The 144,179-nt window shown below is 37.1% G+C and overlaps 3 protein-coding genes across 10 annotated transcripts in view; all 3 read right to left on the bottom strand.

Annotated features, from left to right (window-relative positions):
- Positions 1 to 32,721, bottom strand: part of arhgef10la (Rho guanine nucleotide exchange factor (GEF) 10-like a) — a 288,915-nt gene extending 256,194 nt beyond the window's left edge. For 2 of the 4 annotated variants that reach the window (XM_049471702.1, XM_022682351.2), the window contains exons 1-3: positions 24,774 to 25,014; positions 8,517 to 8,854; positions 1,018 to 1,051 (exon numbers count right to left, since the gene is read on the bottom strand). In XM_049471702.1, the coding sequence (XP_049327659.1) occupies positions 1,018 to 1,051; positions 8,517 to 8,854; positions 24,774 to 24,775 (374 nt within the window). In that variant the 5' untranslated portion in view covers positions 24,776 to 25,014. Of the gene's footprint in view, positions 1 to 1,017; positions 1,052 to 8,516; positions 8,855 to 24,773; positions 25,015 to 32,472 lie in introns of those variants that run through there. The other 2 variants (XM_049471703.1, XM_049471704.1) reach the window with 2 other exon arrangements.
- Positions 32,722 to 37,077: 4,356 nt separating this feature from the next.
- chd5 (chromodomain helicase DNA binding protein 5) lies at positions 37,078 to 125,809 on the bottom strand. Of its 5 annotated transcripts, XR_007429344.1 has the most exons (41): positions 124,898 to 125,808; positions 102,231 to 102,379; positions 92,403 to 92,597; positions 92,196 to 92,314; positions 90,686 to 90,927; positions 86,964 to 87,076; positions 86,584 to 86,710; positions 84,902 to 85,068; positions 82,197 to 82,415; positions 81,430 to 81,636; positions 79,851 to 80,062; positions 78,841 to 78,972; positions 76,204 to 76,312; positions 75,906 to 76,097; positions 74,622 to 74,822; positions 74,367 to 74,504; positions 73,133 to 73,254; positions 71,751 to 71,924; positions 68,850 to 68,991; positions 66,757 to 66,888; positions 65,252 to 65,369; positions 65,021 to 65,145; positions 62,272 to 62,509; positions 57,753 to 57,925; positions 57,132 to 57,306; positions 56,869 to 56,955; positions 55,790 to 55,878; positions 55,354 to 55,487; positions 54,992 to 55,136; positions 52,502 to 52,661; positions 52,317 to 52,396; positions 50,879 to 51,086; positions 50,697 to 50,786; positions 48,650 to 48,811; positions 48,393 to 48,501; positions 46,931 to 47,063; positions 46,165 to 46,360; positions 44,688 to 44,851; positions 43,375 to 43,501; positions 41,797 to 41,957; positions 40,819 to 40,901 (listed from the first exon to the last, which is right to left on the bottom strand). XR_007429344.1 is itself a non-coding variant. In XM_049471700.1 (40 exons), exons 1-40 carry the CDS (start codon positions 124,962 to 124,964, stop codon positions 40,774 to 40,776), a joined length of 5,991 nt encoding a protein of 1,996 aa, XP_049327657.1. In that variant the 5' UTR covers positions 124,965 to 125,809; the 3' UTR covers positions 37,078 to 40,773. The 5 variants fall into 5 exon arrangements, 4 of the variants coding, with proteins under 4 accessions (XP_049327657.1, XP_049327656.1, XP_049327658.1 ...); XM_049471700.1 differs by lacking the exon at positions 41,797 to 41,957 and having other exon boundaries at positions 37,078 to 40,901; positions 48,650 to 48,802; positions 124,898 to 125,809; XM_049471699.1 differs by lacking the exon at positions 41,797 to 41,957 and having other exon boundaries at positions 37,078 to 40,901; positions 50,697 to 50,783.
- A 3,012-nt stretch (positions 125,810 to 128,821) lies between these two features.
- rpl22 (ribosomal protein L22) lies at positions 128,822 to 139,111 on the bottom strand. The gene is made up of 4 exons (XM_007228499.3): positions 139,033 to 139,111; positions 136,875 to 136,979; positions 136,182 to 136,306; positions 128,822 to 129,012 (listed from the first exon to the last, which is right to left on the bottom strand). The coding sequence occupies exons 1-4, from the start codon at positions 139,084 to 139,086 to the stop codon at positions 128,868 to 128,870; spliced, it is 429 nt and encodes a 142-aa protein (XP_007228561.1). The 5' UTR covers positions 139,087 to 139,111; the 3' UTR covers positions 128,822 to 128,867.
- Between the last annotated feature and the right edge of the window lie 5,068 nt (positions 139,112 to 144,179).

The raw sequence follows: 144,179 nt of genomic DNA, 5'->3' as shown, positions 1-144,179 counted from the left end.
AGAAATGTACCTAAACACAAGACCACCATGCAGATATCGGTGCAGATATATTCATATATCATATATGCAGACATATATGCAGCTCTGCTGCACAAGCACAAGGAGTAAAAATAGACAAGATAGCAATGAGCATCGCAACACAGGTGCTTTCTTATTGAAACATTACACTAACTTGACAAACTGGGAATCCAATGGAAAAATTTACTTTTGCCTTTGGGGCTTTAGGCTGCACTGTAAACTCAATGAATGCAGCCTGAGACACTTGCCCTTTGTGAAAAAAAAGAGGTCTATCAAATGTGTAGGTGAATCTGGTTCTGCTTCTGGTCTCACAGAATTTTGGCTTCATTTCTATAGAAAAAATGGGAATGGAATTTAAATGAACAGTGAATACAGTAAAGGTTTATGTTTTTTACTTTATGTCTTTGTGTTGATGCAGCACGTCAAATGGGCCACATTGCTCAAAGGGGTTTTGCACATCATTACTAATTGCGACTTCATTGTGTTCTATCGGAATATAAAACTATTTTTTCCCAGAAACTACATTATGTAAAAAGATAATTATTTGTTTTTACACTAATCAGAAGGTTTAGAAGGTCTTAGAAGTTTGATGAAGATAATGTGCTAGATCAGGCTGAAACGGACATCTTTACATGCTGTAAGTAAAATTACCTTACTGATCTTCTGAGGATATGAATGTAGGACATATTAAATATGTAAATTATTATCTTGCATCACAAATGTTTTTTTCTAAAAAAAAAAATTAAAAAAAGACATTTTCTCCCATTAGACAATGCAAAATATTATTTATATTTGCTCTATTTAATATGAACAGTGTCGGCTTGTTGGCTAGTAACTGTTGTTCAAATTAAAATTTATAATGATCCCATGACAATTATGCAAGAAATACTTGCATTTCTTGTTTAACTTTTTTAAAATAAAACATATTTTATGCAACAATACAATGTCAGTATGCTTCCAAAAGCATGCTATAGTGTTTTTATACATCAGACTACTTACTGGGCTGGCTTTGGGCTTGGAGAGGACGGCATTCCTGTAAGAAAATAAAAAGTATGATTAAAATATTTACTCAGTTATCCCAAACAAGCATTAAAAAGCATTAGCATATGCACTGAAAACTGAAAAGAGTGAACAGTGCTTTAAAAACTGAGAAACACACAAATCCACCTTTGTCATTTAAAGCCTTCAGGATTACGATCAAACTGCTGAATAAATACACATATTTCTCTCTGTTTTTTTCCTGACTTTATTCAACAAGGAAAAAACAGGACAGTGATGAGAAGCACTGAATGTAATCTGAGTATTAACTAGAATCTGGCATATCCACATTTTTCATACATTGTCACATTGGAGGGTTTTTGAGCAAGTCTTTACTTTGTTTTTCTTCAGCCATTCAGACATGGACTTGCTGGTGTGTTTTGGATCATTGTCCTGCTTTTGTATCAAGTTGTTTCAGCTTGAGGTCACAAACAGATGGTCAGATATTCTCCTTCAGGATTTTTTGGTAGACAGCGGATTACATGGTTCCATTTAACGCAGCAAGTCTTCCAGTTCCTGAAGCAGCAAAACAGCTCCAGACCATCACACTACCACCACCATGTTTTACTGTAGGTATGATGTTCTTTTTCTGAAATGCGGTGACCCTTTATGCCAGATGTAATGGGACACATATCATCCAAAAAGTTCAACTTTTGTCTCAAGAGTGCACAGACTATTTTTCACAAAAGTCTTGGGGATCATCCAGATGTTTTCTGGCAAAATTGAGACAAGCCTTAAATGTTATTTTTGATCAGCAGTGGGTTTGTCTTGGCACTCTGCCATGAAGGCTTTTTCTGTCTCTTTCTTATGATGGAGTCATGACCTTAACTGAGGCATGTAGGGCCTGCAGTTCTTTGGTTGTTGTTGTGAGCTGTTTTGTGACCTCTTGGATGAGACATCACTGCGCTCTTAGGGTAAATTTGGTCGGTTGGCCACACCTGGAAAGGTCCATTAACGTTCCACTTTTTTTACCTTTTGGAATACATTTGTGGATAATGGCTCTCACTGTGGTTCTGTAGTCTTCAGAAATGGCTTTATAACCTTTTCCAGACTGATATATCACAACTTTCTCATTTGTTCTCACTGAATTTCTTTTGATATTGACATGATGTCTAAATTTTAAGTATCTTTCGGCCTACTCTGCTTTGTCAGGCAGGTCCTATTTAAGTGATTTATTAAAATGGAAATCAGGTGTGGCAATAATCAGGCTTGGGGTTGGCCAGAGAAATCTAACTCAGGTGTGATAAACCACAGTTATGTTTTAACTTGGGGGGCAAAAACATTTTCACACAGGGCCATGTAGGTTTGGATTTTTTCTCCCTTAATAATTTTCTTGCATAATAATAGAAACCTTCATGTTTACCTGTGTTGTCTTTGACTAATATTTAAACGTATTTGATGATTAAAAAGTGACAAACATGCAAAAAAATAAGAAATCATGATGGGGCAAAGACTTTTTTCACACCGCTGTACATAAAAATAAACTAAAGCAATGAAAGAAGTAACTACTCACACATAATAAACCCTCACCATCACTGCTTTTATAATTCCATCAGCAGGACTAGCTCTGTCTCTGCCAAGTTAGCGTTATACAACACAGATGAGTCAAGTTTCCTCAACAACTCTGGGCAGCAAAGTCTTAGCACTTAGCAAGTAGTTTTGTACCCTCCTTTAGTATTAATTTACAACACTAAACATTCTAAAATATTGAAAAAAAAACAATTTAATGTTTCAATTTAATTTTATAGCAATTTTCTGTTAAAATAGACTTTCTTGAGGAGCAGAAGCAACTACAGCAGAATATTCATCGTTTAACACTCTTAATTTTAATTTTAATTTTAATTAACACTGTAACTTTTGGCTATATAGTTTGTGTACAGCAAGAGTAGCAGATCTCAGCACATTCAAAAATCCACACAACAGTGGGGTGGTTTTCATTCTTTCAGAATTTGACACTGAACGCTCCTGAACTCTGAACCAGTCTGGGTCTCCTCCCTCACTTTGCTTAACTGAAGCTCAATTGGAGTCTTATTTAGCCGTTAACAGAAAAGGCCTATTATATTACCTGAGTGTGGGACGTTAACACACACTGGCAGTGGAACTGATGTAAGCCACGCTCGTTACGTAACGGGTTTGTTAGAGTTGGCACACAGTCAAATCTGCCAAATCCCACAACACACACACCTCAATCCACAACAAATTACTCATTCAATTCTTCCTGGATTTCAATGAAATGCTGACTGGCTGTGAGTTTCGGCAGCAGCAGCAGCCGAAGAACATACTGCATATCACTGTCACACCTCTTATCTATGTAACACTGACAGTAACAGGATAAAGAAAATCTTCACAATGAACATCAGCGTAAAAATGTCTGATTGAATTCCAAATAAATGTGGAACAGCCTAACAGGTCCATTTATCATGAAATAATGAAATAATATGAATAGATGAATATACACTACCAGTCAAAAGTTAGAACACTGCAGGTAATAACCAGAAATTATACAAAATCCAGTGTACAATATTTCGCAGTAAACCATGAACTAAGGAAAACAAATGAACTAAAAAACTGAAAAAACAAAAAGAAATTAGTAGTCAAATTATATGTAGTATATAAAGCTGAAACAGATTGTGTTACTGCACTCTCTACTGCAGAATTTAAACACTTATACACAACACATTTACACTTTCATCATAATAACTAGAAAAAGACACAGAAACACAGAGAACTCTGTAACTTTTAAAAGAAGAAGTCTTTTTTTTTTTAGAGAGAAATTACAGATGAAGCAAAAGAGTGGTGAGTACTAAGTCAGGTCTGGCTCAACCACATGGTAACAGCTTTAGCTCTTTAGCTTAACATTGGACTGAGTCTCAGTTTCAGCAGTAAAGAGAAGAATAAGAGGTTTGATAGTGAAGTGCAGTAATAAGGTCATTGCTTAGATGAGAAATACAAAAGTAGCTCATCTGGGCCAAACAGCACTGCTACTGGAAAAAATAGAGGTGTTCTATCTTCTGTGTCACAGCATAGATGTTTAAATTTTATGCAAACGGTATAAAAATGTATATTTCATGCTTAGTTTTAGGTAATGTGTCTAATGGGGTTTCACCATATCTGAGGTCTGCCACGTTAAGTATAATCTATTATATCACAGCAATTAAAATAATTTTAGAAAATTGTAAATGCATCTTTAATGCAGAACATGGTCAACATGAACACTTGGTTAACCACGTTTTGATAAAACTGTCCACCATGACACTTCCTCCCAGTCAAGCAGCATTATAACAGGGTAGATGAACACATGACAGGAAATAAGGTTCATCCAGACAATCTCTAACAGAGGGGACAGTAGTCACTTAACAATCTCTTACAGGTCTGTGTCACCACCAGAGGGCACTAATGAGTGAGACCAAAATGAATGGGTTTAGATTAGGCCTGGACAATAATTCGATATCGGTATTTATCGCGATAAGAAATGTTTCAATAACGGTGATATCAGTTTTGTGGTATATCGATATGTATTAGAATCACGGACAGGCGTTTTTTACTGGCGTCAGCTCGCCGCAGAGCTCAACACATTCAGCCCCCGTAGCTGGGCTACGTCAGTGCGTGATGACGTAACCACACAGGCACGTAGCCAAATAGGCTAGGCTAGGCAAGGCTAGGTTAAAATGGCTAGGCTCGGGTCCGCTTCGCTACGCAGCAAAAATGTCTCGCGCTGGAGACAAACGGAGCCTGGACGAGCGGATCCAAGGCTAAGGTAGACTCGGTTCGGTCGGCCCCGGATCCTCGAGGCCGGCCGCGGGTCCGCTCGCTCGGCCGCGGGTCCTCGAGGCCGGCCGCGGGTCCGCTCCCTTGCCACTTTGCTGCAAATTGTGCCGGAGAGTGCAGCCGACCAGCAGCGGTAATGTTAATACATCTAAACTGTTCCACCACTTCAAGCAACTCCACTACATACAATATTTTTCTTATACTGACTGAAGCACTTTTATAGCTTATGTTGTAACTAAGTTATTCATAGTTGATAAAGCCTGTAGGTTTGTTTATTTGACGGGAAAATCTTGTTGCTTTTACGTATATAAAGGCTTCTTGTATTCTATATCCCACACTTTTGTTTTAATCTGTTAAATTTGTTCACAAAGAATAAGAAGCTCTGCCTCTGTTGTAATTTAAAGTTATTTTTATTGGTAATAGTAATATAGGCTTATGTTTGACAGGGATGTCATGTTATTATTTTGCTATATGCAAATAATATTGAGCATTGATTTATTTTGACTACTTTTATTTCTAAAGTATTAAAGTTTTTGTGAAAGGAGGTTTCAATGTCTTAAATTAAATTTTCAGACAGTAGTATTTCGGATGGATGGATGGATGGATGGATGGATGGATGGATGGATGGATGGATGGATGGATGGATGGATGGATGGATGGATGGATGGATGGATGGATGGATGGATGGATGGATGGATGGATGGATGGATGGATGGATGGATGGATGGATGGATGGATGGATGGATGGATGGATGGATGGATGGATGGATGGATGGATGGATGGATGGATGGATGGATGGATGGATGGATGGATGGATGGATGGATGGATGGATGGATGGATGGATGGATGGATGGATGGATGGATGGATGGATGGATGGATGGATGGATGGATGGATGGATGGATGGATGGATGGATGGATGGATGGATGGATGGATGGATGGATGGATGGATGGATGGATGGATGGATGGATGGATGGATGGATGGATGGATGGATGGATGGATGGATGGATGGATGGATGGATGGATGGATGGATGGATGGATGGATGGATGGATGGATGGATGGATGGATGGATGGATGGATGGATGGATGGATGGATGGATGGATGGATGGATGGATGGATGGATGGATGGATGGATGGATGGATGGATGGATGGATGGATGGATGGATGGATGGATGGATGGATGGATGGATGGATGGATGGATGGATGGATGGATGGATGGATGGATGGATGGATGGATGGATGGATGGATGGATGGATGGATGGATGGATGGATGGATGGATGGATGGATGGATGGATGGATGGATGGACAGACGTGCATATAATGAGGGTATCTGATGCCAGCCATACAAAAAGTGCAAATACACAGTTATATAATAATTTAAATTCGCAGTGCTGCAGGGATTGCAGGGCTTCTTAGCAGTTTTCTGAGGCCTTCAAAGTATTTATATCGATATCGAAATTATATCGTATCGACCGAAATTTAAGGAATATATCGTGATATAAATTTTGGCCATATCGTCCAGCACTAGTTTAGATAAAGCAATTGAGGGGGAAAAAAAAGTTTATAAATGTTTAATCACTTTCCCACTGACAAAATGTACTTATTTTCTGACATAAATATGTAGAAAAATGTAGAAAGGTTAGGTTAGGTTAGGTTAGTCGAGTTTAACGCCACATCAGCTCGTCAGCTATTTCGTGGCAGGACAGGTATCGTTTATTCACAAGGTTCTATGATCTCGTCCTCAGACGAGGACTCGTAGGCAGGTAACAGTACAGACACAGTCACTCACACACTCACACCTAAGGGGCAATTTCAATCAAGTCCCAATTAGCCTGAACGTGCCGTCTTTGGACTGTGGGAGGAAACCGGAGAACCCGGAGGAAACCCACGCAGACACGGGGAGAACGTGCAAACTCCGCACAGAAAGACCCGGGTGCTACCCACTGCGCCACCGTGCCGCCCGAAAAATGTAGAAAAACTTTACCTTACATTTCATTTAGTGGATGCCTTCAAGGCAAAACAAATTGTGCAGGAACTGAAGGCCAAAGGGTAATAGTGGGATAGAGTAGGAAACGTTCCCCCAGGTAATGAGGTCAGAAGTGGTTAGTTAGTTTGAGGTGTTAGGAGAGTTAGTGCTCTTTTAGGAGCTCAGTCTTCAGGAGTTTATTAAAGTTAGTGAGGGACGCTCCACCACACTGCCACCTAGTGTGAAGTTTAATTCCCTACAATTACTGTTCAATTCTGATCATGTTTTCATTAATTCTTATTCACACAAATTAGCACAAAACACAAAAAAAAACACTTTTATTACAACACAAATGTGCCCGTTTAATGTTTTAATCAATTTAATTTTAAACATACCACTGACATGATTCTCCATTTTATATTAGCCATAGAGAAAAGTGATAGTAATAAAAATGTTTAGAGTGATAATGAAAAAGTTATTTGCTTACAAACAGACATTTTTCTTATGTGTTGTATTATATTGTCCTGGTTTATATAAAATGTGAAATATAACAATTAAACACAACAAAACACATTTTTAGCTGCTCCAGGTTCACCCTATGGAAAAGCTTGGGATTTTTCAATCTTCTCAGTGGTTTCAGTGACATAATGGAGCCTCACTCACTGTGAGTTTGAAGTCATTTTAATCATTGTGTCCATACATTTTGCACTTAATAAACATTGCTTTGAAGCTCTTTATTAAGCCTAACATCCCTAACATTCATGCCTGTTTCTATAAATATTATTGAGGATAATATAGTAAGATGCTGCTAATTAATTCTGAAGTCAAATCACTTAATTTTTAGTAAAGAATTTCTATATTGTGGCATTCTGCCATTCTGGGTGGCTATATTTTGTCTGGCAGCAGATTTTTTTGGTTTATTTAATCTCCTCCTCTGGGTTCACGCCTAGTGCTGGATTTGAACAAGAAAACATACAATACCACTTTTAAACAGAGCATTACTCTAATACTTCTACTTTTATTTACTTTAAATTAGACATCATTCAAGAGATTAAAAAGTGACTGAATGTTACAATTTTCCTGTGTCATTTTTCACACTGTAGAGGAAAATAAGCCATTTTTAAATTTGGCACATTTACATTATGAAATAACAATGCTGCTTAATGTGTACTGACGCCGTCATTTAAATAAATAAGTCAAATCACACTTCACGTTCTGCTGTAAAATACTTTCATACTTTTCACAAGCAGCCAAAGACAAATATAAATGTATTATTTTCTTTGTTAAAAAATATAATAACCATTGTATTATCTTTGTTTACTGTAATTTTAATGCAATATGTCCATTTTCTTTATAGCAAGCTTTAATTAAATGCTAATAGTACGTCTCTGTAGCCTCAGATACAATTTTAGCTTGCTATCATGGAGGTACTAGGGGAAGATGATGATAATCTTAGGGAATCTTAGGGTGTATAGAACGCCTGTATGTCAATAAAAATATCAATATTTGCTGCCACATATTAACAAACTCAAATAGGGTTCAAAGCGAGATATCAATATATAAATATATTGTCCCTCCCCTACTCAGGACGTTCAGTATGGGTCACGTAGGATCTACAGGAGTTAAAGTAAAGGACAGAAGGACATCTTTTAAAAGGTCTGTCAAGAACACGTCACTATGTGGTCTTTAAGGTCAATATGAAAATGTGTACACACCTGTGCTCTGGAGGCCGTGTTCTACAGTCTGATTGTGATCAGCAATGCCTGCGGGAAGCTCCAGACCAGAATCCAAACACGGGTGTGTTGAGTACTTTTTAACAGTCATATCCTCGACTGAAGTGACCTGTGTTTTTATCTCCTTCTGAACCTCAGTGTATTTCTTTAATTCTGAAGACATCTCTTCTACTGCTGCTGCTTTATTCAGCGATTCTCCATCTTTATCACTGACTTCCAACTCAAACTTCTCTACATGTTTTTCCTCCTCCTCCTCTTCCTCCTCATCCTCCTTCAGGTCTCTTGTTTGCTGAGGAGACAGAGCTGTGGACATAGAGACCCTGGAAACAGAAAGAGAAAGTTACTCAGTAAACATTACTCTGCTGTGTCAGTGGATCTGACTGATGTTCTCCAGTCATTGTGATCAGATTTCCTGTTTATTCCTTTTATTAATGTGAAAAGTAAATCTTCCTTATACAGGAAAGCTGTCTTAAAAGGCTTTGTGTGTTTTTCCTGTCATTGTAATGTTGGAATGAAGTTAGTAAAGTTTAGAAAATGAAAGTACAAAAGTTTGGACACATGTTATGTTAATACTAAAGTCAACTGATGAAAAAAAATGAATTATTTAGTAAACTAAAAAGTGTTAAACCAACCAGAATATGTTTAATATTTTAGATTCTTTGCACAGCACTTGTTTAAGTCAGTCGTACAGTAAATATTACTCCGTTTGTCTAACCATTAAAACAAGTTTAGTACAGATAATTTCAGTACTTTACTTAGCTAGCATGATAGCTAACAATTTGTTCACCACAGAACACAGTCAATTCTACGGTGGCCGAGAAAGCCCAACGCAGTGCAAATTGAAAAGCGCTGCAAAAGCACAAAACACATACATCAAAATTACAACACAGGCGCAGCAAATAGAAAAACGCGCTGCAAATAGAAAAACGCGCTGCAAATAGAACCACAACACAACGGAAGTGAGTCACAACACAACGGATTTTACAACGGATTTTTCCCGGGGGACCTTAAAAGATACTGTACCAGCTAAGCTGCGTCTTCAGTAACGTCTCGGACTTCACTATGTGTACAAAGCACAATAAGTGGCAAACAAGGCGTTTTGTGAAGCAGAACTTTTAATAATATGCACACAACCGTGGTAATCACAGGTAATAAACATAACTTACTTTTCAGAAGCTTGTTTGCCACTTATTGTCCTTTGTACACAGCTGGTACAGCATCTTTTAAGGTCCCCCGGGAAAATTCCGTTGTGTTGTGACTCACTTCCGTTGTGTTGTGGTTCTATTTGCAGCGCGTTTTTCTATTTGCAGCGCGTTTTTCTTTTTGCTGCGCCTGTGTTGTATTTTTGATGGATGTGTTTTGTGCTTTTGCAGCGCTTTTCAATTTGCACTGCGCTGGGCTTTCTCGGCCACCGTACAATTCTGTCTGACTGAAATGCCACTTAAGCACGTGAATGAGTGGATGGAGAGAACATAGAAATTGGTGTTGGGTTATGTAACTCAACTTGCTAAACTAGACTCTAGTACTGATACACACCAGACAGTGTCAGACAGCTCTGTACAGCTGTTTCTGACTAATTACCTTTAGTACTGATTATAAAATCTCCTCTCTTAGTTAGTTAGCTGAATAACTGAGCAATATAATGTTAAGTAACAGGCTAACAGCTAACAGGCTAGCCGCTAAACAGGCTAGCTGCTAAACAGGCTAGCTGCTAAACCACCATGTGTGTGACCGTGTTCCAGCTAAATGAGGCTAAAATCACATACACAGACAGCTCAGCACAGCTGTTTTTGACTGACCTCTGAGCAATTATGATTAAAAGCTCGTCTTAGTTAGTTACCTAACTACATAAATAATCAAGCTAGCCTGTTAGCAACAGGCTAACCAATAAATGGCTAACAAGTTAACTGCTAATAGGCCAACAGGTTTACTGCTAACAGACTAATAGGCTAACCGCTAACATGCCAATAGTTACTATAGTTAGTTATGCAACTAGCAACATTAATATGAACAAAGTATTAAGTAAGTAGCTAAGCTAACCTCACTACTAAGTTATAGTGGTACTGACTCAACATGTGATAAATATAATTACTGTTCTAGAAGTGTATCTGTCTAAATAACCTCTTAATGCCTGTTTAAATTATATTTAAATTATACTTAAAGCAAAGCTGTAAAATCACAACTTAATGACATTTTGCTTGTCTGCCATATTTGTGCCGCCACAAAACAAACCCCTGTAGGAGAGGACGTGAAAAACGCCATTGGCTGCAGTAAAAAATGATAGAAAGCTAATTCTGGGTGATGATGGGCTTAATAAAAATTAACTGACAACGAAAGTCTAGCAGCATTTTGAACTGTGTATCAGATCCAGATACAAATAGCTGCAATTTAATTGTTTATCATCGTACCCATTTTTTTAAAAAAGGTCCACATCAAAAATAAAGGGATTGTCTCCATTTTTTGCACAGTGATTATAGAAGAATAAAGCAGTTATAGTTCCCCATATGGAGCATGTAACACCCCTCCCTGTCATATCTGCACTACTGTCAAATGAGATGGATTGTCTAACAAGGGCAAGGACTTCTAACCATGTAGGAGGAAATGTCCCAGGGTGCTCCCTCCAACAGCATCTGCTTTACATTTTGATTAACTCTCAACTATTTCCTTTGCTGGAACATTCCTGGCCGCAGGAGCTCTGTTCTCACTCTCTCTCTGGGGAGATGACATCACATCCCACACATAAGTTTAAACGTAGGGGGCAAGACATGTTTCCAAAAAACTGCAACTTACAGTCCAGAATTTATGAGATCCTAGATTATTCTCTTCACTCTAAAGTAGAGCTTGGGGATAGGGTAAAATATTGTATTGTGATATTTAAAGACACTTTTATGATGTATAACATTTATTGCAGTGTTTTGAAACAAAAACAATATGCACAGCAGTGGAAGAATCCTAAAGCCTGCTATTCAAATACTCTTTTTAATGCAGAGTACTGTTATTGTTATTTAGTTTGTGCTGAACATCAAAATAAACTGGACTTTTTACACCCTCTGTAATGAAACGTACAGTTGGGTCGCTGTTCTTTAAGCACTGATGAAATCCTTAATATGCTTTAAAAAAAATAAATAAATACTGTCAATACAATAGGAAATTTTATCACGACTAGAGATGCATAGATACCATTTTTTTCCAACCGAGTATGAGTATGTGTATTTTTTTTATTGAATTGAATTGAAGTGTAAAATAGTGCAATGCAACATTTACTTTGTTAATTTTGAGTTTTGTTGTTAGTCACATTGTATAAACCTTTTTTTTTACTGTTTCAAACAAGCATATTATTAAATCATGCTTAAAAAAGCTGAGATTAGTTTTACTCTATGGGCATATCTTTATTACCCCAGTATGAGATTATGTGATGTCTTTCAGACCAAAACAAGGTAGTAAACAGTGTTTTCTACTTTTTTTTAACTGTGGATTTTACTTGTGGATACTATACACAAATTATAAGGTGTACTGGATTTTAACGCGCGCTATAAATGAACATCTATTTTCTGTTCCATTTTCATACATGAGGAACCTTGAGTGTAGCGGTAACCCAGAGGGCTATCAGCTAGCAGTTCAACCCACGTAGTTTGTTTTAACACGGTAAACATGCAGGCTACAGGCTGATAATACTCACCTCTGAACGGTGAAAGAGATTGCACTTAGCACTGTTAGCAGCTAATGCTAATACTGCTCCAGCCCCTGTGCTGGAGAGCTAAACTGAAACTCCTGTATAACACTGTACTTCAGCAGGCTTTACTGCTCCTTAATACCTGAATGATAGAATTCATACATAAGATGCACCAGATTATAAGGCGCACTGTCGATTTTTGGGAAAATGTAAGGATTTTAAGTGCGAGATTTTAAAGCGAGACCATGACAGTAATGCTTCCAACTAATATATGTACATATATTTCAGGATGTGGTGCATCCCTGTAAACTTTGGATCTGAAATATAGTATTTAAGAAATACAGTTTTTGAAAAAAAGGGTCTTGTGGCACAACTTGCCCCCAGTGCGGGGTAAGTTGTGCCTTTGGAGACTACATTGGGGTCATTTTAGCACACCAAAAGGTCACACACACATGAGCAAACCAAGGTCAATTTTCTAAAACAAGGCCTAGCAAACCAATCACATCCTAGCAAAGATTAAAGGTTTATTAGCATAATTACCATATCTCTTAATTTGTCTCTTATTGAGCAATTGCAGTTTACATACACATTTGCTTAAGTTGAAGCTATACGCCCTAAATAAGTACCCAATTTTGTATCTCTGTGAATTATCTACATTGTGGTAACTGATAATGAGCAGTTCCAGGGGAAATAATTATTAATGCTCCCTATGACTTTTTCTACATAAATGCACCTTAACCCAACTTGCTTTTTCCACTCTGATCCAGCTGGCAGGGATATCGATGTCATTTCTTTGTGCATACTCAAATTTTTTGGTCTAAAATTAAGGATATCACATAGTTTTAGTGATAAAATGTAAAAATACAATGTACAATTACAAAAACATAATATGTTCGTAAGTGGGAGTGAGTTGCGCCACCCCACTATTTTGGAAAAAAGCATCATCCAGTAGTTTTGGGCAAACATGCTAGCTGTATATACTCATAGTGTAGCTTACCAAAGCACTAAAACATATGTGAAATGTTTTCAAACTTGTGCTTACCTCTCATGCAATAAGGCTCTATTATTTAAAGGATGAGTAAAATAGTTGACTTTTCAAAAATGTATGGTCACATAACCTATTTCCTCTGTGCTTCCCTAGAAGCAGTGGGTCGCACAACTTCCCCACTGGCACAAATCACCCCACTTTTCCTTACTTGCTGTTAGATGTATAAAATAGTTGATGTTACGGTAAAATAACAGTGGGTAGACAAGATGAATCATGAGTTTCATTGCATTAAGGACAGTTTGCTGAGCTGCTGGGGTTTAAATCTTTGAGCACTGGGTCTCCTCAACTCACTTACTATACTGTTTCTCTCCCTTTCTTGCCATCTCCTGTGCTGTGAATCTGGGACTGAATATATATATATATATATATAATCTGGACAAAAGTTGTCTGTTCATTAGAGCAGCCAAGTCCACTACAGGCCTACACTATCAGATGTTGGTATCAGAGCCTCGTTTGCGATTGTGAGTAACAGTAAATAAGCATGGAATTGGACAAATACTGAATACAGGTATCGGTATTAATGCATCTCTAATCACAATACGATAAAATATCATAATATAGCTCTAGTTCTTCTCTAAAGCAAGACTGCAGCTATTGAATATTTTATTAGGTGAGTATTCTACAAAAAAAAAAATATTTTGATTAATCGAGTATTCAATAAAACATTTTTGCTTGGATAAAGAGCAATTTTACGTACACAAGAGAAATATCAGAATTTAAATGTATGAAATATTATTATTATTAAATATTATTATTCATACAAATATTTTTTTGTTTTATGTTTGATATCACATTAATTTCTGTTGATTAGGTTTTGCTCTGGTATCGTTTCAGAATCAGTATATTTAGGCAAGTATCTTATCTGAAGTAAGAATTTTGGTATCATGACTATGAACACTATAAACTATTCAATATTAGACCCAGTATCTGAGTATTTACGAAGGGATTTCTCTCCAACCTAATCACTATTGTATTGCTGGATCAAAACTGGCTCACTCAGTTAAGACTTCTATACGACATTAGTTACAGTCGTGTTTGGTGGAGCGAGTTCCAGCCCATGATGCAATAGGCTCGTCTCTCATAACATCCATGAGTAGGCCTCTTTATGTGTCTCTGGCTTTGCCAAGGCCACTGAAGTGCAGACCCATGTCCCGCTCAGCGGACTGCAAACACACTCTCTCCCACCAGCCCACTCCATGCACTGCCACATACAATGGCGCTGTTGTCGCAGAAACCTTGGGACAAGCTCACAAAGCATTGTTTCAGAGTTCGTCACTGAAGATGGCTATTCATTAGATCACGGGCCAGAGGGTCAGCGTCATGCAGTGTGTGTGTGTTGAAGAATGGCGTGTGTGTGGCTGGACAAAAAGGGATTTTTTGTGTTTAATAGAAGAAATATCAATTATATATTCAGCTGTAAACATCACATCCTCATAGCACTTGGGATATCTTTGAAACGTGAAAAAATACCTTTTTATGATTAGAGGAACTAGAGGAATTTTTCATTGCACTGTATTTTAAGCATGTTACACTAAAAGACTGCAGATTTCATGGGGCACAAATCCCCATACTATTGCTACCATGTTTAACAGATGGTATGGTGTTCCTATTGTTTATGCTGTTCCCCTACTCTATAATCAAGAATAATAATTTCTTAAAATTTCCCTAAATTTCCTTTGGGATAAATAAAGTATCTATCTGTCTGTCTGTCTGTCTGTCTGTCTAAAATCTTATGTGGATTCATCTAAAAATTCCATAATGCACTATCATTGTGCTCTTGGAGGTGTTTTGGTAGGCCAAACACTTACGAAAAAGATTTCAAAAACACTCTCTCATCTTCACTGCAGTCCAAGGGTATTAAAATTGTATATGGGCTTTTTTAAATACTTTTCTCTTTTATATCTTGTGGCAAAGTGACAATAAAGACGGTCATGTTCGAATGCTATTAATCGACTTTCAGCATTCAACACCATCATCCCTCAGCACCTGATCAGAAAACTGAGCTTGCTGGGCCTGAACTCCTCCCTCTGTAACTTGGTTTTGAACTTCTTGACTGAGAGACCACAATGAGTCAGTCCACTGCTTTTCACTTTGCTGATTCATGACTGTAGTTGGATAGGTGCAGAACTAACAACCTATCTCTAAAGGTGGATAAAACCAAAGAGATGGTTGTCCACCACCCACTAAACATCAATGGCTCTGCTGTGAAAACTGTGAAAAACACCAAGTTCCTCTATGTTTACATTGCAGAGAACCTCACCTGGTCTCTCAACACCAGCTCCATAACAAAGAAAGCCCAGCAGAACCTCTACTTCCTGCGAAGACTGAGGAAAGCACATCTCCCACCTCCCATCCTCACCATGTTCTACAGAGGGACTGTAGAAAGCATCCTGAGCACCTGCATTACCGTCTGGTTTGGGAACTGCAACATCTCAGACCGCAAGACCCTACAGCGGATAGTGAGGACAGCCGAGAAGATCATCAGAGTCTCTCTACCCTCCATCACCGACATCTACACCACACGCTGCATCTGCAAAGCCACCAGCATTGTGGACGACCCCACCCATCCCTCACACGGACTCTTCACTCTGATGCCATCCGGCAGAAGATACAGGAGCATCCGAGCCTCCACTACCAGACTCTGCAACAGCTTCATCCACCAGGCAGTCAGACTCCTCAACACACAGAAACGGAGCTGAACCCCCCCACCACCTCACACCCAACACACTCACCATAGTTCCGGTGAATGTAATTTCGTTACACTTTGTACCTGTAATCAGATGTAATGACAATAAAAGCCTCCTGACTTTACTTGACAATACTGTTAGTATTGTGTTTTAGGCTACCATGAATTGCTGGAAAGTAGAGATGGAAAAATAAATATGCTATTAATCTTTACAATAAGCTGCAGTTTATTTAAACATACCAGATAAGTGACAAGACAATAGCTATACTTGTACATCAGCTCATTACACATTTAAATATATTCTCAACAAAAACAGATTTGGGTAGATTCCATAAAACCTGTATTTATAAAAAAAAAAATCGCAAGAAGAAATCCATTTTTGACATAGAGACATAAGTGTTATTTGCTGTTTACCACAAGCTATGCAAGGGACACAGCAAACGGAAGAAGGTGCTGTGGTCAAATGAGTCCATTGTTGAATCTTTTGGCCAAAATGCAAAGTGCTGTGTGTGGTGGGAAAAATAACCCTGAATACACCATCATCACCCTGAATACACCATCCCCACTGTAAAACATTGTGGTGGAAGCTTTATGCTTTCTTCAGCAGGTACAGGAAAGCTGATCAGATAGAAAGATGGATGGAGCTAAATACAGGACAATCCTGGAAGGAAGAAAACCTGTTGGAGACTACAAAAGACTTAAGACTAAGAAGGAGATTCACCTTCCAACGACCCTAAAAATACAGCCAAAGCTACGTACAGTGGAATGGTTAAAGTCAAATGATATAATTTGTTAGAATCACCCAGTCAAAGTTCTGACCTAAATCCTGAATACTTTACAGATTTTTATTTGATAAAAAATTATGAGCTACTTTGTGTTAGTCTATCAGTTATCTTAATCTTAATAAATTACATTCAGGTTTGTGGTTGTAAGGTGACAAAATGTGATAAAGTTTGAGGTGTATGAATACTTTTGCAAGGTTCTGTAGTTTAATGCAAGCACTGAAGCATTCAGTGTGCACAAAGTTTGTTTTGCAGTTCCAAAATAAAGCCAAATCATTCTTTGGCTCATGTTCTACATTAAGGGAATATATACTATGATATGAATTTGTTTTTTTTTGTTAAAATCTCTGCCACTGGAAAATACTGAACAGCTGCCCAACAAGAACAAAGCCCTTCTGATTATGGTGAATCGCTGTGTAATAGTAAAGCAGGCTTGAATGAGTGAACAATTATGATTTAATTAGATCAGTCATAGCTTTAAACGAGGGACTCTGTAATATGATTTGTAGTTTCTAGGGGGAACTAAATTTCAGCCACTAAGTACACTGAGAAAATTAGCATGGAGCGTTTCTTCATAGTGGGCTTATGAGTCTGCAGAGGGCCTCTCGACTGCATTACAGTTCACAGTAATTGCTTTGTGAGAGTTTTTTTCTCAGTAAAGCCGCATCAGGGGGCTGGTTTTGCATTATGGAAATCATAAAGACGCGCATTCCTCTTGAAGAAGAGATGAGGGCCACTTCTGTGCTTCTGCTGTATGAATATCATCAGCACATCAATGGTCAATGGTAAAGGAGCACAGCTGGTGTGTGCTGGGTAAACAACAGAGGAATGTTTGTAGGGCGTTAACTGGAGATGTAGCTTCTCAAATCTTGGGAATTCTTTGTGATGTACTTTGGGTTAGGGTTGGGGGGTGCTGGATAGGGTTGGGCGGTATCCACTTTTCATACCATCATTCCGTGTCTAAACATTACCGAAGTATACTGTATATCACTGAACTGAAAAACTGATCAAACTACAATATTCAGTTTGTTTACAGACTAACTAAAAACTGCACACGTTAAAAATCAGTCATACAAGAAAATGTTCAACTATTAATCTTACCATTAAAACATTTGAACAAACCTCCCGATGATAACAGTATATTCTTAAAAAATAAAATAAAAAAAAACTCAAAATGCACTGTTCCAAATTATTATGCACAGCAGAGTTTCAAAACATTTTACAGGTTGTAAAGAACTGAAAATGGCCTTTTGTTGAATTTGCAGCATTAGGAGGACATATTCACTGAAATCAAAAGCTATTTCAATCAAAAACATCCTAACAGGCCAAGGTGCATGTTAACATAGGAACACTTCTTAAATATCACCTTCACAATTCTTGCATCCATTAAACCTGTGAGTTTTTCAAGAGTTTCTGCTTAAATTGTTTTTTTAATGATGTCAGAATAGCCTCCCAGAGCTGCTGTTTTGATGTGAACTGCCTCCCACCCAAATAGATCTTTTGCTTGATGATACTCCAAAGGTTCTCCATAGGGGTGAGGTCAGGGGAAGGTGGTGGCCACACCATGAGTATTCTTTGCAGCATGAGATGGTGCATTACCATGCATGAAGATGATTTTGCTCCAGAAGGCTCGGTTCTTCTTTTTGTACCATGGAAAAAAGTGGTCAGTCAGAAACTCTATATACTTTGCTGAGGTCATTTTCACACCGCCAGGGACCCTACAGGAGCTACCTCTCCCCATGATTCTGGCCCAAAACATGACTCCTCCCCCTCCTTGCTGACGTCGCAGCTTTGTTGGGACATGGTGGCCATTCACCAACCATCCACTACTCCATCCATCTGGACCATCTGGGCCACTGTAACCGTTTCTGCTCGTGAGCTCTGGTTAGGGGCGGCCGAATAGTAGGTTTATGCACCACAGCAAGCCTTTGAAGGATCTCCACCTTGAGGTTTGCGGGACTCCAGAGGCACCAGCAGCTTCAAATACCTGTTTGCTAGTTTGTAATGGCTTTTGCAGGTGCTTTCTTAATCCGATGAACTTGCCTGGCAAAAACTATCCTCATTTCGCCTTTATCTGCACGAATCCGTCGGTGCTCGGAATCAGCCACAGATCTCTTCACAGTATGATGATCACGCTTAAGTTTTTGTGAAATATCTAACGTTTTCATGATCCTTTTTCTTTCCCATGTTGCTTGAAACCTGTGGCCTGCTTAATAATGTGGAACATCCTTCTTAATTAGTTTTCCTTTAATTGAGCTCACCTGGCAAACTAATTATCACAGGTATCTGAGATTAATTTTAGTGATCCAAAGATCCCTGAGACACAATACTATCCATGAGTTTAATTGAGAAACTAAAAATAAAAAATCTTTCTTTTGCATAATAATCTTTCCAATTTGCATAATAATTTGGAATGCGGTGTATATATGCTTCAGTATACGCATTAAAACGGAACCAGGCCAATAAACACAGCAACTAGGCTAATAAAACTACCCTCCTCTCATGTAAAAGTAAAAGCAAAAACAGAGAAATAAGAGAACTGGTGTGTGTATGTGAGCTTAGTGTAAATCTACACTAATTAATGGGAAAAGCTGTTGTAGCTGTGAAGGTGCTTGCACACTGCACACAGTATGCCGATCTGCTGGACGCTGGCCACCTGAGCTTGTGTTTGCTGCTTCAGATGTTGAGGGTCATCTGCTGATAATAGTTGGGGTTTTCTAAAACTCGTCACCTCAGAGACTGGAGTTTTGTAGTTTTCCTCTGTAATCCTCTGTAAGCTGTATCTGTCTCTTAACATCAGAATAAAGCTCTGATTCTGCTCTTCCTCCTGTTATCTCAATATGAGTATAGAGAAGTGATTTACAGCTGAGGGGATTCACTAATCATTAATATGAGTCACTCGTCCGTGTTTACTGTATGTTTGTAGTAGTAAGCAATACTGTAGTACTGTAGTACTGTAGAAAGCTCAGTTTTTCAAATATGCAGTTACTTAACCAGTTAATGCTTTTCTTTTAAGCTAATTGTATCTTATTTGGGACACAGAATACTGCAATGCTGTAGGCACTTACTGAGTAGTTCTTTTTTTTTTTTTTTTTTTTTTTTTTTTTAATCTAATTTTTCCTATTTTACACAGCCAATTACCCAACCCACTCATTAGGACTCCCCCTATCACTACTGATGCCCCAAAACACCAGGAGGGTGAAGACTAGCACATGCCTCCTCCGATACATGTGAAGTCAGCCACCGCTTCTTTTTGAGCTGCTGCTGATGCAGCATTGCCGAGCAGCGCAGCTGTATACCAACTCTACCTCTTCACAACTTTACAACTGATACTCTCAAACACATTAAGAGACAAGAAATTCAAATAATTAACTCTTGATAAGGTGCAGCTGTTATCTAAAGGCCATTGCAGGTAATTCTACCTCATAAAGCTGACTGAGAAAATCCAGCCAAGATGTGCAAAACAGTCATCTAAGCAAGAGGCGATACTTTAAAGAATCTAAAATATAAAACATATTCTTGTTTAACACCTCTTTTTGTTTATTTGAATTTTCTCTGTTTTTCTTTAGATTTTGGATGGCTTTTTTATAATCTACAATGCAGTAAAAAAAAAAAAGAACACTGGTACTGGTCAAATATAAGAGACTACTACAATAACTACAGTTCACTGACGGAGAGATAGTGGAGCGGAAGCTCATACAGAAGTTCCTTTCTCATTTGCTGTGTTAGAGTCCCATGATACTTCATGAGATAACAAGAACAAGCAAACAAAGCAGAGAGATAGAGATGCCTGGGAAGTGTCCTGTTCAATATATGGCATTTTCTCACACAAAGGAACATCAGCCTCATGACCACAGACTGTTTTACACAGTAAGATGTAGGAGAGAGACATAGGCAAGAACACACACACACACAGACACACACATGGGCGTGGTAGTGGGGGGAAAAGTGGACCTGACGACCCAGGGCCCAAGTAGGGAGAGGGGCCTCTTTCGCTCACTTTCCTTGTGTACTGGCATGGATAGGGGCCCACTGACATTGAGAGTGTACAGGGCCCAAAATTTGCTGCTACGCACCTGGACACACACACAAAATGCTGTCTCAGCGCTGACAATGGCCCTCAGACATGCACAGATGCATTATTAATAAATACACAGTCTCCTTCAGCTAAATCCCGGGCTGCACCAGAACACTGTATTTAAAGTCCAATTCCAGTTTTCTAAAAAAAAAAAAAAAAAAAAAAATTGTAACAATAATAATTTTTCACTTACTTAACATATAGCATCTCTTATTGTAAAATAAGAAGATACATTTTCAAATACTAAAACAATTTAACTAAATGTTTTTTTTAACTAGCAATGGTGAAATGATCATTCTAATTGAATAATTCTAATTCAATAAAAACAGTCATTCAAATAAAGGGAGCATGTCTGTTGCATCAGACTCATCCCACTCAGCTGGACGTCCATGTACTTCAGACCGTTTTTCTCTTTGTTTGTCTTCCATACACTGTGTTGGTCAGTTGACCAGTTTTACATCTACCTCGATTATCAAAACTAGCTACCAGCAAGAGCCGGTTCCTGAGCTGAGATCTTTTCAGTATCACTGAGTAGTAGTAGTTGAAGTAATGCAATATTTTGAATGAGAACAATGTAAAATCCAACTGTTCTACTACTTGAATAAATTAAGTTTTTGTAACTTAAATACCACAGGAATTTGTGATCACTTAACCTGAGAAGATCAAACTAACTCAAAAATTATAATTTGAGATACACTCTCAGATCATTCATATAAGACCAACTTCTGGGCATAGTTTGAGTTGAAGTGGATTGATTCAGTTGTGTTTCACTGACAGCAGTGATTTATTTCAGCAAAGCATTGTCACCTTTAGAGTGTGTCTTAAGTTTGTTTAGTGCAGAAATAATGAGTAAAACACCTTTCCTATTGGCTGCTGCAGCCATTTATTTGCATATTGAGTTTCACCCCCACCTTTACTCACCATCCACGAGCAGCTATTCCCCCCAGGCTATCTTCCCTTATGTGTTCTTGCAGTGTATAAGATTGTTTAGCAGCAATTTATTTAGGTTGGTCCAACAATTCTCCTTTTTGAGTGTAGGGCAGTATCCTAAATCACATACTGCGCTAATTATCTTGGAAACAGTGTTGTTCTTATAACTTCTATTTACACAGTTATCTTACCTTTTAATTTAAGACCTTAAACAAACAGCACATAGTGTCAAACACTATCCATTAATTTAAAACGATTAAACTTCCATTCCTGCTAATACTGATGGTATAATCTGAATGGTCATTGTAGGGGTAGTAGGGCTGCAACGATTAATCAATATAATCACCAATACCAATTATTAAAAAAAATGTCAACTTCAAAAGTAATTTTTTTAGACTAATTAATAATTTGTAACTACAGTACACTACACAAACAGCTGAGGACAGAAAATCAATATGGGAGGGATTATAGGCTGCAGACTAACTTACTTCACACTCAAGTCCAAACACAACAAATTACATATTTACTCACTGCATATCAAATAATGTTACATTTAAACATCTTCTGGGCAGACTAAAAGTTAGGAACAGGAGCCGTACCTACAGCAAGAAAAGATGGATGACATGGGAGAAATAATCTCAGACTTATGTCAGATTAGTCAACTACTAAAATGATCATCAGTCACAATCTTTGTTACATCAACAGTGAATACACCCAATCTTACTGACGCCTGCACCAAGGCCAGACAATCAGCAGTAAACGCATACAGAAAAAAACAGGCTTTGTGGAAAACAACACAAAGAAATGGTAAACAAGACAAGCACAGCCAGCATGCAAACAGATGGTGCTCTAAAAGAACGATAAAGATGTTTGTTCTACATAAGAAATTTGCACTGACCAAACAAACTTTTACAAAGGAACAGACAGGTTATTTAACAAGAAGGCCTGAAGAGACATTAGCAGACGACCATACATTCCAGAATAAAAAAGATTATTCTGAGCCCAAAAACAACAGGTTTAAGTTCATTTTTAAGTTCATTTTTTTACTTTCATATATTAATCAAAATAATATGGTTTCAGTTTCCTCAGTTTTCTAGCTCTTCACAAACTCTCTGTACTCGAGTTGAACAGCATGAGCCATACAGGGCTAGGACAGTAATATTAGCTGTGCTAACTTGGTTTCAGCATGTGCAAATACCAAAAGATTGACTGAGTTTTACTTACATATGCCTTGAGTAGTATACTAAGAAACATTTATTATTAGAATAGCAATATTGAGGTTGCAATAGCTAGTAAAATTACTGCCAAGAATAGCACTGCTGAAATCAATTCATAATAAAAATTACAACTGAGGTCAATATACTAAGCCTGTTTTTTGGCTATTAAAATGTGAAGTGTTAAATAAATATATTTTTAAATGGAATCTTTGCGATTGTTTTTTTCTGTAAAACAAGCCAGATAAAATACATTTGAGTTCTGTCATTTATTTAGTGGAACAAAAAGGGAGCAAAGAGTTCAGTCTCCGGCCTAGGGGTAAATGATATGGCCCTGAAATAATATCACGATATTTCATGGTATTTTCATGATGAAGATGCTCTTGGCAATATGACAAAACACTGAATTAAAAATATATATTTCAATAATACATTACTGCAAAAAAAATGTAAATTTTATTCTATTATTGCATACAATAGGATCTGGCACACCTCTAACTAAGATATTAAAAAAATACAAGAATTTTATCAGATTTGTAAGAGAAGTCAATGATCCAGAATTTTATGATACTAATAATACACTCCAAATATCTTTATATATCCAGGGTTAAAGTAAAATAAATAATACTGTACAGATAATCTGTCTCTAGTAGATAAATAATGGGAAATGAAAAACAGTGTGAAATTTACTTTGCTAAAAACAGCAAAAAAAGTAGTACCCTGATGTGATAATTAGGGGTGGACGATATGGCACAATATTTCAGAATATAATATCAATCACAATATTCAAAAATGTTGGCGATATTATTGCGCATGATACAATAATGCAAACACCTAATTCAGTCTTTGGCCAATTTTTTTAAATTAATTTTATTTCTGATTTTTCCCCATTTTGGTCACCAATTGTCCCACCCCTTTGTGCATCCCTATCACTAGTGGACCCTAGGAGGACGTGGACAAGCACACGCCTCCTCCGACACGTGTGAAGTCACCATTTTTTCGAGCTGCTGGAGGAGGAAAGCACATCGGCTAGGTTCTGATACAGCCGCCCGATACCACCTTTAAGGGTGATGGGGAGAGTGCGCCATCTATCCACCCGGAGGGAGCAAGGCCAATTGTGCTCCCTCTGGGTGTCGGCCACTGACAGCTGGGGTTAGAACCTCAAATATTTTAATTTGTTTAGTTTTGTTTATTATTTTCAAAAAGATACACTGCACACAACAGAGTATGCATTACAAAATAGAGTATTAAAAAATACATCAAATGTTAGCAAGGCACAATCACACCCAGCCCAATACATTTGCAATACAGCAAATGTTTTGCTCTAAACCCATGATCGTCAATTGGCCAAATTATTATTATTATTTTTTTTTGTCCAATTTCTGAGGCGGATCTTTCCAATCCAAACACACAGTACAGCTCCATAACAATCACAACACATGGTTTGTGGTCATTAACTGGTATTTCAAAAGAAGCTATTGATCTCTGCCCCTTTTGTTTACACATCATAATCATAGCTTAACCCATAGAGCAGTGTATGAAACATCAGTGACCCAACATACACAAAGAAACACATGCAGGTCTAAAACTTCAAAACAATATCAGCAGAAGCCACCGAGGAGTTAAAATCCTGTCTGTACTTCAATATACTTTCTAGTTTTTCAGATCCCAGTTCCAGACATGGGATTTAGCAGATTTAATCTTAAATAAAAACTAGCTCTCATACATTAGACAAAACAAGCAAATTTAAACAGCCTTTAGAGAAGAAGCTAAACTAAGCCAATACAACGTAAAACTTGCAATTCCACACTTTGAAACTTCAACTTACATGCCATCACTGCACGCAGTCCTGCAAGCTGTTCAGTCCCATTCTTCATAAGTAAAAAGTTAGTAACCTAACTGTAGTAATGCCTTTTCTCCTAGTCATTTTCAGACAATAAACATGCAGCTCATGTCTGTAAAAGTTGTAGCTGTACAATAAATTTCCATGTCACCATAAAAACATAGGCCCCTTTTCCACTGCAGGGATAAATGGTTACTAAGGCTTCTTTCCCTGTACAGCTCTGTGCTGGTGCGGACCTGTTAGACTGGTTACGGTTGCTACACTGATTAGTTAAGACCTGGAAGTACATATCATCTTGTCAGTGGCTGACATCAGATGTGTCTGGTCTCCTTTCCGCATGCTAACCTGCAAACCGAACATACTAACTTAATGCAAAACTAAGAACTACGAAGGTGTCAAAAGTACTAACGACATTCATTACTCAGATAGAAATATATATACTGGGGGTTTTAAATACTTCTGTAGAATTTAAAGTAGCATCTCAAGCTTTTTACTTTAGTAAAAGTATAAAAGTACTGGTTTCAAAATGATTTCAAAGTATGAAAGTAAAAGTAATGTAAGGAGAGAGGAAAATTGAAGAAAAAAAATAATAAAACCTAGGCCTCACCACAGGATCCTATAGTGCACTATCCATCTCCTCCCTAAAACACATTTTTCTAAAAGCCATAATCTTGACTCTCACCAGCATGTTGACTCTCCATCACTCGTTGATGGGCAGGGCCATTAGCGTTATGGGAAATCCCATTCATACAGCACTCAGTGGCCGGCCTCTGCAATAACAAGGTCTCTGGATCATTGGCTTGTCCCACTTTGCTACAGTCAGGCAAGCCAATAGGATTTCAAGCCTCCCATTAGACGATTCTGTGGCAAAAAACAGGCCCAGCTGGAACTGTTATCCTCCAAGTTCTGCAGTGCAGTGGAAAAGCAGCCAGATATTTTTTGCTAATAAAGCATAGAGATGGGACGATTCAAACAAATATCGGTAATAGTGGTTAATATTGGCATAGTTAATGTTTTAATCTTATATCGGATGAACAAGTCCATTCCACTTACTGATCCAGATTCCAGTCTGCAGTTTGCGCTAGACCAAAAACCAGCAGTAACCTTTACATGAGACATCCCTGATCCAGATTGCAGATCCCCAGCTTACACCTTCAGCAGCCACAGCATCAAATAACTAGCTTCTGCATTGACTAAAAACATGTTTGGAGGGCTGTGGGGAAGGAGTCATCAGTTGTTTAAATAGTTTAAACAGTTTAATAAAGCAACTGCCAAGGTTTTCTGTAAGAGGGGAGTTAGCTGGTAAATAAAGCTAACTCCAGCAGCTCCAATCTGTAGGTTTAACGGGGTACATTAGTAACATTATCTGTTGATTTGAGTAAAAGGTTGTTCGTTTGGAAATTTGTTTGTACAAAAATGCTGAAAATTAGCATAGTAAATCCAGCATGCTGTTGGTACAGCTGTCATATAATTAACCTGTCTAATCAGCACCTGCGGAGGGTTCCAGAACTTCAGGCTAGACAACATGCTTTCCAAAACAGACTAAATTTAACCACAAAACCCAGAGACTAAAGACATTATGAAGAAGTAGCTCACTTTCATTATACTCGATGACCAGTTACTGCATTTAATGGAAAATGCTGGATTTGACAGCCTGTTGTTAGATATGCTATATGGTATAACCATCAGCAGAACACCAACAATAAGAGTGATAATATTAAATCATAACATTAAATGAGTAAAATAAATTATCATTAAATGATATAAAAAGAGCTTTTTGTCGGAATGTGAAACCTAGCTTTGGGTTACGTGAAACACTGTGTACATTTTCCTCTAAACTATCATTTAACACAAGAGTGAAGGTTCAGATGTATCTTTTATGCTCACTTCAGTAGAGGGCAGATAGTGTTTCTCTTGTCACACATTACTGTTGTGTAAAGACATCTGCTGAACGATGGTAGTAGAAAGTCTTTGTATACCGCACACGCTCCTGTCTTATTCAAGACCAGATTTACAAACAGGTAGATGGAGGTCAACTAACCCCACCATCTATGCAAAGCTGTGGGACAGCCACCCAATACCCAGTGTCAGGTTGAGAGGCCCTCCTGATCATGACTATATTACACTGATTTAAGGCCAGATTACTACATTTAAACTCAAATTTAGCTGCTGATATACATTAGTGTACACAATTCAGTGTATAGTAGGAGTGTAATGGTATACATATTCTTTACAAACCATCACAGTATTAGGGTCATGGTTTGATTCACGCAATCACACAGAAAACATGTGGTACACACAGTCTATAGGAATGTGTAAAAACCAATGAATGTAATGCAGAACCTAAGTCCACATGCAAATTAATATTCTGTTTGGGGCTTCTGTTATCTTTCTTAAACCTACAGGAGAGTGCAATACAGCAATATTTGTTATAAACATAAAATTAAGACTATGCAGCATGGCAGGAGAATCCTACCAACTCCCAAAGAAGTTTCTCTCTTTTTGGAAGAATTTGACCTAAGCTTTGTTCAAATAAAGCCTATGGTAAACAAATGACAAAACTCCTTTTATAGCACAAATGCAGCTACATGTGTTGCTGTCTCTCATGGCAGGGCTTTCACTAGATTTCTGGAAGCAGCTTCAACAACCAACAAGTGTAGTGCAGAATATTCTGGCTCAGCTGATTTTGGAGGGAGGTTTTGGGGTGGTGTCAGTGGTTGTGAGAGAAGGTCCTGGGGTGGTCCCAATGGTTTTGGGGGTGTATTGGCGTGGTGTCAGTGGGTTTGGGGGGTGGTGTCAGTGGGTTTGGGGGGAGGTGGTATCAGTGGGTTTGGGGGGAGGTGGCATCAGTGGGTTTGGGGGGAGGTGGCGTCAGTGGGTTTGGGGGGAGGTGGTGGGGTGGTGTCAGTGGTTTGGGGGAAAGTGCTGGGGTGGTGTCAGTGGTTTTAGAGGTGTAGTGGCATGATGTCAGTGGGTTTGGGGGGAGGTGGTGCTGACAGGCTGTGTTTGTAGTGGAGGTTTTACTCACACATGCACAGACTGTTAATGAAACAGGACTTGTGAGCAGTATAAGAGGGAGAAAGTGAGCGGTTAAATCCAGAGGCGCTGTGGAAACTCGGTGAAAGGGGAAAGGCACGGTGATCCCAGATCTAGATTAGAGGGTGCTGCGCAATGCACAATACTAGTACAGGGATTGTGGGAACTCTATCAATGGATTGGAATGAAGAATTAAAAAGTTGCAATTCAAATGGAATTCTAGTTCCTAATAATGCAAAACTAAGACCACAACATTTAATTAAATTAGTCAAAAATTAACCAAAACCAATCTTTAGAAGTTGAAAATAAAAATTGGCCATTTTTTAGTCACAATCCTGGTTAAATCTTCAATTAATCATAACGTAAAAATGTGACAAAACTCAGCAGTTAGTAATAAAATCCGGACTCTAATTTGGTGAGAAAAATGCATAAACAAGATAGTCTTAGAATACTTTAACTTCCAAAAGTAAGTTTACCCCAGAACAGACAAAACTAGCAATATCAGCAACAGCAGCAAAGCCAAAAAACGAAGCAGAAAATACATTTTATCGAATGTCAGCTGGTTGGAAACGTTCATAAATGGAAAAGTTATCAAAAGTACAGAGCTTACCCACAGTAATAGTAACAAACAACACTTGTCCAAACTAAAATTATTAGAGACAAAAATACCTAAAAATCTACAAAAAAACGACAATATTCCAAGCAAAAAATGCTGAATAAAACAACAGTAGTCCAAACAAATCATACCCCAAAAATACTCAATAAGCATTAAATACAACAAACAACAATCAAAAATAAACAAACAAACAAAAATGAACTCACCCACCTCCTTGCAGTATCTCCACCGGTTAGAGAATAAAGCTCTCTTGAAGCTCAAAGTGGGGTAAAAATAAATGGAGCAAAAATGTTGTAAAAGTCTAACCAGCAATTTCTCCCCTTTTCCTGTCCCCAAGTCCCCAGTGAGAAATCATGAAAGAAACTGGGAACTTAACTTTCTATGGTATCCAAAAAAACACTACACATTACTACACAGGTCCCTTACACAGTATTGTCACAATAATACTGATTTTAGGTCATATCAACCAGCACTACATCAAGACCTAATTACGCTGTTTTGCCATAATTTGCTTGGAATATACACTGAAACCAAAAGTTACCAGACCACCAGAACTAGTATCCTGTATAACCATCATTACCACCCACTGTGCTGCGGTCCATTGTGGGCAGTAATGCCTTCTATGATGTATTCCTGGTAAACTTGTGACACTGTGGATTGAAAAATGCTAAATATCTGCGCAAATTAGTAAATAGAAAATCCCATCCATCTGGCCCCCACTATCAGACCTCACTCCAACTCATGATGTGGTCTATTGTGTTTACATGTATGTTTGTTCACATATATAACAGTGAACAGTATTTTAGCCAGTCATGCTTTAATGACCAGCTTCAGTAACTGCGACTCCATACACACATAGTGCTTGCATTGTCTGATGGATTTGTGTGTCTGTCATTAGCCTCTCCACTGTAATTGGTGGTTTAAATCCATATTTTATGTAATACATAAATGATAAATGGATCATGGCCATGCCAATCACCTGATGCAAGGTTCTGCTTGCTATATTAGCATCCATGCTAACTTGCCATGCTAACACATGCAAACACACCCATAACAGACAAACTTGCTGCCTGCCAGTGTGAACGCAGGGTTAGAAAAGCAGTGAGGAGGAGCCGGTTTGATTCATACGGAGAAGAAAACTCTATTTTCTTAGATCTTAGTACACAAAAAAGACGCTGGCTAAATGCTGTGACTGCACAATTAATTAGTGATAGACAACTAAAATTTGGGCACTTGTATATATGTATAAAATGCCAGCAAATAAATATTGTTTGTGCTACAATTTTGTCAGTCATAAGTTTTTTCATTACTTTCAAAGGTTCTGCATTATAGATTAATACTAAAGTCATGCAAACACATAGAATTATTAAGCAAACAAAAAAATGTTAAACAAACCAGAATGTTTTATATTTTAGATTCTTCAAAGTAGACATATTTTGCTTAGTTGACAGCTTTACTGTAAACAGTAAATTACCAAGACCGTGATTTTGTAATCATCACAAAACACATGCAATCATACAAACTCTCATTCATGCATGCACCATAATCCTCCATCTGTCTTTTAAATCATGTCATAATACATAAATTAATCTAAAAATACTCCTAAGGAACAGTAAAAAGTACTAGAATATAAGTAAATGACCCTACAGTCTATGAAAGCCAAACATCCATCACACATAGTGACCGCCCATCAACCCACACACTCCCAGCTCTATCCATGAAACCTCTTTTCACAGCACCCCGGCCTTTTGTTGAGAGGAGGCCAAGCAGAGAGAGACTAACTATAAGTGTGTGAGTGTGCCTGGGAAAGTAACAAGCCTGGGAACATCAGTGCTTAGTAAGCCTTAACAATATGGACACAGTGCCATATTGCGATTATGCTGTGATGTTATGATGTCATTTGCCATATGCCTCCTATTTAAAGTACACCATGAAGTACATGGAAGACTGGCCTGCAATATTTCAACCAGAACAAAATTCTAAATAATTACATTCTATTTAATTAATTAATCTAAATTAAATCACAATAATCACTTTTTGCTAATAAACTATTTTAAATGCTGAGGAGTAACTACACTCTAAGACATTCCTACATTAATAGCCGAAATATTTCGCTCAGTAAAAATAAAATATACCAGCCCTGCTTAAAAAAAAAAATAAACATAGAAATATAAAGAGAATTTAGATAATTGACCATATTTTGCTCAAAACATTTACATAGTAAATTCCAAATAAAATAAAATAGTCCTAATAAAATGAAAAACTGGATGCACTTTATTGTTTTGAATATACATCTTTTATGGGCGCTGCGACCATAAAATCTCATCTTACTTCATATTAATTTGTATGCAGTGGATTTAAAACAGGCTGACGAATAAATTGACTAAATGAATGAGGACATGTTGATATAATTTGGCCTGGGACTTATTATGAAGCCTAAAATGAATGAATCAGGTAACTGGTAATGCTAATTGTATTTAAAGATAAATTCATGGCTGATGTTTGATCAGAATGATGATATGTATGTTAGATAGGGTAGGTTCTGCAGTTTGGTATGATGTAAGTTTGATATCTGTACATTACTCTGCTCTTCAGTTATGAGCCGTTTTGTCTCCATCATGTTACAGTAGGTCAAAGGGCACTAAGAAAGGTGTTCTGTGATTATTACTCTAAATAAATACATTATTTGACATGAGACTGTGTGTCCAGACAGTCTTTTTTTGTGAAGTATTTGTGTGTGAAGTTGTAAATTCAGCTCTTATTGCTGACACAGGCATTCAGGTGCACACAAGCTCTCTCCATAAATGGGTCACCATGCATTATAGCCAGCGCTGAATAAAAGGGTCAAGAGTCACTTACAACTTTCACTGGACTGATAGAGCTCCATACACAAGTTGGGATAGGATGGAAGAGGGATTGATCTGAAGGCCAGAACTACTAGCTAACTAATCATCTGTCATTAGTAACTATAGCTACCTGCCTTTCCTTATATTCTTTCTTTTTGCAGAATGCAACTTCACGGCATCCTCTGTAGAGGATAAAATACTCCAAAATAAGTAAATATATTGGTGTCAGTTTCACAGCATTTCACTACCAATATTCTATACCACAGGTTAACCCAATTCATTTGATTAGCGCCAATTATTTAACTTTTTTTGGCTCATTTTTTGGGCTACGTTGTTTTTTTTTTTATTCCATTTATTTCTGATGTGTTTTTGCCATTGTATCATTTAAGTACCAGTATGGAGATATTTAGACAGGCATCGTATTGAAAGTACACATTTTGGTATCATGACAACACTAGTCAGTCCCAGGACCTATCAGACACCATGTTTTTTTTAAGAACAAATTTATGTGGCACTGCAGGATAACATGATACAATGCAATTTATTAAGATATGTTCCCTCTTCCAAAACAACTGCTTTTAATTAGGGTTAGGAGGTTATTCAATTATTTGATTAATTGAATTACTGCTAAAATTGGATAATAAACCTTTAAAGCCTGTAAAAAACTGTACTGTGATTTTCATATTTTACTCTTTTCCTTAACTGAAATGAATGAGGTTATGTTTGCACTATGATCAATATAAAAGTTGTTTTAGGCTGGTTGAAGAGTACTGCTTACTGTTCATAAAAATTACTATATGTACATTACACTATATGTAATTAAAAAAAAAACTATAGCTTTTGCATCACTTTAAATGGTGATGTCTGTTTACAAATAAAAATATAATATATATAATATAAATAATATCAAGATTATTATTTTTGACAATATCACCCAGCCCTACATTCAATACAAAAGAAACTGCTGCTTTAGATAATATTTTTTGTCTAAGTAAGTTATTTTATTTTGTTCGGTTTCAGTTTTAGCTAAAATTTTAAGTGCATCTGTATTTAAGAGCAGGTGTATACAAACTTCTGGGCATGCGCAGTGAGCATATCATCCTTCTGCGGTATCAGTATCACAGAGGAGAACATCACGATAACAATCAACCAGCTTTTAATAAACTGTCTAGCCCAGGACTCTCACCTTCTTATCCCGAGTGAGTAACTATTCCACAGGCCGTTCCAGCAGAGATATTAATCCCAGCAGCTTCCCACAGACCTCCCCCTGCTCCCCCTGCAGCCGGAGCCCATCCTCCCGCTCCTCCTCCGGCGGGGAAACGCAGCTGAGTCCCGGAGCTGTTTACTTTCCCACAGCCCGCAGCTCTCCGCGGCCCAGCTCTCCACCAGCGCTTCTTACAGGCTCCGTGATTCTCCTAACCCCCGCCTTCCTCTCATCCGCTCCTTTCTTTCCCTCCCTGCGACTGCTTGCTGGGTTGCCAGGTCCACCAAGATTATCCAGCTCAAAGTGTGTCTAAAACCAAAGGAATCAAAATGTATTTACATTATTACATTATTACATTACATTATTAATACTTGTGTAGAAGTTAAAGTATCAACTAAAGCTTTTTAGTCAAATAAAAGTATACACCCAGCTGGCATTTCAATGTTGAATAAACGTTGAATCAACATTGATCAACGTTGATGTTATGGTTGAATCAAGTTTTTTTTTTTTTTTTTTTTTTTTAAGTAAATCAAAGTTGATATGGTTAACAGAGTGTTAACAATAAACTTGCATCACTGTAGTAAAGCTGAGTATAAAAATGTTACCCACCACTAAAAGTTTGATTACTGAACACCTAATCTCAAAAACACTAAAACAGTAAAACTATTAGAACATGAACATGGTGTTAAATAAAAAAACAGTTACTGCAAATAGAAGTAAAACACTTTTTCATTCCTATATCCAACCGTTTTAAGAAATTATATGGTGATGAAACGTAAAATGGTCATTCAAAAGGCAGAAGGTTGAGGACATTATGTTGATTCAACGTTAAAATTTAAACGTTAACACAACCATTTAACATTAAATGTTGATTCAGTGTTGTTTTATCGTTGAAACAACAACATACATTACCTTAGTCATATTTCAACCACATTTTAACGTTGAAGATCGGTTGTGTGAAAGTCTGGGAGTAGGCTGGGAAAGTACTGATTTTAAAATGATTTAAAATATAAAAGTAAAACGAACGTAGGAGGAAAAAATGCCATTAAGGACAAAGGCTTAGGCCGAACCACAGGAGCCTACAGTGCTCTACCCCCCTCCGCAAAACACATTTTTCTAAAAGCCATAATGAAGCCAAAAATGGGAATAATGATACATTTGGGATGTAAAAGGTTCCCTGTTTTAGCTGAAACTTTGAAACAAGATTTTGTCGAGTGCCAGGTTATCATATGCTTTATGCTTTTATGAGCTGTTTGGATGGCTCCCATTTTGTGATGTCATGCATACAGAACCATCTGGTACCACCCCTCACCAATCAACCCCCATCAAGCCCTGGCTGAGAATGTCAAACAGTACACAGCAGAATTTGCCAGCAGATTTCATCTGAGGGTGGGATCTGTATCTACAGTCTGTGGCAAGTCAGCAGATGTAAGTACTTTTAAATAATGGGTTTTGAATGTGTTTTTGTGCTTCTATCAAACTAGCTTGTTTGTTTGTTGTTCTTTGCTTTTTAGCACAAGCTAACTCTAACAGGACATAGTGACTTGGCACTAAACAGCTCATTCTAAAAGAGACTGAAACTGGCAAGAATAGAGCTGCTGAGGTCTCTTTATGTGAGAGTAATTGTTTTGTATACCCCATAGGCCTATTCTATCTTGTGTAAAAAAAAAAAGAGTTAGAATATGTTCTCTTAAGTAACAGAAAATAGGCTTGTAACCTATTTTTTCCAACAAGCCTAATTTGGCTGAAAAAACACAAACCTGGCAACTCTGTCTGCTGCTAAACACACGCTTTCTGCTGGATTCTCCTGCTGACCAATGGCTGAGCTGCAGGGCAAATCTTTGTCCAATCAGGTTGGAGTTCGGGGGCGGGGCCTAAAGGGCGGTAGAGGGGAAAAGAGAGAGAGAGAGAGAGAGAGAGAGAGAGAGAGAGAGAGAGAGAGAGAGAGAGAGAGATTGGCATGGCTGCAGATTAAACTGTGTAAAAGCCGCCTTGAGGGGGGAATAAATAGCATTATCTCTCTGGGTGACTAAAGCAGTTTACTCGCTCCGGTCATTAGTAGAGTACTGTGCGTTCTAGACTTTACACCTTCAAAACATATCTTACAATTTTTATATTTAATAAATACAGTACCAGTGTAAACCCAACTGGCCACCAACATCAACAGACGTTAATTTCAGGTTAAATGTTGGTCATGACGTCAAAAAAAATTACGTCAGGATAAGGTCTAATATTGTTACGTGCCTGCAGGGTAATTTTGGACACCTTTTTACTCATTGTTTCTTTTTTTTTTTTCTTTTTTTTTTTAGATCAATATTATAGACATCAAAACAGAAGGACATTGCAATTACAGTGGCCTTAAAAAGAATTTACCCCTACAGATTTCTTTTGTTTTTGCTTTTTTGTCATACTGATATTTTTCAGATTATCAAACAAACTTTAATATCAGACAAAGAAAACCTGAGTAAATATACAAAGCACTTTTAAAAATAATGTTAACAAAAAATTAAATTAAAAACTATCCAAACCAATCTAGCCCTGTGTGAAAGTGTTTGTCCCCTAAACCTAATAAATTGTCTCACAACACCAAACGCCAACTCAAAACCCACAAAGGACTGCAAGGCTCGAACCCCCTTTTTTTTGGTGACACCCAAAATGAAAAAAATCACGTGTCCCACAGAATCTGAGGCCTCGTTTGTCACATGATTTGTATGGTAATGACAGAAGCCTCGAAATCATTTAAAAAGTGCTTTTTATATTTACCCAGGTTATCTTCATATGATATTAAAGTTTGAAAAGTGTAAGTATGACAAAAATGCAAAAAACTAAAGGAATCTTTCAGGGGCAAATAGTTTATCACGCCACTATATTTAGTAAACAAAAACTATTCTGACTACCTCATGAAGCCATTTAAAAACACCAAATGTTGGAAATCTGTCTTGAAAGCTAAATGTGTTTAAAATATAGTTTAAAACATATCCTGGCTTGTGTTTCTGTGTAGCTTTAATGTCTTTAACATTAAATTTACAAATTTACAACGAGAAGAGGTCTGTCCAAACTTTTGACTGGTACTGTACATTATAATTTGTAATACTTTATACTGTTGATCATATTAATCATTTTTTGATATTTAAATGTTTTTTGGCACCTAACACTAATTGAGACCTGCTGTCTGTCAGAATAGACCATGAACCACCAACAAACAAGTTTACAGGCAACTGCCTACGGCACTGGAAAAAAAAAACTTAAACTCAGACATAAGGACAGCTAATTTTTACTAATTTTATGTCATTTAGAACACACGATTTTTACTAAGTTTAGGGATAGTTTGTGAAATAAAAAGGCCAGTATCAAAATGTTAAATGCAATGGACATAAAAATCAATCAACATGTTTGTAAGAGTTGCTGTGGCGGAGCTGTTGTTGTTCCCAGTCTCTTCAACTGTGTTATAAAATCACTGACAGTTGGCTGTGGAATACTTAGTAGGGAGAAAATTTCACGATTAGACTTGTTGCACAGGTGCTGCATCCTATCACTGTACCACACTGGAATTCACTGAGCTCCTGAGAGAGACCCATTCTTTCACTAATGTTTGTAGAAGCAGACCGCATGCCCAGTGATTGGAACCTGAGATGTGGTTCATGCCACTCAGATTAAGCACAAGCTTCGGTAACACTGTTAGTATCATGTGATAAAGAAATTAATAAAAGTAAGGGCGTTTTCACACCAGCACACTTTTGATTTTGATCCGTGGTATGGTTAGTTTGAGCTGGTGTGAAAACTGTAATTTGGGTGTGGACCAACCCAACCACACGGGACACACAAGACGAGGTGTTCTCAGTGTAGTTCTAACTTTAAAGCGGTTCTGTTTGTGGTGAAAATGTGATCCATTCCGAACCGACCATCAAATATACTCTTCAGTTTTTGAGCTAAACTTCTGTTGTTAGGTGCAACAATGACCTGATATATTAGCCAAATTAATCTCTGCTGCTGTTCTGAACTAAGCTGTTTTCACAGTGAACGCCGCATGTGCAGCGCTTGCCGTTCATACCTGTGCAACTCCCATTACTGCGGGGACATCCCACTGAAAACACTGTGTTTCAAAAGAACAGCAGCAAACTTTCAGCATTCTGTGTTAAAGCAGCTTTACACTGCACAACTTCACATGCTGGTCTGGAACACAGGACCTTCTTGCTGTATTTACTTTCTTTCTTCTAAACCAGACAGCTCTGACCAATTGGAGGAGACAATGCACTTGCATGGTTTGTTTTGGTGGTCTTAGGTTTGTGGCTGTGTGAAAACAAATCCAACTGAGGGGATTTGGATTTGTTGGATTTGTTTTCACACAGCCACAAACCTAAGACCACCAAAACAAACCATGCAAGTGCATTGTCTCCTCCAATTGGTCAGAGCTGTCTGGTTTAGAAGAAAGAAAGTAGATACAGCAAGAAGGTCCTGTGTTCCAGACCAGCATGTGAAGTTGACATTGCTCCAAGTAAACAAACTCATCAACTCATTCAGACTAGATAAACAAATTACAGGTGTGAAAATGCCCTAAATGAAAAAAATGGGTCAGACACACTCCAGCAGTTTCTTATTGGAGAGAATTTATTAAAACACATTAAACAAATACACTCAGTACAAAGTAAAATGATGACGATCCGCATCTGTCCCGCTCATTCCACTCTCTTAAAGGAAACAGTAACACTGCTCAGATTTCTGCTTAAGTCCAAAGCCAGCCACTGCCGTGTTCCAAAGCGATCCAAAGACACCGGACAGAGCATGCTGTGACAATGGGCCTTTATCCACTGGAGCCTTTCGGCAGCTTTTGAAGCTTAGAGTACAGGAGCAAAAACACTTCTAGTATTAGACTGAAGCTTTCTTTGTATATATGTTCAATACATTCATATTAGCTTCAGTTTGATTGCATTTATCCAGAGCTCAATATCTGCACTACCTTGAAAGAAAAATGGTACAAACGCAATGATAATAATTCAACGATTGAAACCAAAACCAAGTTCATTATTACATACAATCTTCTCAAGATGAATTCTTTGAGGCTCTCTTTCCTTATGAGATAAAAATGCTAATGATCTGAGGTTTTGCTTTGTGTGTGTGAATACTGAACTATGTTTTTTTTTTTTCCTCACATTCATAGTCTACACAATTATGAACACCATTCAAGTACGTAACTACAGTGTGCGCCATGATCAGGTTTAGCATGTTCGCAGCCATTTACATTGGTGGCAGAATGGATAACAGGAAAACAGAAAAGTTTAATCTCCTTCAGAGTAAGAAAGCCACACAATGAAATGGAACTTAAGTGCTTGAGTACAAAAACAGCAGAAACCAGAGATTGCTGAGGACATCATCAATTAAATAATTCACCTGCATTAAAGTCACTGAGAGTCTCTAGACCCATCCAGATAAACATGGACTTGACATTGAATGCTTTACGCAAAACATACAGCAGAGTATTTTAAAAACTAAACCCACAGCGGTTCACTTCCATACGACTGATGGCACCAAAATGGCATGGTTAATGCACTCAGCATCCCATAACCCATGTTCATTGACCATTAAATCCCTTCACACACTGACATACGTAAAAAATGCACATTATATTAAGCAAAAAAACATACCACTCCACATTTCTGGTCTAAGTGATGCATAGAATTCACTTAATTCAAACAGGTACATAATTTCCACCTAAATAAATTAACAGTATCAACACAAATAAAGCCAAAAGAAAATTTATTAATCTATTTAAATATCCTTAATGGAGCAAAGTTGGCCCTATTAAAATGATCCACAAAAGCTTATAAAAAATCACAATATAACTTGAGGAATTTGTCAGAGGCATTAAATGTTCTTATTATAGCCATATTGTGACTCTAGATTTGAGCATTTCATTGACTTATGTTTTATTGGTTAATTATTATTGTTGATTAATAATTATTTAAAAGATTTTGGAAATATTAGTGGAATTCTCCTTTAAAGTGCCCTCATGAATCTTTAAAGCTGCTTGTGTTTACAAGACACACGCCAAGGATTTTATTTTTTTCTCAACAATTATTAATTTTATCAACAATACAACTATATTTGATTTTTTAAAACTTGGGTAATTCTGTATTAATCAGCTAGTATTTTATTTGATGTAAACATTTGGACATACATTCTTATTCAATGTTTTTCATGTTTTTTTCCCCTACATTTTAAATGAATACTGAAGTGATCCAGATTATGAAGGAACACATCAGGAATCATGTAGTAACTTAAAAGTGTTAAACAAACCAAAATACTCTGTGAAGCATTTAGATGCTCTTATCTGGGGAGCTGTTTACTTGCGGTTTCTGAGGCTGAAAACTCCATTGAACTTGTCCTGTGTAACAGATGAAACTCTTGCTCTTCCTTTCCTGGGGTGGTCCTGATAATAGCCAGTTTCATCATAACATATTTGATGGTCACTGCAGCTGTACTTGAGGATACTTTCTTTACTTTAGTTCTTCATAACATGGATTAGAACATTACTCAAATAGTTATTCACTGTATACCAACTCAACCTCTTCACAACTTTACAACTGATGCTCTCAAACACATTAAGAAAAAAGAAATTAAAGTAATTAACTCTTGATAAGTTTAGCACAGCTGTTAACTAAAAGCCTGAATTCCAGGTGACTCTACCTCATAAAGCTGACTTAATCTAATTATTAAATATATAAAACATATTCTGGTTTGTTTAAATTTTTTTGGTTTACTAAATGATTCAATATGTTTTATTATAGTTTAGATGACTTTAGTATTAATCTATAATGCAGAACATTTTAAATTAAAATGATGAAAAAAAATGAATTTAAGGCATCCTAACTTTTAACTGATACTGTAAGTCTATTTGCCATTGATTTATTATTATTGTATATATCTGTGTAAATACTTTTCTCTTTATTTTATTAATGTGGAAATTAAGTCCATTTAAATCAAATGAATTCGCACACTTTCCTCAATCTGGAGTCAAATGGGCGAAGAACATCACTGGTCTTTGGAGAAAACATCACACGTTATTCTTTAAGTTCTCTGTCCAAAGATTGTGACAAGACATTCAACAATAAAGAGTAAAAGGAACAATATCATGGTAAATATAAAAGTATTTTCCCTCTTATATAGAGCGATACACAGCACATACTATTTTCATAAATTAAGATGCTTAAATTAGGGGGCCAAGCACTGAGATACAACTTTCTGTACACTCACATAAGGAGAGCACATACGAGTTTCGAGATTTGCGCAGGCGGCCCACAAATTGACCTGCCGTTGCCCTAATATACAGCATAATACTGTGGACCCATAACACTGTGTACAAATAAGTTGGCAGGGAGCCAAAGACCTAAAATTATGACAAAAAAGCACTTGATTTTTTTTGCTCAAAAACATTCAGAGCTTAAGGAAATGTATCACAGACGATTTTCAACTACACTAGTTTTTGTAGATAATGTATAGGAAACCTGCCAGGATGCCAGTTAATGATTAGATATTTATGTTTGTTTATATTATCAAGCAAAAAACAATAGAAAAACCTGACAGGTCTATATTTAACATGTTAGTAATTCCAGGTTATGGCTGAATAATTCTTATGATACAGGCAGAGACCGTACCATAGTGCACAAAAAATGCGTTTACATCCATCCCGCACTTCATCCCAGCCCTCAACTAGTGAAAATGTGTTAAATCACTTTACAATGCATTCCAAACAAAAGGATGTTTCTCACCGCTGAGGCAATCTCCAGCTGTCACACTATATTTGCCTCCTCTTTCACTACACAGAGAGAACCACTGGGGGGCAGGATTGGTGCGTCATGTTCAAGCCGAAGAGCAGAAAGAAGGTATTAGAGGTGCAGAAAAGGAAGGGATTGTACATGACGTCCCAAGAGATGTGCAGGATTCTAGTTCAGGACGAGCAGCCCCACCAAAATGGCTCAATAAAAGCAGAGATAATAATTAAGAGTCTTTGACAGAAAAACAGCAAAAAGTCAATTCTTTTTAAGCACCAAGGCCTGATAACCAGTGCCTTAAAACTCTCCGTCCTCAGTCCTGTCTCCATCCACACACGTTCCCATCATCATCACTGAAGTGAAAATAAATTACATTAAAAAAGCAGGATCTTACCAAATAAAATTATGCTTATTCTTTGAGACGAAAGTGCAATTGAAAGAATCTGTATAGAACTGATTAATTTGAGGGAATAGTATCTGTGTTAATTTAACTGAAAGAACGGGGAAGTCATGGCTAGTCTTCAATGCAGATGACATCAGAGGGCTTGCCGGATTTCAGCTCAGGCGGGGACATGTCCCTCAGAGCGTCGCTGGACTTCTTGTCTAGGTGGCTGCTGGGAAGTGGGGGGCCGTTTGAGGACACTATGAGCAGACATAAGGGAAAAAAATAGACAATTAAGCTAGATCTGATTTAGATATAGTTTCTTAAAGAAATTATAGAATCCAGAAAGCTAATGTAAATTGTTGTGCAAAGAACTTAATCAAACTAGCAATGCTATAACAGTTAGACAATAATTCAGATTAGAGATTCTTAACATTTTGTACAGTGCAACCTTTTTTAAAATTCCAAATATTTTGTGACCCTCACTAAATATGTTGTGGACACACCTTCTCATATAATGTTTTTCTTTATTTAAATTTTCCAACATTGTAGATTAAAGACAATTAAGGAACACATATGTAATTATGTAGTAAACAGTAAAAACACAGTAAAAAGAGTTTGGCCTCTACAATCCACTGTTCTAAAGTTTAAAACATATTGTGGTTGGTTTAACACTTTTATTTACTAAATAATTCTGTATTTACATAAAAAAAATACTGAATAATAGGTGTGTCCAAACTTTTGACTTGTACTGTATTCACCCAAGAACGAGGCACAATCCCGTCACATTCCTGCTCCTTGGTGCCGAGCGGTTGTGATTTTTAACCAACAGTACAGTAGAAGATATGTACTCATAATAAAGTGACATTTTGACAAAGGTTATAAAAAAATATATAATAATAATTTTGTCCGGTATTTTCTTTTCTACGGTCCCTATAGTGCCATTTGTTGTTGAGGACGTGGGACTGTGACAGGATTTTGTATCATCCTTGGTCAGATACTCAATACTCACAGTAGTTCAGTAAAATAAAATTTCAATAAAGATGGTGGTTTTAGTTTGAACTGCACTCTGATGAGCTTTCAAGTCATGTACACACTAAAGCATCGCCTTCATGACTCCCCAGGGGTGATTTTGTCGCCCCAGGTTAAGATCACCTGATTTAGAGAGTCATGTCTTTCCCGCTGGCTGATTCTGTTGTTCCCTCTCTCTCTTTCCCATGAGATGCTCTGTTCCTCCTGTTCTCCGTGGCCTGTCTACACTCTGCCTCTCTTGTACCCTGCTGGTCACTGTGAAGCCGTCCTGCTCTGGAAGCCTGCTTTGATTCATTTGCTACACACATCACTACACGCTACTGTACATACAGTATTACTGTTTAACCTGCATGAACTTTCAATTCAACACAGAACTTATATCACTTGTTGCCCAGTTACTCCTGTTGTTCTGTTATTTGCTGTCCATTAGAGGACACAGTGTGTGACATTCTGTTCATCATTTAACCCCTTAACAGGCCAGGAGTTTTGTCAATTGTCTGCCTGACATTACACTCCTAAATATTGAAGATTTCTATTTAAGCATTGCATAAAAAGTTTTCATGTTTGATAAGGATTGTAACTAAAAATCATAATTATAATTGTAACAGAAAGTATAGAAAATATAAGCTTCTTACTGAATGTATATAACTCCATTTTGAATTTGATTTTTAGAAATGGGTTTGGGGCTTTTTTAGCATGAATAGACCATATAGAATACAAGAATTAAATGATTTTTGTGCAAGTTTTTCAGATCAGCATAGGACATCCCTGAACTGTCTGGTAAGCAATCAGAGTGCACCATACACAGCCTTGCTGGGCAACACAACCAGCAATGGGTTCTCTCAATAGTACACATATTTTGTAAATATTTTATTATACAACTTATTATACAAGCTGTATATTGACTATTTTACATTGTATGAAAGTGTCATATCTTCCTTTTTGTCCCATGAAAAGATATAAAATATTTACAAGAATGTGAGGGGTGTGCTCCCTTTTGTGATATTGTATCTTAAAAAAGACATGTCAACAAAGAAATCAATGAAAAAAGGTTTAAATATTATTATTGTATGTTTAGAAACTATTTTCACCTTTTGTTGTCTCAGGGCAACGTTAAGCAAAAAGAAGTGTTATTATTGCACAATGTTGCCCTGGGGCATTGAGGGAAAAAAAATAACTTTTGAACATACAATATAACATATTGAATTTCAAAAAAACTAAAATATTTCAAAATGCTTCTCTACACTTTCATACAGATATCCATTTTTTAATGTATACTTTATCTTATTTTAAAAAGAACTTCTAAAGCAAATCATTATACCTTCTTCTCACACCATCTGCTGCTTATCAGATGATATTTAATTTTTTTTTATATACTTTTAAACATTCCAGTTGGTTACAATCATTTAAGGAAATATTTACTGCACACTGTAGTTCCCACTGTACTGATTTGTAAAGGGTTGCATTTTAACATTTTATTTGAAACATGAACCACACTTTTCACTTATTCAAAGCAAAAATAAATCATAATTTAATAATAAATAGACAAATAGATCAAATATCAATTGCTGAAAAGTAAATAAGTTTTCCCTCTTCAGGAAATTTGCTATTTTGAAGATATTTAGTTGCATCATGTACTGTGGTATTACAGATAACCTTAAAAAAAAAACCTGAATCAGTGCCCACTTAGCAGATACTCACCACTGACGTATGGTCCTAGGGGCATCTGGCTATAATTGACCATGGGTGCCCCACCAGGCCCCCTGAATCCTCCTCCAAAACTGTTACTATACATCTGAGAACAGCCAAACGAGCCCTGTGGAAAAGGCTAAAAACACACAGAGAGAGCTTAGGCTGAAACCCAATATGCACTGTTTAAGATGGAGGGAAAATTCTAAAATATTAATCTAGTAGAAGAATGTTTAACAGGTTTTATTGGACTTTTAAATTACTATAACATAATTAATAATGCTTAAATGATGTGGCCAGCATGATGAGGACATTAAACCCAGAAATTACAGAAGGTCTAACAGCATCCATTCTGTCTGTGGAGAATCATGTCCAGATAATGTGCATTCATTTCTTATTAGTAATTTTTCTTTACTTAGTTGAGTAGTTCTTGCTTCTTATAATATGATTTAGAAAATTACTCAGATAGGGCTATTCACTGTATACCTACTCCAAAACAAAAGGTTTAAATACAAATTATAAAATTGCTGCAGTTCAATTCATTTAATTGATTTCATTTTTTATTTTGTACCAATATTTAGAACTGGGTCTGGGCTCTGTGGGTTAAAATTTCATATCATGGGAATCTTAAAACAATTTAAACTGTGTTAGTTTCAAAATGAAACTTAACACTCCAAAAATCTAAGAAAGATTTAGGCTATGTTCATACAGCAGGTAAATGTGGCCAAATCTGATCTTTTACGTTACTTGGACACAGGTGTGGTGTTTGTGTGGCAGTGTAAACAGCAACAAACACATTGAATCTGAGTGTTTTCAGTTCCGATCTGGGCCATAATATGTGGTACTGAAATCCGATACATTTCCAATTCACGGCAGTGCAGTGCTGTCTGAAAGGCATTCGTGTGACTTCTACGGCAAAGTAAAGGAAAAAACTGTGAGTAAATGGACATGGAAAAATGGACATCACCAGTGAGTGAAAGCTTCTCTGGAGGAAAAAAATATATATAAATACTGGGACTGATTTTTCTGTTTAAATATTATTACAAGACCTGAGTAGCAGCCACCTAAGGTGCATGATGACGGCTACAGATACATTTTTTGTGATAATCACAGCTGCTTTCTGAACTCATTTATAGCCCTTGAAATTCTCCCTGGGATTAAAGTATAGCTTTATGTGAAAGGTCATCTTATTGTAAACTGGCCCTGATCATTCAGTGCCAATTAAATAAATTTGTACAAGCAGAAAAAACTATGTGAAAACAGGTCCTTTTATAAGCAGTTCATATTTGCCGCACACTCTTTAACAGACTGGTCCTGATGCTGACCTGCTGTGGAGGCGGCTCATTGCCGCGGCTCGTGAGTCGGCTGAGAATGCTCCTCTCGGACATCTGTAGCCGGGCGGATACGGGAGGGATACGGGAGAGCATGGAGGGCAGCCGCGTTACATCAGCCTTCATATCACTCAGGAGTTCCTCCAGCTGGTTCAAAACTGCACAGACAAAACACAAATCACTGAAGAGCTTATCTCTGCACACATTATGTACATTCAGGCTTCACAATATACACTGTTCATCAGTTTCCTGATAGACAGTTGTTTAGTTATATATTGAGTTATAAAGGATGACGAACTGACTATGACATTCATTCAATTCAATCAAGGATTATCAGTCTGATCTGAGTGAATAGCGACAGTTTTTTGGATGCAGCACTAAAAAAAACGATCATCCATGATTTGGCAATAATATTTTCTACAATTTTTTAAGCATGTTTTATGTTACAAGCAAGTACAGGCCAATGCGTTTTCTTTATTTTCATGACTATTTACATTGTAGTTTCTTACTGAAGGCATCAAAACTATGAATGAACACGTAGAGTTTTATGTACTTAATAAAAAAAGGTGAAATAACAGAAAACATGTTTTATATTCTAGTTTCTTCAAAATAGCCGCCCTTTGCACTGATTACTGCTTTGCACACTCTTGGCATTCTCTCAATGAGCTTCAAGAGGTGGTCACCTGAAATGGGTTAATTATTGGAATTTCTTGCATTATCAATGGGGTTGGTACCATCAGTTGTGTTGTGCAGAAGTCAGGTTACTACACAGCCGGCAGCCCTATTGGAAAACTGTTAAAATTCATATTATAGCAAGAACCAATCAGCTAACTAAACTGGAAACTGGAAACTGGAAAGTCCAAATTTGAGATCTTTGGTTCTAACCACTGTGTCTTTATGAGTCGCAGAAAAGGTGAACGGATGGATTCCACATGTCTAGTTCCCACTGTGAAGCATGGTGGAGGAGGAGCTGTGATGGTGTGGGGGTGTTTTGCTGGTGACACTGTTGGATATTTATTCAAAATTGAAGGCACACTGAACCAGCATGGCTTCCACAGCATCCTGCAGCGACATGCCATCCCATCTGATTTAGCTGGACGATCATTATTTTTCAACAGGACAATGACCCCAAAAACTGCTTTTATCAAACAGTGAAAAACTGCTATGTATATATACAATTGCCTTTCATGGCAACTGCACATCCTGTCATGTGAATACTGCACATGCACACATAACAAAATAACGACAAGATAAATACATTGTGCAGCCCTAGTTGCAATACATTATTTTAAGCGTACAATATCATGGTTGTATTACTGTTTATTTATTCTGCAGCTATAATACATTCCTTTAACAAGAAAGACAGAGACCTCAGAGGGACTGGGGTTCTTATTAAGCTCTCTGTAGCTGCAAAATGAGCATGGCTAAAAGGTTAAGTGGTGCTAAACAACACAGTCCAAGTCAGGCAAACCTTTGTGCAGAACAGCATTAGCTGGCTTGTTGCCAGCCAGTGACTCTTTGGAGAGATGCTGGTGGGACTCGGCCAGGCACTCAACCTCAGCAAAGCGTGTGTTCAGGGCCATGGCAGGGTGGCCGGCGTCCTGGGTCATGTTCAGATAGGCTGCCCTGCGTAACTGCTCTTCTATCACCAGGGCTTGCTCCAACAGCTGAGATAGACACAGAGAGAAGAGGCAGACCCTGAGGCAGTGACTCCAATCTCACAATCTGACATTTTCTTCTTCACTCACTTCTGACACTAGTGTCAAGTCTATTACCAACAAAATGAAATAAAAGTGGCTTCGAAATGTGAGGGATGATAAAATAAGGGGTTTAGGATCAGCCAAGAACAAAATCTAAGAAAACATCTCCTCTTAGGTTTCAGAGAGCAGCAAGCAAAACCCTAAAAGAAAAGGCGAAAATGTGACAACGAACAATACTGATTAAAAAAATACTGATATTAGGTTCCGATACTAAATGACTGGTTGACTAGATGATCAGAAACACCACTCAAACTCATCCTGAGGTTTGCTAGAGTAGTTAAACCAGATGTCATTCATAGTAAATCCATATCTCACTTACATTTAGTGAAAAAGTTAGGATTGTCTGCATTTTAAATCAGTAGTTATGAACTAAAAAAGATCTGATAAATAAAATAATCGTTAGTTGCAGCCCTACAATAAATAACTAATTTCTCCACCACTCCTCCAATGTAAATCCTCCTGAGCAGTCAGACTCACTTTAAAACGTCGTGCCAGAAATTTGTTCTTCATCTCCAGGTAATTGCCTTTGTTCATCTCAGTCTTGAAGGGCTCGTTGAGGATGGCATAGCGAGGATCGTTCTGGATGTCCTGCCAGCGAGCATAGCCATGGCTAATGCACACTTAGTCAAGGGGTCAAGCAGGGCTAAGAATACAGCAAGGAATGCAGTGAACTACAGTTAACGAGAACACGAATCATCAGAACAGGAAATCTCTGCTAAAAAGTTTTTAATGTACAGCCCTAACGAGGATTCACCCTATCTCGGAGGCAGTGTAGGCTTTGGAACAAAAATTATATAAACAAAACATAAAACATTTTGGTTTTTGGTTTTCAAACAGGTATGCCTTAAAATTCCATTCCAATTTGGTGCATTACCATATCTTGAGTTAATGACTGAAATGTCTGTAAAAAATGTTGAATGATGGTGATCAGCAATTGCTTAAATCAAATCAAATGAAATTAAATGGCAGAAGAACATTAGAAACACTTAATAGTGAAAGTAAGAGCATTTCAGCACACACAATGGGATTGGCACTCAAGGGATTGGGACTAAGCAGCTGAATTATTCAGTTGGTCAGGTCTAAGTTCAGCAACGTTATGTGCCCAATGAATATTCAGCTGACTATAGCTGAATGTTTTTTTTCTTTCGAAAATGGTAAGGCCATATTCCAAGATGACAATGGCAGGATTCCTGGGTGCTCAGACTGTGAATGAGTGCAGAGTTTAGGGAGTATGAGGCATAATTTTCATACATGGATCGGACACTACACAAGTCTAGACCTGAACCACAGTCAGAATCTTTGGGATTTGCGAAAGAAGACTTTGCGCAGTGCTCCAAATCTCCCATCATCAATAAAAATCTTGGGGAAAAATGTATGCAACAGAAATACATGTTGTGATACTGCAGAAGCTTGTAGAAATGATGCCACAGGGGATGCCTTCTGTAATCAAAGCTAAAGAAGTCCAACCATATATTAGAGTGTGCTTTTTTGGCTAGGTTGTGTATATTGATTAGCTGTATACTCACACTGTATATATCACATTGTACATATTCAGCTTATCACTGTTTGTTACAGTGATTAATTTATCACAGGTAATAGATATAGTTTGGCCTGATTTAAACTACTCTGCACTGTTCTTTTGGGCAAGGAGTCCAACATGGCTAACAGCATGGCAAGAAATCACACAGAGCCAAGATTACACTGTATAAAAGGAGCAGTTCAGCTTCTGTCTCCACCATGCTTTGTTCCTCTTCAGCTCCTTCAGACCGAAAAAGCACAATAGAATGAAAGAGGAACCAACATTCAACATATTACTTTAGATCTACACTGTTAACTCAGCGACAGCTTCTTTTGTCTGGAACTGAAAGAAGAGAGTGCATTGTTGTTGAATCACTGAAAAGTGACTGGGAAAAGCGGCGGGGGAGTTAAAAAAGGATACGTTACAATGCCAGCCAGCAGCCAGTAGTCGTGGCGGCGGTGCCAGATTTCGTACATCTTGCCAGATGACACGGCTATGCGCTCTTCGTTCTGCCACAGAGTGTGCAGCTCTGAGAACACACATGCAAACACACACACGCACACAAATCCATTTCATGTTTACAGCTACCATCGCCTGTGTGTGATTCCACTCGCACTGCAGTAATGGTCCCTGAGGGAGAACCTGCCGGAAGGAAGTGTTTTCTCGCCTAAACTCACCTGTGAAGCCTCCGTCTGCGATGTTGAACATGAAGCGTGTCTTGACGCCGTTCTTGTCGTCTTTGTGGCTCTCGTCTGCCTCATCCCTCGCTTCTTTATCTCCATTCAGCTGCGTCTCGGCAGCGTCCTCGGATTTCGGCTCATGGGGAGCAGCTGTGGAAACTGACAGATTTGGTACATCTGAGTGGAACAACTGATTTAACACTTCACTCTGTAATATTAACCCACAGTTCATCACCAGTTATGACAACATCATGCTGCAATTTGTTACTAATTACTTATCATTCATAGCTCACTGAACAAAATGAACTATGAAACACAAAGTACAGATTCTACACCACATCTGCTTTCATACACTCTGCGTTATTTCTGCTGTAGACTGAAAATATTTGGGTTCAACATTAAAAGATGAATATTAGATCAAATATTAACATTTTAGGTTTTATTCCCAGGAATAAAATACATAAAATAGATTTAATACACAGTTTGTCTAAACAATAAAGAGTATTGGAACAAATAAATCAGCAAATAAGACTAAATAGTTAGCAGCCTTTTTAACAGGCAAAATGCATACTCTATAGAGCAGTCTAAAATCTTTCACTTCTTGACCCTAATAAACTCCTTTGTAAAAGAGTGTAGGATAAGAATTTGTTTTTTTTTTTTTGATAATTTTATTTAATGTTTTTCTCAATTTACACGGCCAATTACTCAACCTACTCATTAGGAGTCCCCCTATCACTAGTGATGCCCCAACACACCAGGAGAGTGAAGACTAGCACAAGCTCCTCCGATACATGTAAAGTCAGCCACCTCTTCTTTTTGAGCTGCTGCTGATGCAGCATTGCAGAATAGCATCACAGTGCATAAAAATAATAAGTAAAATTTATTTTAAAAAGTTTCGCAACTTTTTGCATTTGCTTTTTTTAAGTAAATTTAATTTCAGATAAATTTAAGTAACTTCAACTCGGTTTCAAGGCCTAAATGTTACATAGAGTAAATAAGTGAACTGAACTTCAGTCATTTTTTTCTTTTAGTAACCTTTACTTAATTTCTGCATATAATATTACCTATTTACAATATTACCAAAATACAATATTACATTTACTTAATTTATACAATATTACTCAAATAATTCATGATATATACAATATATTATAATTCCTGAAATTAAATATTTTTAGTTAAAACACAAATATTTCACTGTATATTAAAAAGAATGTATTACATGCCATCAGTGTGTTGAGACAGTGAGATTTATGTAAATATTTGAATGTCTGTTTTAACTAAAAATATTTAAATACATAAAACTGTATGCAGAAATTAAGTAAAGGTTACTAAAAGAAAGGATTGATCCAGCAAAAATAAATTAAATAAAATTTACTAAAGAAAGGATTGACTGAATTTCAGTTCACTTATGTAACATTAAAGTCTTGAAACCGTTACTTCAGAAATTAAATTTACTTAAAAAAAGCAAATGCAGAAAGTTACAAAACTTTTAAAAGTAAATTTTACTCATCATTTCTTTAGTGCAGGAGTGATGTGGGGAGAGAGCGCCATCTACCCACCCGGAGGGAGCAGGGCCAATTTTGCTCCCTCTCAGAGCCGGCAGAACCTGCGACCTCCCACTAATAGAGCGCAACTCTTTTTAGGCCATTGTTAGTGTCTTAGTTTTTTTAAACAACTGTAAATTGTCACAGTCCCACAAAAAACTAATATTTCCAAAGAAAGCAACTTTGGAACAAATTAAGTAAAAAAATGTTCAGGCCCTTAGGCACCAAAGATTTTTACAGACTAGCATGGAATAGCAATATGCAATCTGATCATGACATGTTACCTAGGGGAATTCCCACACCTGTATAAGTTGTAAGGTGTTATTTTGTGATTGAGGTTGAACACTGGCCATCAAGGGTATATCAGGCAGTTGCTAGGTGATTGATATGATGTTCCATATGGTTGCTAAGGTGTTGTTTATTCCAGTGAATAGAAATCACCTTATCTCACAATGTTTCTAGTGCAGCTGTTAGGGTGAAAGCTAGCTCAAACTGACCTGGTCTTGGTTCTTTATCCTCAGTTTTTACCAGCGTAGAGTCACTCTCTGATTTCTCAGCTGCGCTCTCTGCATCTTTACTTTGCTCTACTAGAAATAAACACAGTCATTCATCATTAATCAACAATCAGCATAACATAAAGCAAAAATTATTTTACAAAGGTGAAATTAAACATTCTCACCTGTAGATGCAGGCTGATTCTGATTGGTGGACGGCTCTGTCTGCTTGGATGTTGGCTGTGTTTGATTGGCCGATGGCTCTGCTTGGGATGCTGTGTTTTCTTTCTTTTCACTCTCTTCATTACTCTTCTCCTCAGAGCTGCTTCTCTTCACGTCTTCGTTCTCTGTAGCCTTCTCGGGGAAGGGCAAAGGCTCTGACTCTTTAGATGTCTAACAAGAGAAAGAAGGATATTTGAAGGAATGTCTAAAGGAAGAACAATTTTTTAACCCCACAAACATAGAGACTATAGACTGACAAAAAATAAAAAGAACACTTAACCTTTCTCACATTTTATAGACTAAAAAAAAATACTAACCTTGCTGGAGTGAGTGCATCAAAGGGATGTAATCTTGCTAAGGATGTACACTTTAAAGGTCTGTCACGATAACTTTTTTTTCATGGACCCAAAGTAATACATGGACCAGAAGTACAATAAACAATGTCACTGTCAATTTACTGACCATTTAATGCCACATAAATATTGATAATATGATATCCTAAATGCAGTTACATCCTTATAAAGAGCAACAGACATTTTAATTATTGGACACACCTCTACTTATTCAATGTTGTTTTCTACATTGTAAATGTTAAAAGGTCAGGGGATTGTGGAGGACACACTTTTTTTTACTATGTCATTCCATGTGTTCCCCTTAATATCAGGCCTAATATGAATATACAATGAAAAATATACATTAAATACAGAAATAAAGAAAAACATTGAATAAGAAGGTGTCCAAACGTGCGCTTACAGGCAGTGTAAATATTTCATTACTAACTCCACTGCTAATTATTTTATCAATATTTAGTGCAAAGGTGTTGCTTACCTCTAACAGGTAATGCTTCAATTGGGATTATTCACACATTTTTCATAAAACAATACATGTTCATACTTTTTGTTTCACTACTTTTGCAAGACCAAAATAGAAAACAACAGTTTTACATAACATTAAAACATAATGTTGCATTTTTGTTTTAATTTTTGTTTTTGCAATGGGTGGTTGCAAATATGTAAGATGATGAATCATCTAACATTTTATATGTTGATTACACTAATTAAGGCAAGCAGAAGAGGTTTCATACTGGAAAAACACTTTTAACTATTTTTCCCTAGATCTTCAAACTTTAAAATGGGTCAATTTGACCTGTAACATAACAGGAGGGTTAAATGTTTATATAACATTTAGTTTCACAATCTATTAAATCTAATGAAACACAACATGAGAGAAGTGTTCCACATGGCATATTAACAGCGCAACTATTATCAATTATCCAAAATGAATAACCAATAATCAAATCAGGGACTCAAACCGAACCAGAGATAAGGGTTTGAGCCCTTTTTTCTGAAACAGAAGTACATTTTAGACTCAAATTTCCAGTTATACTTTGTGTGCAGTCACCTCAGACTCTGTAGGCTTGGTGCTCTCCTGGTCAGCAGCCTCTTTGTCTTCTTGAAGACCAGGACCACCATCAGTTTTATCTGTAAAATACAGATGCCTTAGAGTCAGACTAGACAAAGTTGCATTATCATCATACCAGAAAAATAAACAGTGATTAAAACATTGGCCATGCAATCCAGGGCTACCTGAGGGTACGGGTGTGCTGGGTTGTGTTGGAGCAGGGCTGGCTGGAACAGGAGTGTTTGGGTCAGATGAAAGACTCTCTGTCAATTTCTTCAGCTCCAGTCCTGCAGGAATTAGCTCAGGAGAGCTATATTTACCATTCACATGCTCAAACTCCTGGACCTACACACAAGATAACAGCTTCAGAATCATGCTGATGCTACAATGATCTGTAATAATGAAAATAATGCTGTTAAGTGATTACAAAAAATAAATATTATTGATTACATACTCTGTGATTATTTACCATTGACCATACACCATCAGAAAAATAATCAAACTCACCTATAGGCAACAGTTTCTCTATTTTTTGTTTGTGTTTAAGAGGCTATATTAAGATTTTAAGCTATACTAGCTTCAAGGAAGGCAGCAACACATAAGGTATGTGTAGGCTGCAGTGTAGATTTGATGTAAAAGCTTAAATTAGCCTTAAGAGTTCAATGCCATGCACTTCTTTAGGACTATGTTACCTGCAAATGAGAAAACGTGCCATTAAGGGGCCGAGCAGAACCGTTTCATTCACCTTAATCACATTAAAGTGTGGAGAACTGTAGCTCTGAATCAAAGGACACTAAGTAAGGCATTTAATCCACATTTAAGAACTTTTTAAGTCATTTTTCTGTGATTTATTAATCAAAACGAATGTGTTAATTTAGCAGCTCTATCACTGCTAATTTATTCTTAGCTCACTGATAAGTGCACTATGTAACTTAACTGAAAAGGGCAGGGCAACCATGTCATATTGGTGTAAAATCTTCTAATAATACTACGTCTTGTCTACATGCTTTCTGTATGTTTGCAACCGGTGTCTCTTAGCCTGTAAAATCCATGTTTACCATGAGAAGTAGCTAAATGCATAATTCGTTTTTTATTGCTAAACATAGTCAAACAAAAGCAAAGGTCAAAAAAGGGTTAAAATGGTAAAAAGTTTGCCAAAAAGCATTACAAAACACAATAAAAAACAGTGCTTCAAAAATGACACAAATAGGTAAAAAAAAAAGGCAGAAACACTCATTATGTCTCTAGGTTACCAGTGGCAATACTCCCCAATTTATAGACCAAATAAACAGGTATATAAATGGATATATATCAGAAGCACAGCTGTAAACATCCGGCCCTTCCCAAACTGTTCTCTCCTCACTAGTACTTCTTTACACAGGAACAATACGTATCAAGTCAGAAACTATAATGTAAACACATTCAATCCGTCACATTAAGGGGGAGTGGTAAAACTAATTTGAGGCAGGAGCACTATGGTTAAAACATTTCAGTTTTCAGTTTCAGTTTACTAATCACACATTCCATTATATCTTTAAACCACTGAAGAAGGAGTGGAATGAGATTGGGGGATCTAGTACTCTTAGGATACTCAAGCTTTTGAGTAATGTCTCATTACAATTTTCTTCCTCTTACAGCTTATCCAGCAAATATAAACCCTGTCCTAATCATCTGCTTTCTCTTTCTCTCCCCATGTCCTGAGCTGCTGCTACCAGTGCCCATCCCACTCCAGCAGAGTTTTATAAAACCATTCTAACCCCTTTCTCTTCCCTCCCCTCTCTGTTCTCTCTCTCTATCTTTCTCACACGTGCTGAGACGCCTGGCCGGCCGGTCTTCCTGGATGTGTCCGTCTGTGGTTCCAGCTTTCAGGAATCAGCCCTGTCCTTCTACTCATCAGAATTATTTCACAACCCTTCTAACTTCTGCTTTTTTTTCTCTTCCTTTCCTTTCTGTTTTCTCTATCTATCTCTTTTACATGTATGGAGATGCCCTGTTCCTGATGTTCCCAGCCTGGCTCTCCACTGCCCGCTGTGTTGTTCTCCGGCTCTGCAACCCTGCACTGATTACCATTAACACACTCAGTATCTGTTTCTGTATTAGCCATAGCTCTATAGTTTGTGCCCATCACATTCTTATATTCATAAATTAGTACCTGTTATATTAGCCATAGTTCACATTAATTCTCTGTACTGTTTTGTTCTGTTATTTTGTCTGTTGTTTGTTTGTACTGAGCGGGTCAACCCGAGTAGGATGGGTTCCTCGGACTGAGTCTTGGTTCCTTCCAAGGTTTCTTCTTCTTAAAGGGAGTTTTTCCTTGCCACTGTGTCACCATAAAATTGGCATCTCTGTGGTGCTGCTCATAAGAGGCGTGGACCTGTTTTTCCTGTAAAGCGGCTTTGTGACAACCTTTGTTGTAAAAAGCGCAATATAAATAAAATTGAATTGAATTGAATTGAATTAGGATGATAAGCTAGTTACAAAATTGAGATTTGACAAGACTGGGTTCACATAATCCCAAGGTGCATTCTGGGAGTTGGAATGTTTAAGATGATATAGTTCATAGAAAGAGTTGGTGGAGTATTGGGCTACAACGTCCATCACAAGTGTGACACTCTGTCTTAATACAAGCACAGTCTAAAGCCAGTGTACATGAAAAAGGTTAAATCAGCCATTACCTTTTTCCGAACCAGAGACATGACTCCGATCCTGGTGAGTACATGCTGTCGGGACAGACCTTCTCTCGGCACACCATCCGCAAATGTCTCTGCCCCATCAGCTCCAGGCTCACACAGGTGCCTCATAAACAATGAGACGTATGCCCTAAGACATAAAACATACACATTACACATTGTAAAAATAGAAATTAACTGTTTTATTATGGTGTTTCTCCAACTATGCATTGTATACATAACCAGTACTAAGGCAATATATCTATTGATAATAACATAACAAAATGGACTTATATTAAGTTCCCATCCATTAATTAAAGGGGTACCGTAAATGAAAAAGCAGCTTGTTTTAGACAGTGTAACAATACCTGAACTCCTTTTCACTCTTGCCCTTCAGGTCTCTGACCAGCCAGTGTGAGTTAAAAGCATCCTGTGGTGGCATCCCCCATCGCATGATAGCATTCAGGAATGCCTTCCTCTGACGTGCATTAAAACCAAGCACCTGAAGTACAAGTAAGACAGTAGAAGTCTTAATATTGTGCAAGTCATATTAGTAAAATCATGTATTATTACGTACAGAATACATTAAGCGAGTCTTGTGGAAGAAAAACAACAAATTTAAGCAATTTTCCCCCTTAGCCCAAATGAAGTAGATCAGCAAAGAAATTTATTTCTTTAATTTTGCACTGGAGTTTCAAAGAAAATATAGCTATAAAATATCATCTTGGCTAAGCAGGAATCAGTGTAAAATGTTTTTCCTCAAACAAACCTTGTAGGGAAGTACTGAAATCAAAAAATACCCACCTCTATGTTGCCCCCTACCCTAGCCAGCAGTGGGGGCAGTGGTTTGTCCCGGTCACTCTTCAGCTGTCTGCGAGACTGTCTGCGCCCTCCTAATAAAACAGCACAACATGTACGTTAAAAATGTTTTATAAAATCACATAAATAATACATTAGCAGCCAGTCCAACAGTTTTCACTTTTATCTTCCACCAATCTGCCTACTGTTTGCTAGGTGGTTGCTATGATATCCCAGGTGCTTGCTAAGTAGTTGCAAAGTAATCTCTATAATGTTGCTAAGTAGTTGATATGGTATGCTTGTTGGTTGCTAGCTGATTGCTATGTTCCCAAAGTGTTTGCTATTGTGTTGCTAAGTGGTGGTTAGGTAATTGTTACAGTATTGTTAAGCAGACTCTTAACGGGTGTTACAAAGTATGCTCATACATACAAGGAATGTGTTTTAGTTTACAGAAGCTCACAGTGCATGATAACTGACAACATTCCACAGTAACACATACACCCATCACAGCCATCCTAGATACACACACACTTACACATACAAACCTGTAAACTTAACAAGTGCCAAACTGTATTTATACAGTAAAGTGCCAAGTGCAGCAGTAAAGGATGAAGTGTAGACTGAATTAAATAAGGCCTATAAGTATGGAGTACAGAACATTATGAATCACTAATTGATACAGTAAGTAAGGGGTGATCTGAGGTTCTATCAACAGGTAAAAAAGAAGTGCAGTACAGAAAAACAACAGAGTAAACAGAGTAAGAGGGGACACCCTGGATAAGGACTGAATGGAATAGCCATGTATGAATGTAATAGCAGACAGAATCCAGAATGTTGTGTTGTAGTGTGTTTATTAGTGTGATGGTGTGTGGGCAAAGGCTTTTTTGTAGTCTGGTGGTCAATTGGCTAAAATGCCAGCCTGAGGGAAGCCAAAACTGCAGCAAAAATGCTACAGTTTTACAATTGTGAAAGGTCTATTAGCAGTCCAGCAATGCTATTAGTCAAGCTAAGCCTTCTTAGTCCTCTGTATTGTTTTGGTGTAAGTTTATTTTGTGAAGCGGTTAAGGCAAAATAACTTAACCCACCTTCAGGCCTCTCCTCGAAATCTTCATCCTCATCCTCGGATCCCACAGAGTACTCGGACTGATTGTCTGAAAGATCATCCTGCCATTCTGAGCACCAGGTCAGCAGAACACAGCACACACATACACAGTGCATTCACTACTGCAGAAAACCCTATGAGTGTTTTCCTTCAAGACCCAGAGTAGCTAAGAGATATAAATGAGAAAATAATGGCAGCACGAGAGACTAAGTGTGTGTGTGTGTGTGTGTGTGTTTGTGTGTTTACCTTGGTCCTCCTGAGATGTGTCGTTGTAGTTGACCTGTTTGCGGATGCGTTTGCCCTTGCCCAGATTGCGTGCCAGGTCCTCCTGCTGCTGTTCATAATGATGCCGTAGGAGCTTCTCCCAGTAATCTGGATCCACGTTCTCCTCCTGCTTAATAATCTCCCTTTGAACCTCCTCCTGCAGGTGAGGGGAGTGCCCCAGACATACGGAGTCAACAAAATGATGCCTTGCACACAGTCAAGGTGTCAGTGCCAGAGACAGCAAAACAAGTCCGAAACATTCTTGAACCTCCACCAAATTTGACTGTAGGTACTGTGGTCTTTTTTATGTCAATCAACATGTTTCCATGGAAATGTGGTTGTTCACCAGCACACATAATTTATTATTTATAATTATAAATATAAACTATATATTTAAATTAGGGCTGTCAACATTAAAACATTAACGCACGTCAATTAATTAATTGCGCCAACATACAGATTTTTTTCTGGAACGCAATGCATGAATCTAAAATTACTAAATGCTTCCATTACAACTAGCCTATGTTTGAATGCACAACCAGCCTATTCACAACTGGTGCAACCGACCCCAGAACTCCAGAGACCCCTGATCCCCCTTCTCACCTCTCTGTCTTCCTCCTGAACCACGTACTGTGCCACCTTGAAGGAGCTGAGGTACTCGTTCATGTTCTGAATCTCGGTGTCCTCCGTGGCGTCCTGGCTGCGGTCCAGCAGTTTGGAGATGGCATTGTCATCGTAATGGATCACATTGCCTTCCTCTCCATCCTTATTGTCCCCTATTGGAGACACACACACATAGCTCAGTATGATGCCATAAATTCAGATGGGAGAGACAACAGACAAACAACTGGCAACCTCTGCCACACTATACATGCCCCTCCTCCCAAAACACAACTGCATTATTGGATTATTGGAATTAGAGATGCATGAATACCATTTTTTCCAACCAAATCAAAGGATGTGTACTTACTAATACGATATCTACTTAGAAATAAACAATCTTGAGCATTATGTAATAGTATAGATGTTGGTGTAAAGCAGTGCAATGCAACAATTCATTTTAGTTTTCCAAACAAGTATATTTTTAAGAAATTATTAATGTTTTACATACTTTGGATGCAGAGGTGTCAAGTACCGAAGTACAAATACTTTGTTACCTTACTCAAGTAAAAGTTTTGGATATCTATACTTTAGTGCAATAAATATTTTTTTATACAACTTTTTACTTTGACTTTGACTTTTTTTAACGCAGTTATCGGTACCTTCTATGCCTTACGATTTTAAAAATAGCCTCGTTACTCATATTTCATTCCGGCAACATAAAAAAACAAACAGATGAATGGCGCCATCCGGAAAGCTTGTGGTTGGATAACAAGTATAAACATATACCATTCAGACCCTCAAACTCCAGATACATTGAGCCTTATAGAAGAGACTCGAGCAAAGTGAGGTGTTTTTATTTTTTATTTCTGGATCTGGATTACCCACCTTTAGCTACGTGCTTTAGCTACCAGCGGGCCAGAAACATGTCATAATTAATATCTGGCTGTGTTTATGAATAATTATAGGCTCAATATATACACACAATATGCCATATATTGAAGCTTAGAATCTCTGGTTTTTCAGTTGTCTAGCCTATTTAGCTGTATTTCCTTTTAGAAAATAAAAATTCACGGCGAAATATGAAATATTATTTATATTTTGCATATTTGCTTTTTACGTGCATCCATATTTGATCCAATGCGGACATGTTATACATCATTCAAACCGCCTGACTCTAAGTATTACGGAACTGCACACACCCAGCGCTTACCTCTGCTGCTTCAAAATCGTCACTGATCAGATATATATATATAGAATACAGAAACAAATTCTTTACTGCAAAATAAGTTATAAAATTAGTAGTTTTTGTTTTTATAAAGTTTCCAGTCCAGACATATCCCAGGAGCAAATCACTATGATATCTATCAAGTGAAAGGGAGCAGTTTATAATTTTACATGGTGAATGTAAACACCTTGTAGCAAAATACAGAACTGTAAAAACACTTATATAAACACAAATATAAATATGTAATTTTATGGATCTGAAAATAAAAAATAAAAATAGAAAATCTGAAAAGCACCTGTATTTTTTTTTCTAGTTTTTGTTTCCATATTTTAAATATTACATGTTCAATTATATATTTTTAAGTGTTTTCAATTAATTTTGCAAAGACTTCTAAGTAATATTAATTAATAATATTAAAATTCTCTAAATGATATAATATTAGAGTAAAAAGCTTTCAAATTTGGGTATTTATTTTCAGGCGGAAATTGGTAAAATCAGGCTTGGAGCAGAAGAGGTTATAAAACATGTTTTGTTGACTATTTTTATGTTTTGTTTACTGCATAACTACTTTATATTATTGTTGACTATTTTTATGTTTTGTTTACTGCATAACTACTTTATATTATTGCCATATGCAATATTTGTGGGTTGATTGTGCAAAGTTACAGTCTACAGCTGGTTGGTAAAGCAGTAGTAAGGACACGTATTATGCTGTCTGTGTGAGACTCTCTGTAAAATATTTTCATAACATCCCTCAGAATCTCTAAAGAATTTTTTAGTTATTATAGTCATCAGGGAAGTGCACTATAGGCCCCTGTAGTGCGGCCTAGGCTTCTGTTTATAAGGTCATTTTTCCCCTTTGATTACTTTTACTAGTAGTTTTAAACTTTTATTTAAGTAAAAGGTTTGAGTTGATACTTTAACTTCTACAAAATTATTTTTTAAACCCCAGTATCTACTTGAGTAATGAATGTGAATACCTTTGACACCCTTGTTTGAATGTATATTTATTACCCCAGCCTTATCACATTGTGTCAGGACCATATTAGCCAATGAGATTTTGGGGAAAAACTGGTAGAAAATTGGAGGGGATTTAGATCCTTGCTATCTCACACCCTGCCAACAATCTATTTTCACGGCTCCAGTCTGCGCTGTTTAAATAGCAACCTAAATAGCAACCTAAATATCTGCACCGATGGGTGTGGTGGTGTCAAAATAAGGTGTGTTCAGGTTAGAGCTTAGATTGAGATAAAAAATTCTAGCCCAACCAGGCCGGAGCCTGTGCACATTCTGACTGAGCCCGCCCCGCCTGATTATTACGCCATAGCGTTATATAAAATAAAAATTGCATTAAAAAACAGACACCTGCATTTACAGACTATTTCCTTGAGCCCGGTGGGACAACTTTTTGGGTCTGGCTTGGGCAGAGAATCTAAACTCTAGCTCAGGAACATTTCTGATGTATTGCTACCTTGGCAACGGAAAGCACTGGTGCACAACTGAGTGAATACAACCTAGACATTAACAGTCTGACGTTTATTGCTAACTTGGTGCATGCCAATCCTGTTGGCAGCTTTGCTAATTTTACACAATGTCTTGGTAATGAACCTTAAGTGTAAACAAGCATTGGACGCCAAGAGTTGACTATAGTTTTAAAAGCAGTACTTTTATACTTTTACTTAAGTATACTTTTAACTTAAGGTTTGAGTTGATACTTAAACTTCTACAAAAGTATTTTTAAACCCCAGTATCTATACTTCTACTTGACTAGAGGCAGAAGGACTATAGGTGTAAATCTCACCAGAACTGGGCTGAAGTGATGAAGCTTTGTTCAACACATTAGTACATGATCTGACTAATTCTTACAGTTAAACATTACAACATTCACCGTAAAGCCTCCTTTCAACAGTAGAATGTATAGAAATGTTTGTGCATGTACATCACGGGAAAAAGGTTAAAAAAGCATTTTCTAAAAACATTTTAATTAAAAAATATGAGAAATAACAAAATAACACAGAACATGTGTGTTCCAAAAAGTATGCAGCAATAGTCAGAGTGCAGTGAGTGGTTGTAAATTAGTTAAGCTCCTGCTGAATCTCCTGCAGAGTTTTATTGCAGCTCTAATCAGATCCACCTGATTCCTCCATTCAGAAGCTCCTGAAGGCTTCATCAACTAAATCAGGTGTGTTACATTAGCAGTGTGGAACGAATTAAAAACTAATCATTGTGAGGACCTGCTCTCCACTCAAAGCGTAAAGAAGGCTATAGTAAAAGAAAATTTCCATACTTTGGACTGCACGAAAAACCAGCTATGGGAACATGCCATGTATTAATAAGTAAGGCTGTCAAATTAACACATTAATTTTGATTAATTAATTATACAAAAATAACACAGATAAATCGCCTTTTCTGTAGATTAATGCTGAAATGATCCTAATTATAATGAAAAAACACATGGAATTATTTAGTAGACAAAAAAGTGTTAAACAAACAAGAATATGTATAATATTTGAGATTCTTCAAAGTAGCACCTCTTGCCTAGATGACAGTTTTTCTCAGTCAGCTTTATGAGGTAGAGTCACCTGAAATGGCTTTCAGTTAACAGCTGTGCTGAACTTGTCAAGAGTGAATTACTTGAATTTCTTGCTTCTTAATGTGTTTAAGAGCATCAGTTGTAAAGTTGTGAAGAGGTAGAGTTGGTTTACAGTGAATAGCTCTATTTAAGTAATGTTTTAATCCATATTATGGTAAGAAATACTCAACTAAGAAATGAAGGCCAGTCAATCCGAAACATTTCAAGAACTTTGAAAGTATCCTTAAGTGTGGTCTGAAAGACCATCAAAACGTTATGATGAAACTGGGACTTATCAGAACCGCCCCAGGAAAGGAAGACCAACAGTTACTTCTGCTGCACAGTATAAGTTCATCAGCCTCAGAAACCATAAGTTAACAGCTCCCTAGAAAAGAGCATCTAAATACTCCAGAGTAATTTGGTTTTGTTTTTTTCATAGTCAGGATGACTTCAGTATTCATTTAGAAAGTAGGGAAAAAAAGTGTGTCCAAATGTTTGACTGGTAGTGTATATGGATAATTTGTAATGTAAAAATTAGTTTGATGGGGGAAATAACCCAATGCATTTTCATTGTTTGTCATTTCCAAAGAAAAGGGTAGCTATTGATTTTTTTTACTAAATAAATAGGCATAAAGTGTCTCATATGCACTTGGGTCATTTGACATTACCTCTAGTTCAGTTCAGTGAGAATTCTAATGCTCCATATGACTGTAGAAACATACCGATAGCTTCCACATCGTCTTTGAAGAGCTCCTCTGTGCCAAACTTAAGGATGTCATCTAGTTCCTGTTTGGACATGGATCCCGTTTTAGACCCTAACCCTGGCCGCACCACCAGATGGGTCAGCATCATCTTGCGTTTGGCCACCTGAGTGATTCGTTCCTCAACAGATGCTCGTGTTACGAAACGATAGATCATCACTTTCTTATTCTGCCCAATACGATGTGCTCGGCTAAAAGCCTAAAGAGAGGCAAAAGAGACGCAAACAAGTAGAAAATGACATTATTTTGTAATTTACTGGAATTACATTATTTTTTAATTTACTGGAATCATAATAATTATTGTACCTATTCTGTAATCAAAAACAGAACATTAGCATTAACTAAATTATCTAACAAATATTTAATTATATCTTTTTATGGGACAACACTAAGGAAATGAAACTTGAATATTACTTAGAATAGATATTGTTTCAATTGACAGAAAATCTATACTAATCTATAGTAAAGTTCCAAGTTTAATTTCTATAGTGTATGAACAGATATAATCAACTATTTGCAAAAGTGTAAGGAGTGTACACTTTTTTTGTTGGATACTGGATACCATACAATATTCTAACCAATTATTTGATGTTTCATCGTACAGTACTGTAGTTATTTGTAATTACTTGGATTTCTGCATAAATTGGTCATTAAATGTGTTCTGATCTTCATCTAAGTCCCAAAAATAGACAAACACAGTCTGCTTAAACTAATACCATACAATATATTAATACCATTTCAATGATATGTTTGCATGGTTTTATTGAACACAACATGTTAAAATTCACGATGCAGGGTGGAAAAAGTATGTGAACCCCTAGGCTAATGACTTTTTTGTAAGAGCCAATCAATGTGATGAGATTGGATGTGTTGGTTAAAGCTGCCCTGCCCTATAAAAACTCACACCTGTTTTGAGTTTGCTGTTCTTAAGAAGCATTTGTTGATGTGAATCATGTCTCGCACAAAAGAGCTCTTAGAAGACCTACGTTTAAGAAGTGAAGCTGGAAAGGGTTACAAAATTATCTCTAAAAGCCTTGATGTTCATGTGTCTACAAAAAAAGACGGACAGTCTACAAATGGAGAAAGTTCAGCACTGTTGCTACTCACCCTAGGCGTGGTCGTCCTATAAAGATGACTGCAGGAGCACAGTGCAGAATGATCAATGAGGTGAGGAAGAGTCCTAGAGTGTTAGCTGAAGACTTACAGAAATCTTTGGCACATGCTAACATTTTTGTTGACAAATCTACAATAAGGAAAACATTAAACAGGAATGGAGTTCATGGGAGGAAACCATGGAGGAAACCAATGCTGTCCAAAAAAAATGTTTGAAGTTTGCAAAAAAGCACCTGGATGTTCCACAGCATGATTGGCTAAATATACTGTGGACAGATGAAACCAAAATTAAGTTGTTTGAAAAGAACATACATCGGTATGTGTGGAGAAAAAAGGCACAGCACACCATCATCAAAATCTCATCCAAACTGTGGATAGTGGAGGGAGCATCATGGTTTGAGGCTGCTTTGCTGCCTCAGGGCCTGGAAGTATTGCCGTCATCAACGGAAAATTGAATTCCCAAGTTTACCAACACATTCTGCAGGAAAACCTAAGACCATCAGTCCACCAACTGAAGCTTAACAGACAATGGATGATGCAACAGGACAATGACCAAAACACAAAAGTAAATTTACAACCGAACGGGTTCAACAGAAGAAAATACGCCTTCTGAAGAGTCCTGACCTCAACCCAATTGAGATGCTGTGGCATCATGACCTCAAGAGAGAGATTCACACCAGATATCCCAAGAATATTATAGCTGAACTGAAACAGTTAAGTGAAGGAAGGAATGGTCACAATTCCTCCTGACTCTTGTGCAGGTCTGATCTGCAACCACTGGTTTGCTGCCAAAGGAGGGTGAACCAGTTATTAAATCCAAAGGTTCACATACTTTTTCCACCCTGCACTGTGAATGTTAACATGTTGTGTTTAATAAAACCAAGCAAACATTTTTTGTGTGGTATCAGTTTCAGCAGACTGTGTTTGTCTATTGTTGTGACTTAGATGAAGATCAGAACACGTTTAATGACCAGTTTATGCAGAAATCCAAGTAATCCCAAAGGGTTCACACACTTTTTCTTTCAACTTTATCTTAATTACCAAGTCCTGTAATTGAAAAGGTTTATAATGTTCTAGAATAATACAGTACCAGTCAAAAGTCTGGACACACCTCTTCTCATTTAATGTGTTTTCTTTCTTTTTATTAATTTTACATTATAAATGTATTAGTAAAGACATTAAAGCTATACAGAAAACATGTTGAATGTTAACAAGAAGTGTTAAACAAAGCAGAATATGTTTTATAATTTACATTATTCTAAGTAGCACATTTATCTTTGAGGACAGATCTGCACACTTTTAATCTTAGTGTCTTAATGAGGGAGAATCACCTGCTTTTTTCACGCTTCAAGCTCCAGCTCATCCCAAATCACATTGGGCTTAGGTCAGGGGATTGTGGAGGTTGAACACTTTTTTTGTTTACTAGTGAATCCATGTGTCCTGTAATTGATTTAATGTTTTTAATATTATTCTACAACGTAGGATAAGAAGGTGTGTCCAAATATTTGACTGGTACTGTATTAGAATCCACTTCTACCTAAATTCATAACAAAGTGAGTGAAGTTTTAGACAGTAGTGCATTATACTGTGTTTGTACCTGGATATCATTGTGAGGGTTCCAGTCAGAGTCATAGATGATAACTGTATCAGCGGTTGCCAGATTGATCCCCAGTCCCCCGGCCCGTGTGGACAGCAGGAAACAGAACTGCTGCGCCCCCGGAGCTTTACACAGATAAAAGGCCAATCAGTATGAATGCTTTAATGCACTAATGAGTGAGACGCTGCCCCTGGTGGAGGCACCGCTTTGCTTCCAATGATATGAGCTCACCATTGAAGCGATCAATGGCCTCCTGCCGCAGTCCTCCTGTGATGCCCCCGTCAATACGCTCGTATTTATAGCCTTCAAACTCCAGAAAGTCCTCTAACAGGTCCAGCATCTTAGTCATCTGAAACAGAGTCCCACAGGCCCACAGGGGGAAAGAGACATTTAGTATCACAGTAGGAAAAGAGGTTAAATGTGAATAATAATTAACATTTTAAATGAACACTGACTTCATTTTGCCCAACTATCACAAACTTACACTTATATTAGAAATGTTAAAAAATGTTAAGTTGCTGAACCTTCTATCAAAGATGTGCTTTAAGTTAACATATTTCAAGTCCAGTGAAGAACTTCCTTTAGTCATTTGACTTTGTAACAGTGTTCTAGTCTTCATCCACCTAGTGTTGGTACACTGTTAATGAGAAGGAGAATTCATATAAGTAGGGTTCGGGTAATTGGCTTTCAAATTAGGAAGAAAATTAGGTAAATTATTTAAATAATTATTTAAAAAAACAAAGCTCTACCTTTACAAACACTGAGAGCATAATTCTGTTTTTGTACATTAGTGTTCACTGCAGCATTTAACCAACATTAAGCCTAGCAGGAGAAAAGGTGCCCTCAGAGTGTTCAACACTAAGATAAGACTAGGCAACACAACATGCAGTAGATAGGGATAAGGGCCACATGCTGATGGTGTTTGTGGTGTGGGTGTGTAGAGGTTAGCTAAATTAGATCAATTCAATTATTAATATTGCTGTTATAATTTAAAGTGCAGCTGGGCTTTCAGGAAATACCACAATAGGCACACACTTTAAAAAAAAAGTATTTTTCCAATGAAATATGGTCTAAATATTTCTATGACCAACCATTGATCAACCTTTCCTAATTTTGAAATTACTGTAGTAATTTAATTAAATCCATTTATTTTTTTATACATTTTTAGAATTTTACTTTTAAACTTAATATAATATAATATATCCTATAATATTCTTTTAAAATCTAAAAATAAGAAATATCAGATATAATAAAACTAGATTTTAAAGGTTTTTTAAAGGACTCAAAATATATGGTTAAAATATTCCATACAAAAAGATAAACAGCCATGTGCCCTTTCCTTTAGCTCGTTCTAAGCATCAGAGATCTTTATCAAAATGCATATTCATGCACAAGATCTAGCGAAAGGACAAGGGTGGTGAAATGAAAAGTCACATCAGAGGAAAATAATACACGGCTGCTTAAAAATGCCTCATTCAGCATCAGATTAATGCACCCAGTGATTACACCCACAGTACAATAGAAAGACATCTGAGGAAAAAACAATAAGGTGGAGATAAATATAGGAGTAGCCTTTTAATTTGTCATCTCCCATTTGGAAAGATAAATGTGCTCTATTCTCGCTTCCCATTCAAGCCCAACCCTGTAATTAATCTTCCGCTCAAAATAAGAGATACGGTGGCGGATGTAAACTGCTTTATTGTTATTCGAGCTGTTATTCTGCCTTTGTTAATAACCTGGGAGAAAATAAGGACTCTGTGTCCTTCGTCTTTGAGCTTCTTCAGCATCTTCTGAAGTAGAGTGAGTTTGCCTGAGGACTTCACCAGTAGGTTGCCGTCGTAAGAGCCATTGGGTAACACCGGCGCCTCCTGTGAACAAATGTGAAACAGCAGGTGATACATATGATGCACTTCAATTAAGTGTCTGGGAAGAAGAAATGTAAAAAACAAGATAAATACTATGTTTTACAATCGAGTATTAGTACAAGTATGTGTATTTTTTAACTTGTTGATACCGATACCTACTTAGAATTAAGCAATCAGGAGCCTTATGTAATATTATTGTTGTTAATTTTGAGTTTTGTTATGACCCTTAGATTATATTAACATTTTCTTTTTATTTTTCCAAACAAGCATATTTTTCAAGAAGTTGTGAAATTATACTTAGATAAAAATAGAGATTACTTTTACTCTATGGCCATATGGTTTTTACCACAGAGTGATCATGTGGACTTCATCAGCCAATCAGATTAAACTTTTGGGAAAAACATGAAGGAAAGTAAGGTGTTTCTTTACTGCATGTGGATACTTGCTGTACGATGTGCGAACTCCTTAAAATTAAGGTGGACTAGCAGTTTGTGGACGGTGTGCTTTATGAATTTCATTGCACTAAGGACGGTTTGCTGAGCTGCTGGAGTTTAAAGTTGAGACCACTTTGTCTCCCCAACTCCTCTCTTTCTTATTCTCTCTCATTTACTTGTGCTGTGGCTCTGGGACTGAATATATATGTAATCCAGATATGAGCGATTCAGTTGTCTGTCAGCAAAGTAATGTGAACTAGGCACACAGGACCAGATGTTATATATTCCTATTACAATGTTTTCCAAATCGTAAGATTAATAGAGTGATAACATCATTATTCTATTAGATTTTAGTTATATCAGTGCCATGAAATGGTCTTAAAATGACAATAATATGGTTAATCACAATTATTTATATTATATCCAAACAAATTTCACCTTACATGTTGCTGTGGTGACACAAGAAGATATGTTTTTAGAAACTTTGTACTTGTCTTAAACTTTTAAAGTGGAACAGATTATTCAAACAGGAATCTAGGTTTAGTTGCATGTGCACTGTTGGTAATTTCTGCACAACATAAGCAGAAATGTATAAAACTCCTAAAACCATTAACATGTACTACAGGTTCAATGTCATGCATGCGCCATTTTAAGGTGGAAGGGAAAAGTGAACATGAAACTAAAAGCTTTATACTCTGGTGGCTGTTGTAGTGAGGAATTAGATGTTTTATATATAGTTTTTCATAAACTCAAATATCTATCTATGCAGTGAATCAATACACTGATGTATAACCCTGAAGTTTACATTTTAAGGATTGACCAATGTACTGGTTTCTCTTTACACCCTAAAAAAGACATAACCCACCAAATATCACTATATAATTCAACCCTGACTGCAGCTAGCTTTATAGCTCCAGTGTCAAACAAAAAAAGCAGACTTTAGAAAACTAACATGTTTTAGCTGCCTAAAAAATGTTCTTTGCTTAGTGACCGCAGTGGACTGACTTTACATGCCGTATAATGAGGATTATGCAACAGAGATATCAAAGAAGTTCCTGTTCTGTGAACATTAAACACTGGAGATTTGTGTTTTTAAGCAGCATCCTCAGAAGACTGGAGAAAAACAACACTGTGTTCAGTGAGCGTTGCTTTTAAACAGCTGTTATGTAACTCAGTCTCATAGTGAGCTAAAAATACAGAAAGACATTCTTTTAGCTAACGTGTAAATTGAGGTCAGTGTCCTGTTGGGATGTGCGGACTGACAATCAAAAGTTTAGGCACACTTATCTGCTTTTTTAAATACATGCATCCCTTTTAAGGTTTCTAGATTTTTTTTCATGTATATTAAAGATAAAAATAATCTAATTAAATCAAATTTACGCTTAGGATATTTATCACATGCACACTCATGAATAGTACAACTAGAAATTAAATGCTCTGATGACTGTCCAGACCAGCCAGACCTTAAACAGTGGATAAAACTGATGCATAAAACTTTTGTAAGGTGGATATGCAGACATACACACTCACCACAGCTGCCACAGGAAACAGGTAAGGGTGATTGCAGCATTTCTTTAGGTCCATCATGATGTTGAGCAAAGAAACCTGGTTTCCCCCTCCCTTGGAGTTCAGAGCCTCAAAATTCCGTGTCAGGATGAATTTATAGTACTTCCTGTGTAGGAGAAGAATGATACAGCTCAAGCTCTGAGTATCAAAGACTTTTGTTTTATGGTATACAGTTGCAAGAAAAAGTATGCGAACCCTTTGGGGTTACTTTGATTTCTGCATAAATTAGTCATAAAATGTGTTCTGATCTTCATCTTAATCAACAATAGACAATCCCAGTCTGCTTAAACTAATACCCCACAAACAATTATATGTTTGCCTAGTTTTATTGAACACAACATGTTAATATTCACAGTGCAGGGTGGAAAAAGTATGTGAAACTTTGGATTTAGTAACTGGTTGACCCTCCTTTGGCAACTTCAAACAAAAGCGATTTGCGACTTTTTTCGCACGCAGTTAGCATATTCTATAGGAAGCGTGTTTCACAAAAAAAACATCGCTCTCAAATAAGCTAAATTTCTTCTACTTCAGAGCTAACACAAATCTGGGTTTGCCTTGCACATATGGTGTTTTCTTTGATTGTGCGGAGGAGACAAGCTCATGTTAAATATACAGAAAGGATATTCAGAGATCCAATGGCGTAAAAGTGGGTTGGACATTGGGGGGTGGGGGTGTGTGTAATATATTTGTTAAAATAAATCAAAGCCCACCCTATAGTAATTTAGAACAACATTTGCGGAGTTACAGTTAATCACAAAAAAACAAAATAATATTTTTCTGTACTTCTGTTTATTTCTAGTTAAATCTAAAGGTGACTTTACAACCTAAACAAGTTACTACAAATTACATTCACTGTTGTTAGAAAAAATTATGCGTGCAATGTATAAATTGTAAACATAAATGAAAAAACTCAGTTTATCCCTAATTTTAAAAATAATAAAAAAAGATTTGGTTGTTGTTGTTGTTGTTGTTATTATTATTATTATTATTATTATTATTATTGGCATGCCAATTCTGTTGTATAATTTACATTTTCTTCACAAAAAAAAAAAAAACTCGTTGGGTCCTGTGTTTTTCATTTTTTCTACTGAATGCACTTCTTACGATGGAGTCTTTTTATTAAAAGAATGTAACTTTACGTTTTATAGAAATTTTTGGCAGCAGTTTTGGCAGCAATATAAATGTTAGATAACTCAAACCCTCCCAGTCTGTTACTAGAACAAGACATTATCCAGAAGCTGTTTTTATTGCAGTGTATTGTTATTGTTTCTGTACGTACCAAACATAATGAAAATGAGTTCTTTGTCTGACATTATTTGTATACTTTGTACATTTCTATACTATACTAGACTATACTATACTATACATTTCTATTCTGAAGTTGTATACTTGTTGTATACTTGAGTTGAATAAAAGAAAACTCATCACTGAGCTCGCGTGTAAAGCTTTTCAGAAACCCGCCTGGAAAAGCAGTATCCCATTAGATATATAATGCAGCTGCTTTCTCAGCTCATATCAAAATCATGTAAGATGACTTGAAAAATACCATGCAATTTTTATTAATACATGGTGATTCTTAGTGAGTTTATGAGTAAATTTCACACAGATCTCATTAATATAATTTGTTTCATCAGATTGTAGGAATTATTCCATGGCTGTACTGAAACTAAATGTGCATATATATGACAAAGCAATAAAGATATAATATGACATAAAGGTAATCATTATTATTTTATAATATGAATACAAGCTTACTATAACAAGCCTACTGTATAGAATTGAACCAAAATCTACAGTGATAAAAATGTATAGTTTAAGAACAACATTTTTAATTACTTTAAGCTGTCCCATGCCCAATAAATTGCACCAAATGACCGTGTTTCTAATAATGGCCTAGGTCTAGCTGCTTGGTTTTCATCGTTTTGTACACCTTTCTCAAACATCAAAATGCCTCCTATATGACATTCTCTTTGAGGAGTTTAGTGATGGAAAGAGCAAATGTGAACCTGGCAGGAGATGTCATTTTATTTTTACCACAAATGAAATAATGAACAGAATCTCAGAATCAGGAAACACCCGTTAGATTCATACATAATACTGTTGGTTCCACTTAGTTTAGTCTGTTGTCAAAATAATATGGGCCTTCTTTTAGTGATCTACAGCCAAGCTGCACCTTGATTTAACGCTTATGAGTGTGTCTTTGCTATCTTATCGACAGGAAAAGTTCACCTTGCACAGCTAGAAACCTGCAAAAGGCATGTTAGTATTCTGTTTACTGCTAATGTAAAAGTTCTAAAAAGATCTGTGCACTGATGCATGTCCATGTGGTTAATGAGCGGAATGCGCGGTACACCTGCACTGCCAAGATAGCAATGAACATCTGAATGTTTACATCTGTCTGGGTTGTATTTAGTCAGTGGTGCACCTGTGTTTTCTTTTGCCAGGATAGCAATATGGCATAAATTTGCCTAAACACACTTTCATGTATTTTTCAACAAAACAATTAAAAGCCAAAAGCTGCACATATTACAAAGAAACATTGTCCCATGTTTTTGCAATTATTTCAGACTATATATCATTACAATGTGACACTGATATTATCTCTAAAACACACAAAAGGTTGTGCTATGTCATTGATATTGGCATACTGGCATCCTTTGGTATACTACAAGAGTATCTTGTGTATTACTTTGTACAAATTCTCAACAGTGTCAAAATCCACATAATCAAGTCTTATACCTCCTGTGCAAAACTATAGAAGCAAACATCAGGCACTAATATCTTGGCTAACTGATCAAAACCTTTCCTCTAGGTTTCCTCTAGGTCTATCTCATCTCATGATGTCAGAAACAGAGATGCACTCACTTCTGCATGGGGCTGAGCTCTACTCGGACAATGAGCTCTGTCTTTGCCGGCATGTTTTTAAAAACATCTGCCTTCAGCCTCCTGAGCATGTGCGGTCCCAGCAGGTCATGCAGCTTCTTTATCTGGTCTTCTTTAGAGATGTCCGCAAATTCCTCCAGAAAGCCATCCAGATTGCTGCCCAAATCACATAATGATATAAAGGTTTACAATAAAGGCAAAAATATACAATGAAATAGATAGTATTTATATTAATTTGTTAAATTAAATTTATAATGCACTGTTAGGTAGAATAAACAGACTTGCCACAAGGGTTGGGCAGTAAAATAGCAAAACCACGTTCCGCTGTATATAAAAGTGTAACATTGTAATCTCCAAATGAAGACGCTTTTACATTAATACAACGACGTGTTTGATGTGCCAAATTTCAGTTCTGTGTCTCACTAATACAGGCTAAATTAGAAGGCTAAATTAGAAAGTGAGCTATAGAAAACAACACCACAAAAAAACAGTAATTTCTGCTTTCTGTCCATCCAGTTGCTCTATCATTATTGTCTAAAATTTATAAGTGGAGTTTCACTTAGACAGACTTTAGTGTATTCTGTAGTGAACATGTTAGCTTTCTAAGTAAACTCTTTTGAATAGCTGATTAACAACCCTATTTTCGATATTAAAAAAATAGAAAGGTGAAATAATAAAATAATCAACAATCTCAGAATCAGAAAAAAAACAGTTTAGAGTCATACATAATACTGTTGGTTCCACTTAGTTTAGTCTGTTGTCAAAATATCATGGGCCTAATTTTAGTGATCTACAGGCAAGCTGCAGCTTGATTTAGGACGTGTGAGTGTGTCTTTGCTATCTTATGGACAGAAAAGTAACAAGCAGAATGCGCTGCACTGCCAAGCTAGCAATGAACATCTGAATGTTTACATCTGTCGTGAGTTGTATTCAGTCAGTGGTGCACCTGTGTTTTCTCTTGCAAAGATAGCAATATGGCATAAATTTGCCTAAACACACTTTCATGTATTTTTAACAAAACAATGCAAAGCCAAAAGCTGCACATATTCCAAAGAAATTTGAAAGATAAACTCCTTTTTTCACATTGTCCCACATTTTTGCAATTATTTTAGAAATATCATTACAATGTGACCCTGAAATTATCTCTAAAACACACAAAAGGTTGTGCTATAGATTGTGATATTTAAAAAATAGAAAGCAACATTTTCAAAAAGTGAATAAAATCTTTACACATTTTGCTTGTTTTTTTAGTTCTGCATGTAAAACTAGTTGTCACTTTGAGCACTATATGAGATCTTCATGTGCAGAGCATTGCTCTCTGATTGCGAATAAAGGTGTGAATCATGCTCTGTGTGAGCTCTTACTTGAAGCGCTCTGGGGTGAGGAAGTTAAGTAGGTGGAATAGCTCTTCTAGATTGTTCTGCAGTGGAGTTCCAGTGAGGAGTAGCTTGTAATAGATCTTATAGCCATTCAGAATTCTGAAAAACTAAAAAAAAATGTAATCAGCATCACAGCTTGAGTTGTTACTCATCTTGCTGTAGATTTAAATGAGTTAAAGGGGCCATCACATCAGGTCTCTGAATAGATCTGAAAGTTCTGTTGGAAATAACTGTTAACTGTTGAAAACATCTCAACACTGACATGCCAAAGGTCATGGGATAGTATGTATAATGATAATGAAGTGTTACCTTACGGAATGGTTTGGAAATGCCCACACCTGTATATAGTGTGGTGAGGTGGTGAGGTTCTTGTGTCTCTTGTTAGTGAGGCTTGTGAGACTAATGGCAAGGGTGCCCATGGTAAATTAACTGTCCCAATACTCGTCTTATGTCCCATGATATTTGGCATGTCAGTGTACATTCGGGTATTTTCACTCAAGGTATTTCCTCAAATTTTACATTCTGGTAAACTCTAATTTTGCCAGAGTAAAAAACAACAGAAACTACAAAAGTATGTATGCAGTCATTGAGTATCTTTGTCTTTTTGAACATATTAATCATATGGACATCTGGTCTTCATTTGAACAATACTGTAAGTTAAAGCATATATAAATAAACAAATAAAACTGAAAATACATTTTAACATATGTAAAATGTAGTGAGTAAATGTTTGCCCTTTGACCAAAATAACCTCAATTAGACCATCCCTATAAACATCTACTAGTCTCTGACATAGACTGGGAGAAAGTGTTTCCCAATCCTCCATGCAGATTTCTCTTAGCTGTGTGACAATTTATCTACACTGTTTGTATGGATAGCCTCAAATGTTTCTCACGCCCCTTCTGATAAAATAAAGAATTCATACTGGATCTATGATGGAGAGCTTGTCAAGCAGCCATAAACTGTGACATTAACTCCATGCTTTACATACGGTATTGGTTTAAGATTACTTTGCACCCAATATCCAACTTTGGATTTTTCTGTCCAAAGCACCACATGCTTAAATATGTTGAACAAGACAAAGCTTTTTAGTGATATCCTACCTTTTTAACAAGAATACAAATAGAAATTGAATAAGAAGTTCATTCACACTGCATTTACTTAATATATTCCAGCAAATATTTAACATATAGAAAAAAAACTGCCAGTTTTGTAGAACCTTAGACTGGTTGTTCTTTAGCCTGTGAGCTTCGTCCACTACAAGACAGGCCCAGCCAATAGATCCCAGAATGGCCTGGTCAATGGTGATCAACTCGTACGAGGTCAGCAACACATGAAACTTCACAGGAGTGTCTTTCTGTGTATATACAATAACCACAACAGTCAGTTACACACACAGACCCATACATTTAAAACAACAAAAACAATGATACACAATATCAAACAATGTTTGCAAGCAGCTACAATCTTTTACCTTCATCCGGAAAACTTTACGTCCAGATTTGACGGCACTGTCCTCAAAAGTGAATTCATTCTCCCGAATGACAGCCCGGCTATCCTTGTCCCCTGTGTATGTTACCACGTAGAAATCCGGCGCCCACATCTCAAACTCTCTCTCCCAGTTAATAATAGTGGACAGCGGAGCGCTGACCAGGAAAGGCCCTTTGGAATGACCCTGAAGGGATGAAGAGGAGCAATCAGCATGCAGTATTAAAAAAAAGAGTTTAAAATTAGATTAAACCAAAATGTGGTATGTCAGCCAAGGCATGTTTAGTGTCTAAAATGGGCCAATTTGCCTGGAAAATAGAAGCTTATAGAATTAATCAAAACTGTAGAACTGTACTTGTTTTAATACTTCCAGAAGTATTAGTTGTATCTGGGAGTGTATCTGGGAGTGAAATCATCTAAGCTGAAATCATCTTATTTCAAGACTGTAACACCGAAAATAAAGAAGTATAGTATTAAGATAGCATAGTATGTATAGCATGCATTATTTTTTAAAGGTACATAATTTAGTATTACAAGTAGTATATAGAAGCCAACTACACAATATGTACTGCCAAATTATTACACATTCAAATTAATTAACACATTTAATTAATAAAACTGCATTGTATAAATGATTGCTGTTGCTGTTGTGTGTCTTTTTAAGGCTTTTTTAATGCCACAGAGAAGACCACTTTCACAATAATAAAAAGGAAAATTAGCACACAAAACCAGACACATAATTATAATGACTTCTCCCAGTAATTACACATTTCACTATATGGCTTATATAATCAAAATCATGAATGCATGGATGCATTTTAAAATATTCTTTGCCCATGTTTTCAGATAGCCTTACTGTGTACAGTGACAGAATCCTGAATCCAGAATCCACACAAAGCAATGATTTAGACATCTTATTAGCCAGACTCTAACCGGATTAGATAAGCTTTTGATACTACTACTGATAGCTATAGACAGATTATTATCATATCTACAGTACGAACCTAAAAAAGGTAACCCCGGGCACTAGTTATCTCAAGGCTAATAAACTACATTGAGAAAACTGTGTAAATTATATTTTTGGCCAAATTATTACTTTAATCCATAATGTTACCTTTGTAACCACATATAAAATACAACTTTTCTTCCCACATTTCTGTTCCCTATACTCAAGAGCGCACTCAGCCAGCTCCAAGGAAGCACTAGCACAGGGACTGGAAGACAACTACTTGAGATCTGATTGAGTGGAGGATCCTAATGGAGTAAGCACCTCTTTGTAGAGTGAGTACAGAAATACTATAGTCTGGACGGTCTTGCCCAGTCCCATCTCATCAGCCAGGATGGTGTCTGTGCCCTGAGCCCAGGAGAAACGCAGCCAGTTCAGGCCCTCCAGCTGGTACGGGTGCAGCGTTCCTCCCGTGGCATTGATGTACCAAGGCTGCTGATCGAACTTGATTGTAGGCTGTCAGATAAAATGGTACAGAAGACATAAAAGCCATGTTACTAAACTAAGCAACACTGAAAGTTACTATTTGATCAGATGTATTAGAAATAAAACTTTAACACACATCAACAACTGGAGTCTCAGGTGGAGCCTCTTTCCTCTTCACTTCCTCTTTTGGTCTCTTTCCTTTTCTCACCACAAGGGGGCGAAGGTCCTCGCCAAGCATCTGCTCTCTTAAATAACATAATTCTAGTTAGAAATTGTGAGTTTTATGTGTATTGCACAGAGGTGGAAAGTAATGAATTACACTTACTCAAGTTACTGTAATTGAGTAGATTTTATGAGTAATTTGTAATTTTTAAAGTAGTTTTAAAAATAGGTAATTTACTTTTACTCAAGTACATTTTGACACAAGTAATTTACTTTGCTACATTGGAAAACTCCCCGTTATTGAGTAAAAAAAATGCTGGGGGGAGAAAAAACAATTGTCTGAATTAAAAAAAAAATTGCACGGATGCTCGTACGTGAAATAACGAGGCAATAACGTCCTCATGCAATGCAAAATGTGCCTCGCCGGACAGAGCTGTCAGCTTTAAAAACTTCCACATCAAACACGCGAAAGCATTTGGTTTAAGTACTTTTATCATTAAACAATCTGCTTAAATGTAAAAAAAAACATGTAAATAGCAGTTTAAGCATAGCAATGGCAAGTTAAAAAATAATAATGAACTGTAAAACTATAAAATTACAGTTTATAGTCACCTATATTACCATAACTTTTTAATAGTAAAGGAAAAAAAATGGACCATAGGAACCTATGCCACTTGTTTTATGGGGTGGTCTGAACAAATACTGCCCTAAAGGTCCATTTTATTATATGGAAAAATAGTTCATTAAAAAATATAATTTATATTATAATTATAATATATAAGATATTTAGATGGGTACTTTTACTTTTACTTGAGTAGACTTTTAGCAAAGTAAAGGTACTTTTACTTAATTACAAATTTTCAGTACTTTTTCCACCTCTGGTATTGCATGAATGTAGGAGTATATGTTTTTGTTGTTATGGCATGTTCGTGTATATAATGTCTTTACAATCTAGTCGAAAAAAAATTGTAAAATAATTTAAATTTTAACAAAAAAAAAACACAAATACGTTTTTAAATGAATGTTTCCATTATCAAGGGCGAAACAAAATCCAAACCTACATGGCCCTGTGTGAAAAAGTGTTTGGCTCACCAGTTAGAACAAAACTTATGTGTCGTGTATCACACAGCGATCAATTTCACTAGGTACATGCAGGCCTGATTACTGCCACACCTGTTCTGAATCAGGAAATCATTTTAATAGGATCTGCTTGACAAAGCAGTACAAAGTAGACCAAAAGACACCCAAAAGCTAGACATCATGCCAATATCCAAAGAGAATCAAGAACAAATAAAAATGATTTTAGATCTATCAGTCTGGAAAAGGTTATAAAGCCATTTGAAAAGTATTGGGACTCCTTCCCAGGAGTGGCCAGCTGATCAAAATTACCCCAAGAGCACGGCGACAACTCATCCATGAGGTCACAAGACCCCACAAAAACATCCAAAAAATTGCAGGCCTCACTTGCCTCAGTTAAAGTCAGTGTTCATGACTCCACCAAAGGAAAAAGATTGCATGGCAGAGTGCCAAGATGAAAACCACTGCTGAGCAAAAAGAACATTAAGGCTTAACTCAAATTTGCCAGAAAACATAGTACTGATCCCCAAGACTTTTGAGAAAATACTCTGTGGACTGATGAGACAAAAGTGTAACCTTTAAAAAAAGTTAAAAGTACCATTGCATTTCTGAGAAAGAACATCATACCTACAGTAAACTTTGGTGGTGGTAGTGTGATGGTCTGAGGCTGTTTTTGGGTTCAGGACCTGGAAGACTTGCTGTGTTAAATGGAAACATGTACCGGTATTCCACTGTCTACCAAAAAATCCTGAAGGAGAATGTCAAGCTAAAACAAACTTGGGTTCTGCAGCAGGACACTGATCCAAAACACAACAGCAAGTACACCTCTGAATGGCTGAAAAAAAACAAAGCAAAGACTTTGGGGTGGCCTAGTCAAAGTCCTGACCTGACCTATTGAGTTGCTGTGGCATGACATTAAAAAGGTGGTTCATGCTCGAAAACCCTCCAATGTGCCAAAGATGAGTGGGCCAAAATTCTTCCACAGCGCTATAATTTTTGATACTTTGCATGAAACAGACATAAACTTGGCAAATGCAAAAAGCACGCACAGCGAGACGCCTTGACACACACAATCTCTCATTCTTGCTTACACTGTCTGTCTCACTGTTTTTCGCTCACACCTTTTGTCTCTCCTTTATTAGTGCTCACGGGACACTTCGCTCACAGGACACTGCTCACGGGATGCTGTTGACTATTCTCAGTCCAGCAGTGATACTGAGGTGTTTAAAAAGCACTGCTGTATATGATCCACTTGTACAAACAGCACACTAACACCTCATACACCACCACCATGCTAATCAGTGCCAATCACTGCAGTGCTGAGAATAATGACCCACCACCTAAATAATAACAGCTGCTCTGTGTGGGGTCCTGTGAGGTCATGGCTATTGAATAACAGGAGGATCATGAGAGAAACTACAAAGTAGCCCTATATGCTCAGTGGGTTTGTAAAAATGAACGATGGTTGTGGAAACATGGAGTTGGTCATGTTATGTTTGTTGGGCGTATATGTCACTCTAAGTAAACAACTTACCTGTGGTCCCAATAGGCCTGTTTAAAGGGCTCGTATTCTGGGACATCAAAGTCGTCTACCTCCCAAGTGCACTGGTCATATGGCAGGTCCCTCCATTTGATCAAGTAATGAACATCTCCATCCTTATCAAAACTGCAAGAAAATAATTCAAAATTCAAAATCAGTTGTTCAAATACAATTTTTTTACTGATACATTTACTTAAAGGCAGCCAGATAGAGCACAGAATTTAAGCATCTATCCACATTATCCACTTCACTGCAAATCACTTTTACATGATACTTTTTTTAGGTTAAATAAGCTGCTATATGGAAAGGTGTAAAAGGTGTGACATTATAACCAAGACAAATTCAAAAAAAGGGTATTTTAGCGTCCTATATGCGAGCCGTCAACTGTGCACCGTTTAGCTTGATTTAGGGCGTGTTAGTGTGCATTTGCTATCGTAATGACGAGAAAAGTATGCATTGCTTGGCTAAAAACACGCAAAAGAAGTGCTAAATTAATTAATTAATTAATCAAGGGTAAGTTTTGGGCATAATATGACAATAAATCAATCAGTGTGTCACTTACCATTCCCTTTAAGAGCCAGATACTACTTTAAAGATGCAGATACCTGGACATGTCCAATACTTATCAGCAGTTGAAACGTTCACGCTTGTTCATTTTGTTTATTATTTTGCATAGCTGCCATCAGGCACACACTATGGGTTTGTGCACTGCTGCTTGTCCATGTATGTCACCAGTTTAAATATTTATTTAAGTCTTACTCCAAAACTTTGAGCTTATTTTAAGAAATTTTACTAAGAGAAATTAGCCTAGACCATCTGCAATTTTTTTTTATTAATATAAGCATATACATGTCAATATTTATATATTTTGCCATTTTTTATGGATTTTGTGCAGTGTAGATGTAAAAAGTTTTGTTCAGAGTAAACATATTGCAAAAAAAACATAATAGGGGTCTCCAACTAAAGGGCTTACTTGGCAGATAAAATAAAAGGGCCTTTCTAACCTGTGGTTGAGTATCCGATGGATGATCATCCACTCAGGTTTGATGCCGTAGCGGTAGAACCGCTCCTCCATGGCAGCATACTCTGGGTCTTTACTCTTCCTTTTTTCATTATTGAGCTCCTCCTCTCCAGAGCCGTAATCGTATGGCGGAGGTTCATCCATGTCATTCTTCCGCTGGTAGTTCCGGTACATGACCGTGTGGTACAGCTCCAGCTACAAACATAAAAACAGGAGAAGAAAATACCTCAGAAAGTGTGAAGCAAATAATCTCTGAATTACTGATATTTACTGTAACATAATTCTGCTCTCATTGGGTTTAATTTTTATCACAAATTAATTATCCACAATTTAATATCCATGGTAACTGTTCATTTATTTACTATTTTTTCTTAATGATGTATACTCTTGATGTATACTCTTACTTAATGATGTATACTCTTAATGATGTATACTCTTACTCAAAACAAGTCATCTAGAGGTGACACAAAAATATTATTAAAAAACTCCAATACAATGTTCATTCAAATGTCTCAAGCACTAAAATACACTGAGCACTGAGATTCAGGTTTTTGTTCTAATAAAGACAATACATTTTATGTGTCCAAAGAAACTTACAATAATGATGTACATTTAGTAATCCTGATCTGGTAGTGGAAGGTAGGAGAACAATCTGGATTGCTTTGTGTGAATGTTTGGTAAAGCGAGGCGACGTTAACTGGAGGAGAGCAGCGGCCGGGAGGTAACATATGCCTTTAGGAGTGAGTGCACTAGGAGGAAGCCTATTCTGTCGTGACCTTGTAGGCAACTGTATGAGCTTTGAACTTGATACAAGCAGCAACTGAGAGTCAGTGGATCCAAAGAGCAAATGGGTGAAGCTGGTTGAACACCAGAGATGGTCAGTAAAACGTGCTACATTTTACCACCTTTTTAATTTAAAGGAGCAGTATTCCTGAGTGGGGAGGGAACAAAATATTCAAATAAATGGCATCAGTGTACTTCTGCGAACATTTCTGCAAAATCAAATATATTCATTCTAAAAACAGGGAGTCTGGTAGATACTCCTGGGAGTTTTTCTGGCTATAACGGCTTTGCTGGTTTCCTGAACAACTGTGGCGCTGCTAATCCCGCTGATACATGAGCTACTGGAGAACATGGATATATCAGATTGGCTTTTTCAGTCTTCATCTGCTGATTCACACAAACCAGAGAAAAACAGAATAGAACTGAGGAGAGCTGGCAAACTGAAAGCGAGTGAGACAGAGTTGCTGCTAGAATCACCAGATTCATTCACTCTGAAAGGAGACCACAAAACTTTCAGTACAAAGTACTGGGGGCTCTGAGTGGTCCGGCAAATTGAGGCGATGCCAACAGCCAGAGTCCGATAGAGCATAACTGGCCGTTCTTTCTCTGAGTGGGTAGATGGCGCCATGTGAGCTGATGTATCGGAGCCGTGTCGCTGTGATTTCTTCTGAGCATGCTGGCTACTTGGCTATATCAGCAGCAATTTGAAAAAAGCGTTAGACTGTAAGATTTTGGTTTGGAGTGTTTATGTTCAAATTTGCAAAAGCATGTGGGCTTACCTGTAACTCGTTGACCCATGAACAGTGCCAGTACGACAGTCCAGCCCACTTAACAAACAGCAGTCTCTCCGGCCGGCCCTTGAGTGGAGGTTTTGCTAGAATATCTGTTTTCTCTCCATCCTGGGTTGGAGGAGCTTCAGGGGGTAGTGGGGGATCCCCCCACATCCAGTGCAGAATCCTCTGAACTTTCCCTTTAAGTGGGGGGCACTGTGGAATGGCAAATAGAAGTTAAACTGTAATGTCTTTTGGGTGTTGCACGGGTAATGGGATACTGTGCATGTGACTGGAACTCTTGATGGAACTCTTGCAATATAAATGATGTGCATATAAACGATGATAAACAGCAAATTATAACCACCATTTTTTTAGAACTTTTATTTTACTAAACGTTTCTATGATTATATTTGATCAGGATTGATCGGTTATATCGGTCAAAATAAGCAACTCATTTACTCATTTTGTCCGGTATGTTTCCTACAGCAGAGCATGGCAGTATTGTGCCTAATTCTTTTTCATATCTACTCATATAGAAATTAGGTTTAGTGAAATTAGCAAATTTCAGTAAAGATTTTTTAAGTATTTAGTGAGTTGTTTTCCATCATTTGTAAGCGAAACTGCAGTTGACTGTTTTAAGCATGAAACCTATGTTCACCTCAGACCCTGTCAGGTATTCTTCTTGCAAAATATTTTGAACCCTAAAAATTGCTCACACACTAAAAAAAAGTTAAGAAACCGTGCTCCATATGGTGACTGTATAATTTTCTCACCATACATCGTGGGCATAGCCATTCTCCGTTGGGTATTTCAGGCAGGGGTGGGTTGAGGCAGTGGATGTGATAGGAGGACGGACACGTATCACAGCACAGCAGCTCCCCTCCATCCTTACACACTCGACAGAACTCCATGTGGTCGTCCTCTTCTTCACCACCAGCCTCCTCCTCCTCTTCATCATCGTCTTTGGCCTCCCACTGAATGCCCTCCTTCTCCTGAAAGACAACAAAAGACAAGAGTTTGCTTAAACATAACAGCATATGGTAGTTGTGATACCAGAGTACTGTTTTTCTGCATCATTGTATTACTCTGCTGAAGGACCGTTTCTAGGCACAGGCTTGGACTAGCAAAGGAAACTAGCAAACTGTATATACTTTCAGTCATGGTTAGGCTGTCCAGAAATTAGTGGTGGCTTAAAATGCAGACTACACTCCCTGACTGTAAGTCGAGCCTGTAAGATTTAATTTTTGAAACATATTGGAGTTTTTAAGACCTATGCAAAATCAGCGCATCAGCGACACTGAGAATCTGACATTAAGCGAGGTTCAAGGGTTAACTTTACCTACCACTTAATGCTATATCTTTATAACTAAGACTGTGTCTCTGAAAACATTTTTTCCTTTGAGTTTTAGAGCTGTAAAATTGACTGTGGGGGCAAAGGCAGGTCACATTCTCTGCTGTAGTGCTGTTAGCCAATCAGAGGTGATAGGTTTGAATGTTTGAATATTCATTAGCAAAAGTTGAAATCCTGTCCCTTTTTAGAGACCACTAATTCAGTGAAATAAAGCAGGGCTATACAGAAACAACGGAGTACTTTTTTCACAAAAAAAACAGGTCACGTGGCATTCATTCATACTAGAGACCACAATTAGACATTCTAAAATGAATAAAAAGATGAAAGAATGTGATCTATAAATACATTTTCTGCAATTATTTAATGTTTCAGGCCTTAACCCTTTATTATTTGTAACTTTAATCACACCCTGTGTATAACTAATGGTTAATCACATAGAAATATCTGCAAACTGGCTGAGTTAAAACCAGAGAGAGGAAATGCCAGTAACTACTGCTACTAATGGTTTCACATGGTTTAAGTGGTGAAAGGGTTAATCAAGATTTTTCGTCAGCAGCATTAACAGCAGAACAACTAAACAAACCTGACAGGCTTTTACAAATTAAAAAGTGAGAGAGAAACAGAGTTTAAGGTACTCCTTTGTGTCGCTGGAGTATGAGCCACACAGGCTGTGCAGTAAGTGCAGTTTATACTGTGACATTTTGCTAAAAAGCTATAATTTAGAAATTGCAGATATTAAAACATCAAGACATCAAGTTCGGGCATTGCTTTTTTTATATATTCATTTTCTGAAGTGTTAAACACTGTATTAAAAATATATGAGATATAAGAAACACACTATACAGCCATCAAACAGCAGAATTCAACCTTCGCAGTTAATTCATATCTGTCAGTGAACACACACTGACACAAGTGAATAGGGCTGTGACAACACACACCTACACCAAAGGACACCTGATCCGGAGCCAGAGAGCAGCAATTTCAGACCAGCAGCTCCAAAACATCCTGTAGTTTTAAATAAGCTATACTAATGGTAACCATAAAAGTTACTTAAAACCTGCCAGGCTAGTTAAACAAGAGTTTATTTATTTATGATATCTCAATCACATTTAGCACACATTTAACATGCTAGCGTTAGCATGTTTAGAGTTTTACTGTTCTACCTTTTCAGCGTTCCACCTTAAATGCATTAGACCAGCATTTTAAAGATATACTGGAGTTTAAGAAATGCTACAATCAGCGACATGTGTTAATGTGTTAATGTCTCTTACTCAACTCGCTGCCAAGTGTCTGTTTCCATTATATAAACTATTGTTGTTTTATGGACACAATTCATTTAAAGTTAATTAATTAATAATAAAAACAAAAAAATATATAACTGCCTTGGCTTAATTCTACATGTAAACACTATTATGATTTAATGGTAGGTTAGGAGTGTTCCTTGTACAATTACAACATATAGAAAATCTCTTTCATATCTGAACAAAACCTGTAATTGTAACTAAAATATTCCTAAATTAATTGATGATAATTTCAATCCAATCAAATTGGAAACTGAATCGAATTATGACCTTGTGAATCTGAATCGAATCAGTTCTGTAAATCAGTGGTAATACCTAGCCCTACTTACTTAAGACATTGTTGTTGCTTTTTATTATTATTAATTATATTTTTGCTGGGTTACTTTGACACATTCACTTACAAAGGATTCAAAATAAAAGAGAGTAAGGAACAAGAAAGTTTTGCAGCAGAACACTACTGCAGCTAACTGTGTCCTTTACGAGGTTTTGCTCTCTTTTTCTGTGCGATATCAAAGGCCAAGTGGTTTTGCCCCATAATGATTAAATCTGGTCTAGTAGCAAATCTATTGTTAGTATCAAGTCATGCTGGGATTTAAAACTATCTTCCTAAAGCCTCACTGAGAGTACATTTGTCAAACCCTTCAGGCAATAAAAGTCAAGGCAGGAGCTCAGTGATCACAGATCAGAATCTCTCAGTTTAATAAATAAAAGCAATTGATATCCACATGATATCCGAGTTCGCCAGAAAAGATTACTCAGGTCAGCGACTGTGTTTCTCTGTGCGAGTATGTTTCCTTAATGGTAAAGTCCAGTGTGGGTCACTTACGCAGTGGGGGCAGCTCCACTTCCCCTCGGGAGCTTTCTCCAGCTCCGGGTCGAGACACACCAGGTGATAGGCTCTGGGGCAGGTGTCACACAGAATAATCTCTCCTCCCTGCTGACACACCTCACAGTAATCCTGATGATCCGTCTCGTATCCGTCTCCATCCTCTCCTAGCGGGGAAAGCCCAGAGAAAGTGTTTGACTTCAAAACGATTCTACTACAGTTTTTTGGGAAACGATTTAGTGTGTTATCTCAAAATCTCCACCACAATTCCACTACGGTTCAATTTGACTGAGTTAGCATCTTTTGGTAATATGTACAATAAATAAACCCTGAATATGCAAATGTGATTGGACACATTATTAACATAGTAGTGGAACAATCCAGTCAAAAGTATAGACAAACCTTACAAATTTAGAGTTGTTTATTTTTTTTTTTGTTTATTTTCTGCATTGTAGATTAATACCAAAGTCATCCAAACTATCAAGAAAAACATTTGGAATTATTTAGTAAACCAAAATGTAAGTCTTCACCTCTTGCTTTGATGACAGCTTTGCACGTCTTGGCATTTTCTCAGCTTTTTAAGGAAGTCTGGAATAGCTTTCAGTTAACAGCTGTGCTGAACTTCTCAAGAGTTAATTACTTGCATTTATTGCCTCTTAATGTGAGCATCAGTTGTAAAGTTGTGAAGAGGCAGAGATGGTTTTCAGTGAATAGCCCTATTTAAGTAATATTCTAATCCATATTATGGCAATAATAGGTAAAGAAAAAATTAAGGTTAGTCAATCCAAAAAAACTGAAATTTAAAAGTATCTTTAAAAGACCTTTAAAAACATTATGATGAAATTGGCTCTTATCAGGACGGCCCCAGGAAAGGAAGAGCAAGAGTTACCTCTGTTGCCCAGGATAAGTTCCTCAGAGTTACCAGCCCCAGAAACAGCAAGTTAACAGCACCCCAGATAAGAGCATCTAAATGCTTTACAGAGTTTTTTGGTTTGTTTAACACTTTTAAGTTACTACATGATTCCTTATTTTTAACACTTAATTAATTAATTTACAATGTAGGAAAATAAAAATAAAATAAAAACAATGAATGAGAAGGTTTCTTGAGAACTTCTGACTGGCACTGTATAAGATTAAATCCAGCACAACGCTAGGCATTAACTATCGGCCTTAATGTTATGGCTTATTAGGGCTGTACAATATGTTGTTTAATCATTGCCATTGCAATGTGTGCAAACTCAAAGGTCCCAATGCAGGATGTGCAATGATACATGATAAATGATAAATAATTAATACATGTCATGGTCCAACTTGCCTGACACAAAAAAAATAATAAGTTTGTTTTCTTTAAAAAGCAAGGCAATAATATACTTAGGCTAATTTATTCATTTACATATTATTTCTAAATGAATTAAAACCTGCAAAAAACATGTTTAGTATTTGGCCAAAAGTTTAAGTGAAGTCTATGTGTCTGCAGACAAGTGGGATTATATGGAAAACAGAATTTAGATTCCAATTTTTTTAACTGTAGTGAAAACAGACCATGAGCAATGTAAGCACTTAGTTCATCTCAACACACATATAAACTTAAACAGATTCCCTCAGAGCCGATCATTAAACAGACAAGAAAAAACATTCAACAAGGGAAAGTAGGAAATGCCTGAAGTGAGGGATGTCTTTACTTTTCCGCTTTTTGCGTCCTCGGCGGGGTTTTTTCTTGGGTGCACCCGAGGCGTCGGAGCGAACAGAGGCACTGTGTATGCTGACATCATCAAAGTCTGAGAAGTCGTCTAAGAAATCCTCCTCGCTCTGTGGAGGAAAGAAACACATCAAAATAAAGCCTGCCAGACAGATAACATGCTAACTATAGATGTCCTGTGTGTGAAAGAGAGAATAATCAGGCGCAAAAACAGCAGAATATCCATGACATACATAAAAATAATATATGAATAATTGGGTTAATGTTAAATTTTTACACAGATTTTTTTTCTTTTACAGTTTAAGATGCAGGTATGCAGAACCAGGCAGAAAAAGAGCACACTGCATGGGGAGCCGCTCTTACCGAAGAGGCTTTTTTCCTTTTGCCGCTCTGGCCTGCCTTTGATTTGGGCTTCTTGGGTTTCACTTTCTTTTTCGTGTCTTTTACTGGTTTACTTTTCTTCTTAGCACCGGGCCCTGCAACACAGTCAAGTCAGAGCCTTATTTCACAATCATAAAACAATTATTCAGCACTGATATACAGTACAGGCCAAAAGTTTGAACACATCTTATCATTCAATGCGTTTCCTTTATTTTCATGATTATTTACATTGTAGATTCTCACTAAAGGCATCAAAACTATGAATGAACTCATGTGGAGTTTTATGTGCTTCATAAAAAAGGTGAAACAACCAAAAACATGTTTTACATTCTAGTTTCTTCAAAATAGCCACCCTTTGCTCTGATTACTGCTTTGCACACTCTTGGCATCATTCTCTCAATGAGCTTCTAGAGGTGGTCACCTGAAATGGTTTTCAAGTGTGCCTTATCAGGGTTAATTAGTGGATTTTCTTGCTTTATCAATGGGGTTGAGACCATCAGTTGTGTTGTGCAGAAGTCAGGTTACTACACAGCCAGCAGCATTCTCTCAATGAGCTTCAAGAGATCATCACGTGAAATGATTTTCCAACAGTCCTGAAGGAGTTCTTAGAGGTGTTTAGCACTTGTTGGCCTCTTTGCCTTCACTCTGCAGTCCAGCTCACCCCAAACCATCTTAGTTGCGTTCTAGAGATGGGTCTGCTGCTAGAACTCTGCGTGGCATTCAACTGGTCTCTGATCTGAGCTGCTGTTAACTTGCGATTTCTGAGGCTGGTGACTCGGATAAACTTGTCCCGAGAAGCAGAAGTGACTCTTGGTCTTCCTTTTCTGGGTCGGTCCTCATTTGTGAAGGCAAAGAGGCCAACAAGTGCTAAACACCTCTGAGAACTCCTTCCTTCAAGACTGTTGGAAAATCATTTCACGTGACGATCTCTTGAAGCTCATTGAGAGAATGATGCCAAGAGTGTGCAAAGCAGTAATCAGAGCAAAGGGCAGCTATTTTGAAGAAATGAGAATATAAAACATGTTTTCAGTTATTTCACCTTTTTTTAAGTACATAAAACTCCACGTGTTCATTCATAGTTTTGATACCTTCAGTGAGAATCTTCAATGTAAATAGTCATGAAAATAAAGAAAACGCATTGAATGAGAGGGTGTGTCAAAACTTTTGGCCTGTAACTTCTTAGTAGAATTATTTGGCTTTTCCAGTTAAAATAAAGCATAAACATGAACATGAACATCATCTAGTTTTGAGCCTACTAATGATCTTATGGGATAAAATGATTTGTATGTGAAAAGAATGTGAATATAAAGTCTGAATCTTAAGACCTGACTATAACCACAACAAAATGTATATTTTTTTACCTTCTGCATATCAACTTCTAACTTCTAACTAATTCATATGAAGAACAGTGTAAATGTTATTGCACACACTGTCACACTAAGGGCTTGTTTCCCAAACATGGATTAAGGCTAGCCTTGGATTAAACTGCAATGCCAATGGCGCTTCAGAATTATTTAATCTAGGTTTAGGCTTAATCTAGGTCTGGGAAAATGCCCAAACTAGTAATATGTTCCTAATACCACACACGATTTGGATTTGCTGGGCAATATATTGTAAATATCAATATATTAGAAACTGTCTAATAAAAGAAACAATATAATATAGCACCTGCTATACGAGTTCCCATCTTTTTGTATTTTTATTTCCCCCAAAAAACATATTGAAATGGTTTTGCAAATTATACCATGGAAGCATTGTAACTAAAGAAGCAGCAACATAATAAACAAGAAACAATATAATCCGGTCAGTCAGTGAAGTACCAACAAGACTGCAATTCTCTTATTTTTATTTCAAATATTATATACAATACTACTAAGATTTGGATTCACTTGCATATTTCCATCTTTTCCAAAAAAAAAAAAATCATTACACAATTAATAAAACTATATCAGATAATTTGTAAAGAAACTGTTTGCATTAAAGCCTGCTTTAGGACGCTTTGTAGGTGGTAAAATAGGAAAGTGGAAATAGATGTAGAAGAGACCTTCAAAAAGGGAGGCTGCCACAAGAGTTTGCAACGCCATGCTGTACCCTGGGGACAGCGCTTGCTTGGGGCCAATTTCATTCTACAACAGTATGATAAAACCAAACACACCTAGACCCTGCACGTCTGTAATTGCAGAAAAAAGTTGCGTTTTGATGGTAAAATCTGAAGTTATCATTTCCATTCAAATTAATATTTCCTGTTTATTTGCTATACTTCCTATTCTTTTGTGTTCTAATAAAAACAAGAAACAAGAAATTATACCGCATATATCAATATTTCTCTAAAGCATATCAAGAGGTGAACTAGTCACATCGCCCAATCCCTAATGTTGCTAAAATTTTATAAAGTAGAGCTGCACCACTGACACAATTACTATTATGACACAATGAAACAATATAGCTATTTTTTTATTCCTGTTAAATATTTCAATGGATAGAAGGTAAACATTTTTATGGTAAAGCTACATTAATTTCCATGGTTCCATGCTATGTGTTTTTCACGCTACTCCTGTTTTAATGTTTACACTAAAGACTTATTTATGCTGAACCATACATATGAATAAGTGTATAAACAGATCAGTAACACTGGAAAACACATGGGTAGTGTGGCCAAAAGTTTAAGCTAAACATAAAGAAAAAACATTGTCCTATCTCTTACAACTTTGTGTTAAATATCCCTAATAAAAAATATGTAAATACATCAGTCGACATAACTGCTGATTCATGTTCATGAGCTCTCCATGCAAAGAAAATCGTGATAGATTATATTTAGCTCTAGGTAAACTCCATGCCCAGTAGAGTTAAGGCAGTTCTGGAAAATAATGGTGGCCACATAAACTATTGACACTTCAGGAACTTTTACTGGGGGTGTACTTACCTTTTTGCCGGTGGTTTAGACATTAATTCCTGTATATTGAGTTATTTTGAAGGAAGAATAAGTTTACACTTTTTAGGTTTAGTATAGATCTCAATTAAATCTCACATTGTGCTCAGATTTACCAAAATAATAACAAAATATTTTACTAGAAACAGGAGGCAGCTGCATACTACGTACTGTATTATAAAATATTTGCTACTGTTTGAACTGTTATTTTTTAATCAGGCTTATGATACAGTTCTATATTGAAATGTTAGTGTGTGTAATAGTACCCATACTTCTATGCAAAAGTATTTCTGTTCTGGCTTAAGAATAAATCGTTAAACTGATTGGACAGTTGTTTGTGTTAATTAAATTTAATGTGTTTAATTAGAGTTACAAAGCTCTTAACTATTGAATGATTGCCTAATGGCAGTGATGACAGCACGCCACTATTGATGATAAAGTTGTAGGTTCAATACTCTGGTTTGGTGGGCCACCAATATATAGATCTCCCCAGATATCACATGTCTAAAACCAGATTCTCAGTTTTTACTCCTTTAACCTTAAAAGTATCTCATGTCTCATTTTCTAAGCAATTTTAGGAGAAAAAATAGCCACAACAAAGTTCTGATCAACACTTAAGAAACCATATTACTCTGACTGAGCTTCTCATATCATAAAGTCTCAGAAAAACCGTGCTGACCAATCTAGATCATCTAAACACTGTCAGAGCACTGACTCTGAAACACTCTTACCAGACTGAAAATAACAATATTTGCAGTGGGATGAAAAAACTCACCCTTCCCCTCTTTGGTTTTGGCTTTTTTGATTGGCCCCGTTGGAGAAAGTTGCTGGATACTGCTAAGAGAGATGGGCGGGGCCACATTGACTGTTTCCACGGCTGCAGCCACAGCAGCAGCCACGGCCGTGGCAGAAGAGCCTTTGAATGGGTTATTGGCGCTGAACTCCCGCCACTTGGCTCCTAACACTGTCATCATCTTGGACATGGGAATTTTAGGGTTCTTCTTGGCAATGAGGGGCCTGACCACAGTGAAACAAAATAATGTGAAAGAATGAGCATTCTAAACATTGATTTTATGACAGTACTCTGTTGTCACATGCTAGGTGCTATTTTTATCAGAAGTTAGTTTAAATCTGGCAGGTACAGAACAGATTGGCAGCAATTACCCTGGTGATACCCCCAAACAAGACTCTAATACTCAATAGATGCATGGAACAGCAAATTCCTGTTTCTGGCAACTTTATCGCTCAAGTCCGAATTATACAGTACAAGTCAAAAGTTTGGACACACCTTTTAGTTCAATGTTTTCTTAATTTTTATAAATATAACTTAATCTACATTGTATATTAATATTAAAGACATCAAAACAATTAAGGGACATACTAAATTATGTAGTCAACAGCAAAAAAAAAGGGTTTGTCCTCCCCAATCCTCTTTACCTACACCTAACTGAGATGGTAATTTGGGATGAGCTGGAGCTTCTTCACAGCATGAAGGAAAAGCAGTAACTATTGTTCAGCACCTCCAGGACCTCCTTCAAGACCTTCAGAAAATAGATCTGTCATTAAAGCCAAATGTGGCTACTTACCCTGCGTTTACACTGGGAGGTGACAGAGCAACAGGCAACCAATAATTTGTAGCCGCAAGTTGAGATTTAAATTTTATTAAAAAAATTAAGACTATGTGAAGCAATGATCTACACAGATTGGCTGAACAAATTAATCAGAACAATCACAGACATGAAAGTCTGAGGTCCCTGCCTTAAGCTCTTTGAACTTTTTGTTTCTACCGTATATCATTTATATCCCCAGCTGTTTTAATGGTGGCAGGGAGGATTATAACCGTTTTCCTTTTTGTATGATGCAGTTTTGTACAAATACAGAGCAATTTGGAGAAAAATAAAGTTTGGAAGAAAGTAGAGTACATAGCTCGATAGGTAGCTTGTGCAACCCGCCTAAATGCGCCCACTCGTGTAAGACAAAATGTAGAGTGACACAAGTGACTTATTGCCTGTCAGTGTGAACTACAGGGTTAGAAGAAAAATTCTGGTTTATTTAACACTTTTTGTTTTTACAAAATAATTCTACACGTACAAAGTAAAAAATCATAAAAAAGAAGACAAATTGAATGAGATGTGTCCAAACCTTTGGTATTGTATATCACAGATAACATTTTTTCCAATGTTATGCAGGCCTAAAATCCAGCACTCAAAACCTGGCTTAAGATCTAATCAGTAGAGCAGAATAAAAGCTGTGTAACATAAGAACGGACTTTGTAGAAGCACAACCTGAGAAACTGGCTAAAAGCCTTGTAGTTAGTAATGGTTTTGTAATCGTCTTCAGAGAAAGCATACTGCACATCCTCCAGACCCCACTCTTCCATCAGCTGGCTCGAAGACTTGGGCTCCTGAAGTTTAAAAAAGAGAAACAAAGAGCTCTGAAGCTACTACCAGTACAGGACTATTGGGAACTGGACTGAATGAATATTGAATTACCTTCATATTTCCATCATCATCATCGTCATCTTCATCATCATCATCTTTCTTTTTCCATTTGGCTTTCTTCTCTTTTTTCTCTTTGGGCTTCTTCTTCTTTTTCTTCAGTGTGCCGTAACTGCTACTCTCACTTCCTGACCGATGTCCATGGTCATCCCTTTCTGACATGTCCTCACGCTCACCAACACTCGGAATCTGGGAATGCACAAAAAAAAGTGTATTGTTTATGTTGCTGCATTGACTAAAATCAATACAGGGGAACAACACAATGTGATTTTTCTTTAATAAATCTATAGCATTTTAATTGATTTCATCAATTAATTATGATCATATTAATTGTCTTGTGCTTCTTTAGAAAGTATTTATAATAGTGCCAGTTGACTATTTTTCTTATTGTTGTTCCAAAAAATATTTACAGTCCTATGTCACATGGTGGTTATTTTTTAATAAGGCAAGTCACAAATTAATATATACAGGTCACTAGAAAGTACATTAAAATAATAAAATGAATTGCATTATGTTTTGCATAATTGCATGATTAATGGCATTAGTATATTAAAAATGTAGCATTTATTTATTTTATTGTCTTAATATGTCATGCTGTGGCCACAATATAATAATCTGTGGCATCCTATACATTACAGTGTGGCCTGAATACACTCATTTGTGGCCTCAATATATTTTATAACTTAATTATTTAAATTGGGGCATCATCATACCCACAGATAAAATGCATAATGTGTGAGAAGAATCCAGGTCAGAACTCCTTTCTGGTAAGTAAGACACAATGCAGTGTAGCCAATCAAAACAAAGGTACATTAGGGAACAACCACAAACCACAAATGTGTTTTTGATATTTTAAGTGATGCACCAACTAAAAGTAGCACATAATAGTGAAGTGAAATGAATATAATACATGTATTTTTAAACAGAAATCTGAAAAGTGTGACATGAAAAAATATTCAGCCTCCTAAATCAATCTTTAGTAGAGCCACCTTTCACTGCTATTACAGCTGCAAGGGGGATACTGAGATTTTTGTTCATTCTTCTTTGCAAAATAGCTCAAGCTCAGCTAGATTGGATGGAGAGCATCTGTAAACAACAATTTTCATTGCTTGCCACAGATGTTTAATGGGATTTAGGTCAGGACTTTGACTGGGCCACCTTAACACATGATTATTTTTTTATCTAAACCATTTCACTGTAGCTCTGGCTGTATGTTTATGGTCATTGTTTTGCTGGAATGTGAATCTCCTTTTGCAGCTTTCAACAATTTTTTTTTCCATCCATCTTCCCATCAAATCTAACCAGCTTCCCTGTCCCTGCTGTAGAAAAGCATGCCCACAGTATGATGCTGCCACAACCATGTTTCACACGCATTTAGGCCAAAAAGATCCACTTTGTTTTCATCTGACCACAGCACTTTCTTTCACATTTCACATGTTTGCTGTGTCCCCTACATGGCTTGTGGCAAACAGCACAAACAGTCTTTCATTTAACAATGGTTTTCTTCTTGCCACTCTTCCATAAAGGAGTGTCAGACCTGGAGAAGCATGGTTGCTTGTCTGACCAGTGCTCTCCTTGCTGGATCTGTCAGTTTGGGTGGACAGCCATGTATTGGTAGGTTTGCAGGTGTAGAATACTTTTTCCATTTTTAATGATGGATTAAACAGTGCTTCTTGGGATGCTCAAACCCTACTTTAAACTTCTCCACAACGTTATCTCTGACCTGTCTGGTGAGTTCCTTTGTCTTTTTGATGCTGTTTCTTCACAAAACAGGTGTACTTATACTGAGGCTAAATAACACACAGCTGGAATTAATAATTAAGTGATTTCTGAAGACAATGGATTGCACTGGATTTTATTTAGGGGTGCTGAATACTTGTACATCCCACTTTTCAGATTTTGAAAAATTTTGAAAACCATGTATAATTTTTGTTCAATCTAATAATTGTTGGTCTATCACTTACAACCTTAAAAAAAAGTTTGTGTTTGTAAGGTGACAAAATGTGACAAAATATCAAAGAGTACGAAAACTTTTGCAAGCCACTGTATACAGTACAGGTGTGATTAAAATAAATGACTACTCAAGCGGTTGACTACTCAAGTAGACTAACTGTGCATACACAGCAGTGGTGTTTGGACTAAAATGTTGAATACGGACCTTTTATTGCTTGAAGTAGTAGCTAAGGAGCAAAAATTCCACCCTGGCCCAAGACCTGACTTCTTGACCAGCCTATAAGATACTGTATATATACACAGCACCAGCGTGTGCTAAAAATGCAGCCTGTTGCACGGCAACCTTGCAGCATCTGCACGTCTGGATGGAAGGCGCAGGGGAAGCCGCTGCTGCCGCAGAGTGCGCAGCCCCACCAGCAGTCCATCTGTGTTACCATGGTAACCAAACTGTGCAGTGCTTTTGTGGGGGGGGGGTGTTGCACTCTCTCTCTCTCTCTCCTCTTCCACTGCTGCAGCAGCCAATGGAGCAGCGCCACCCAATCAGACGCGTTTGCATAACGAGCTTGTTTTGCAGAAGCTGCCGTGGATGCAGTGCCTGTGTTACAGAGGGCTGTCTAGACAAATCTCATTTACACACCCGGGGAGAGAGAGGGAGGGAGAGAGAGAGGGAGACAGAGAGAAAGAAAGAGAAAGATAGAAGAGAAAGAGCATGAAAGTGAGAGAACTGAAATCAGATAAGATAGGAGGGGGGCAAAAAAGGAAAACTAGAAAGCTAGACAGTCTTCTAATATAAAGCAATTTACATATATGACAAAGGAACATGATCAAAGGGAAACAAAAGCCTTTGAAAAAACGCATTTAATTTATTCTAAATAAATATTGTATATTATGAATGTATTTAGAAGATATATTCTGCTCTTCTCTGCATAAAAACACAAGGCTCAATACACGGCTTTAAAATAATCAAAAAACACTCAAGAGTTATAAAAACCTCCAACACACAGCCGCTGCGATTTCAGACTGTCAGAATTGGTCATTTGGTACCAGCCAAAAGATCAGCAACTGAGGGTTCATAGCACTTTTATACACACCCAGGCTCAATCTTCACTCAACGATTAATTTACAGTCGAAAATGTAGAAAAAAGTTCCACTGTCACTGTAACTGTCAATTATAGGAAAAATCTGTTTTTTTTTGTATTGCTGATATGCAATACATTAAATTGAATTTATTACATGCTCTGTGATTAAATAATCTTAATTAATCACATTTATCACTTTTTGCAAAGAAAGTATTTTAAACTGTTTAATTCAAATTAATTTTAGCTGAGGAGCAAATAAATGAATTAATGAATAACTGTCACAAACTTAAAAGCTCTCAGTAATGTACATCAGTTAGTAACAGATACTGTAAATACTGTATATCTCGTACAAAACTAGACCAATTTATTATATCTGTCTCTTTATTTACCCAAACATTACAAAACTATTACAGAAGCTTATGCCAGAGATACTTTCCAGGAGACTCTAGACTACTCAAATATGTCTTACAGAGTAACTACACTCCAAGTTATTTACATTATTAACTGAGATATATAAATATATATATATATATATATATATTTATAAAATATATATATATTTTTTATATATAATATATAATATATATAAATATGTTACTCTGTAATAATATGATCTGACCTGTGGACCAAGGTAATAATAGTAAAATATCACTGCAGAACTAACTATACTGTACCTCACATACAGTATATAACATTAGAAAGTGGAGACAGCTAGCTATCTAAAATACATTTATTGAGTGAGCGAGAGTGCAATTTATCGGTTCACCTTTCCACTTGGGGTGTTCTGATGTATGAGCTACTCACTGAGTCAGGCTGTTAAAAGGTACTCACAGTTAGCGCTCTTATGCTGCTTCTCAAATGGACTTATAGCTGTGTGGAGTTTATTCCACATACTGTATCTACTATTTTCCTATCTTCAGAACACATTCTCAGATTCTAATCCCATACACAATTCTGCAGCTTTCAGTGTTTTCTGTCGTTATTTCACGACTAGCGACGTCACGGGCAACGAGGTGTTGCGTAAACAGAAGCCACGTCATGGGCCGCGAGGTGCTGCGTATTGCCACAGCTGTAAAACTGCTTGAGTGAAAACAGGGCCTTTCTAATAAACAAATACACACAAAAACAAAGCATATTGTATCTATAATTTTAGTTTGTTTTAGTTAGTTTTATAAACACGCAATACAGTTCCAGTTAGATACCGTTTTTAGTAGTTTTAGTTTAGTTTTTGTCATTCGTTCGTTTTCATTAACGTAATTAACCTTGCTGTGGACTTATATTATGAAGTCCAAAATGGCATTTTAGCAATAATGTAACAGCTAACGGATAATTGTTTTTCAAGCTTTATTAATGGCTGATGCAGCTATCTGCTTCATGCTAGCTAACAACCGAATTCAGCAAAAATAGAATCTAAACAATTCAATAACACACCAAATTATACACAGTATATAACTAAGCATTTAATAGGGGTGAAAGAAAATGTTGATTTTTCTAAGTACCTTGATCTTTTGTTTTGCAATACAGTATCAATGTTCAAAAACACAGCATTGATTTTAAATATTAGTTTACATTGGTAACAGATTGGTGTCAGACAGTGGTGCATGTTGTTTAAACTCCGACTGCTAGATAGTAGCGTAGTGATCTTTTGTTAGATCTCACTGTTATTATCACATTAAAAGTAAACAATTCTTTTACTCTGATTTTATAAATATAGGTTTCCTAATATTTTATTTAAACAATCGCAATATATTGAATTGCTTATAGAATCACAATTGTAATATATTGAATTGTAACCCCTGTGATGCATATCATAATTTCTTACCAATACGCAGCCATGGTATACACATCTTTTTGATCTGACACAATTTCCACATACCAACTGATTTTTCTATACAACTGAATTGGATCCAAAAGGTTTGGTACCATTAAATATAACAATGATACAAATACACTAAACAACCAACCATCAACATGAGGAACAATACTCCACCAGAGACACCATAGCAAACACTTAGGAACACTACAGCAACCATCTAGCATTCACTTGGCAACATTATAACAACCATTCAGCATCAACCGGTAAACTAGCAACACCATAAAAAATACCTAGATTTTCATAGCAACAGCATAGCAACTGGAAGCCACTTTACATGTGCAATTATTTTTATTTTTTTCAGATGTTTTCCAGATTTTTAACCACTTTTGACTCCAATATTTTCATGTATACAAATAAAAAAAAATCTTTATAGTGTTTTTGAAAATCTATATGGCAGAATAAAATATTTAAATACTTCAATATTTCAATATTTCTTACACACCTAATTGTGATAGGTATCATATCATCAGATTCTTGCCAAAACACAGCATTAATTAAAACCCCTGTTTCAGATGATTCCGTAGAGTTTTACACCCCAAGCTGAAGCTTTACACAACCCTGGTGATGGGGACCACTGCTGACTGCACAGCGCAGGCCAGAGCAGTGTGTGTGTGTGTGTGACCCGTGTTGATCTGAGGCAGTGTGCAACACGGCGTCTGAGGGATAGAGTGTGTGACGGATGCTGGGCACGGCGTTTAGCCGCCATGGGCAGCCCTCGCTGTCCCCAGAGCAGAGCGTTTAACGGAGCTGAGAGAGAGGAGGGGGAGCGAAGAAGAACAAACAGAGAAAAAAAAGAAAGATGAATGAAGAGAGAGCATGAGAGAGATAAAAAGAAGGGGGCGGTAGAGAATAAGAAGGAAAGACTACAATGATGGAAGGAGGAGATGAAAAAGCAGAATAACCTCCCATCAGCTTGGCACTTAGCAGGTTCAAAAATCACAGCAGATCCTGAACCGCTGACCAGCTGACCGTTCCCACACTTCATCACTCTCAGCAGAGCAAAGGCCCACAGCCAAAAAGAAGCAACACACACACACACAAAAGGGCCAATCTGAGGACACAGACACACTTAAAAAGCTAAACTGAGACACCCAGTATATTTTCATTCTAATCACCAATCAATGATCAATAAACAGACCCATATTATAGAAACTTATTTCAAAATGATTTCAATTTATCTTCATTTAAATAATATGATATCAATTAATATAAACCAGAGATACATTTTTATAATAACCTATTTGTTCCCATTGCAGCTACAGATCAGCAGCTCCAAAACATGTTGTAGTTTTAGAGAGTATAATGTTAGCAACACATTTTATTTCCTACTCAAAGTTACTGAAGCCTGCTAGAGAAGTTTAACAAGATGTGTCTGTAAATGTATGATATCGTTCTCACTGTAAAGTTGTAAGTTGTATCATAAGACTAACAACTAAAGCCTGCTAGAGTAGATAAACAACACGTGTCTCATTTAAATAATTCGCATTTATCTAGCAAGCAAGTTAGCAATTTCCCTGACTTTTCCATTGCACCTAAAATGCGGCGACAGTTACGTTCAGAATAAAAAAAACAATCCAAACATTTTTTTATAGTTAAATTTGTTAAATAATAATAAAAAATATATAAATATAACCTTTCATTTTCGTTACAACAAAACCTGTAATTGTAACGGAAATATTAGAAAAAATTATATTGAATTGAATTGGATCAGAAATCGAATCAAATGGTGACCTTGAATCAAACTGGGCGATTCAGAATTGAAAAGATTCAAGGCCTATTCAGGTATGTTGTGATACTGATGTTGTGTCCCAACCCTAATCAGGTGAGCTTGATGGAATTAAACATATCCACCAAACCAAACTTAAGTTCACTAGGAAACATTTACATTTCCATCAAATAACAAATTACAGTACTAGAACTCAATGATGTTTGCATTGTTTGCCACTGAGACAAACTGTAGCTCCTGTGATCCATTGTAACCCCCAAACTGGTGCAAGAGTTGATTTAAAAAAAAAAAGTAATGTTTTAACCGGTATATAGACTCAATCCAGACCAAAAACACATATCTAACTATACTAATGTTACCTTGTAGGCCAGGGGTGGCTTCACTTTTGGTAATTGGCATATCTAAATTGGGGGAGAAAACCGAAGTTTTGGAGTGTTTGTAGGAAGGGAATTAGGTATGTGTACAACAGATTTTGTGTGATTTTGTCTGAAGTATCCCTTGAATTTTTAGAAGTTCTTTAGAGATTTTCTCACAACAAGAAAGAGATATGCCTGACACAAAGCTTAAATCACTGCGTATGCAATGACAATCCACACTGCTATGAAATGACATGGGCTCACTCAGATCCTATGCTGTGTGAAGATGGCTTAATGTTGGTTTAATCCTGGCAGGAGAATGTCAGGATCTAAGAGTGGTGAAAGTTCATCTGTCAGGACGGCTGTTCCTGCGTCTCCACTGACAGATACAGCAGATATCCAGCATGGAGAAGAGAGCAGCCCGTGTGACCAAAGCAGAAGGCTGAATCAAATGTTTATGGGCACTGTGCAAGAGAAGCTGGGCTCATAAACCTCTGCAGAATCAGCAATGGTTTGAAAGTACAGAGTGGAGGACTGAGCCCTCTGCAGTGTTATGCACACACAAAATCTTGATAGGAGTGGGTGACATGGTCCTAAAATAATATCATTATATTTTAGGGTACATTTGTGATGACAATATTTCAGGAAATATAACAAATATTAAATAATTTAATTAATTTCAAGAATATACTACTGCAACTGATGTGAAATGGACATGGGGTGTAGTGAAACATGATTATGAGTATGAACTTTTGTCGAATAGCCCATCTTGGTTCAAGATTAAATCTACAGAACCTAATCAGGCACTGTGGATCCTATTTTAGCATTCTTTATTCGTGCTGTCAACTACACACTGTGCAGTGTGTCTTTGCTATCGTAACGACAGGAAAAGTATGCCTTGAGCAGCTCGAAATGTTCTTGAAGCTCAAAATGTATCTGAACACACCTCATTTCCACCACACCAATCAGCGTAGGTATATTTACATGCACCATTGCTATTTTAACGATACAGGTGCAATGCATAAAAAATAGACTTTTGGTAGGGTGTAAGATAGCAACAAGCATCCCAATGTGTGTGGGGTTTAATTAAGTGTGGGGTGGGCAATTCCCACAAAACACAAACCTGTACTTACATTTTGGAAGTAGAAAACCATGTTTACTATACCCACATCTTTAGTCCACAAGTGTTAAAACTAATGCTCAGATATATAAATACAGTATAAAGCAACAAAAATATCTAATTTTGTGCCAGTTTGGTGGATGTGTTTAATTCCATCCAGCTCACCAGATTAGGGGTGGGACAATGTATCGATATCACTAAATATATTGTATAGTTTTGTATTTTTCATATCAGTACATGGTATCAAATATCAATACATTTATTGAAACATGGGCATTCTAGACTCTCTAAGAGAAATCCCTCAATTTAACTCACTAAAGTTACTGCTTCATTACTTCATGTGTTGGTGCTGATCAAATGAATAGGGTAAACATGCTCATTTAGGAGTATTAAACATCTTCAATAACAAAGATGCCATGACATATTGTACAGAATCAGTAGTGTATCATTATATCATCATTATTGTGGGCATCATCGTGAGAATATTGTATCATGAGACTCCATGATGTAAAATTAGTTTTGGATAAATGTTATTTGTATTTATTCTACAAGTAGTTTTACTTAGTAGAAACATATAGTGTCAGTTTTCCGGACAGGGATTAAGCATAATTGCACACTATACTTTCCTTTCCATGGAAAATCACCATTCAAAATGCAGTGTAGTCCAAATCCAGACTAAATCCCTGTCTGGTAAACTGCCCTTTACTCCCCAGATATGGATTTTTTCATTTTAATTTCCACAGATAATTAAAACTATTTTATTTTTTCTGTGTATGTTACAGTTCAACAATAACCCAACAATAACCAAACATTGATAAAATCTGACAAAAACCTCCTGAACAGATTGTTCTGTTTGGCTCACAAATTCACAAATATGATTTTTCAGCTTATTAGAGCTACTGCGCCTGCACAGATCTCCACAGTGAGGGAGGGCCTCCCTACCAGCATGCTGATTGGCTCTTTCTGTTAAAAGGCAGGAATTTAGCCATACACAAGTGCCATGATTAGCGGTACCAGGAATCCCTGATCATACAGTGGTCAATGGCCTCCTCATTAACAAGGTCTTTAGTTGTGTTCTCACTTAATTACGGGCAGGTGCTGCTCATGGGGGAAACACTGTGGGCACTATTTAAGTACAGCTCTCACCACAGGAGAGAGAGATACTGCCTCCGGGCTGTAAGGGTCAGAGAGTAATGTTTAAGTAAGGTCGAAATTGAGAAACTGTTGCTTGACTATAAAAGTAGTATTTTCAGAAATATAGATTTTGCAATTTTGTTGATGGTCTATTGTATGTGGAATTACATGTTAAGCCCTGAAAATTGCACAAGTCGTTACTTAGAATATGTTGCCTGATTTTGGTTTGGCATATTGAGAGGTAGTTTTGAAGTGGAAGGGTCTGTAAATAAATTGTTTAATTTTGGTTAATAATTGTGACCTCAACATGTCTAGTTTGTCATGCATATGAAATATCTGGAGATGTGGACTTGTAAGTCTATGCCAGTTATATATTCACTGATTTACTGCTATGCTGAAATTCATTGGATTTGCACAATAGCAAAAAGTGATATGCAATGAATTTCTATAATTAATCAAAAAACATAAAATTAATTAGATTAGATTAGAATTATTTTAATGATTTGCCAGTATCGTTTCTGAATTTAACTTGGGTATAAGACATGTGAATTTATGATTGTATACCAAAAAGTGGGTACCTCTTTTTTCTTCTTCTTTACTTTCGGCATCTTGCCCTCTTTCAGCTTGCTGGGCTTCTTCTTCTTCTGTTTGACCGAATCGTTGTCAGAAAAGAAGCGTTCGAGGGGTGACAGCGGCACATTGTCCCGCTCATCTTCTTCATCCTCATCTGTGTGCACACAAAAACAGTGTAAATGTTGTTTATTGTAATAGTAGCTGATGTCTACTGAAAACATCTAATGGGGAAAAACAAAAACATCAGGCAACTAAGAGACTATTTTGTAGTTTCTCATCTGTTGTTATTACTGCCTTACACCACTTTGACCCATTTTATTATTAAACGGTCTAAACTTTCAGTTTCCCACACATCCCTTATTAAAAAATAATCATTAGTAATTGACACAATACATATGTTGTACATAATACACTATGTTGCCTAAAGCTGTTTAAGGAACATTACTTGTATTTACAGCAATGTTCTGTTTTTGACTGAAACAGTACTTTACAGTTTAAAATTTCCCTGTAAAATTACATTACTTGCTACAGTGTATGCACTACTGGGCATCACCGGGGAGGCAAAGAGGAAGGCCATTATTATATACTACTGAGGCTGAAGAGTAGGTAACAAAGTAGATATGGAACAAGAAGTCAGGTGTGTGGGTGAACTCTGTTGGGATTCAACTTGGGGTTTGATCAACCCTGGATGGGTTGCCTCGGGTGAGGCTCTCTGAATTTGCAAGGCCAGAAACACCCTCTGACCACAGGGTACAACCCTGATGTTGTGTCCTAGCGCACCTGCAAAATGTAATAGTCATCACTACATTATTTAGTATTTTTAAGTATTTTATTCTCTTCAGTAACACAGAACACTTGAAGTATCATAGAGAAGTTTTGCAATATTTTGAGTATCACAGAATCACAGTACCATAATATTATTACTATCATGGGCAACATATTATGATAACATAATATTGTGAGATGCCCTCTGAATCTTCCAACCGCTGGTACAAACGCAGAGCCCATGTTCACCTGATATTCACCCGAAACCCACCTAGCACATATTCCAACCATGTGGCCCCACATGGTAAAACTGAATAGGTTGTATTTTCAGTAATTTTATATAAAAGTAATAGTAATTGGACAAGCTAACAATGTATTTGAAAACTTGGTTGCAAATACTTTGCAGTCAGAAATCTGAGAGTGATAGCCTGAAATCTGAAATCCATGGAACCCATCACAAAACTGGGCAGTTTTCTTTTCCAGATGATTTCAAAGCAGTTCAAACTGTACAGAATATCACAATAATAAAGTAATAAAGCATTTAAAGTAAAGTATTATGCTTGTTTTACTTTGTAAACCTAATGATGGCCTCCACCAGTTACATCACCACTTTGTAGTGCATATGTAATGCTAAAATTACACCTGGAATCAATTTCAGACCTTTTATCTCCTCAATCTGGCATGTAATAATGAGCAAACAGGCCACATCTGGCCCTGAAACTATTTATCACTTAACCGTTGATTTACTTTTGAGCCTGTGAAATAGAATTATGCATTAGTGTTGGTAAATGATTATTGTATTATTTATATGGTTTAGTTAACCCCTTTAAATTAAAGCTGCAAGTCTATACTTAAAATCGCATGTGGACCGTTACAAATTCGAAATTACAAAATACTTATGGCCTACAAGCACTGTGTAATAGGGTAAATACTAAACTAAGTCCTCACTTTGGACATACTAAGAAATCCAGCTGTGTGACACACATCCCTCTCTTCTTTTGATCTTAAACCATCCTCCAGAGTGCAAGTGTGTGGTGTGCTGAGGACGCCTGAGGAAAGAGGATCGTCCCCTCATGCAGCTCAATGAATAGCACCACCGGCGCCGACACACTGAACGGTGCGAGCGAGGGGAGAGAGGTGAGGTCGCTGTCACCAGCTGAACTGTGAATCGCACGTTGTAAACAAAATAATGTGCTGTCTGGCATGGCACGCACTCACAGGATCCAACGCCACCGAGCTGTCAGCGGTGGCAGGAGCTGAGAAGTGAACAGGGGAGGCAGGCTGCAGGGATACGCCAGTACAAAATTCCCCGGTCTGGATCATCATACCTTGGTGTGGCCAAGAACATACCGACAACCAATAGTAGGAATGCGCTGAATTTTTAGTAACCAAAACATCTGGCTGAAAATGGCAATATCAGAATAAGTAAAAAGGCAAAATAATATATAATTATATCAAGTCTTTTGCAGCATTTCCACTAACAATTTGTTCAGCAATGCGACACTCTACTCCTCTTTCCATCAACCACCAGCCAACAGCAGCATGAGCAGGCAAACACACAACATACAGCAGATTTAAGTTCATTTTTAGACTGTACTTGCTCAAATAGAGCATTCAGGATCACTTGGTACTAATTTACTAGCTAACTATCGTACACGTTTGTTTCTCTGTGTAAATTTCACTTGCTTGACTTGAGTAGCACTGTGGGTTGATTCAAAACTGAAATGTATCCGCTTAAGGACATTTATGATTAGAATAGCACTAATGAGATAGCTAGATAGGTGACTCCTATAGCACTGCTTAAAATAAATTCATAACTAAAATAGCAGTTCTGAGGTGAACATACATTTCTTTTTTTGTTTGTTTAAAAATTAGCAAATTTATTTAAAACTTGCAAAAAAGTACGTTTACTATTCAGTCTTCAGGGGTTTTCGTCAGAAAAATGTCATCACTAACCAAGAGATTGAATCTCAACGTACTAGTGCCAAATATACAAAACAGATTAAGCAATATGACTGGCTAGATCTAAAATGTGACGTGCTAAGGCAAATTCATACCGAGGACAATACAAATTAAATCACAGATAAACATTAAAGGGTCAGAATAACAATGCAGATATGTATTATAAAACAAACAAGGCATTTTATGCTAAAGTTGTATTTCTCTTTTTCCTGTATAATTAAACAGGTTGTTTTTGTTACTAAATTAAAAAATTTACATTTCTTGGTTAAATCTTGACTTAATTATCATGATAATTAGATGTTAACAGCAAATGTACGTAAAGCCATTGTCTGTCTGTTGTCGTTTCTGTCCTCAGGGTGGGTCCAATTAGCAAGAGATGATTGGCTGGCTTGATTACAGATGAGCAAGGATATTAAAAGGCTTTTCTTCATCACAAGCAATTACTGACTTACCTGCATTTATAATGCAAAATAGATATGGATATGTTTCCTTTATTTCTCCAATATCTATTATGATAATGTTTAAAACAAGCCCACACAATTACTAATAATGCGTAAGTTTAGTGAGGGAAAGACACAAGACATTATTATTTACTAATAAAAGAAAGTGCAATATTAGGTAAAAGTGCAATACTGGTATTAATGCTTCAATTAAAATAGCTTATTTTTTAGTTTATTTATGTAATATATATGCGTATAAATCAATACTGGCATCAGAAAAGAAAACATATCATGCAAATGAAATTCTGACATTAATAATGACATTTTCCCTCATACAGACAATATAATATTTTAGCTGGTTTTATATCACACACCTCTGCTGAAGACAGTAATGCTGGAGAGAGATTTTCTTCCATGCTGCTGCTCAGGCGGTGGCCCATGAAATATGCAGCTCGTGCACTGGAGTCAATCAGCTAAAACCCCGCAGCACAGCCCGCCCTGGGGGAACTGGAGGAGAGGGGGCTTTCCCCGTCTCCTGGACGCTATCCTTAAAATCCACTTAACCTCCATTTAACCACCCCTGAGAGGGCGTTTGAGCGCTGGGTAAGAGGCTCTGTGGTTCAGGACTGACTCGTAGCCCCACCAGGCAATGGAGGGAATCTGCATTCACAGGCGCTTCCTACCTCGCCAAGGAAGGTTTTTTTATGCCGACTTCATATATAAACATACTGTAGAGTCAGCTTGTGAAGCATCACGTATTTAGGGCAGTGCGTCTGCTGCACGTCTCACAAGGGGCTCTTTCATGTTTGCAGAACATGTCTGGTGGCTGCCAGGCACGATACGCTAACAGCTCTGTTCACTTTACGTCTCTGTTGCAGCCGCCGCTGATGCAACGTGGCAAATGTGAATGCGCTGCTTAGCAGCCCACACGGAGATGAAACACTGAGCTAATGCTGGGAGGCATTGTTCTGTACTGTGACTCAGGCCACAGCTTATTCTCTGAAGTTGTTGAAGGTATGTTTAAAAGATTCTCACAGAGATATGATGCTCATTTTTAATTTTAAATTTCATCCTGTGGGATGCTGCTGTTCGTCAATTCTAAATGCTGGTCAGTGGGATACCACTTGCAAGACTCTGAAAAGCACAGCAATGGGTAAGTGATCAGAAGGCCTAGTAATACTCTTAATTATGTGCCTGGAAGTGCCTTGCTGTATACTAAGTGCATCAGAGTACATTCACTTCCCTTGGACCTTCCTCTAAAGAAACAATCCTAGGGCCAGAAAGCATCAACAGATCTTGAGCCAGGTCATTGTGCTGGGATTTTGTTGTCAATTGAGCCTGAAGTCTCCTTTTTAGCCAAGAAAATAGTTTATACTGCCAACTCATCCATGCAACTTGAACTTAGCTTAAAGGGACAACCTTAGTGCCACAAACACTGGCAGACCCTGAGCCAGGTTATGGTGGTGGAATTTGTAGCCATGCCAATTAGAGGCCGACCGATCGATCGGCCAGCCGATTTAATCGGCCGATTTTTGTTATTTTTTTATCAATCGGCATCGGCCGATTTTCTTATTTGGCCGCGCCGATTTTAATCCAGCACATCTGCGGGCAGCTACTTGGAACGCAGCGCAAGGTTTCAAGAGTGAGCAAGACTTTCAACGGGTAAGGCATCCATTTTTACAATCCAGTGTCCCAAAGTCTATATTTTCTCTCATGATTAGTAATCTGTGATGTTGCTTCATTTACTGAAAAAGAATAGAATTTCAACTGCATCGGTGTTGTAGCATTTCTCTCCAAACGAAACTATGCTTAGCGTTGATGGCAGGAGTGCATTTGGAATGCGCCCTGACTATGCAAGGCAAGCCCTATCTATAAGCTCTAGTATAAAATAACTGACGTCTCTTCTTCAGAAACGAAAATCTAAGTAAATAAAATCAAATTAACACTTGATATTTTCAGTATTTAAATTATTTTTAGACGAAATGAAAAAGGGCAGGACTAAAACTGTTTAAGGATATTCGCAGCATCAGCTGCGCTGAAATAATAATTACTGGTTAGTCAGGATTATTAGAGTATTGTAAACGAATTAATAAAACAAATAGTTTCTAAAATAATGGAGCTAAAATAAAACATCTCTTTTTCCTTCACTACAAACAGACATTAAATCATGCCGCCTCCTGCTGTTCTGCTGTAAAACTCACCCGTTTAAAGCGGTTTGCGCTGTTAGATATTAAATGAAACGATGAGCAGAATTTTCTGTTTTGTCGGGTTCTACTTTAGAACCCCCTCCAGACTTTTCTGATAAAAGCTCATTTTATCCTGAACCTATAAAGTCCGCGCTCTTCAGCTTTCTCAACTCATTTTCCGCTCACGCACCGAACCTCCAGTACAGCTGATGAGACGCGTTTCTCTGGCTAAGGAGCTCATTTGAAGAAGAAAAAAAAACAGATAAAGCTATATTTAAATTACAGCACCTGTCTGTTTTTGCATTATTTATAATTTTATTCTTAATTTAAACGTCACCCATTTTTGTAAAATAATAGCTGCAGCCCTAATGTGAACATTTTATAACATTGTCCTCCCATGTCCATTCGTTTTCAACTGCATGGAGTTGAAGAAGAAATGAGCTTTGCCGTTTTGGAGTAACTATCTAAAGTTGTCACATTATGGAAGTCTTCTTGCACTCTGTTAAACATATTAAAATGAATAATTAATAGACTAACAGACTGCAACAAGTCATACATTTGTTAATTAGTAGGCCCCTACAGTAAATTTTATATAATAGCCAACATAATATTTCTACTATAAACATGAATATATAGTGTATATAGAACATATGTTATATAATGAATAAAATAAAATGTTATGGATAATACAATCTAAATAAAATTAATATTTTTTTTTATTAACATATAGTGATATAGTAACATTAAAGTCACTATAAAATGCTAACCTTATTTTCAATAAATTGTGTGAAGTTTACAACTGTTGTGCCTCCTCTTACTAGTATGATTTTAAGCATGCCAAATAAGTATAATACGATAGCATATCGGCCCTAAAAATCGGCAGGTCACATCGGCTGACTCTGACCACTAATGATCGGTATCGGCATCGGCCTTAGAAAAACCCATATCGGTCGGTCTCTAATGCCAATATGGTTGTTAACTATGCTATTTAACTGGGATTTTGCCTTTGACAAACCTAGTACTGTATATTGGGATGTATTATGTATTATGGGATGGCCCTTTGATGACAGATATTGGCATACATTACTCTCATGCTGAGTCATGGTATTGATTTGACAAGATGGGATATACAGTAACCTTGCATTTACCTAAGGTCACTTTGATGGACACTCCAACCAACAATACACAATCCAGTAAAACAATTACAGAACATTTTAAGCGATGTCCAATACATGGTCTGTTAATCGTTACTGTGAAACTCACCTGCTGATGTCATATAACACTCAGTATGCAAATGAGCTTCCTAACTAATCACATTGAACACATTGACCATGGTTCAATCTGAATCATTCCAAAGGAGTTGCTTAAGTGTTTTAGTAAATTAAGGTAGTCAAGAGGTTCACAATTTTTTAAACACAGTACAGTGATAAAGTCAAACACCAACTTTTTATTCTTTTAGACCTAGAGTGTTGATTTGTCTTCTCACAGTGGATGACTGGACAGAAACACAGATGCTTTGGGTACTGTTTATCCAATTAGGGCAGCTTTGGAAGCAGTTTCCTTACTAATATCATGATACACTCAATTTGCATACATATGTATACATAAGTCATGGGTCAGGAAGTAGTATCATGACTTTTGAAAGCTAAGTCTCATGAAAGCTAAATAACACTACACTGACCTGTGGGCAATACATGTGGCCTCCTGCATTGAATACAGATAACAGATAACAATTTTAGCCAGGTGCCACCAGTCACAATGTAAAACCTCCTTCTGTGGATGGTAATGCCTTCTATGACATATTCCCAGTGACAGTCCTGGAATATACAGTTGTGCTTGAAAGTTTGTAAACCCCTTAGGATTTTTTATATTTCTGCATACATATGACCTAAAACATCATCAGATTTGTGTTGTCTTAAAAGTAGATAAAGAGAACCCAGTTAAACAAAAGAGACAAAAATATTATACCTGCTGCCTCATCTACTAAAGGTGCGTACGCACAAAAACATAGCGTACGCCATATTTCCAAAAGAGGATAAGAAAACAAGCTGAGTGTGTGACGGGTGACTTCTTGGTAAGCAACTCATTTAAAGCATTTAAATGAAAGCATTTATTATCCATCTTAGAATAATACAATTTAAAACATGGGTAATTATACGCTATGCGTATATAATATTAATAATAATAATTATTTTAATATTATTATTATTATCATAACATTATACTCTGCGTAATTGAGGGAGGAGTCGTGGCAGGTGTGATGTTTTCGTGCATTTGCGCTTGATTTCAAGTTGATTGTGATGTACTAAGAGAAAATACTTGGAATTCTGCCTACGCACGGTTTGATAAATCCGGATTTTTTTGTGCATCTGGAACTTTAAGTCTTAGTACATGAGGCCCCTGGTCATTTATTTATTGAGGAAAATGATTCAATAGTATTTAGTAGTTAGACGAACTACAAGGTAATTTCTACAGTCACTAAGTTAGTTAGTAACTAACTAGCTAGCAAGCTAGTTATTAAACAAGTTTTCAATACAGCAAATGAAGGCAATTACCTAACTACCTTCCACGTCCTGCACATAACCCTTAAGCAAAACAGTCAGAGGAATCTTGTACCCCCCAGCCTTACTTTCTTTTTAACATGGGCGTAGAGTGAATAAGGTGCATGCAAGGAGAAAGACACTGCTCTCCAAAAAGAACATTGCTGCTCATCTGAAGTTTGCTAAAAATCATATGGAGAAGCCAGAAGGCTTGGAAGAATGTTTTTTGTACGGATAAAAGTTTTTGGTTTACATGAACAGCGTTATGTTTGGAGAAAGGAAAACACTGCATTTCAGCAAAAGAAACTTAACCCATGAAACATGGTGGTGGTAGTATTATGGTACAGGCCTGTTTTGCTGCACCTGGGCCAGGACAGCTTGCGTTTATTGATGGAACAAGGAATTCTGAATTATGTCAAAGAATTTTAAATGATCTGTCCATGAACTAAATCTCAAGAGAAGGTGCGTCATGCAGCAAGACAACAACCCTATCAAAACATTTTTCAATAAAAAATAATGTTAATGATATGGAATGGGTAAGTCATAGTCTTGACCTTAATCCAATAAACACTGAAGTGAGAAGTTAATGTAAGGAAACCCACAAACATCCTAGAGTTGAAGCTGTTCTGATCTGATTAACAGGTACTGAAAACGTTTAGTTGCAAATACTGCTGCATAAGCCGGAGCCACTGGACCAAGGGAAATTTAATGATGAACAACTTTAAAATTAGAATCCATCTGGTACTTGGTACTGGCTTTGCTCAAACTCCCATAATTCTTGTCGCTTTACCATGAGCATGTTGGCCAGTGTTCAGCCTCACAAAACTCACAAAATAATGCCTTACAAGTTGTAAAGTTGTGGCGATTCTGGCTGTTCTTTGAAGTAACACTTAATGATCAATTTACATATTGCTATCCTATGTCATTTGGCATATTAGAATAATATGTCTTAGATTAGCACAGTATGATCATTTTCTCACTCAAGCACACCTGACTGAGCTCAAATAGTTACCAGGTTTGATTGAGCAGGAAAACCACCTAAGTCTGATGGACTCACCACCGTCATAAGGTCATAACAAGCATCAAAAATGCCACTGAAATAATGCTTAGAACAGCTTTTGGGACTAGCTGTGAGGACTGTACCAAAGTTTCAGGAGTGGAAGGCCATCATACTGTGTGCCAAAAAAAAGGCCCTGGCATTGCCTGCGCCACTGTCATCGTGAAGGACCTTGGCGCTGAGCCCCTTTAACTCAAACTAAGCACACCGGGCAATGCTAGCTGAGAGCTAGCACAGGCAGCAAGCAGCTCTGACCTTCCAACAAGGGCTTCTTCGGTAGTCCATTAGAGCAGAGATTCATGGCCAGGAGAGCATTTACGGGAAAACGCATTAGGCCTCTGACAGGTCACGTATGGAGATGAAGTGTTAATAGTGGCCATTAATGTGAAGAGAAACTGTGCTGGGGATTCTCCCCTCATCATCACACCTGGGACTGGATTCCCAAGAATGTAGGAGTGCAGTTTTTGGATGAGTGACAAATTAAATACAAACTTTAGCAATTTAGGGCACCAAGTGGTCTAGAGCGCTGCCACTATGAGCGGGAGGTCACCGGTTCAAACCCCCGCTCATGCATTTTTGCCATCAAGCTGCCAGCGCTCAGAGGGAGCATAGTTGGCCCTGCTCCCTCCGGGTGGGTAGATGGCCCTCTCTCCCCACATCACTACAGGGTGATGTTTGCAGCACAGGGTGTCTGTGAGCTAAAGTATCGGAACCGAGCCGATGAGCTTTCCTCCAAGGGCGCTGGCTACTCAGCAATGCTGCATCAGCAGCAGCTTGAAAAGAAGCTGTGGCTGACTTCACATGTATCAGAGGAAGCATGTGCTAGGACTGGTGGCGTCATGGGCCCTGCATTGTTTAATATCGCAATATATATTGCCAAAAAAAATAACATTTTCAATGTAAAAATTTTCCAATACTGTGCAGACCTAACACAAACTATGTGTCTCGATCAAATTTTTTGCCCCTGAGCCAGTCATTTAATTTTGTAATCTGCCGATACAAAGTCCCGATTCAATACTTTGGCAATGCAGTAAAAGAAAAGAAAGAAACCTATCCAAGGTGTCCCTTACGTTTTCTTTTCTTTTTTTTTTTAGCAATTTTAATTATTATTGAAGAAACAGTATCAATCTTTTTTTAATCTATCATCAGTCGAGTGATGATTTCACTATTGTGCATCTGAAATACTGACTTTAAGAACGTCATTCAATAGTATGTTCAAACAGTTTACAAATAAGATAAATCCAAACAAAAACAATAGGAAGGTACAAGGTTTTGTATATACAAAAGAATAATAAATCAAGACAATGCTTAATGACCTGCACAGAGGACAGACACTAAAAGGTTGTTTTAATTCTGGCTAATCATTTAAAACCCCAGTCCAGGCATTAAATGTTAATTCAGAGCAAAATCTATTCTGGGTAGCAGCACCAAAGCTGTCCTAGATTAGCTCCAAGTTTACCAACTGCGGACTGGCCCTGTCACTGCAATGATTCCAATTCAAATGGAATTGAATTAATTCATACCTCCCAATTACAGAATGCGACTACCCCGTTATGCAAGCAACTGCTATAATTATAGGCCCATTAAATATCACATATTTCCATGACAACCGTGTCACCCATACTCAGGTTTGATAAACACTTTGTGTGATGCAAACATTATGCACACAATCTCTGGCTAAGAAGGGGTGTGTGCTTTCATAGTGCGGCATCCAAAAATAGCTCCCACCAATCAGAGAGAGATGCCTTCCGCTGGCACAGAAAAGCTACTGATAATCTTTCAATTTCAGAAGCGCACAAGACAATGAAAGAGAAAACCTCACTGAAACGAGAGTCATAAAGCAAGGACAAACAGCAGCATGAGGACAAACACTGCCCCCCCAACCCCACCCTCATCCAAATACTGGCCTCAGATCAGTATAATGGATCTCAATGATTTAATATTGAGCACTGGCCTATACTGAATCTGATTTGATAAGTGCATTTTTACATTACATTACATTACATTTGGCAGACGCTTTTGTCCAAAGCGACTTACAATAGTCAAGTACAATGTAAAATAAGTTTAAAGGAAAAACATCTTTGGATAGGGATAAAAGGAGGACAAAGGGGAATAATAGGATAGAGGAGTGAAGGAGAGGAAGAAGGAAATGAGGTTAGAAGTAGTTAGTGTGTTAGAGGTGTTAAGAGAGTAAGTGCTCTTTGAAGAGCTCTGTCTTCAGGAGTTTCTTAAAGATAGCGAGAGATTCTCCTGATCTGGTAGTGGAGGGTAGTTTGTTCCACCATTGGGGAACTCTGTATGAGAACAGTCTGGATTGCTTTGTGTGAATGTTTGGCAAAGCGAGGCGACGTTCACTGGAGGAGCGCAGCGGCCGGGAGGTAGCGTAAGCCTTCAGGAGCGAGTGCAGGTAGGAAGGAGCCTGTTCTGACATCACCTTGTAGGCGATTGTAAGAGCTTTGAATTTGATGCGAGCATCAACTGGTAGCCAATGGAGCTCAATGAGCAGCGGGGTGACATGTGCCCGTTTTGGCTGGTTGAAGACCAGACGTGCTGCAGCGTTCTGGATCATCTGGAGTGGTTTTACTACACAGGCCGGGAGGCCAGTTAGCAGGGCATTGCAGTAGTCGAGGCGTGAGATGACGACCGCTTGCACCAGGAGTTGGGTGGCCTGTTGCGTCAGGAACGGTCTAATTTTTTGGATGTTATAGAGCGCAAAGCGGCAGGACCGAGCAACTGAGGCCACATGGTGCGTGAAGGAGAGTTGGTCATCAACCATAACACTCAGGTTCCTAGCAACCTTTGTCGGTGAGAGAGAGAGAGAGTCGATACTTATAGAGAATTTGTGTTGAAAAGATGGTTTTGCTGGTATAACCAGAAGTTCAGTCTTTGAGAGATTTAATTGAAGGTGATGCTCCCTCATCCATGAGGATATGTCAGAGAGACACTGCGAAATCCGTGCAGAAATTGAGTGATCTTCAGGTGAGAACGACAGGTATAGCTGGGTGTCATCAGCAAAGCAATGGTAGGAAAATCCGTGTGAGCGGATAACCTGACCAAGAGAGGTGGTGTATATGGAGAAGAGAAGGGGTCCCAGTACCGAACCTTGGGGAACCCCAGTGGATAAGGAGCGGGCTGAGGACAGCTGTCCTTGCCACGACACCTTGAACGAGCGCCCAGTGAGGTATGATCTGAACCATGACAGCACATTATCTGCGATCCCCATGTTTGAGAGTATAGTTAGGAGGAAGTCATGGTTGACTGTGTCAAATGCGGCCGAGAGGTCCAGCAGAATGAGCACTGAGGACTGACCTGCAGCTCTGGCAGTTTTCAACGCTTCAGTCACAGACAACAGAGCCGTCTCGGTAGAATGTCCTTTTTTGAACCCAGATTGGTTCTGGTCCAGAAGGTCATTCTGGGAGAGGAAGCCAGAGACCTGATTTAAAACTGCTCTTTCTAGTGTTTTAGAGAGAAAGGGTAGCAGTGAGACCGGTCTGTAGTTGTCAACCTGGGCGGGGTTGAGAGAAGGCTTTTTAAGCAGTGGTGTCACATGTGCTTGTTTGAAAGCAGTGGGGAATACACCAGAAGTTAAAGAGGCATTGATCGTGTGAGTGATAGCCGGAATGATTGCAAGTGCGATAGTTTGCAGTAGGTTTGAAGGAATTGGGTCAAGCGGACACGTAGTAGGACGGCTACGTGTTAGGAGAGCCAGTGTCTCGTTCTCAGTGAGAGGAGTGAACGAGGAGAAAGCGACGCCTTCGGTGGAGGGACACCGGGCAGTAGAGGATGTAGTAGGACTGCTACATTGTGCATCAGTAAACTGGTTGCTGATGGCCGCCACTTTGCCAGTAAAGAATGAGGCAAGTGTTTCAGCCGTAAGGCATGTAGCCGGAGGAGGAGGCGGAGGGTTGAGTACTGATTTAAATGTAGCAAATAGTTTCCGGGAGTCTGTGAGAGAGCAGAATTTATTGTGATAAAATTCAGCTTTAGCAGTAGTGAGGTTGGCTGAGAAAGAAGCCAGGAGCAGTTGGTAATTTTTTAGGTCTGCTTGTTTTTGGGTTTTTTGCCATTTTCTGTTCAATAAACATTTCATATCCTATACATATAAAGCTCCAATCTATAGCATTTTTACCTTAATGCCTCAGCTTCAAAATCATCATGATGCTCCACTGACCTGTAATATAGACAAAAACAGAACTTTCGTAGCTACCTTAGGTTTGGCACACTGCAAACTGCACTATGTAACTTTTATATCTATAGCTGGTCCAGAAAAAAAATGCTCTTTAGTGTCAGTGCCAGTATGCAATTCCTCTCCATGTAGTGGGTGACCAGGAGTACGACATAACAATTTTCAATGCTTTAAAAACGCTTTTTAACAAAAATACTAAAATAGTTGAATGTTACATGAATATTTTGCATGCTTTGAGTTTGGTTTTTACAATGTTAAATCTTTCAAGCGTTCTAAACATTTCTACAAAGTTTTGTTTTTGTTTGTTTTATGATTTATCGATTTTAACAACTGTTAAAATATATACTGTAGTAAATACACAAAACATTATCAGTCTAATATCAGTGTTTTACTATATTGTATTCTATTTACTGTACTATTTTCTAGTATACTGTACTGGGAATAAATAAATAGAAATGTTGTATAACAAAAGTTCAAGACTAACCTTACAGGAACCTTTTAAAAATATTGCTGAACATCCTTAGCTAGGAATAATTAACCAAAAAGTATTTGAACACTTTGTGTTCTGAATTTCTCCATCAATTACTAACAAATTGTTATTATATTAGATAATAATCATTATCTAAGTTACAATTATAGACAAACATGATTTAACTTATAACCAATAACACAGACAGCTAATTAAACACACTGAATAAAGACAGTGTAATAGTGTAACCTAGATCTTAGTTTAGCAGAAGTCAGCTCCATTAATTGTTGTTGTAGTTGCAAATAGGATTTGTACAGTTTTGAGGAGGTTCTCTGGATCATTTCTCCCTGCAAATATGTTTTTGTTTATCAATATTTGTACGATACCTTGCACGCATAGCCTCTTTCAGATCATGCCACCGCATCTTAATAGGATTAAGTTAATGAATTTACTCCAAAACACAAATCTACTTTTTTGAGTTACTGTCCTGACCTGACATTGTTCCTCAAAGATCACAAGACATCAAGGCCCAAAAAGTAGCCCTCAACAAAAAGTATGAATGTGAGGTTTTGTAACTATAATCATATAATGATAAATTATACTATTAAATAAATCCTATTTCCCAGAAAAAAAAAACTATGAAATGTGCCAATTTTTAAATTATGTTTAGATGAGATGAAAAATAGGCGACTACACTTTTTAAATATACAGACGCTTCTTAAAAATTAAAATATCATTGAAAAGTTACTTTATTTCAGTAACTCACTTTAAAATGTGAAATCATATTATTTAGATGTATTACGTACAGAGTGATATATTCTAATTGTTTATTTCTTTTATTTTTGATGATTATGGCTTAGAGCCAATGAAAACCAAAAAGTCAGTATCTCAGAAAATTAGAATATTATATAAGACCAATTGGAACTTTTGGCAGTGTGGGCTGTGTGCCAAGTCCTGCTGAAAAATTTAATCTGCATCTTAATAAACGTTGACATCAGAGGAAAGTTTGATATAAAGTTGACGCTGGTCCCTTGGTTTCCAAGTGAATTGCAAATTTCCTGATGGTCAGTGATGGTTTGGAGAGACATGTCATATGCTGGTGTTTATCCTCTGTGTTATATCAAGTCTGAAGTCATTGCAGTGTTTTCTTTATGCTTTCCTCTGCGGACAACTTTTAATGGAGACGCAGATTTCATTTTCATTTTTGGGTTTTCATTGGTTGTACGCCATAATCATCAACAATAACAAATAAATGCTTAAAATATATAATTGTGTGTGTAATACACGTATATAAAATGAGTTTCACATTTTGAAGTGAATTACTGCAATAAAGTACATTTCAAGGATTTTATGAACTGAAAATAAATCTTAGCTTAGATTCTACTTCAGGAGATACGTCATTGCTAACCCATACATAAAGTTTGCACTGCCTCAGCTTCCCGCTGTGCCTCATATCCTATTCCTGCACTGCCGCAAAACATCTGCACGTTGTCATGTGCAGGTTCAATACATATATATATATATATATATATATATATATATATATATATAAGGAGCTTATTTGGAAAACATATAAAGGTGTGTTTAGTGAATAGCACCTGTATGTTTTAAAATTATATTTCCCATTATTTATCATACTTAATTAAAATATCATCCTTTTGTGTTTTTAAAAATAGGTCTTTGACTGACTGACTGGCAGCACTTTGTTGTTTGTTCAGGTAAAGTAAAGGCTAGTATGTTTATCATCCGAGACACCAAAGCACCACTGCATCTTTTCAAACTGCCTCTAAGACAATGGCATTGGACAGCTCAACACACTTGGAGGACAACGCTAACTGCTCATTCTGTTACATCGGCTAACAAATGCCCACGTTGGTTAGCATGAAGTTGAGTGATGGAGGGAGAAGTGAGGCCAATTATGCTCTACTGGACTCCCGGGCACAGATGGATGTGACCATGGATCAAACTCGAGATCTCTTGTTCAGTACTTTAACTTCTGGGCAGCCAGGAAGTAAGACTGCAGATTGGTTCATTTAACAGCTATAAAGTTTAATATATATATAAGTCACTAACCTTACTAAAGAACATTTTAGGAGTGTTAACGTACAGTAGGATGATACTGGAAAATTTGTATATATTTTTGTATACTTTTGTTTGCAAAACTAATTAATACAGGAATTAACGTCAAATATTGTTGAAATCAATGATTCAACATGTCATAATATTAATAATGCCAGCTGTGTATAAAGGAATAGAGAATCATAAATGGTATTTGGCACATACCACCTGTAATCTTTATTAAAAATAGTTTATTAAAAATAGTGTAAATCTTTCATTGTATCAAGCAGATTTATAACATTTTTACATAAAACATTGCACTTTCTGCGAATATTGTACTTGTGTACACTGCAATTATGATGCTAAAATTATATATTATGCAGCTCTAACTTAAAGAACCTCTTTTTTTTTAAGGATGTATTTGATTAAGGGTGCTTTCGTACCTAAAATATACATGGTGTACATTTGTGTACATCCTGTCGTCATTAGCTATGTCTCTCTATACTTGTCTCTCTCTTCTGTTAAATTAGTTAACAGAATTCTTGTCAGTTCTGCAATTTGCCTTTCCAGTTATTGTGCCAAATTCTATCTATCTGTCAGAATCTGACTGCCCTTCACGTGTACACAAATCACGCAAAATAATGAGATTCCCCTCAAATCTCTTTTATTTCTTTTTATAAAAAAGGGTTAGTCTACAGTTACAGTAGACACAGAAATGATTGGTGGGGTGAGAGGTCTGCACACCAATAGGAATTTAGATTTCAGCACAACACTGCTGCTTTTTTCCTCTGTTTTGTTTGAAGATTGAGGATTACCCGCCTTAACAGTGCTTTCACACTGCAAAAGAACCGAACCATGGTGCAATAGATTTGGACTTTTGGTTGGACCAAATTTTGGTTCTTTGATACAGACTCTGGTTTGCAGTACCAATTGTACACCTGCTATTTTGGTCTGATAACCTGGGCCAAAAAGGCAAATGTAAAAGCACCCTAATAGTACCTTTTCCATCGTGAGGAAAACTAAACACAGGTATGAAAAATATAAATAAATAACATTAAACAACATGCAAATTGACCGCATATCTTTAGATAACGTTCTTCATCCAAGCCCCCCATCCTCTGGCCCCTCTTTACATTTACAGAGCACCTATTCATCTTATTTAAGTCTTCAGTTATTGAGGGCACGCATCACTGATCACTTTATCCCCCGGCTGAGAGTGGTAGTCATGTGCTCGGCACAGTTTGGAGCATGCCCCCTTCTCCAGTCTGAACAGAGCACTTAGTATTACAGTTACTGACTGAACTATAAGGTACACTGTTGGGTATTAGAGCCAGAACCATACATTTTAATCTCTGCTATAAATACAAATATAAACTTTATTTCCAGCATCAAATGTTTGTGAAAAATTTAGTCAAAAGAAGGGTTGTAGGCAGGGTTATTTGTGACAGATAGAGGTTAATAAATGAAACACAATTCTATGTAGAATTGTGACATGTTTCCCCAGATGCATTCAAATACCTCTTATCCACATAAATGACTAACAAAATATGCTTGTGTCCTGTAAATTACAAAGGGTTTTATGTTTTTTAAATTAGTAGAAGTAATAAGAGCAAATGCAGTACTGTACAGAAAAATACTGCATATGTTGTTTTAGCATCACCAGCGCAATCTATTCAACGACCTCAGTAACCACATTGCAGAACATGTGATGTCAGGTAAGGTAAATTAAATTCAACTGTCATGTCTATTTTGTTTGCTGCATCCATTTAACATCCACACCAACTGGTATACCATAGCAACCAGCTAGCAACAATTTAGCAACAATGCAGCAACCACCTTGAATACCACAAGCAACCCCTTAGCAACAGCATAACAACTTGAAAAACTATGTCTAATCTGATCAATGTAAAACCTGATTTGGGCGTTTAAGAAAGCAAAATCAAGGCCTCTAAACCAGTCCAGAAATGGCACACAGGTGAAATATTCCAGCAATTGGAAGACACATTCCAGCAACAGACTAGCTATGCCAGCTATATGATTTTTCTAAATCTGCCATAGAAAATAGAAAGATTTGCACTTTAAAATATTTATATTCATATTGCAATTATGAAAGATGTGCTCTGAATGTGATGAAGGTATTCTGGCTTGTGCAACAATCAGAATAACCTTCACCAGGCCTGGGCAGCGTGTTCTGAAATCAATGAAGCCGGGTCCTTAGCCGCATAGCTTTTATATACAGCAAGCTGCACTATTCCTTTCATGTTGTTCAGGCTGACTGGACTGGCTCCAACCTCTAAAGCCTCAATCATATAACCACATGATGGTAACTGCATTTTACCTTAAAGAAAAATAATGTGAAGCTAAAAAACTGTTGCGGGTGAATCTCCTGACTTCCAATTAATTCACAATGCCAAGAGCGGGCTGAAGGCGAAAAACTATGAATGTATCGATTTTATCGAGCCAAGTGCCATGGTGGTATAAAAAGCAGGCAGCCGTGGCTGAGGCCCAGCTATAAAGCCACTTCATCACATCTCCCGAGCATGGCACTAGCACCCTGGGGAGGTGAGAGTGATCTGACTGTGAGATTGATGAGCCTTGTTTAAGAGCTACAGAGAACTCCCTCCATTCAGAGGCCATGTAAAAATGCAGCATTAGAGGAGTTATTTCAGGGCAAATCGGAATAGAACCTGGCTTGCTGTGAAGCCACATCTTTACAGGGAGCAGAGGAGGTATAATGTAAAATATAATGTTGTCTATGCTCTCATGTCCAAAATTATTTCATAAAGCAGCACACAAAATGATTATCAAGAAAGGCATGTGATTAGGATTTTTCAGAATTCTTGATTTTTCAATGTGATGCTGTATGCCCACTTCTGCAACATATTCTGCTTTTCGGTGTAAAACTAATATTAACCAATAATATCATGTTTCAGCCTTCTTATCTATTACCAAGTGAAATGCTAAAACTAGATCAGGTGTGCTTTTTTTGCAGATGTTGTGAATTTATGAAAATATCTTTAACACTTTAATACCAATTCCAGTTCAATATTCTAGTGCAGCATACATAGAAATGGATTTAATTTAAAGGGAAGACCAGGAGAAATTTGAACTTACACATAAAAAAAAATGAATAATCAATATAAACTATCAATATTTCTGCACAGCTACCTCTCCACTAAACCCAGTCTCCATACCTTAAGCCAAACCCTCACATCTTTTAAAATGCTTAAGTAAAATAAAAATGTTATGAATACACTATGTTTTTAGTCTAGGTTTGTTTAATGCCAAGTTCACAAAGTGACTTTGAACATGTAAAATTTCTTATTGTATTGTGTTCCCATGTATTACACAATGTCATCTATTTAAACTGGGAAAACTGCAAAGCCAAATAAAATTAAACCAAATCGCCACTGTGTTTACACTAAGCTTAAAATTACTAGCAAAGTAAGCTTCCAAATAAAGGAATAATGATAGATTTGACAGTAGATATCGTTTTTAGTACATCAAAACCTACACAGGCACTTCTTTATTAACATTTTTAACATCTTCATTTTTATTCAACATTAATGCAAACAAAGGTCTGAAACAGACTCTAATATGGCCTTATATTACCAAAATGTAATATACACCTGGATCAGCTCTGGCCTACTGATCATTTACACTGGATTAGGACATCAATGATATAAGCAATCTAAGCAAGGGGTCATCTCTCATCTCTCAATGCAGAGGACGATGCCTGATCACTAAGGGCAGAAACTATACTGAACTTTTACCAGATTTCTCAAAAAAATCAGTTAGTAACATAAATACACGCCATGGCATGAAAATATGCAGGATGAGAAAATTCTAAATATTTTTTATCAAACTAGCTATAGCGCAACATGTATGATTAAATTAGCTTTGTGTGACAGTGCTTTTCTGGCAATGTGATTGTAGCACATGCACCTATTGAGATGATGCTGAAACAATATACTGTGCAGCCCAATTGTACGGTGCTATATATATATATATTTTTATCATTTTGACAATGTACTTTAGGATTATCGTGGATATCTTCAGTGCTTAAAGAACACTGAAAACTGCAGCAAAAATTTAAAGGGAATTACTGTGCTATGCATTAGAGGAAATGTGCATGTATCAGAACATTGTGATATTCTAATAATACAGTATGAAGGAGGATAAATTGGACTTGATGCACAAAATAATATCAAGTAGAAATCTAAAATGGTGTGCACGATAGCAAGCTAATTTATATGAAGGACAAGAGAAATTCTTCCACCAGATTAAAGACTAGAGAAGTAAACAAGGCCAAACCCTAACCCGGAATATGAGCGTCCACTCTGAGGAATGAAATAGAACAGCCACATCGTTTAGACAGGTTATGCTCACTCCCTCTAAAGTTGACCGTAGAGGTGGCTACAAGTGTGTCTCTTGTGAAAAGGCTTGAAGAATCTTAGAAAAATATTCATCAGGCTGATCAGGCATGAGGCTATTATGTCTTGATTCACATGCACACATTTTTTAGGGTAGGAATATGTTGTCACAATATTTCAGTATGTGGCATCAGTTATGGATATTATTATTGAAACCTAGGCACTCTAAACTCCCTAAGAATCGCATTGCAGTGATCTTGAGATGCCCTAATGTAATGATATCAGACAGAAATCCAAATGCGATAGCGTGCATGGAAGCTAGCTATAATTCAAATGCAAGGAAAACTGCATCTGGCTGATGAAAGTCTGGGACAGACTGAAGCAGAATAAGGGGCACTAAGACAAGAGATCTTCTCCCACCATATTAAAGATCAAAGAGTAGAGAAGTGGATGATGGAAACCCAAATCTGGAATAAAGGTTTCTGTCCTGCCTGAGGGCTAAAAGAGAGGCTCCATCATTGAGCCCAATGTTAGCCACAGAGATAAGCAAGCCAGGGATGTCACACATAATTCTAGATATCAGCACTACATTTTAAGCAAGGTAATAAAGGCTGTCAACTCAATCAGAAAGACTCACCAGGCTGATCAGGTATGACTGCCTTAGAGTTTAGCTGGAACACACAACATTCAATTAGTCTAAGTGTAAAATATTGATCCTAAATAATATAATCTAACGTTAATAATAATTCATATGCAAGGAAAACTGTGTCTACCTAATGCTACTATAATACCAACTACAAAGATAGTGAGGCAAGGGAGGTCACATGTGGATATTAAAGGCTGCACTACATTTTAAGAAAGGGAGTAAATACACATTGTCAACTCAATTAGAAAGAAATTGCTGCTTTTTTGCTTGGCTGGTACACACTGATGTATACAATAAGAAAATCTGAAAAATCTGCATTGTAATATCAGAGAGTGATCCAAAATGGTGTGCATGAAAGCTAACTATAATTCATATGCAAATATGCAGTCTGAAGCAGAACAAGGGGACAAGAGAAGAGATCTTCTCTTCCACCAGACCAAAACCAAACAAGTAAAAAGGCCAAATCCTAATCTGGGATAAAGGCGTCCATCCTTTCTAGGGACTTAATGAGAGCTTGTCAATCGTTTAGCCAGGTTTGGACCACAGAGAAGCCATTGATGTCACACGTGGCCCTTACAGGCAGTACAAGTCTAGGATATGATAGACAAAACACAACCAAACATTATATCCCAAAATAAGGAAGGGAGTGAATACACACTGTCACCTCAATCAGAAAGAAATTGCTGCTTTTTTGCTTGGCTGGTACACACAGATTTATATAATCAGAAAATCTGAAAAATCTGCACAATTATATCAGACAGAGGTCCAAAATGGTGAACATGAAAGTGCTAATGCATATACATTTTCGGTATTTAGCATATACAAGGAAAATTGCATCAGGCTGATATTAGTCTGGTTCAAACTAAAGCGGAATAAGGGGCACCAAGAAAAGGGATCTTCCTCTACCAGTGCACCAGTGTCTGTCCTTACTGAGGACTGAAAGTGAGCAGCCCCATCATTTAGCCAGGTTTTGCTCCCTTACCTTGAAAGTTGACCACAGAGTTATAGTGAAGCCATGGACATCACACGTGGCTTTTCCAGAATAATGTACTACATTTAGCTCATTTTATATATTAAATATCAAAAAAAGCTCATCATCAGACTACATCAGACACATACACATATACATATAGTCAACTTGGACAGTAACAACAGGGAAGAAATAATGAACAAAATCACTATATCAGACAGAGGTCTATGAAGCTAATTCATATGCAAGGACGTATGACTCAGACTTAAGCAAAATAAGGGGCACAAAGACATCCAAAAATCAAACACCAAAAGGCCATAGCCCAGAGAAGTGGACAGGACTGGGCAAAGCATAATATGGGCTGAAGGCGTCTATACTGAGGTCCTGTCTGAGGACTAAAAGAGGGCAGCCCAATCCTTTTTTGCTCTTCTGCCTCGAAAGTTGGCCACAAAGCCAGGGATGTCACACGTGGCAAGTCTATTAAGACAGTATGTAGAGGAAAAATCTTGAACAATGCATAAATCATTAGAGCTGATCTACAAAATAGTAATAACGGTAATATGTAAAGTGTAAATAATAGTGTGCATAAAAGCTAGCTAATTTATATGCAAGGACTCATATGACTCAGACTGAAGCAGAATAAAGGGCACAGAAGCAAGAGATGATCTTCCACCAAATCAAACACCAAAGACCAAAGACGAGAGAAGTGGACGAGCATAGCCTAATCTCAGCTAAAGGCGTCCGTCCTGTCTGAGGTCCTGTCTGAGGACTGACTGAAAAAGAGCAGCCCCATCGTTTAGCCAGGTTACCCCCCACCCCTCCCTCCTCACTCCCTCCTTCCTTCCATCTCTCAAGTCTCCAACAGTGTAGCGCGGTCAAGCCCTTTTCCCTGCATTCAGCTCGAAAGGCGTAGCAGCATTAGCAGCCTCAGCTCAGCTCAGAAGGACAGAGAAACTCCCCCACCTCCTCCTCTTCCTCCTCCTCCTCCTTTTTTGCCACTTTAGGCTACACTCCCCTCACCTGCTATGTCGTCTTCAAAATCCAGATCGTCTTGCCCCTCTTCTTCATTGCTCAGCGATCCGGGCATCTTTACTGCATTACCCAGAGAAAAAAGGAGGGGGGGGAGGAAAAAAAAAATCACATCCAAGCTAGAGCTCACTAAAGTCGTGGAAACTTAACCCCTTCAGAGCAGCAGCAGAGGCAGCCTTTCAGCAATGCAACAACGCCTTTCAGTGAAGAAGAGGAAGAAAGGACGTCCAGCGAAGGTGAGGGGCTTGAGAAAACACTTGGCACCCCCAAAAATTAAAGAGAAGAAGAAGATGGAAAAGAGGAAAAAAAGAAAAAGGGAAATATGGCTGCCCTACATGGAAGCCGCCCCAAAAAATCTCTCCATTCCCTCCTCCATCCAAATCCTCCGCTCTGAAAATAAGAAAGAGCCAAAAATGGAACACACATGCCCAGCTTGTGACGTCTGGTCGGTTGCCATGGCGATCCATCCCATAATGATGATGGGGCACGACTAGTTAGTAGTGCTTTCCCCCTTAGTTACCAGTTGGACTAGTACATGCACGCACGCGCACAACCACATTGCTCGCGCACACACTGCTCACACAAACACGCTCACAGCGCCGAGCTCGTGCATTCTGAGGCTTACGTGGGGTTGAGGGGAAAACGTGGACGAAAGTTGTTTCGAGTGCTGTCGCGTGCTTTCTGTCCGTTGCCGTGTACGGCGAGCAACATCATCTCTGGATCAACCTCCAGACCGACCGACCCACCGCACGAGCGCAAGAGAGGGGTGGGGGAAACTGTGCTCGTCTTTGTTTGCATCACACGCGCCAGGTTTGGTTTTTCCCCTCTGCACGATCGACCAACACGCCACGCACAGACCGGGACAGAGAGAGGGCCGTCGCGTGCGCGCGCGTGAGTGTGTGTGTGTGCGAGCCTGTGTTGTGGTTGGTTTACAGGTGGGTATAAGTGGCGCGAGGATGCTCTTATTTAAAAGTAAAGGAAGGCTCTCGCGCTGTATTTTTTTTTTAATTCAGGGGGGTTGGGTTGAGGAGTGATCTCCGTCTAGATCGTGCAACAGATGCAGAACGCGGCCAATTAAAGAGCCGGTTAGCGCTCGATGCAATAGGCTCGCGCGTTCAGGACCACCGGAGAGTCACGAGCGCCGTTGTCAAGGTGACGAGGCAGCGCAGCCCGACACAAAGACAGAGAGAGGGAGAGAGAGAGAGAGAGAGAAACAGACAGGAGAGAAAGAAACAAAAAAAGATAGGATGGAAAAGAAAGAAAAACAGGGAGATAGAAAGAGAGACAGAAACTGCAAGAAAAAGAGACTGAAAGAACAAAAAAAGATGAGAGGCAGAAGGAATATAACGAGGTATTAATGACACAAAGAGGAGGAAATCAAAATATGAAAAGATGTATGCCAGGAACAATTAATAGAAAATAGATAAATGAGAGAAGGAGTAGGAAAGAACAGTGCAACACAAAATAAACAAAAGATACAGAAAGAGGAACAGTTAAAAGAAAGGACAAAAGGTGAGAAGAGAGAAGGAGTACAAAGACAGGAGAATAAAAAGTTTGAAAATGACAGAAAATAAAACTAAAGAGTGTATTGGGAAAACGTGACAAAAGATATGAGGGATGATGGTAGGGAGAGCTTGACGTGGCTCCAGTCTCTGAGTGTGTTTTAGATAATAAAGTACAGAGAAAAATGTGTTAATGTTTAAAAAGCTCTGTACACACAAAATTAAAGCTATGTTGTGTTGTTTAAAAACATAAGTCTCCCATTAACAAATGACAAATTCCAGTTGCTCATAAATATAATTGGCTTATATGAGCCAAATCTATCAGCTAAAGCTTGTTCTTACTGTCTTCTGCTTAGTAATACAGACTTGCAATGCATTTTGGTCTCTATTCAACTTGTTTAGTGAGCTACAATGTTTCAATTAAATTGCAAGTGCACTGCAGTGCCCTAAATATCATGTTCCAATTCCACTTTATAATTCTTATTCTTATTATTTGTTAAAAAAACTAAACTAAAATAAAAAAGTTTAGGTCGTAATGAAGAATTGCTTATAAATTTAAAGAATAATCAAGATTTTTTTTTTCCACAAAGCCCTACTAATGTATATTTTTTAGTAACAAATGTAATACCTCAAAATTTGCATTAATTTTCTATTTTTTAAGTTATTTACATTATGAATATTTAATTTTTTTGATTTTTTCATACTTAAATTTGAATAAATTATTACAATAACAAATGACAGGCACACAAAAAAACTTCATTTGATCCATCCTCTTAATCCATTTAAGCTAGCTTTTTGGACACTTAATGTAAGTTAAAGCATAAAATTAACTGTGGGAGTCATAGCAACCTAGCTAGCTTATGTATCCCAAATATATTTAGTTAGCATGCAAGCTAATAATGACAGTCCTTCGTACCGGTTGGTTAGTTAGCTATCAGTTAGTTATCAATAGATAACATTAGTTAAGAGAACAAGTGTCCTTGAAATTGCAATTTGACTGCCGGAAATAAGAATTTGAACGATATATTGTTTAGTTTTACTATTATTTAGTCTTTTTACCTCAGAAAGCGAAGTGTCCGAGGGCACAAACGGGTAAAATTACCAATTTACCTTTAGAGCTATATTCCCGCGCTTTTCTCCCTCTGCGACTGCCGCTCGCGCACCTCCAAACACACTTGCTATTACGCTCATCTACTCTCAGCGAGTATGTTTCACAGATCTGCCTTTTGGATTTCGCTGAGGGATTTGAAAACCTTTAAAATGCAAAAGGCAGTGCAGATTATTTACAAATACATAATACTTACATAACTTAGGTTAGAAATAAATGTTTCAGGGATTTTAGATCGTTATTTAAGATATATAAATTTGTTTAATTTCTAAAACAGGTATTGTGGGTTACCATTTAGCTCATAAGAGCCCAACGTATTTCTGAACATTGATACCAATTTCAAAATCCAGTCAGAAATCTCATTCAGGTTGGTTTCTTCCTGCTGGCACCTTACGGTAAATATTTTAAGGTTAAAATGATAAAGAAACAAATTACAATTTCAGAACTGTTAACATTTTGTTTTAGAAATGAGGTCACAACCAGCTCTATGGCATATTAAACATTCATTTAAGCATTTGAAGGGTTAAATGGTTGGAACAAACCTGTACAAGCTACCTTTATCTCCAGACCTAACCCAGCATAGTTATATTCTGTAAATTAGGCCAGGTAAATGAACACATATTGTGAGGACCTTTACTCATCTTTTAAAGGGTCTGTGACCACATTACCATAGGTTCTTTTGTGTTAATAAACAGTCATTCTCAACAATATTTACCACTTAATATTGACCAGAACTGTTGGTCACTTAAGATTCTTGTATTTTAGTTTTTTCATTTAACGGATGTCAACACCTCTTATCATTGAGCCAATTAAAGCATTTCCTCATTTATTTTAGCATAAAAGGTCTAAAGCAAACTTTGCCTCAGTTTGTTCATTTGATTTGTATTAAGCAGTAATATCAAACTTGCTTAAACTATTTATATGCTTTTTTCAATTGCAGCTTCTCTTTGCCCAACCTCAGTATTTGAGTATCATCTAAAGCGAATGTTGTGTAGCCCAAGAAGAGGTGTCTTAAGAAGAGTGCCAACAGTAAGATGCTGATAACCTTGCTTACAAAATGTGCTTTGGATCTAATTAGCAATTTTGTACAGTTTCTAGTGGTTCGGACAATCAAAAATCAACCAAAGATGACAAAAAAACAGATTGTGGTTGGCAGTCTAAACATAGTAAAACAAACCAAAAAAAAGCTCTGCAACATCCATGCTGACTAGAATTAATTTTCTGCTGCATCAGGAAAATCAGACTGTATATGGCTAATGTTTGACATACAAAAAAAAAAAAAAAAAGAGACAACTACAAATCGGCTCTTTTGAAAATTTTATTGACTTCCATAAGAGCAGTGTGCAAGGATTTAATCGTCATCCTCTTCCTCCTCTTCATCCTGGTTGATCTGGAAGTAGCGCAATTCGTAACTCTCCTTGGTGTTCGCCACAACGCGCAGCCAGTCACGCAGGTTGTTCTTCTTTAGGTACTTCTTGGTGAGATATTTCAGGTACCTTCAGAGAAACAAAATACAAATGTAATTGTCAGTTGCTATAAGTGGACAGATAATACATTTATGGGTGCCTAAATTAAACTAAAATCTATTATTTCCGTATTTACCATAAAAAATAAAATAAAAACATGGGCGCCCAAAAGCAGTTATGTTTTCACATTACTTTTTCAATCTAATCAAGAACTTACATGGGCAGTTGTGTTGGTATTGACGTTTTGGCAAAGAGTACAATAACAGCTGTGTATCGCCATATTCTTAACTTACCAACTAGGCCTACATCACATCTTTAAACACTGAGCATAAAATAACCTAATGTCCTCAAACACATCTACAGAAATAATCTTGATTTACTGACACTAAATAAACCTCATCAGCAAACACCAGTGTTTACCCTGTTGTCATCAAGTGCCCTTGTTCATTTCAGTGTTTCCCTTCTCAAAACACCTGACTCAACTCATCAACTCATTAACAAGCTCTTCATGAGTTTTAAAATGAGCATGTGAAAAATTGCACTGCAGGGGTATGCCAGCACTGGGAAATAATGCTACAAACAGCCTCTCTACAGGGGAGTAACATGATAGTTATTGAGCATTTCCAAGAGATTCTTGTACAAGAGATCCATCATCAGTGCCATTGTAGCCATGTACTGTCTTGTAACTCCATGTAGAGATAAAAATAAAAAGATAAGTAATCCCATAAATATGGTTAACAATAGAAGTTTAAATAAAATACATAAAAAAACAATCAAGCGACTGAAACTGAGGTCTAAGGGAATACTTAATATACTAACATTAAAACAATTGCTTAACTCCAAACCATTAAACAGGAGTGTTAAATAAGGGTGGACGAAATGTTCCATTCTTAAAAGCATCTCAACCTGGATGTAGACAATTCTGAACTGAATCACAAATGACAAATGTTTTTCTCGCCTGGTGTTGAACCTCTTCCGCAAGGGCCACAAAAGTTATGAGGTTAGACATTTCAAAAAACACAGGGACAATTTGACGTATACTTTAAAAATACTGGCCTATAACTTATATAATAATTTTCATGATTTTCCTTTATAAATCCTAAGTTCTGACAAGTCATTTCAGATAAATATATTATATAGCTGAAGTTCATAGGATTTACAGAAAGTGTGCAAAATTTATTTAAATAAAATTAGGCAGGTGCATTAATTTGGTCACCCTTGTCATTTCATTAATTTGAATACCTTGAGCACTAATTATTGGAACACACTTTGGTAAGACCACTGACCCTTGACCTACATACACAGAGAAATTAAATTATAAGAAAGGGTATAGGAGCCAATTGCAAGTTTTTCTCCTCTTTGCATCTTCTCTGAAGAGAGGCAACATAGGAACCTCAAAACAACTGAAAACAGACTGTTCAACATCATGGTTTAGAGGAAGGATACAAAAAGCAGAGATTTCAGCTGTCAGTTTCCACTGTGAGGAACATAGTGTGGAAATGGAAGACCACAGGCACAGTTCTAGTTAAGACCCGAAGTGACAGACCAAGAAAAATCTCAGATAAGCAGTCAAAAGTCAGTCAACTCACAGACCAGCTCCAAACATCTACAACACCATCATTTTGCTGCAGATGATCACTGTGCATCGTTCAACTACTCGGCGCACTTTACACAAGGAGAAGCTGTATGGGAGAGCAATGCAGAAGAAGCCTTTTTCTGTGCACACGCCACAAACAGAATGCCTTGAGGTATGTTAAAGCACATTTGGACAAGCCAGCTTAATTTTGGAATAAGGTGCTGTGGACTAATGAAATTAAAATTGAGTTATTAGGAGGGCGGTGTGCATAGCAGAAAAAAAAAACAGCAGTCCAAGACAAACACTTGCTACAGACAGTAAAATTTGGTGGTGGTTCCATCACACTATGGGGCTGTGTGGTCAGTGCAGGTACTGGGAATCTTGTCAAATTTGAGGGTCTGTTAATATCAGTTACACTGCTTAAAATCTACTCCTGGCATTCATGCAGAGGAACAACATCATCATTCTGGAATGATCATCTCAGTCCTGAATATCTGAACATTTGTGGTGTAATTTAAATTGGGTCGTCAATAATCAAAATCCATCAAACCTGACTAAACTGGATATGTTTTGTAAAGAAGAATGGTCCAAAATAAATCTTCAAACAGAAACTAGACTATTATTGGTAGCTTTAGGAAACGTTTAGAGGCTGTTATTTCTGCAAAAGGAGGATTGTTCTGTTAGGGTGCCCAAAATCACGCATCTGCCTATTTTTGTATTAACTGAAATTGCTGATCCGAATAACCAATGGTTTATAAAGCCTGCGCTTGTGCGCTACTTGTTTATACTTCTGCGTTTTACTCTGCAGTTTTAAACTGTGAAAACAAGAAAATGGGGAGGAGCACGTCAGGCTATGGCATAAGGTACTTGTTGCCTACAGCACAGCTTGACAAGTATAAATTGACCTTTACTTCTATGTAACAGACTAAAAATTCACCACAGCAGCACTAATAAGGGGGCCCCATAAAATCCACTTTAAACATCTAACTTATCTATATTTTATCTGTTCAGATCGTAATACAATGGGAACTATATATAGCAAATCTTATATGATTAAAAAATATAAAAAGACATGCACATTGAAAAACCTTAATTCTATAGTTAAATGTTGCAGTTTCTTTACAAGAGGGATGAAGTACCACTAACAGCTTTGGCAATGACCAAAATTTAGCCGCAAAAAACAAGCATACATATTACATGCATATTTGTCAAATTAATGTACAGAATAAATGCAAAGGCTACTGCCCTTTAGCAAGGGCCTACCATTAGGGGGGATGCCATATCACATTGTATGCAATATCACAAGTTTTAAAACTGTTGCTTTTATTTAAGTTTTTTTAAGAAGAGGTCTATTTCATTTTTGTTTTGCCATTTAGTTTTTTTGTTTGCTGTTTACAGGAATGTAAACAGCAAACAAAAAATAATATAATATAATATAATAATGTAATATGCTGCACTGTTAACGAAACACAAACGTTTATAGAGGTTTCTACTTTTATACTAAATACAACTAATTTTTGTTGGTCATTTTTTTTTTTATTAATTAATTTCATTAAGAATTGTTATTACAAAAATACCCCAACATAGTGATTTTATGGCCATATAGCCCAGCACTACTCACTCACTATTCAATAATTACTGCAACAAAAATGCTTTTTCTACCATGTAAACCACAAATTGACCCTCAGCAAAGCAGTAGCAATGCTTGCCTAAAACATTTCATTTCAACGTAGGGACGCATCAAATAGTTGAAGAGTATTTATTCATACTGTCCAAGAGAGGTTACTTTTTCTCCCTTTCCTGGGGCAGTCCTGATGAGAACCAGTTTCATTAAAACGTTTCCTGATTGTCTTTGTGACTCCACTTGAGCAGTTTTTGCAATAATATGGATTAGAACATTACTCAAATAGGGCTACTGTATACAAACATTACTTCCTCACAACTTTACAACTGATGCTCTCAAACACATTAGGAGGCAATAAATTCATGTAATTAACTCTTGACAAGTTCAGCACAGCTGTTGACTGAAAGCCATTCCTGATAAATCAACCTCAAAGCTGACTGAGAAAATCCAGCCTAAATGTACAAAACTGTCATCTAAGCATGAGGTGCTACTTCAAAGAATTTAAAATAGAAAACATTGGATTGTTTAACACTATGTTCGCTAAATAACTCAGTTTTTCTTCATAGATTAGATGATTAGAAGCTTAAGTTCTTAGTTCAGAAGTAGGGGTGAAACGATTGCTTAAGTAATTTCAGTTACTCGATTAAAAAAAAAAGATTGAGCAATCTTCTGTGGAGGAATCGTTCATTTAATTTTAAAACACAGAGCATGGAATTACACGCTGACTTTTAATGTGACACGTGCTCAGCGGTACGTCACCTAGAGCTTAGATCGGGCCCAAAAAATCCGACCTAACCCGGCCCAAACAACGTTCTGCTCGATTCCGACCCGACCCATAAACTGTCATTATGAGCCAGAGCCAGACCAGACCAGACCCGCCATAAACTGGCTGTTTTCAGGCTGTTTGAATGAGCGAATTTAATTTAAATGTTTAAGAACAGCTAAACACAGCGCTGCAAGTCAAACGCGGACAAATGAAGGAGCTCACATGCACCCAGAGATGCGTGATAACATTCTAACTGGTGCAACTTTTTTTTTTAAACAGTTTTACAAGGTTATAATAGTTTTTAATTTTTCATAACAGTTAAAAAAAAATTCCCCCTCCAATTCAGTTACTTTTAATTCGTTTGAGTGTATTTGTTAGTTTTTACACATCACATCAGAGAGCCCGATCTGAGAAAAACAAACTAAAAAACTCAAACTACAGGTTTCACTAATTTTCACAAAAATGATAAACAGTGAGTGAGTGAGTGAGAGAGAGAGATTTATCAGTTTATCATCCTCTCGCACAGGGTATTCAGGTGTATGAGCTACTCACAGGTAAAGCTTCTCACAGCTGCTTCTCAGATATACTTTCAATTCAATTACTTGTGTGGCGTTTATTCCACTGTATATCCTGTTTCACTACAGAACATGTGCTTTTATCTCCCTCACACTCATTCTAATGCCATACAGAATTCTGCAGCTTCAGTGTTTTCTGTCGTTATTTTGCTGCTAGCGCTATAAACAAGAACTAACGTCACGGGCCGCTTTTGTGCCGAATCAGACTCCCCACATAATCCGGCTCGGCTCTATGAGTCGAATCGGCACAACATCACCCACTGTAAAACTGCTGGAGTGGAAACAGTGCATATAAATAAAAAAAAAAGGTTTATCAGTAATTTCAATTCGTTGTAGTTAGTTTTATGAACACAATATAGTTTGTTAGTTGCATTTTTTCTTTAATTACCGGTTATTAGTTTCAGTTAAAAATGTTTTCACTTTCAGTTTTCGTCACTTCGTTCATTTTCGTTAATGATAATAATTGGTTACTTAGCTACATTGTGATTATCACACCAGAGCTTTATATAAAATAAAAATAACATTAAAAACAAATGCCTACATCTCTGACTATTTTCTGGAGCCCAACCAGACCCAAAGAACGCGGGGGGTTGGGTCAGGAACGGATTCGGGAAAAGAGCGAACTTACAAGAAGAAAGGGCAATATTAATGGAGCATTTTAGGCTCAACAGCAAGAACAACTCAGTGACGTATTCGGTGCAGCGTGGTCCTTGCCTCCCACAAAAGTTTTTATGCTGCACCATCTCAGCCGATGACACCCGGAATGACCCGAGAACAGGTAAATTTAACTAATAACAAATCTATGAAATTAACATTAATGTACCTTAACATAAGGAATACTGTCTGTGCGATTAGTTTATAAGAACTGAGAAGTTTTTAACTTAATACAGGCTTTATGTAAACAGTAAACACAGCGCTGTGGAGTTCAGAAAATAAACAATAAATACACTTTAGTTAGCTCAGCTTAAGTTACTTTGGCCAGAAACAATAAGATTGATTTTTTTCATATATAAGTACATTTGGCCAGTAAGACAAAAAGATAATTCCGGACACTTTGTGTGGTGGAACAGGGAAGTGTGTGTCTCTTGAATATCATGATAGTAAACTTGAATATCAGTTTACTATCATAGGGTTCATAAATGCACAGCTATGAACTTATTGTACTGTCATTTTACCTTACTTACGTCACTTAATTAGACCTGAGTAGTGCAAAACAAACAAAAAAAGCAACATTTTTAATACTTTTGTTGTCAATTATTTTACAGGTCTTGATGTATTTTGGAGAACATCCCCTGCCCAAGAAGGAGAATCCACTGACTTGGTGGAAAAAGAACGGAGCACGCTTATCAAACACTGGCAGAACTGGAAATGTCTCTGCTGTTCAGCAGCTAAGATGCACAACATAAAGCCAATGTTTATGCCTTTATTATTGATTAATGCTGTAGATTTTTAATACAAGAAATCCTTCCTGAATACAATTTAACTTAATTAATTAAATTATTACCTGTGGTATTTATTTCTATTTTGTGTTTCTTATAGTTTGTTTTATTTATTTCTATTTGTTTGCTATTTGTATTTTGTAAATTTAAAAATATAACAACTAAAAAAAGGAAAGAAATTGGTCATTCATTATTAAGTAAAATGTCTTGTTTTCTTTTGTGTGTTTTAAAGTGCTCTTCACGCAAGCAAATGTGTTTTATTCAATTACTCGATTTATCGCATCAATTTTTCAGTACAGTACTCAATTACTAAAATAATTAGCTGCAGGCCTATTCAGATGTGATGTAGAAAGACATCCAGGTGTATATTTTAGGGACTGCAGTGATCTAGTAAACTATTTCCTTAAAGGGAAGAAGATGGAGGCGCTAAAGTAAGTTTCTGGAAAGCCTTCTAAGCAGAGCACACAAAGGTTACAAGAATACAACACAGTTCATACCTCTGAATATTCCACTGCTTATTACAGCATAATTTTCTGTACAAGAACACTTAAAACTGCAGTCAGCAACAATCAACCATAGAAAATGAGTAAAAATTGGTAAATTAATAGCCATTTGCTGCTTCGCCTAACCACTTACAGCATAGCCTGAAACCAAAATGCGGTAGCATTCATATAACTACTATTGAGGTACACAACACCACATTCTTCCACTGAATAGAAAGCTAAGCTGCAGATTTGTCAAATGGAGTGATGTAAAACTGATACGTTTGTAGTGTACTACATACTAAAACCAAAATGTGCAAAATGTATTTGCATTCAAAACAGACCTAGTCTGAGATTAAACAAACCAATGTTTTTTTTTTTGTTTTTTTTTTTCACAAACCACAAAACCAATCAGTTCAAAAGCAGCTTCTTTCTCCAGGCCATCAGGCTGTTGAATAGCCAGTAGGACAGTGTTGTGTCCAACCCACCCATCCTAAGATACCATCTCCATATGGACTTAGTTAAACTGCACCTACTCTTCACACATCCACATTACGTTAATCAAGATTCAGTCCTGTACGTGCATGTAAAGTATTAAAAATATGTTTTTAGTTACCTTGATTGCACTTTCTCCACAGGAGCTGAGAATCGCTAACTAAAAACAGCTTGATATTTTAGCCCTCAGGTGATTGAAAATCCTAATCAAACATTTCCGTAAACAGGGATGGCAAACTAACCTCTTGGAGAATGGGACCTCTGAAGTTACTGTGATTTTGCTCTTGCTCCTTTCGATGGAAACCACGCCACCGCCCAAATTACCAGCTTTCCCATTCACCTTGATGCGCTCTTGCAGGAACTGCTCCTATAAAAGACAAAATAAACAACAATCACATCAACCTTATAAAATCTGCAACCAAATTATGTACACAAAAGTTTGGACAAACCTTAAATTCAGTGCTTTCATAATTTTAAAATATTCTGCATTGTAAATTAAGTTATTCAAACTTTAAAGCAACACAGAATTATTTAGCAAAAAAAAGTTACTCAAACCAAATGTTTTTTTTAGATTAACCTAAGCAGACAACTCTTGCTTACATCACAGCTCATGGCTGGATTTTCTCAGTCACAAAGATCAGGACCAGTCCAAAAAAAGGAAGTGCAAGAGTTACCCCTGTTGCAGAGTAGTTTACAAATCTTTAGCTATTGATTGATTTTGAAAATGATTTGGAACATCTTGTAACATTTTACATTATTGCCAAGCTCATGTAAACAATGATCTATAACAAAAGTTTTAAAAAAAAGAAAAAGAAAAAACCCACTCAATTTTTTTTTCAAATGGATCAAACTTACCAACACAAGTAGAGAACAGTGCTTCATCATTTAATAAGACACAACCAGTCAAAATGAACACTAACATTAAGAACACTTACAAAGTTGGCAGCATCCATGATGCCATCCTCAACAGGGTGGGTGCAGTCCAGGGTGAATTTCAGGACCTGCTTCTTCTTTTTGCCACCCTTAGCAGCTGGCTTCCTCTGTAAACACAATCAAAAAAGGTGAATAATTTTCTATATTAGTACGTTACACAAGTCTTGAAACATCTTTACATCCTTCTTTAAAATAACATACTAGTAGAAAGGAGAACTGCAGCACGACCGTTTCCCTACTTATCAGTCAACAACCAGCTTTAGTAGGTGTGGTACATCACAAACTGTAAACGTGCCATGCTCAGGTTTTGTACAATATTAGGGAACCACATTCTAGGCAGATTACTGTATGTGCAACCTGGTTCACAACAGATTATGATTTCCTTAGCCAGTCAAGCTACTGTGTAAAACAACCTTGTCTTCGGTTAAGAGTGTTGACAGCTGGAAAACATGGGCTACCCTAAACCAGGGATAGGAATGTGTCTGAAATCTGTGTCTTGAGCCAAAAGACAATTATCCCCAAAAAATAGAAGTTCAGACATTTTGCACTTTATTTGTTGCTTATGACTTTACCTTCTTTACCAAAGCTGATCCTGCAAATCTTTATATTACCAAAACCACAACAAAGTGGTAATGCAAACAAATGCACACCAGTGTTTGTAGTACTTTAATTAATCCCCCTCAAACTAGCAAGGCTTTGTTACTGAATTTAATAGGAAGGTTAAGTGGAAAGGGAAATAATGCAGAGCACATAGGCTTCCAGAATTATGAGAACCTGCCACATAAATCCAAAGGCCAGCATCTTCAAAAGCAGAAGACATCAAGCACATTGATTTGTGAACTGTTGCTTTGTCTGCACAGCATCCTAAAACAGGTGTGTGAACTCCTATTATATTTAGGCCTAACCTAGTATTTTCACATTTCTGGAGAAGACATCTCTGCACCAAGCTTATCTCTTGTAACACAGATGATTTAAAAAAATGTTACTCTGGATGTGGATCCAACCTAGCGTTTCCCAAATAGTCTTCTCTACAGCACAGCTGGTTCAGCAAATGTGCATATTTTCCTAAAACTTCCATGAGGTTATAATAAGGGAATGGACTAAGTTAGAAAATGTGCTGGACAGGGTGTTCCTTAATTCAGGACTGTCTTGTGAATATCACCACTAGCACTTATCTTTTCTGGAACTGAAAGCCCACTCTAATACTCTCACTAGATTAAGCATATGTATTAAGAAAGTAGGAAAACACAAACCACACAAAACATGGATCCAACCAAAAAAATCCCAATTCTAATCAAGAGGTCTTCTCTACAGCAAATGTTCATATTCTCAATGAATATTCATATTCATATTCTCCTCTATAAAGGAAGCAGAGAAGTACAGACTTCTTGAACTGTTGTGGGGACCTCACGCAATAAAAAAAAGTGTCTCCCACCCCTGCTTCTGGAAGCCCAATGGGCCTGCTCACGTAAATATGCTCAAAAACCACTAACTATTTATTATCTAAACGTAGATAACTAACATTTACGAAAACACCAAAGCATGCTGATCATGTGTGCTTCAAGAAACCAGTTTTAGTTCGTACATTAGTGTATACACACTACTTCATCCGTTTCCCAAACCGATTAAAGGAACTTATTAACCAACTGAACAAAATTGTTTTATTTACATTTAATAAAATACAGAAACAAGCAGTAATTTGCGGAGGATGAAAACTTGTAGCCTGCTAGCATTACCATAGGCTCATTCCTGCGATGTTCCCGAAAACGTGGCTAAAATAACTTACTGACTCTACCTCAACGTTTAAAGACCCTGTTAATGACTAAACCCTCTAACGACACCTATGCTGTGAGTTCTGGTGCTGTTTGATAAGAAAAAACGATAAAATGAGCTATTTTAGCTCTCAAGCTAGCTAAATTAGCTTAGCACATAGCTTAGCATAGCTAGCTTTCCGGCCTACAACGTGGTTTGCAGAGGCAGCGGCCTCTCAACCTGAGCCAGAAACAAACTCTTCTAAAAGCAAGTCTAAAGCCTGTATTCAGCTTCTGACCAGACTCGGGAGGAGGTATGGGTCTCGCATTAGAGCCGCACCGTTTTTAAACACCAACTCGGGGCAAAACAGAAGATATTCGGGGGTTTCGGGGACGAGCTAGTACTTACAAACAGAGCCATGGCGGATAGATCAGGCAGAAAGGGAGAGCAGAGGCTGCGCATGCGCTTTGAGCCAGACTGAAATCGAACTCAGAGCTCATCGATGAAACGATACGTTCACCACTTAAAATAATAAATGTTTATTATTATTTATTATTAAGTATTATTAAAAGTTTAGTGTTACGTTTATCAGTAACTTGTATGATTTTATGGTTTATTATTAAGTAAAATGCAACATCATTATTTTGAGAGTAATTATTTTAACAATTTAACTACTATAACCTTTAAAGGTGCAATAGAAGGCGAAGGCTGCAGCTTTTAAGGTGGAATGGAAAAATAAAATAAAATAAAAGCTAATAAAAGCTCGTTTCAGCTCCCCATCACAGAAGAATTAAGGAATTCCTCAATTAACAATATTAATAATTAAATGCAACACCACCTGTTCCCGTTCTAAAGACATAAAACCCTGTGATCCAAGGGAAAAGGTTACAATCGAAAAAACATGTTTAGGGATACAAAAGAGAAATGGGATTGGACTCTATTTCCAAATAATGACTTAGGCACACTCCCATTTCTCTTTTATATCCCTACAAATGGCAACATGTTTTTGATTTGATAGTGAGAATATCTGACATCACAGAAAACGATTAGTTTAACAGTTAATATCCCTATATGAACTTAATGAACTAAGAAGTGCAAAAGTCACATGATTACTACCAAATGGCAAGTCAACTTGTTTTTTCCTTATTGCAAATGTAGTTGATAAGCAAAGATATTTTCCAAAATTGTTTAATTATATTGCAGATAATGTAGCTAACAACTAACAGAATCTTTTAGACACTTGATAGGCTGTAATTATTGTCACCAGCATCGAGCAGCAAGTCTGAAAAATAATAACAAGTATTAAAGAATTGTAAATCGGTTAAAACAGAATCTAATAAGCTTTCAACCTAAATGCAGAAAAATAAATTATATTAAAATTAAAATGAAAATTAAATGAAAAAAAAATAATGAAAAGATGCTGTGATGTTTATGGGGTTAAACATATTATATTAATTATGTGTAATATTTACACATAATAATAAAATAAGCAACTGCTTTGGGAATGTTGAGTAGAATCCACGCTATCAAATTTTCAACACTAAAGCATACTTCAAAACAGTCTTTTAATATAAAAAAAACACATGCAAAACATTCCCCAAACATGGGCAGTACGATTTAGTTTTACAACATTTAAACTTCTAGTGCATTTATAGTTAGCCCCTGTCGACTTCACAGTGATGGTGAGTTAATAGTGGAGGACACATCCTTAAAATAAATTATGCCAGGAACTAGTAGGGAAGATTCATGGATTATTTAAGTAAAATCTACTAAGAAACAGCAACAAAAATATACTTCAGGGAGTGTGAGTAACAAAAGAAATTTTAAATAAATCCACCAAGAATTGTAAATAAGTAATATTTACTTTAATGGTCTGTTGTATTTACTAGCAAGTTTACTATGTTTACATTTAACCTATATATACTTTAAGTTAAAAAAAAAGAGAAAATTAAGTTGACCAAACACAGATTTTATTTATTATGATCGTTCATTTAAATGTATTTTAAGATGTTTAGTAGGTTTTATTTAATTAAAAGTACATAATACTCAAATAATTACATGCAAACTTTTGCTGTAATTGTTTTAGGTAGTTTGAACATCTATTTTACAGTATGTGTCCATTTGTTACAGCAGAATACAAATAATTAGGATGGTTTTTAAGAAGCAGTTTATCACTGTGGATCATGTGCTCCCACCACACAACAATCCATCCACATACTGTTCATGCAGATCAGTATTGGCTGTCATCCTGACCTTTGGCTTCACAAACCGCAGGTTAAATGAGTCGGCATTTGGCAGTTGGTGCAGTGGCTCTTAAAGTATCACTAAATATAGCTTTACTTATTTCTTTATATAGCTTAACTTATTTAAATAAATAAAGCTATTCACTGTTTACCAACTCTACCTCTTCACTACTGTCACAGTTTAGCCCATGTCTGTCTCCCTCATTTGGTCTCTTGTGCTCCTGCCCCTCTGTTTACCTGTCATGTGTTCCCTGCCATGTGCTTGTGTTGTGTTTTTGTACCTGTTTCCGCCCTAGCCCCGGCCTGGTCCCGCCCTAACTATTAGTGTTCTCACCTGTGTCTTGTTTGTAACCCTGCCCCCTCGTTATCCAAGCCCAGGTGTTCCTCACTCTCCTCATGTATTTAAGCCCCTCTGTTTGAGCGTTCAGTGTTGAGTCTTTTGTATCCTTGTCCTCTGTATGTAAGTGGTCCAAGTTTGTTCAGGTTGTAATCTTTGTGTTCTCAGGTTATTTTATGTTTAGAGTTATATTTAGAGTTTCATGTTTCCTCAGTTTTTCTAGTCTTTGTCTTAGTTAGATTTATATCCTTATCTTGTTTTTTTGAGTTATTGCGTTACCCGTGTTTTGTTTTCTGTTTTTATAATCTAGTTTGTTTAAATTAAAAATATTGTGCACTTACGTCCATCCCTCCATCCTCATTTGTGACAACTACTGTACAACTGATGCTCTCAAACACATTAAGAGACAAGAAATTCAAGTGATTAACTCTTGACAAGTTTAGCACAGCTGTTAACTGAAAGCCTGAATTCCAGGTGACTCTACCTCATAAAACTGACCGAGAAAATTCAGCAGAGATGTGCAAAACTGATCATCTAAGCAAAAGGAGCTACTTTAAAGAATCTAAAATATAAAACATATTCTGATTAGTTTGAGCCCGATCCAACCCGACCCATAAAATGTCATTATGAGCCCGAGCCCGACCCGATCCGCCCCGATCCGCCCCAAAAACTGTCAGTTTTTGGGCTGTTTGACTGAACAAAATCTGTTCAGAATGATGTTAATTAACACTGCAACACAGAAGCATAGAACTATTATTTAATACAAATGTTTTAAGAACAGCTAAACAGCGCTGGAAGTAAAATTCGGAGGAGTGGAGGAGCTCATGTGTGCCCAGAGCTGCGTGATTATAACATTCCAACTGGTGCAGCTTTTTTAGACAGTTTAATTAGTAACTTATGAAGTTATAATAGTTTAGAATTTTTTATTATAGTTTAATTTTATTTTATTTTCTCCTCCAATTCAGTGAGTTTTATTTGTTTTCAGAGTGGGTTTGACAGTTTTTATTAGTTTTTACACGTTGCTCAATCTGAGAAATAATAAACAAACTCAAAAACCAACTCTACAGGTTTCACTAATTTCCACCAAAATGATCAACTATGAGTGAGAGAGGGAGACTTATCAGTTCATTCTCCAGCGTAGGGTGTTGCTACTCACAGGTAAAGGTTCTCACAACTGCTTCTCAGATGGACTTATAGATGTGTGGAGTTTATTCCTCATACTGTGTCTCCTGTTTCACTACAGAACACGTTCTTTTGTTGTGCCGAATCTGACTCCCCGTAGAATCGGCACAACACCGCCCACTGTAAACTGCTGAAGTGGAAATAGCGCTTATAAATAAATTTCCAAACACAAAAACGAAGGGTATTCTATCAGTAATTTCAATTTCCAGTTACCTTTTTTCTTTTAATTACCGTTTTTATTAGTTCCAGCATTTAAAAATGCTTTTCACTTTCAGTTTTCATTATTTCGTTCGTTTTTGTTAACGATAATAATAGCTTACTTAGCTACATTTTGATAATCCAACAGAGCTTTATATGAAATTAAAATATAATTAAAAAACAGATGCCTACATCTCAGACTATTTTCTGGAGCCCAATCTCGGGGTCGGGTCGGGTTCGGGCAGAGAATCTAAGCTCTAGTTCCTGGTATGCAGTGTTCTGGTGAACCGGGTACCGGGTCACGGCACCAAAACTCATGAATAATAATATAGGGTGCAACTCACAACTTATATATATAGCTATATCCAACAGGTCAAAACAAATCAAAACAAAGTGTACACTGTACCCTGATTGATAGAATGTGTTGTGCTTCTTTGATGGGATGCATTTTGTTTCTCTTATGTTGTGATATTACACACTCATTAACCAAACAGTAACGGTAACGGTCTACATTATTTTATTATTTTACTACTTACCACCATTTCACTATTTTATTTTATATAACTGTATCTTGTTTTTTAAACACATTTGAGTTTTTGTTCTAAAGCCCTTTAAAATCTGCGATAAAAAGATTATTAAAATGTACAGGACACTGCCTCCAGGACCAGTATTTAGAAACACTGCACCAATTAAACAAGTCTGATAAATCAGTTCTGATTCTACTCTCTTCCTCTGCTGCTCCCATTACTTAATCCATATATGTAGATAATTGTGTTTGTGTTGATCAATATAAGTTACATGTAAAGTCCACGAGTAATATAACTGTTCATTTAAAATCTGGAAGGTTTTTTTGATATTGATATTTTTCTGATATTTACATTCTATTCATCAGTTTTGCTTTGCTTTTTGTTATTACCTAAAATAATTTTATTGTGAAACAAACAAGTGAAAGGAAGTGGTGGTGGCCATTTTGTTTTTGGGAGGATTGCCAATAAGGGAAAAAAGTTTGCTCCACACCTCTCATTCTCTAAGGAAAATATTTTATAAGCTGTTTTTTCTCACTCATGTTCATGTGGCTGGACTATGCATGGAGCTCTGGATTTTGCATGAAGCTGGGTAAGACCTCTGTATGAACTCTGAAGCTACATGAAGTTTGGAGGTGTGTAGTGATGAACTCTGAAGCTACATGAAGTTTGGAGGTGTGTAGTGATGAACTCTGAAGCTACATGAAGTTTGGAGGTGTGTAGTGATGAACTCTGAAGCTACATGAAGTTTGGAGGTGTGTAGTGATGAACTCTGAAGCTACATGAAGTTTGGAGGTGTGTAGTGATGAACTCTGAAGCTACATGAAGTTTGGAGGTGTATAGTGATGAACTCTGAAGCTACATTAAGTTTGGAGGTGTGTAGTGATGAACTCTGAATCTACATGAAGTCTGGAGGTGTGTAGTGATGAACTCTGAAGCTACATGAAGTTTGGAGGTGTGTAGTGATGAACTCTGAAGCTACATGAAGTTTGGAGGTGTATAGTGATGAACTCTGAAGCTACATTAAGTTTGGAGGTGTGTAGTGATGAACTCTGAAGCTACATGAAGTTT

This window comes from Astyanax mexicanus, chromosome 24, assembly GCF_023375975.1.
Source record: "Astyanax mexicanus isolate ESR-SI-001 chromosome 24, AstMex3_surface, whole genome shotgun sequence".
NCBI lineage: Eukaryota > Metazoa > Chordata > Actinopteri > Characiformes > Acestrorhamphidae > Astyanax > Astyanax mexicanus.
The sequence above is the reverse complement of the archived record's forward strand: the minus strand, read 5'-3'. Positions and strand labels throughout refer to the sequence as shown.

Excerpts from the sequence above, each read along its gene's own strand:
- chd5 (XM_015601976.3), bottom strand. The coding sequence starts at position 124,964 with ATGCCCGGATCGCTGAGCAATGAAGAAGAGGGGCAAGACGATCTGGAT. Across the intron at positions 92,315-92,402 it reads ATGATGATGGAAATATGAAG|GAGCCCAAGTCTTCGAGCCA; the intron begins GTAATTCAATAT and ends TTTAAACTTCAG. Across the intron at positions 57,307-57,752 it reads TTCAGGAGGAAGACAGAGAG|GAGGAGGTTCAAAGGGAGAT; the intron begins GTGAGAAGGGGG and ends CCTCACCTGCAG.
- rpl22 (XM_007228499.3), bottom strand. The coding sequence starts at position 139,086 with ATGCGCAGCCTCTGCTCTCCCTTTCTGCCTGATCTATCCGCCATGGCT. Across the intron at positions 136,307-136,874 it reads TCATGGATGCTGCCAACTTT|GAGCAGTTCCTGCAAGAGCG; the intron begins GTAAGTGTTCTT and ends TGTCTTTTATAG. Across the intron at positions 129,013-136,181 it reads GAGGTCCCATTCTCCAAGAG|GTACCTGAAATATCTCACCA; the intron begins GTTAGTTTGCCA and ends GTTTCTCTGAAG.